The 144,179-nt window shown below is 43.0% G+C and overlaps 3 protein-coding genes and 1 pseudogene across 3 annotated transcripts in view; 3 read left to right on the forward strand and 1 right to left on the reverse strand.

The window, feature by feature from the left end:
* The first annotated feature begins 27,517 nt into the window (after positions 1-27,517).
* On the forward strand, positions 27,518-31,139 carry LOC119802880 (annotated as a pseudogene).
* A 3,257-nt stretch (positions 31,140-34,396) lies between these two features.
* Hps5 (HPS5 biogenesis of lysosomal organelles complex 2 subunit 2) lies at positions 34,397-86,594 on the reverse strand. Its single transcript, XM_038313780.2, is given in 23 exon segments — positions 34,397-34,991; positions 36,432-36,702; positions 45,094-45,200; positions 47,935-48,048; positions 48,954-49,073; positions 49,977-50,132; positions 50,510-50,630; positions 54,637-55,187; positions 55,467-55,538; positions 56,055-56,222; positions 57,882-58,005; positions 58,669-58,852; positions 59,906-60,064; positions 60,660-60,838; positions 61,789-61,877; positions 73,363-73,434; positions 73,726-73,938; positions 77,523-77,656; positions 79,008-79,200; positions 79,844-79,908; positions 80,035-80,145; positions 82,658-82,806; positions 86,365-86,594. Coding segments are annotated over 22 exon segments (3,372 nt in total). The 5' UTR covers positions 82,766-82,806; positions 86,365-86,594; the 3' UTR covers positions 34,397-34,930.
* An 8,292-nt stretch (positions 86,595-94,886) lies between these two features.
* Positions 94,887-116,953, forward strand: Gtf2h1 (general transcription factor IIH subunit 1). The gene is given in 15 exon segments (XM_038313788.1): positions 94,887-95,052; positions 97,621-97,813; positions 98,678-98,756; positions 98,758-98,844; positions 100,856-100,949; positions 102,250-102,399; positions 102,528-102,607; positions 105,774-105,901; positions 106,014-106,101; positions 107,761-107,849; positions 109,476-109,593; positions 110,695-110,785; positions 111,227-111,342; positions 113,930-114,022; positions 115,978-116,953. Coding segments are annotated over 15 exon segments (1,647 nt in total). The 5' UTR covers positions 94,887-94,898; the 3' UTR covers positions 116,065-116,953.
* A 23,816-nt stretch (positions 116,954-140,769) lies between these two features.
* The window catches only part of Ldha (lactate dehydrogenase A), an 8,121-nt gene continuing 4,711 nt past the window's right edge, over positions 140,770-144,179 (forward strand). Inside the window, exons 1-3 of the mRNA XM_038314046.1 lie at positions 140,770-140,917; positions 142,503-142,655; positions 144,078-144,179. The exon at positions 144,078-144,179 is cut by the window's right edge and continues 16 nt beyond it. Coding sequence (XP_038169974.1) covers positions 142,530-142,655; positions 144,078-144,179 — 228 coding nt within the window. The 5' untranslated portion in view covers positions 140,770-140,917; positions 142,503-142,529. The remainder of the gene's footprint in view (positions 140,918-142,502; positions 142,656-144,077) is intronic.

Here is a 144,179-nt window from a genome sequence, read left to right on the forward strand (position 1 = left end):
AGGTTTATGTAGGAGATATGGAAAAGGTAGTCATTGGGACAGTGAATGCAAATCGTCAAGGGATAGGCAAGAAAACCCACTGCAAGCGGGAAACGCCATGGGGGGACCGTAGGCCCCCCATGGCGAATGTGGTTCAGTCATTTCCCGTTACTACAAAGAACTTGCCTTGTCAGAACAATTAGAAAACCCCATGTCTGCTGTTAGAAGCAAAAACGTCCTGAAAGATGAATTACGTGTATTTTGGCAAACTTCTATAAGTGATCAAAGACCAAAGTTAAGAGTGTGTGTAAATGGCATTTTCATTATTGGCCTGCTGGACACAGGAGCAGATGTAAGTATCATTACTCCAGAATCTTGACATCCGTATTGGCCTCTACAAGATGTAAATGTTCGGCTCTTGGGAATTGGAACCCTATCTTGAGTAAGACAAAGCACGAAATGGGTTGAATGCATAGGGACAGAAGGACAAATAGGAAAATTAAGGCCATATGTAGCTAATATTGCAGTAAATTTATGGGGCCGTGACCTATTGCAGCAATGGAATATTCAAATTAACATTCCTGCTGCCTCTAGAGCATATATTTCTGAGGAAAACATTAAAAGGTATTACAGATGGCAAAAACCAGCCATTCGGGCTGTACAAGAACACAAAGCAAAGGATGCCCCTCCAGAAATACCAATGGCCCTACCTCTAAAATGGTTGTCTGAGAAACCAATATGGACAAAACAATGGCCTTTATCTGAGGAAAAGTTGCGGGCTTTAGAACAGCTGGTACAAGAGCAATTGGATGCTCAGCATATTGAAGAATCTACCAGCCCTTGGAATTCTCCTGTATTTGTGGTTAAGAAAAAATCTGGTAAATGGAGAATGGTGACAGATCTCAGAGCTATCAACAAGGTTATTCAGCCTATGGGCTCTCTGCAATCTGGACTTCCTCTGCCTTCTTTATTACCAACAGGATGGCCTCTCATAGTTATTGATTTGAAGGACTGTTACTTCACCATACCTTTACAAGAAAAAGATAGAGAAAAGTTTGCCTTCACAGTGCCTACTTATAATAACTCTCAACCTACCAGGAGATACCAGTGGACTGTCCTCCCACAAAGCATGGTGAACTCTCCCACCCTGTGCCAATACTTTGTAAATCAACCATTGCAAATAATACGCAAGCTATTTCCCAAGTCTATTATTTATCATTACATGGATGATATCTTGTTTGATTCAAATATGGATACCTTAGAAAGATTGTTTGAAGAGGTTAAAATAGTTCTGCCTAAATGGGGATTACAGATTGCTCCTGAAAAAATTCAGAGAGGAGATTCTGTTGATAATCTAGGTTATAGAATAGGTTTGCAAAACATTAAGACACAAAAGGCACAAACTAGGAGAGATCGACTATGGACTCTTAATGACTTTCATATGTTGTTGGGAGACATTTCTAGCCTTCGACCGGCTGTTGGGATAACACTGATATGATAATTCACTTAAATAAAACCTTAGATGGTGAAAGAGACTTAAACAGTCCCACAGAATTAACAGCTGAAGCAGAAAAAGAACTGACAATGGTTGAAGAAAAATTGCAGGAAGCACATGTGGATAGGGTGAATCCAGAACTCAGTTGTATTCTCATCATTTAACCTTCAAAAATTTCTCCTACAAGAATTTTAATGCAAAGAGATGATATTATCTTAGAGTGGATCTTTCTACCTCATAAACCAAGTAAGAAAATAAAAGCCTATGTGGAGAAGGTTTCTGAACTAATTATAAAAGGCAAATTGAGACTTCGTCAACTAGCAGGCATGGACCCAGCAGAAATCATAGTGCCTTTCCCTGCTGATGAGATAAGAAAATTATGGGAATATAATGAACCATGGCAAACAGCTTGTGCTAACTTTTTAGGAGAAATTAATAACAACTATCCGAAAAGCAAGAGGCTTAACTTTATAAAGAGAACTTCTTGGATTCTTCCTCGAATCGTCCGTGATGCTCCAATAACTGGAGCCCGCACATTCTATACTGATGCTAATAAATCAGGGAAGGCAGGCTACGAATCAGAAGAATTGAGTAAGGAAGAACAAAGTCCTTATGATTCTGTCCAAAGGCAGAGTTATTTGCCATTCTTATGGTGCTAAGGGATTTTAAGGAACCTCTTAATATTGTTACTGACTCACAATATGCAGAAAGAGTTATCTTACATATTGAAACTGCTGAATTCATACCTGATGATACTGAACTAACCTCATTGTTTATCCAGGTACAAGACATGATCAGGAACAGACTTTGCCCTATGTATATAACACATATCCGATCCCATACTGGTCTGCCAGGTCCTTTAGCACAGGTAATGCAGATATTGATCAGTTATTGATTGGTAGTGTGCTGCAGGCTTCTGAATTTCATGAAAAGCATCATGTCAATAGCAAAGGCTTGAAGAAAGAGTTTTCTATTACATGGCAACAAGCTAAGGAGATTGTAAAGAAATGCCCTACTTGCTCTTTCTATAACCAAGCACCACTGCCTGCAGGGACTAATCCAAAGGGCACTAAAAGGAATGAAATCTGGCAGATGGATGTGTTCCACTTCACAGAATTTGGCAAATTAAAATATGTACACCATACCATTGACACTTATTCAGGCTTCCAATGGGCAACTGCTTTAAGCTCAGAAAAGGCCGATTCGGTAATCACTCATTTGTTAGAAGTTATGGCCATCATGGGTATACCTGCACAAATAAAGACGGATAATGATCCAGCTTATGTCTCTAGGAAAATGAAACGGTTTTTTGCTTATTACAACATTAAGCATGTTACAGGTATACCCTACAATCCTACAGGTCAAGCAGTCATTGAAAGATCAAATAGAACTATAAAGGATATGTTAAACAAACAAAAGGGGGTGGAAAATACCCCCAGAAATAGATTACATAATGCTTTACAAACCTTGAATTTTCTCAACGCTAATGAGAAGGGGACAACGGCTGCAGAAAGGCATTGGATAATGGAAAAGTCTGCTGAATTAAATCAACCAGTTTATTTCAAGGATGTGCTGACCTCACAGTGGAAACCAGAGGATGTGCTGTGTTGGGGAAGGGGTTTTGCTCTTGTCTCCACAGGAGAAGAAAAATCGTGGATACCATCAAAGTTAATAAAGGTTCGGTTTGAAGAGGAGAAGCCCCTTGGAAAAGAAAAATAACAATTCATGCACAAGGATGGTGAACATACTGATGGTAAGAGACCTATAGTTTGGGGGCAGGGTTCTTTTCTTATCTCCACAGGAAAACGCTCACCTTCAAAGGATCTGAGGGACCCTGGATATCTTGAATACTGATGGATGGAAACCAGTTGCAACCCATCAAGGATCAACATTAACATTGGGTAAGCTCCGTGAGTATGAAAAACAATTTTTTGAATGTGTGTCAATATGCATTTCTTTATAAATATTTAGAGCTGTTTTTTTGGAGTTGGACTCTTGCCCAGTCCCTCTCCAATTCCAAGCTTGTTTATAAAAGATTTCTCAGAGTTTCTGTCTCAGGTCAGGAGTCATGTTATGAGACAGAATAATAATAATAATAATGTTAATAATGATACTAATATATTTGTCTTCTTTGCCTTCCCTCATATCTGTGTCTGTCTTTAATGCACCTTTCATTGAATATATACACGTATATGTCTGTATATGTCTCTGTAGATAATGCTTATCTTTCCCGTAACAAACAACAAATTTTTTCTTCAGTAATCTTTGCGGTTTCCAGGATGAAGACGGGACCCCGCAACATCAACTCCAACTGGTTATTATGACGTCATGTTTTTGTAGCGCTAATATTTGGCCTGTTTTTTGGTACCAATTGCACAAAAGACTTTTGAATAGTGCACATTTTTGGCAACATGTGGCTGGATCTCCTCAAAATATTCAGAGGCTAGACACATTCTTCCTAGATGAAATGTTACCCTGGGTATTTTACCATCATTTGCTTTCACAGAACCTCCTGAGAGGAAAAGTCGCCCTATGTCAGCTGGAAGCAATCTTAGATGACGATGCCCCCTCTCCCAACAAAGTTTACCCTCACGTTTAGGGACACTAATTGGTGGCTGGTATAGGGTTGAGGGGTTGAGGGAGGCTTTATATGGACTCAGGTGTATAAACTACACACACACACACACACACACACACACACACATATATATATATATATATATATATATATATATATATATATTTCCAAAAAATGAGGGATTAACTGGTGGTCTGAAGGAATAATTGATTTTTGTGACTTATTGTTTTTTGAAAACTATATGGGTGCTGATTCTTGTATATTGATATATTGAACATTGTATGAGAGTATGATCCTACCTCTGTTTGAAACAATTGTTATATTGAGATATATACCATATTGCAATGTACATCTCTACCTCTGATATTATTTATGTAATGATATTGTATACCATATTGCAATGTACATCTCTACCTCTGATATTATTTATGTAATGACATTGTCTACCATATTGCAATGTACATTCCTAACTTGGATATTATTTATGTAATGACCCTGTTTACATTTGGAAATCATTGTCTTCATTTATTGCACAGTTGTCTATTCTATTAGTCATACAGTTAGATAAGTGTTGAGAATTATATGTTAGTCATATTTATATTTAGGATAATCAGGTTTTTTAGACACATAGAGATTATATTTAGTATAGATAGCATAATCTTCGACCTCTTCGAAGAGCTGTAGAACATGGCTTTTAATCTAACCTAGAGTTTTGTACTTATGAGACACAATCACTCCTGGCAACAATGCTCTACTCCCAAGAGAACGTTGAGCTCCAAAGACACTCCACTGGGAGTTTGTCTTCTTCTTGGCAGAACTGGCCTTTGGACAAGAAAAGCCCATACCTCCACTACTGACTAAGATACAAAATATCCATAAGTGGATAAAACAGAATTGTCTTATCTTGCCAAGACAGGATAGGATAGTTCTACTAAAGGTTCCTTGCCATTGAAAAATGGTATGTCAGGTTATATCAGGCCTTAGCCAAAGTTGGTTGCCTCAACATTGCTAACAAGATTTCGTGTGGTTGCCCAGGTAGTCAATTGTCTCTGTCATCTGTTGCACATTTTGGAAGTTTCTCGTTTGTGCTTCCTGGTTGCTTTAGTAATATTACTTCCCTTCTCAGATCTTTGATGGGGTTGAAGATTAGATAACTGTAGCTACCTTCTACATTATTTAGACTTCCTGAAGTAGAATGTTTAATAAAATTTCTGTTATATTTTTTGCTTCTTGTAATTTTATATGATCTATTCCCATTGTATATAGTTGTATTTGGTTTCTGAATCTGCCTTATTTAGACAAAAGGGGGAGATGTTGGGGCAACTGGCCAATCCCTGCTTTCAGGGGCATGGCTGCTCCAGGGAAGAAAGGTACCTTTAAAAAGAACCGGGTTGGGGATAGATGCCCCTGTTTTTTCCCACTTGACTCTCTGCTTCGCTGGAGCTTTGGCTTTGTAAGTGTATCCCACTTTCTCCTTTTATTAAAACTGATTTATTCTAAAAGGACTATTTTTAGTTATTTCCAAATTCCTCCGACTGCCGCTATATATAGGTTTTCCTCCAATTGCCACAAGAGTTCTGGATAAGAAGTTTTCTAATACAGGGAATAATAAGAGCAAAAGAACATAATGATTAGATGAAAGTTAAGTATCTGTTGTTGTGGGGAGTCAGAGGAATTGCATGTTGTGTAATAATTGCAGAGCATGTGAGTGATTGCACATGCTGACACAGTAGCCTACACTTTCAATAAAAATGCCTCTTGCTCCACAGATCAGCCCTGCACTTCGCATGCTCATGTGGACACCTTGAGCTAGTTGGGTTCTTTGTGCTGTCTGGCTGTGATATTAATGCCACCACTAACAAGTACATGACACCTTTAATACAGGTAGTTCAAGTATACAAAATATATCACATGTATCATAGGGAAAGCTGTGAGATGCTTAGGCTGAATTCTTTGAAATGACACTGTTTTTCTTTTACAATATGCACAGGCTGTACAGAAAATGCAAAGAGACATCATCATCTTCTTGCTGCGGGAGCACACTCATCCAAACTGGAAAGATACCAATGGGAAGACAGCTCTCCACCATGCTGTACTCAGTGATGTCCCTGAGATAGCAGCTGCCCTCCTGGCACCTGGGGGCAACATTGAGCAGACCTCAAAGGTAAAGATTATCTAAATTAAATTCCAAAGTACTTGGCAACTATATACTTTCACAAGTTCATGAATAGGGCCACGATTTCCTGTGCTCAGGAGGTCAAGTATTCCCTGACTGACATTTGGAAGTCATTTGATTGATACTCATTTAAACATTGATATATTGTTGTAGGTTTTTACTCTTATTTTTCTGTTGTGAGCGTAGCCTTTAAGGTCTGAGCTATCTTTCCGCACTCTTGTAGGTTTTAATGCAACAAGTAAGTCAAATTTGCACAGCCCATATACTCTTGGGTGTTTGACCATCCACTGGAGTTTAGTCAGCCTACTAGGGGCCACACCCTTAAATAAAACTGAATCTTCCTCTCCCACATCTATCAATTGCCAGTGGTTTTGCAGCTAGAGGTATGACTTCATCTTAACTTCATGTCTCCACACTGAGAGTTTGGCTGGCTTGAGTTGATCAAACAGGAATTTACTAAATGAATACATTTTAGTTTTGAAATTTAAAATTTCACAGTTTTGTCATATTTCTTGTAAAAGTCATTGAACATTGTTTGGGAAACGGTACATCTGACAGATAAATATCTTTTGGAATGCAGATAGAAATTCTGACCCAGAGAAGAAAATTTAGCACATCCATTCAACAAGATACTGAAAACCTATGGTATCCATGCTTGGGGTTGATTCTTATGAGGTCAGCTCTCAGGAAGCTTTCATCTTATACATCTGCATTATAGCTTTTCATTCTGTGGCTCAGAGCACATTGAGCAAGAGGGCTGGGAATTACACTCATGGACCTGAATGGGCATGTGATTTACTGCTGAGCTGTACTCCTAGACACTCTCTCTAAAGCTTTAAAATATTTATTACTCAGGACCCACACCATGTTCCATTTCATTCCAAGTAGAGCCCCCAGGCATGGGATAGAATTGGTGTGGTGATCTCATTTTCCTAATGGTCTATTCTAGTCTCGAAATGTATGGTTTCACAGAAAATACTATTGTTCTCCTTTGGGAGCTGTTACCCATCTCATGCCTTGACTGTGGAAAAACCTAAGAGATTCTCTAAGTATAAGGATGTCAGAGTCTGACATAGGTTGGACGGATGTAGCAGACGTGAGGAAAGCCTTGTCATCATTTGTTCATAGGGATTGGTGCCATTAATCCTGTCCTTCAATCAAATTTTGATTAACCTTGCCTATCAGGCTACACCTACTAATTAGAATCCCTAAGTCTTTATCATAATAGTCATGGAACCATGGAAGGTGGGTAGTCAACATTCCCATGTGTTTGTAAATTCAAAATTGTTCCCATTGGAATAGTTCTATACTCTGGCAGCTGAGACTCTTTCAAATTCCCCACACCGCCGGGCGGTGGTGGCGCACGCCTTTAATCCCAGCACTCTGGAGGCAGAGGCAGGCGGATCTCTGAGTTCGAGGCCAGCCTGGTCTACAAGAGCTAGTTCCAGGACAGGCTCTAGAAACTACAGGAAAACTCTGACTCGAAAAACCAAAAAAAAAAAAAGACAAAAAAAGATTAATCAAATTCCCTACACCCATTGCTAGGCACCTGAACCTTTCCACGTTTCAAAGCATTTCAGTATTCTAGAAGATGACCGCAGTAAGTTACTTTGGAGAAGTCTCTCTTTTCTGCCATGAATATGGTTTGTGGATATACTAAATTATCTCATGGATCCAAAAGTTTGCTGAAAAATGCCAGAGATGCTTTCCTTCTTTGATAGCAGTAATCTGTATGCAGAGGTTCCTTTCCGTCATCCTCTGTAGCACAATTTATGGCTGTGAGAGATCTCTATCACCTTTCTCAGGGAAGGTGACTGGAAGCGATTGGCCTGTTGTCCTAGTCCTGCTACTATTGTTGTGATGAAACACTGTGACCAAATCAACTGGAGGAGGAAAGGATTGATTTGGCTTATAAATCCACATGCCAGTTTATCACAAAGGAAGTCAGGACAGGAACTCAGAAGTCAGGCTCCAGTTGAGAGGCATTGGAGGGGTGCTGCTTACTGGATTGCTCACCATTACTTGCTCAGCCTGCATTCTTATAGAACCAGGGACCACATGCCCAAGCAAGGTAACACCTTCAGTGGTTGGGACCACCCCATCAAACACAAATTAAGAAAATTTTCCAGTTCCACCCGGAGCAGAAGCCAGGAACAAATCCAGTCCTGGGAGCCAACCCAGTCCCAGAACAGTGGCGGATGAGGGTTGAGCCAGTGACCAGATCCAGAGTCGGCGATCTCCACCAAAACAGGTCCAACTTCAAGACAGGGACTTCTGCAGGAGGAGATCCAGACCAAGATTTTCAGAAACAGATCAAAGCCAGCAACCTAGGCCAAAGTAGGCCTAAGACAGGAAACTCCAAGGGAGCAGAGCAAAGCACATGAACACTGAGCTATTTCCAGAAACAGGAGCAACCAACAGGGTAACTAGAACTGTGACAATGACTATACCACGAGAAACAACCATCTGAGCTTTGGATTCACTGGCACCTAGAAGATTATTCAACAAAATCTCAGACAGCCCCAACTGATGGGGAAACTCTGTTAACCAATCACAGTGAATTGGAGCATGGCAACCTGGTCCGCAAGGAAGAAAACCTGGAGATCCAGGTGCAATCGCTCTCTCTACACAGTGCTCGTCAGACTACTTTGGATTTCAGACCACCCTCTCTTGTAACATGAGTTCCCCCACCCGCCTTTTATCAATTATTAAATTATAGCTTGTTCTTGAGCTGGTCCGGTTATTAATCATAAAAACCGATTAGCCTTCTTTTGGCGCCTGAACACTGGGGCCACTGCGAGCTGCACCATTTGCGAGCCTCATGGCCACTGCACACTTCCCCATCCTGGAACGTGGGGCTTTTGGAGTCTCTTGCAGTGCTGGCCAGCTGCCGCAGCACAGCGTTCAGTTCATTTGGGCTTAGATAGCTGCGTCTCTGCGCGCTACTGGCACGGCCTGGGCTGCCCCACCCCCACCCCCATCCAGGCATCTCTCAGCTCACTCTTGGCAGCCTCTGCAGCTCCAGACCCGAGCACTTCCAGACATGTGTGCCCTGTGTCCGTGCCTGTGCTGCAGGCTTTGGATCCAGACACAGCTGCCACTCCGCCAGAGCAAGAAACTATTGAGCAGCCAAACACATTAACAGAGCACACGCTCTGTGATTTTAACTTATTTATTTGATTATATGTTTCAGTATTTCATTTACATTCAGCTATCTAAAATCAAGCACGTGGATTCAGGTACACCCCGCCACCTACTGGAGGACAACGGTTATTGCACCTACTCTTGCTTATTTGATTAAACCACAGGTAAGATTTATTTTGAATTTAAAAAGGGAAAATGTCAGACAATCTAACCCTCTAAGGTTTCCATAGCCTTTCACTTACTCCATGTGGGAGGTCTTACAAGATGCGAATGACACCCCTCTCATGTGGCATTTCTGGGATTCGCCTTTTTTCATGTATTTTATGGCTTTTTCATAATATGACTTGACAATAGGAAAATGATGTGGTCTTTACAGACTGAATCCAGGAATCTTAGAAAAGAAGTTAAAAATCTAAGGAAGGGCACAACCATCTTGTCTGACAATTTTCAGTCGGCTGAGGTAATTTCAACATCAATTCAGACTGATACCAACCTCTTCAAGAAAGAGATTGGAGTTCTCAAGGAGGAGACTAGATTTTTGTTTAATATGACTCGGTCAACTGAGCTAATTTCGGAAAGGTACAGTCTAATAGTAATTCATTTAAGGAGAGATTCAGTGCTCTGGAGAAGGAAATGGCTGATTTGGCACATAAAATCCAGTCCATGACAGTAGGTGCTGAAACATTATTTGAGAGGATTCGACCTGCTGAATTTATTAATCGAACTTTGTCAAAGGGGTATGACAGATTGACTGATAGAATGTCCCTCCGAGAAGGTAATATACATGCCATGAGGATTATGTCTAAGGATGAGATATTATCTCTAATGGACAGACTTCATACCTTAGAATCCTCAATGAGGGCATTAGAGCATAATGCTGGACAGGATATTCAGGACTTTCAGAAGGCAATGATAAACAGATTTGAAAAAACTGAGGAAATTATGGACTTCGACGAACAGGAGCAAAAGGTAGAAAGGCAAATTTTAACTTCATCAGTACGTAAAACTCTCTGCGATAGCTTCCCCAGAGTTCTACCTGCCTTTCCAGTAATAACATCAGAAAAGGTAGCCGGCTCCAAATACCCTAAGGTTACCAAGGAATATACATGGGAGCCCTAAGTATAAGTGATTTAAAAGAAATTAAACAAGCAATTGTGAATTATGGACTACATTTGTCCTTTGTTAGAGAGATGGTCAAAACTTGGGGAATGGGGCTTTAGGAACTGGATCTAGAAAGTGGGACAGATCAGCTGTCAGGCAGGTCATTCCCTGTTCTTCTGACTGGTGTGGCCTGGCTCTGAGCAGTGGAAGTCCTCAGGAGTGGGAACAAGGCCTGGCAATGGGGCAGGGGTGAGGTGGGAGGAGATCAGTGATTGGATTTAAGACTATCTAAGCCTTAGGACCAAACCCAAGTGATAATATACTTTTAATATATTTGTATAGGAGAATTCTTTTATTAAATGGTTGTAAGTGCGTCCTTAATGATAACATTATCAAATAACAAGGGCTTGATTTCCTATATGGAAGACAGTAGAATAGTAAAGAAAGACTGAACCAAAGCAAAACCAAAACTCCATGAGGAAAACACCAAGTCACATATCTCCAGATCCGGCCACTAAGTCATTTATTTGATCTCTGGTAATGAACTCCAAAGAGCATAGGCAGAGCATCCTCCTCAGCCTTTCCTTCTGCAGCTCACATGGCCTCTCTCCCAGGATTGCTCCACTCCACTCCAATCCAATCCCAGGACTGAATATAGGTTTCCTTACACACATCCCACTTTCCTGGCATCTCCAGCATCCTGATTTGTCCACAACAACTTAAACCTGACCCTCACAGCTTTATAAATTGCCTTATTTGGAGCTTTCAGTATGGAATTCAATATTACTGCACACCACCTAACAATCCAACTGTGTTTGAGATCTTGGTGCAAGTCTTCGTGTCTCCATAACTCTGCTTTGCTGTTCAGCCTCAGCTGTCAACTTGATGCAGACCTGTGTGGTATGAGGGGTCTCAACTGAGCAATGCCTAAGATCAGGTCAGACTCTGGCCATGTCTTGATTGATCAATGATGTGGGAGCATCCAGTACAATGTGGTAGGCTTCATCCCCAGACTGTTAGTCCTGGGCTGTGTAATAAAGCAGGGTGAGCTAGGCAGAATGTGAGCCAGCTAGTCATGGTCCACGATGGCCCTGGCTTATGGTTCATGCCGTCTTCTCTCAGTGTTGGATTGTGAATCCTAAGCCAAATTGCCCCTTTCCTCCTCAAGGAGCTCTGGGTCAGAGTATTTTATCACACAATAGGGGTGAAACTAGACCATCTGCATGCTCTAGCTGCTCAAGAATAACAGTTCTGCTGCCAGCGGGAGAAGTGGCTGGAATTTAAGAATCCAGCTTTGGTGGCTTTGGAGAGCTGGCATGAGAAGAGCACAGAAAACCTTCCTTGGCAGCCCTTTCTAGCAGAGTCACAGAACGATGTCTTGTGTCTGAATCATAACTTCTTTTCTATAAAATGAATTGCATACTTGTGGTTCCTAAACAGTTTTACAAATACACAGCATAATATACATGGTAGAGGAAAATACTCAAGGATATATTAAAATAAGTTGTGTTTATACTTTTAGCTTTGTTTTTGTTTGGTCTAAAATCTTAAGCTTGTGACCCAAACAGTAAGTAGTTACTTTTCTACAAGGTTATGAGAACTATGCCATAGAAGAGGAAAGAAACTTGAATCATTTTTATATCTTATTTATCTATTTATACTGTTGTAAGCTGTATTTACATCTTAAATCATCTTCTGAGACCTTCAAAGCTCATGATTTTATCCTCAGACCTCTATATATAATGAGCTAAAAAGCTGGCTATAGCCATGTGGAAGGATCTGGTTGTCTGATGTTGCCAAGCTGACAAAGTCATAGGTAGCCTAGGGGCACCCATCTCCAGGCTCCAACTCTTGCAGCCAGCCTTTCTCAACCACTCCACTCCTGCCACCTTCCTTCTGAAGAAGCATCCCTCTGTCTTTCTCTCCCTTTTCTTCAGGTAGGCTGCCCTAATATCCCCCATCCACCAGACCCTGCAAGCTACAAGCCTCATCCTGCCCCCAAACTTGCCTATTATCCCTCAACCTAGGTGGAACTCTGAAACACAGCCTGCTACTACACAAGAGAGGTCCAAGAGGTGAGTGACCAGTCACCCAGCAGGACAACCAACTCTCTAGGCCCTCACTACAGGGGGAAAACCTCTGGGTCCATCCCCCAATCTGCCTCAGCTTTTCTAGCTAGCCAACAAGAGAGTTTCCTGCAGGTAGGCTGTTCAAACACCCCATCACATTCATTGGCAAATCCTACTCCGCCCCCTAATCCCCCAACCACCCTCCTGCAGACCCACAACCTCAGAGGTGTAACATGAAGGGTCTGTTTGTTTGTTGGGGTTTCTGTCCCACCCGGTACCCCAGAACTGTTTAGCCCCAAAGAAAATCACACAGGTCTCTAAAGTTACAAAGCTGATTGGCCCATTAGCTCTAGCCTCTCACTGGCTAACTCTCACATCTTGATTAACCCATTTTTCTGATCTGTGTTAACCATGTGGCTCAGTACCTTTTTTCAGTGGGGCAGATCACATCCTTCTGCTTCGGTGATCTGGGCAGGAGTGGGAGGAATCAACTTCCTCCTTCCCAGAATTCTCCTGTTCTCATTACATAATTTCTACTTCCTGTCTGATTTTCCTGCCTATACTTTATGCCTGGCAAATCAGCGTTTTATTTAACACATGACTGACAGATTACAGAAAATTCTCCCACACCACAGAGGAATGCTGAAACACAAATGGGAACTACACAGAGAGGACCACAAGAGAGGAGGACCCAGAGACAGACTCTAAAGCACAAGCTGTGACTGCACAGAGGGCACCAAGAGAACAAACCAGGAGATCAGACCAAGAGAGCAGACTAAAAGAGACCTCAGTGGCTCCCTGAGACACAGACATTGACAGTACAGAGCAGACTAAGAACAATTCCCAAAGACACAGACAGCCACTACAAGGATTGTACCAAGATGCAAAGACACTGCCAGCATCAATTGAAGGAAGACATGGGTAGGCACCTATGCAAGAATATATCCAACATCCTAAAAATCAACATGGTAACACCAGAATCCAGTGCTGTGGAACAATGTTCTTCTACCCTGTAAAGATGGGTGACTTATATTGCTTTAATAAGATGCTGTTTGTCCAGTAGCCAGTCAGGAAGTATAGGTGGGGCAACCAGAAAGGAAGTATAGGTGGGGCAACCAGAACAGGAGAATTCTGGGAACAGAAAAGGCTCAGTCTGCAGTCATCTTCCTGACCCAGAGGAAGCAAAATGAGAATGCCTCACTGATAAAAGGTAGAAAGCCACGTGGCTAAGACAGACAAGAATTATGGGTTAATGTAGGATGTAAGAGTTAGTAATAAGAAGCCTGAGCTAATAGGCCAACCAGTTTATAATTAATGTAGAACTCTGTATTTCTTTGGGATTAAACGGCTGTGGGACAGAAAGGGACAGAAACCTCTGTCAACAATCCAGTGGACATACCATGGGAAGACATGATCATCCTAACCCAGAAGGAGAAGAAAACAAATTTAAATATAAATTTATGAAGATGACGGAGACCTTTAAAGAGAAAATGAAAAACTCCCTTAAAGAAATGGAAGAAAAGACAAACAGAAAATTGAAAGAAATTAATAAATGCCTCACAAAGCAAACAGTTCAAGACTTGAAGACTGAAAAAGAGGCAATAAAGAAAACACAAACTGAGGGAATTCTGAATATGGAAAATCTGGGTAAAGAAACAGGAACTACAGAGACAAGCATAAACAACAGAATACAAGAGGTGGAAGAGAGAATCTCAGATGTTGAAGATACTACAGAGGAAATTGATTCATTGGTCAAAGAAAACATTAAATCCAACAAATTCTTTTTTTTATTTTTCTTTTTTTTTTTTTCTTTTTCCAACAAATTCTTGAAACATCCAGGAAATCTGGAACACCATGAAAAGACCAAACCTAAGAATAATAGGGTTAGAAAAAGTAGAGGAACTCTAGCTCAAAGGCACACAAAATATACTCAACAAAATCATAGAAAACTTCCTCAACCTAAAGAAGTATATCCCTATGAAGGTACAAGATGCTTACAGAACACCAAATAGACTGGATCAAAAAAAAAAAAAACACATCCCCTCACCTTATAATAATCAATCAAAATGCAAAACACACAGAATATAGAAAAATATTTAGAGCTGCAAGGGAAAATGGTCAAGTAACATATAAAAGATGACTAACCAGAATTACACCCAACTTCTTAATAGAAACCATAAAAACCAGAAGGTCCAGGGCAGATGCACTGCAGACACTAAGAGACTATGGATGCAAGCCCACACTACTATGCCAACAAAGTTTTCAATCACCATCAATGGAGAAAGCAAGATATTCCATGACAAAGCCAGATTTAAACAATACATATACACAAACCCAGCTCTAAAGAAAGTACTAGAAGGAAAACCCCAACCCAAGGAAGCTAACTGTACCCCCAAAAATACAGGCAACAGATAACCTCCCACCAGCAAATCCCAAGGAAGGGAAACACACACACTACCACTGAAAAATAACAGAAATTAACAACCACTGGTCATTAATAGTTCTTAATATCAATGAACTGAATTCACCTATAAAAAGACACAGGCTAAGAGAATGGATACGAAAGCAGGATCCATCCTTCTGCTGTATACCAGAAACACACCTCAACTTCAAAGGCAGACATTACCTCAGAGTAAAGGGTTGGGAAAAGGTTTTTCAATCAAATGGACCAAAAAAAACAAGTGGGTGTAGTTTTCCTAATATCTAATAAAATAAACTTCAAATGAAAATCAATCAGAAGAAATAAAGAAGGAAACTTTATACTCATAACAGGAACAATCCATTAAGATGTAGTCTCATCCTGAACATCTGTGCCCCTAATACAAGAATATCCACATTTGAAAGGGAAACATTATTAAAGCTTAAATCGCACATCAAATCCCACACACTAATAGTAGGAGACTTCAACAGTCCACTCTCGTCAATGGACAGGTCAACCACACAGAAACTTAAGAGAGAAATAAGAGAACTAATAGATGTCATGACTCAAATGGACTTAACAGACATCTACAGAATATTCCACCCTAACACAAAAGAATATACCTTCTTCTCAGCACCTCATGGAACCTTCTCAAAAACTGACCACATACTCAGTAACAAAGCAAACCTCCACAGAAACAAAAAAAAAAATGGAATAATGCCTTTTTTATTGGAATACCATGGTTTAAAGTTAGAATTCAACAACACTAATTGCAGAAAATCTACAAACTCATGCAAACTGAACAGTGAACTATTGAGCCACCCCTGGGTCAAGGAAGAAATAAAGAAAGAAATTAAAGACTTCTTAGAATTCAACAAAAATGAAGACACAATGTACCGAAACCTTTGGGACACTATGAAAGCAGTACTAAGAGGAAAGTTCGTAGCACTAAGTGCCTACATACAGAAAATGGAGAAAGCTTACTTAAGAATGACTTAACAGCACACCTGAAAGCTCTAAAACAAAAAGAAGCAGACTCACCCAGGAGGAGTAGATGACAGGAAATAATCAAATTGAAGGCTGAAATCAATAAAATAGAAACAAAGAAAACAATACAAAGAATCAATGAAATAAAAAGCTGGTTCTTTGAGAAAATCAACAAGTTAGACAAATGCTTACCCAAACTAATCAAAAGGCAGAGAAAGAACATCCAAATTAACAACATCATAAATTAAAAGGGGGACATAACAGGCACTGAGGAAAACCAGAGAATCATTACATCATACTACAAAAACCTGTACTCCCCAAAATTGTAAAATGTAAAAGAAATGGACAATTTTCTAGATAGGTACCACATACCAAAATTAAATCAAGACCAGGTGCACAATTTAAATAGACCTATAAACTGCAAGGACAGAGAAGCTGTCATCAAAAACCTCCCACACACACCCCAAAAATCCCAGGGCTGGATGATTTTAGTGTAGAATTCTCCCAGATCGGCAAGATAAGCTAATACTCCTCAACTGTTCCACATAATAGAAACAGAAGGAACATTGCCAAATTCTTTTTATGAGGCTACAGTTACCCTGATACTGAATATCACACAGACTCAACCAAGAAAGAGAATCACAGACCAGTCTCACTCATGAACATAGATGCAAAAATACTCAATAAAATACAGGCAAACTGAATCCAAGAACACATAAAAAAAATCATCCACCATGATCAAATCAGCTTCATTTCAGAGATGCAGGAATTGTTCAACATATGAAAATCTATCAATGCAATCCATCATATAAATAAACTAAAAGAAAAAAAAACATGTGAATATCTCATTAGATGCTGAAAAAGCATCCCTAGTACTGGGTATTAAAGGTTGGAGCCACCACCACCTGGATCTGTTTCTGCATTGATCTTATGTAGCCCAGGGTGGCCTTGAACTCATAGAGATCCATCTGCCTCACCCTTCTAACTCCTGAGGTTAAAGGTGTGTGACACCATTGCCTGGCCTCTCCTGGCTTAGTTTCACCTTCTGACTTTCATGCAAGCTTTATTTATAATACATGGATAAAATATCACTATGATTTCCCTTTTGTCTAAAATTTTAAAAAGGCTATAACTAATATAAGAAAATGTATACTATAAGAACAGTAACTATGTACAATATATATAGGAAATAAATACAACAACGTCTGCAACATTGGGACATCCATCTTTGGCCTACAGGCCTAACAAGTCCCACAGACTTCTCTGTGAAGCAGGCTATTCTGAAGGGCTGTCCCTCCTATCTTGACAATGTTTGGCAGTCACTCTCTTTTGTGTTTTCCTTGTCCATTTAGGACAGTATACTGTCAGCAGTCGAGGCAGGGACACTTTCTTTCCCAGTGGCTTACTCTTACCCCAAAGAAAGTAACATATGTGGAAGTTCATCGATACTCATATCTTCTCTGAAATAGATTGGTGCTGCCAGGAGCAGACATGTCTCATTGTAACAAAAAAAAAGAACCTTTGTGATTAAAACAACTTAAATGCCATATTCTGTAAATCTCTGAACTGTTTGAAGATGACCTGTCTAAAATATATCTTTGTTTGACCTTGAAAACATACCTAATGTGGCTACAAGTTTAATTATAGTAGGTGATTAACTACTAACTTTCATTTCCATATTATCCTAAACAATTGGTAATAATAATTTTCAAGAGCTAGAAATTTGCATTACATTGTTAAGTGAGTTATATAGGTACAATACCTTCAACAAGAGTAGAAATATATGCACGGTATGTTCTATCAAAGTCAATCTCAATATACAAAATTGTACACAATATACAAAAGTCCAATCCATTGTAAAATATTTAAAACTAGGAGCTGCCTTTTAAAAGTAGATTCAATAATCTGCCTTTTATCTTATCATATCTATATTCTCCCATTTTTGTTTTCAGTTCCCTTTTTGGCAGGCATTGGGGCCTTTGCACTTGGTTTTAAGGTCAGAGTGGTACTTCTAATATAGTGTCAGTCATATTGTCTGGGGACCTATCACAATATAAAAATTCAGAGGAAAATTTGAACAATAAGATCTACTATATATTTGGAAGACCTTTAAGAATATCAATGTAATCAACCTTACTTTACTTTGGACTCTCACTGTCATTGCAATAAACTCAGATGGACACACTGTACTGTAGTGATGAGACGAGCAGGCCTACTTTTCATCCTGCCTGGATCCCACATGACTAGCTTTACACCCGAAATAACAACACACACATTGTATTCATTTAAACACTGCCTGGCCCATTAGCTCTAGCCTCTTACTGGGTAACTCTCACATCTTGCTTAACCTATTTCTAATAATCTGTGTAGCACCACAAGGTGGTGTCTTACTGGGAAGGATTCAGCATGTCTGACCTGGTGGCTGGCTCCATGGCATCTGACTCACTGCCTTCTTCCTCCCTGGATTCTGTTCTGTCTTCCCCACCTACCTATGTTCTGACCTATCAGGCCAAGCAGTTTTCTTTATTAATTAACCAATGAAACAACAGATAGACAGATGACCCACCTACATCATTTCCCCTTTTTCTGTTTAAACAAAAAAGAAAGGCTTTCACTTTAACATAGTAAAATTACATATAACAAAAAAGTTATCAAGCAAGAATTACAGTTACAATATTTATATCTACTTTGTCTTTTATCATAACTAAGGAAAACTATAACTATCTATTTATTCTTCAACTCCATCAAAGACTCCAGAAGGACACAATATTACCTAGGTAAACTAGAAGTAAGCAATTTCCAAAACTCTAGAAATGACTGAGACATCGTGCTACCTGGACAGTCACCCAAAGTTCCTCTGTACCACTGGGGCATCCTTCTTCAGCCTACAGGCCCATAGTATCCAGCAGACTTCCATGAATCAGGAAATTTCAAAGGCAGTTCAGTCACTATCTGCTGTGTCCTGCAGAATGTCTCACAGACTCTTTCATGAATCAGGAACCCTAAAAGACCATCTCACCTTTAGGCAAGTTCAGCAGTCCTCTCTCTGTGGGTTCTTTGTGTCCAGTTTATGCAAAAGTCCAGGCAAGAGCAGTTTCTTGCCCAAATGTCTATTAAACTCCATAAGGAGCTTCTTCGATACCCATCTTCCTCTTGAAGTAGATTGGTGCTGCCAGGAGCAGACGTGTCTCATTGTCATGAAAAGCCCTAAGTTATTAAAACATTTAAAATGCCATATTCTGTAGTCTTTGGAAGATATGAAGAATGTCTATCTAACTGAAATATATCTCTATGTATCTAGAAAATTTAACTATCATGACTACAAGATTGACTATTATCGATGATTATTCATTAATACCCTATATTTCCTGATTATACATTACATTTTTAAATGAACTACACAATCACAATACCTTAATCAATATCAGAAATACATATAACAAGATTGACCTTAAATTAGTATCAGTAAACCAAGATTCATATCAATCCAAATTATTTATATCTATATTATCTCCCCCTTTAAATGTAAAAGAACATTTATAAACAATATTTGGAAATATGGGCACAGTTATTTCTCTTCAAACTGCTTCCTGCCATATGGGAGCACTGTTATTTAGGTCTTTCATGGAATATAACCTGTGTGTTAGGTACATCTCAGTCAGCAGTTGAGCAAAGTAATTTTTTGAGGGTGTTCACAGCAACGTTTCAGGAGGGCATAGTCTATCATACCATATTGGGATAGAAGAAATCCACAAGGTCTCATCCTCTGTGAAAACAAAAGAACTTTTCCAAAGCATCATAACCTTATATCCAAATTTTGAAGTCAAGGTATTTTCAAAATATCTATCTTGGATTAGTTCAGCAGCATTTATAAACAAATATCTTTTAGCAGCTGTTGCTCCTTCCTCAGTATTCAAACAATTCAAAGAGAACATAATAGCATACACTATCAAGATTCTCTGTGTAGTTTCCATCTTTGTGCGGCTTTCTTTTAACCTCTATTTCATTTATTTTTACTTATATTTTTTGAGACAGGTTCTCTGTATATCTTTGTCCTGGAATAACTCTGTAGACCAGGCTGCCCTTGAACTCACAGGGATCTGCCTGTCTCTGCCTCCCAGGCATTGGGAATAAAGGTGTATGCTAATACACTTTGAAGTCACAGAGGTCAATCTACCTCTGCCCCTTGAAGTCACAGAAGTCAATCTACCTCTGCCTCCCAAGTGTTGGGGTTAAAGGTGTGTACTACCACACCCAACTACTCTATTTCTTTCTCTCTCTTTTTTTTTGTTTTTTTACTTTAAGAACTTTAACTTTTAGCCTGCATATATTTTTAACACAGTGTAAATCGTTTAGAGGTTTTCTTTGTTTTTGAATCTCTCTTTACTGTATATCTCTCTCTCTGACCACACGAGCCTTTAAATTACTGAGCAGTATGGGTAGGATTAAAGCCATGGCTTTGCTGGCTAGATCCAGCCCATTCCTTAGCTTTCGAGCCTCATGGCTGAGGTACTGGCTGTAGCCATTTTTATTGCCACAACTCTATGACGTTTCAAGGTCCCTGCCAGCAACCAAGCTGCAGCATTCTGCTCACAGACCACACTCAGTTGGACCACCTGCCTGAAAGAGTCAGAGTTTGCCCTGGTAGGATGGCCCAGAAAGCCGGCATTTTAAAACAGCACCAATTTTTTCCTGCTACAGCTGAAAACCTAAAAGCATGCAGTCGGCTTTTCATCAACACTGTGTAAGTGTTACATGGCAGGACCTCTTAAAAGAGCTGCAGGGTTTTGCAGCTAAAGCTGAGTCAGGAAGCCTCTCTTAGATGAGAGTGTTTTCTTGCTCTCGCAAGCAGAGCAGACCCGAGAAATTGCTGCCACCAAGAAGCCATGCTTTACTCTATTCTTTTCCAAGCTTTCTCAAGCTTTCTGTGGATTCAGTTATCTATGTGTGCGCCATTCTGTAGTGATGAGGCGAGCAGGCCTGCTTTTCATCCCGCCCGGATCCCACATGACTAGCTTTACACCCGAAATAACAACACACAAATTGTATTCATTTAAACACTGCCTGGCCCATTAGCTCTAGCCTCTTACTGGCTAATTCTCACATCTTGCTTAACCCATTTCTAATAATCTGTGTAGCACCACAAGGTGGTGTCTTACTGGGAAAGACTCAGCATGTCTGATCTGGTGGCTGGCTCCATGGCATTTGACCCACTGCCTTCTTCCTCCCTGGATTCTGTTCTGTCTTCCCCACCTACCTATGTTCTGACCTATCAGGCCAAGCAGTTTTCTTTATTAATTAACCAATGAAACAACAGATAGACAGATGACCCACCTACATCACTGTACATCTTGTACCATGTTCCCCAGTTCTCCTTTATGTGCCATTCATGCCCCTCACTCAAAATGGTGTCAGTGTATAAAAGATGTGGAAATAAAACCTGTGAACACCCACTTAAAGCAACATCATTAAAAATAAAAGTGCATCCCCACAAGAAACCTTGAGGACAACATACGGACATTGGTTCTTAACATCTGACTGTGACTCTGTGGCTCTTCTGAGTCAGTAAGTTTAGAATGGCCTTTTGAAGATCCGGTTACTATGCTGTGGTGGTTTAAACAAGAATGGCCCCAAGAGGCTCATGTATTTGAATGCTAAATCACCAGGGACTGAAACTCTTTGATTGGATTATCATTAGATGTGTTGTCCTCCTTGGAGGAAGTATGTGACTGTAGGTGAGATTAAGGTTTTAAGAGAAGTGGAGAGGCCCACATCTCTCTCTTGCCCTGCTACCTGCTCATGAGGGATACAGTCCTCAGCTACTGCTTCACTGCCATGCCTGCCTCTATGCTCCATGATAATGGTAATGGGCTTGATCTGTGGAACTATAAGGAAACCCCCAATGAAATGCTTCCTCTTGCCTTGGCCATGGCATCTTCACAGCAATAGAACATGGCTAAGACACCTGCCAGTTAGGTGACAGTAGCCTGATGGGCTAAGACACCTGCCAGTTAGGTGACAGTAGCCTAATGGGCTAAGACACCTCCACAGTATAAGATAAGCTTTGGATCAGAGTCCACAAAATAGAACAGTTTTCCCATTGCAAGGCCTCATGAGTCTAGGAATCAAGGGGGTAGAAATGGAAAATGGTGACTCACTATCACGCCTAGTGGCTGGGACAATTTTTGCTGCCCGTGAATGACTTCTGTTCTGCTGGCCTAAAAGTTTTGGTTCCAGTTTAGAGATGGGTGCACCTTCCTGGAGACATGATAAAATTTCCATATAACTAGAAGCTCGGGCTCCTTACTGGTCACTTTGAAATTCTGATGCTTTTGTCTCAACAGCCTAAGACTGTAATAACAGTTTTAGGAGGAGATGTGATTTATCAAGACTCCTAGGGGAAATTTGGATTGCATCTCCAAAATGGTGATAAGGCAGTCTGGCATGCATGAGATCCTACAGGGTTTCTCTTGGTGTTAGCATGCTCTGTGATTCCTGTTAATGGTAAACTATAACAACCAATCGAGGCAGGATGAGAAAGGACCCAGATCCTTCAGGGATGAGGCATGGGCCACTCCTCCAGGAAAAGTAACAAAGCCTATTCTGGTATTGCTGAGGTTGGAGGAAATACAGAATGGATTGCAGAGAAAAGTAGTTATAAATACAATCTAACTTCACTGTTGCCAAAACAAGGATTACAAGTGACATGAGTGTTTCTGTCATATTTTTAAGAACATATTTATGAATATAGACACATATAGTAAGTATGTTTTCATCCCTCTTCTTCCTTATTGGGTAATTTTAAATCCTTTGAGATAATATCAGGATATTGCATTTAAGTTATAAGACATCAAAATTTTGTTCCCCATGAGATACTGGTACCTATCCTAAAGTATATAAATACATTTACAGTTGTACATGAAATGTTATACAACTTAGGTGGAGCTATGACTTGGTCACTGTTCTCATTTGGAAACTAGGATGACAGGAGATGTGAGCATGTGTCACTTTGGTAAGGTGTAGACTTGTGATGGCTAGACTCACTTGTCAGCTTCCCTGCATGTGGAATCAGCCAAACACAAGCAGCGCTCCCATCAGAAGGATTTTCTTGGTTTGATCATTTGAAGTCAAATGACCCACCCTAAACCTAGATAATGTGAGGCCAGAAGACCCATCCTAAGTCTAGGTCATGCCTTCTAGTGACAGCCTACATAAAAGGACACGGAGAAGGAAACCTATGCTTTTGCATCCTTTCCCTTACTCTCACTGGCAAAGCTCATTTGTCCTGCTGCTAAAGTATTGCCTTGTTAGTATTAGAACTTATTTCTTTGGAATTCCAATGCACACTCAAGATCATCTGAGACATTTGTCCCTGGCGACTGAAGAACTGCTGATTTCTAGGCCTATCTATTGAGAATCGGTCATCTTTGCACTAGCTAGACCACACCCTGTAAGCCACTTGAATACACCGTGTGTGTATGTACACACACACACACACACACACATATATATATATATATATATATATATATATATATACATATATATATTCATCTTAAAGGAGAACCTACTACTGATGCTCTTCTCGATCAGCATAATTCCTGTGTTCTAAAGCTTCTCCTTATGTCCACAGTAAGTGTAGCTCTCACCTGTCATCAAAGGATCTTATATTTGCAGCACACAGTGACCATTACTGAAAACCACAACTGGTCAAAGTGAGGAGTTCATCTGATAGTGGGGTTCACTGCCCAAACAGAAGAACCTGCAACACAACTCCTTCATAACCCATTGACCTGAGTGGAACTTTGTCTGTCAAATTAAGGTTATCGTTTTCAATAGTATGAATCCTTTCAGCTAAAGGCTGTATCCTTTCTAAAAGTTTCTCATTCTTGACTCTGTTATCAACTATTTCCTTAAGGGTATAATATAAAGAGTAAGCTAATAGGCACCATGATCACAAAAATATATATACAAGATAGCTCATTAGAGCTTTTGCAGAATTCCATCCATAGTAGAAACAAAAAGGTTGTTAAATTCATGAATGGTGATATTGTCTGCAATTATCTTGGGGCTGGTTTACAATTTTCAAATTTATTTCTTTATTTATTAATCAAATTAACTTACCTCTGTTATAATTTTCAGGAAATTGTTGTAGGTGTAATATACTTGATTGGCCAGCAGGTGTCGCAGTTGCAGCAGTAAGGCAGGTCCAAGATCAGTACCTGAAATATCTGAGACTTAGAATTACTAACAAATTTAGTTAATTACATAAGCGGAGCACATCTGCATATGGAGGTTTGAGTTGGTCAGAATATCAAGGAACCCAGAGCTCAGGCCAGGCATCCACGAATACAAACTGGGAAGGCAAGCCTGCAGGATCAGGGTTAGAGCCTCTGTTCCTGGAGTCTGAGCTCAGCCTCACCATAGCTGGCCTGGCAGAAACCAGAGAAGCCATGGAGGAGTTGCAGCAGAAAGCAGCGGGCAGCAGTAAGTCAACCACTTAGTAGGTGGACCAGGCCATATAGGCATGGGCAGTGGGAAATTGCCAAATCACCGCAGCAGGCCAGTCCAGCCAAACCTTGCTCAGCTGCCCAGAGGGGTAGTTCAGCTGCATGGGGTGGGAGAAGGTTGTGGGGGCCTGGGCAGGGCCCAGCAGTAGCATGAATACAGACCATGTGCCAGTTTGTTGGCATACAAAAGAGTTCCACAATAGCCCAGAATGGAGTGTAACAAAGGTTTATTTATCTGGAGATAACTCACAGAAAGAGTAGTGATCACAGTCCTCTGGATGTGATGTGGGAGTCCCCTGTGTGCTGTGATTACCATTAATGACTAAAGAAACTGCCTTGGCCTGTTGATAGGGCAGAACTTAGGTAGGCGGGGAGGACTGTACTGAATGCTGGAGAAAGTAGGGCGGAGTCAGAGATGCCATGGAGCCGCTGCCTGACATCGACATGCTGAAACTTTGCTGGTAGGCCATGTCTTCATGGTGATATACAGATTAATAGAAATGGTTTAAATTAAGATGTAAGAGTTATCCAATAAGAAGGTAGAGCTAATGGGCCAAGCAGTGTTTTAATTAATACAGTTTCTGTGTGATTATTTCAGTTCTGGGCAGCCAGGACAAACAAGCAGCTCACCCCAACATGTATGCGCTGGGGACCGGAACCGAATCCAAGAGACCCACACATGCTTTTCATCTGCATTTATAGTACATGATACCATGCCCAAAGTAGATCAATACCTTAAATACTATTGGCTGAAAGAGTTCCCACAGCAAGTATCATTTAACTTCTCTCTGGTCTTGGGATCCCTGGAAAACTCCCTCCTTCATATCAGGAGCCCTGGGTAACCCCCAACCATCTTGGGACCTTCCTCTCTCAATTACCAGAATCAAAATTTTTTTCTAAACATAATCTTCTGCCTTGCCAATATCTTGTCGGGTCCAAGCTGTCAGTTGGACAGTTCCACAAAGACTGAAAAACACTGAAGTAACCAGCTACCCCAGGACGTGACCAACATCCCATCTTTCTCAAATTCTCCAAGACTTCAGTGCCCACAAATCATCAGGAAGCAGTATTGAGGGACCCAACTCCTCCATTCATTCCCATCTGCTACCCTTAGCCCCCCCAGTTTTTATAATAAACAAAAGTGTGAAATGTTATTATTTTCATCACCTAAAACTGCCAGTGCTCTGGCACAATTCCTAGCCACCCCAAGGTCTTGGGTTCCACAGCTGCACATGTGCCATCAAGTGTTCAGACAACTGACATAGCCACCCAGGGCCCTCAAGCCCTATGTGATTTACGTACAGTGTGGTCACGTGATCTACAGGTGACGTGACTACATAAGCCCCTATGCACATGTGCTAGACAGCTTTTCAAAGCTGGACACGTCCACTCCACGCTCTCTTCCCACACCAAGTTTCTGACAATCCTGAACACCTTCTTCTCTCCTCCTCTTAATAAACTCTTGAAGTGTGTTCCATTGTGTGTCCTGTGATCTGTTCTTGTGCCCAGTAATTTAGCTTACCCAACATTCCCCAAGCCAATGGGTGCTGTTTTCTGTGAAAGATGGTACTTCCTTACTCCCTTCTGTTGGTTTCTTAGTTCTGTACTCCCAAAAACCTTGACCTGACTTTATGCTCCTTCCTAGGACTGAGTTGAGGAAGGAGTAGGACCCTTCTAGTACCTTGTTCCTGTGAGACAGTTTAGTTGATCTACCTGTCATATTATCAAAAAGGTAGAGGGAGAGGTACCCTCCCTAAGTGCTGATAGCTGAGTGGGCCTGGGAAGCATGTAACGTCTGCTGTGGCTGGCTGAGCAGTTTTGCAATTTTAGTTTAGATGTGAACTCAACGAGATTTAAGGTCAGCCACGCCATGGTGTCACACACCTTTAATACCAGCATTCAGAGGCTAAGGCAGGTGAATCTGAGTTCTAGGCCAGCCTGGTCTACAGAATGAGTTCCAGGACAGCTAAAGCTATACAGTAAAACCCTTTCTCAAAAACAAGAGGGGGGAGAAAGAGGAGAGAGAGAGAGAGAGAGAGAGAGAGAGAGAGAGAGAGAGAGAGACAGAGAGAGAGAGAGAGAGACAGAGAAGAGGAAGGAGAGGAAGGAAGGAAGAAGAAGAAGAAGAAGAGACCCTCAGAGGAAAACTCCTCAGAAGATTCCCCGAAGAAGAAGAAGAAAAGAAAGAAGAAGAGAATGTTATGTATGACTGAAAGTAAAGTGTCAGTCCCAGGCTCAAAAGAAAAAAAAAAACCAACCTGAGGCAATGTCTGGGAAAGCAAGCGTTGGCTGCAGGAATTGTTCTGACTCCTTTCGGTAGCAGCCCTGATCATCTGAGATGGCCACTCCTTGCCTCTCAGCAGCCTCAGTTTGGTCAGTATTAACCCGCATCCATGCTGACCCAGAAGACTGTGAAGACAAAGCTGTATTGTGTGCTCAATTAGGGGAAATAACCTGTGGATGAAGCAAGATTTCTGTTGCAGTCTTTTAGAAGAAATGATTTGCTGGGAGTTCCCCCAGGCACCATGCCCGTCCCTCTCTGTACCTGACCCCAGCAGGGAGGCTCAGCATTAGTACCAGCCTCCTCTCCCTGACAGCCATAACCCACCAGGCTCTGCCCACCAGACACCATGTGACAGAAAAACCCAGGCACAGAAACTTACTGTAGGCTGTGTTTCAGCAAGCGAGCTTTCCTCTCAAGGGAACCTCCTCGCTTCCATTCACTTGGAGTGGAGTTTATGCTGGGCAGAGGGGACATGGGAATGATTACTACTGAATCAGACTCCTGGAAGAAGTGAGGACCTGGCCTCTGCTTCTGCAGCTCCATCCATGCTGCCATGCTGCCTTCCTCAACAGAGTTAGTTCAGCAGGCATGGTGGGGTCAGAACTGAGACCTTGTGCTCTGAGGTGCGTCCTGCTGTGAGGTCTTCAGGGGCCACTGCTAGAACACTACTGAACATCAGTAAGAAGGAACAACCAGGGCCTCTGTGGAGGAAATGCCTGAGGATGAGGTAGCAGTCCGAGAGCAGTCCTTGAGCCTGTCTTTTCATTTCAGGAGGATGAAGCATCTCACTGGTCTCCTTTTCTGCTCCCTGGTCCTGGAAGTCAGCAGTCAGAGCTGGTTTTCATTCCTTGGTGAAGTTTACCAAGGTAAGACTGGGAGGGGGTATGGCACATGACCTCTATTGGTCTCCTGAGAAATACCTGAGGGTTGGACTCACTGTCCTGCTTGGCAGGATGGACCAGAGACTCCTGCAAGACTTCTGAATATGCACTACCTACAGCAGGAGGCAGAGCAGAGATCACAACCCACCTGTGCTTGAGGCCGATCCTGTCTTCCAAGTCTGCCTGACACTTCCTAAGTACATTGTGAACAATGTGAGGTCCAGTGGTATCACCAAGAGAGCAGCAATACTACCTTGGCCTAGATCTGTCTTCCCCTTGTATCTAGTCTCGAGGCTGGCCTTGAGTTTTGCATAGTATGGGGACTCTCAGTGTCTCCTCACGGGATCAGAACCGGCAGCCACAGCTGAGATTTTTGCTCGAAAGCTCCCTGGAGACAGCACAGGAGCTGTGCAGTCTAATCAAAGGAGAGATGGCAGTGTCACCCTGGTGCACACACTCTCTGCCAGGACAGGATTCTTAGGGATCAAAGCCAATGCTCCCTGTGTGCAGCCCTCCTCTGCCTTCTGTGTACTAACAGTCACCTCGAGATGGAGCTTCCTAGTCAGGGGTAGCTGCATCCAGAAACACTGGCCCTTGCTTGGAGGCAGTGTGCTCCGAGGGACATTTTGAACGGCTCTATCTACACTAGGTTGCACTACTGGGGAAATGTGCTGTGGGGTCTGGTGGTAGGACCTGACAACTCTGTGGCAAACACTTCCACGGTGCTGAAGCTGACGTGCCCTGCTATGTAATGACACTGCCCTGCCTCATTGTCTGCTTCCCCCCAGGTGAGGGGCAGCTCACAGCAGCACTGTGGAAGAAAGAAAACACAGAACAGGTTTGCCCCCAATGGCCCTCCAGAGTTACTAGGAGAAGCTAGAGAGGAGGAGGAAATGATCTCCCATTCATGGTCTCAGACTGTTCTGACCACAGGCTCAAGCCATGAGTTCCTTTATTCCTTTTCATCCCCTCTAAGTCATAGGCAGAGTCTTTAGGTCATGTTCCTGTTGTCTTTCCCACCCAGGCACTAGGGACATGTGGCAAGCCTACTCTGACATGAGGGAGGCCACCTGGATAGGTGCAGACAAATACTTCCATGCCAGAGGGAACTATGATGCTGCCTGAAGGGGTCCCAGGGGAGTCTGGGCTGCTGAAGTCCTCAGGTAAACACAGACTGTTGGGACGCTGGGTCTGGGTAGCAGGGATTTATTCTGAGGAAGCAATAGAAGGTGAGCTCTGGAGAGTGTCATGCTAATCTGTGTACCTTCCTCCACTTGCTCATCCAGCTACTGTCTCCATCTGTGCCCAGTGTAGACCCTGGTTGTGGACAGAGAGCATACAGCCATGCTATGTGGGCTTGCTCCCGAATGTAGACTGAATGACTCTCATCATCACCAGCGTTTCTGGTTCATCCAGTGTGGGCTGACCAGTGTCTCAGCCCCTTCTTCCTGACCCTTCCTCATTTCCTCCTACAGCCATTTCATGCAAATGGGGGAACTGGGTGTACTGTGACTAAGAAGCTTGGTGATGGATTTCTTCCATGTCTGTTTCTCCTAGTGATGCAAGAGAGGGCATTCAGAGTCTCATAGGCCGCAGACATGAGGATTCCATGGCTGATCATGAAGCCAATGGATGGGACGGCAGTTGGCAAAGATCCCAATCACTACAGACCCGCAGGCCTGTCTGACAAATGCTGGGCATCCTCACTTCACCCTCAGGAGGCTTTGCTGCAGGCTCTGGGGACAGGACATGGGGTTCTTCATTCCCATGAACACTGAAGTTGCTGGGGAACACATAGTAGGTATCTCACATGCATACAGACCAAGAGTTTCAAAACTGTTATTCTTGCAGTAGTAACTACTTGCTTGAGAAGAGGGTAATAAACACTAACGTGGAAGTGGAGCTGAGCCTGAGCATCTTTCATTGGAGGTCATTTCTAGGATTACACAGGGCAGACCCCACTCACCCGGAATCTGCCATGATCCCTTTTCTGAGCCCTTGTGCTCTGAGTGTAGGTTGTCATTTTCAGACCTTTCCATGACATGCTATTACTCCCGGTCAACCATGTAAGTCGCCTGTTCTGATCTCCCCAGCCTTAGTCTCTGGGGACCAGGAACACAACCATAAGAGGACTGGTCCCTGCTTACCCTGCAGCTATCACCTTGATCTTGCTCATTACTCAACACCTACAAATCCAGTATCACACTACTTCTCCATCCTGAGAAATATTGCAAAGTAGTTCCCTCTTGCCTTAGGGTCACTATTTCTGTGATAAAACGCTATGACCAAAACAACACAGAGGAGAAATGGTTTGTTTGTCTTACACTTCCACATTATAGCCCATCATTGAAGGAAGTCAGGACAGGAACTCAAAACAGGGCAGGAACATGGAGGCAGGAGCTGATGCAGAGGCTGTTGAAGGGATGTTGCTTACTGGTTTGCCCCTCATGGCTTGCTCAGCCTAGTTCTTTATAGAGCCTGGGACCACCAGCCCAGTGATGGCAGCACCCATGATGGGATCAGCCCTAACCCATTAAGAAAATGCCTATAGCTGTATTGTATAGGGGCATTATCTTACTTGAGGCCCCCTCTTCTCCAGTGATTCTATCTTGTGTCCATTGACACAAAACCAGCCAGCATACCTCTGCTTGACTTGCACTGAGTCCAGAAAAATGTCCCAGGAAAAACTGTGTCAGGGGATACAGACACAGCATCAACACCAAGATGCAACCTTTTTCTGTAGCCTTTGACATCTGTTGGGGGGGAAAGCCACTGTCCTTCTAAACCTTTTCTGGCTGGACAAACCTCACACTCCTGAGGAGTCTGGGCACTTTCCTCCTTAGATAGGAACTCTCGAAGGGTTAAACTCTCCCACTCTCACAACTGAGCTTAGGTCTCCATTCTCTGAGAAAGGCAATTTATCCACGATACCATGGCACTCAGGGATGAGAGAGAACAAACAGAGGCCTAAATAGGGTCAGCCTCACCATGCTTCAAAAACAAATCCAGCAGCCCCCATCTGAGTCACATCTGAACTTGCCCAATCTTGTGCACGTATGTCCAAAAATGATAAGGCAGTTTCAGCCAATTAAAGGTATACTAATGTAATAGCTGTTTGTTTAACCAATTATATGTAAAATGATCTAACAGTTCCTGAAACGCCCCTTAACTGTACTTAGAAGGAACTTGCACGCTCCTCTGGGATCATCACCATTTTGTACAGGAGAACGACCCCACGTGTGCGGATATTTACTAAACGCTCTTTGCTTTTACATACTGAGGCTGGGGTCTTCCTTCAGCACTTCTTTGGATGCTTACACTCTGGATGTTTTCCCATATTGCAGTTAAAAGACAGATGACCTCACCTTTCTGAACTAGGGAATGGACTTCTCTGTCCACATGTTCTACTTGTCACAAGCTGAGCAGTGGTGGTTGTTGAGACGGGGTCTCACAATGTTACTCAAGCCGGTCCTGAACTCAAGGGATCCTCCTGCCTCAGGCTCACAAGTTCTGGAATTACAGGCATGTATCACCAGACCAGGCTCCTTAAATTTTTTAGATGAGTATGGTGTGTGGGAGTGTACTGTGCTGGCTGGTTTGATGTCAATTTGACACAAGTTAGAGTCATCAGAGAGGAGGGAATCTCAATTGAGAAAACACCTCCAAAAGATCCGGCTGTAGGTTGTATAACTTGGTCTTCATGTGAGACTCCTAACAGTGAGAGCAGGGGCTGTCTCTGACTGTGTTGCCTACTTTGGGGACCCATTCCTCCTACTGGGTTGCTTCATCCAATCTTAATAGTAGAGGAGGTGCCTAGTCTCATTGCAACTTGATATACCATGGCTGACTGATAGCCATGGGAGGCCTGCCTATATCTGATGAAAAGCAGTGGAGTGGATAGGTGATGGGAGGGGATAGGAACTGGAACAGAGGAGAGAAGGGAAACTTTGATTAGGGTGCAAAAACATACATACATACATACATACATACACACACACACACACACACACACACACACACACACACATCTGACTGGAGGGCATTTTCTTAACTAGTGGTTGGTGGGTGAGGGCCGAGGCCAATGTGGTTGGTGCCATCCCTGAGCTGGTGGTCCTGGGTTCTATAAGGAAGCAGGCTGAACAAGCTATGATGAACAAGCCAGTAAGCAGCACCCCTCAATGACCTCTGCATCATCCAGGTTCCCGCCCTGTTGTGTAGAAGGAGCAGCAGACTGCGTCCCGCCACCTGGCTAGCTTTATGCCTGAAATAACAACACACAAATTGTATTCATTTAAACACTGCTTGGCCCATTAGTTTCAGCCTCTTATTGGTTAATTCTCACATCTTCCTTTAACCCATATTTAGTAATCTGTGTAGCACCACGAGGTGGTTGCTTACCAGGAGAGATCTTAACCTGCGTCTGTCTTGGAGAGGAGAAGCATGGCGACTATCTGAGCCATCTGCCTCACTTCCTTTTTCCTGTTCTGTCTACTCCACCCACCTAAGGGCTGGCCTATTAAATGGGCCAAAGCAGTTTCTTTATTAACCAGTGAAACCAACACAAACAGAAGACTCTCCCACATCACCGTTGGAGTTCCTTCAGTGCTGGACTATGATGTGAAGGTGTAAGCCAAATAAACCCTTTCCTCCCCAACATGCTTTTGGTCATGTTTCATCATAGCAGCAGTAACCCTAGCTACGATGTGTATATGTTCATGCTTGCGAGTGTGTGCAGGTCTAGGAGACTCTGTTGATGTGGGGATGTCCTACTTTGCTTCTCTGTTGCTGTCATTACCACTTTGACCAGTAGTGGAGGAAAGGATATACCAGGCTTACAGGTTACAGTCCACCACCAACAGAGGCCAAGGCAGGAACCTGGAGGCAGCCACTGAAGCAGAGACCACAGAGGAGCACTGTTCATTGGCTCAGGTTGTGTAGAGTTGACAGAGACTAACCAGACTCATTTATTCTGCCCCCAATTCCTTGTATCCAAACTCTGAGACAGCTTCTCCCATCTCCTTCTCCTCTGTTTGAACCTTCTCACAGGAACTGGAAATGTTCTGTTGGGAACTGCTCTTGTCTAAGCTCACATTTCCTTTCTTCTTTCTTCTCTAGACTGGGACTCACTACACAGTGGTCAAGTGCGTCTGGAACTTTTCAGCAAAGGACAGATGCGAAAACACTGCCTCATGCTCAGACTGTTCCTATGTCAATGTTTGGCTGAAGAGGATTCTTTTCTCTTTGCCTCGGGAGATGAATTCAGGTGATGTGGAAATAAGGATGTGGTAACTTGCCCTAGACGTGGAGATGAGGATAGGATGGCAGCCATGCTGGTTCTTGGCATCTGCTTGCCTTGAGATGTGCTGTGGAGCTGAAAAGTGAAGGAGAGCTCGCTCCCATCACCTCAGTACAGTCTCATATTCAGCATAAGCCGGCAGACCCAAACCCGGGCGCTGCCAGAGAGGACTGCCACGCTTCACAAAACTCTCAGCAACTCTGTGGAGCCTTGTTTTCCTGACAGGTACTTCAGTCCACCAGGCCAGATCATACCCAAGTTTGTGGGTAGGTATGACAGCTAGTTTGGTATTAATGGGGAAAAAGAAAGAGGTTGCTTATTCAGTGTGTCTAACATCATTCCACACTGGATTTACCTAACACGTTCCTGCAAACTGCTCAGAAGTAAGTCTCAGGTTCATGTTCTCTTAAAACGAAACCTTCATCATTTATTACCAATAAATTTATTGCCTGATAAATGACTGTTTATATGGTTTATATAATACAATCATTTGTTATAATTTATACTAGTGTTTGGCTTTCTCTTGGGCAGTACACATCTTTAATCCCAGCACTCAGGGAGGAGAGGCAGGCGGATCTCTGTGAGTTCAAGGCCAGCCTGGTCTACAAGAGCTAGTTCCAGAACAGGCTCCCAAGCTAAAGAGAAATCCTGTCTCAAAAAAAACCAAAAGAAAAAAAATAATAATTTTTAAGTGTGTGTGTGTTGGTGGCAGTGGCACATACCTTTAATCCTGACACTCACACTCAGAAATCAGAGGATCTCTTAAGGCCAAGGCCAACCTGATATATCTGGTCTAGCAAAATCCAAGCTAGCTAGGGTTACAAAGAAAGACCCTCTTTCCAAAAAAAAAAAAAAAAAAAAAAAAAAAAAGAAAGAAGGAAGAAAGAAGGAAAGAAAGAAAGAAAGAAAGAAAGAAAGAAAGAAAGAAAGAAAGAGAAAAAGTGCATGATGCTTTTGAGTAACTCTCTTTAAAAATTAGTCATGATGTCACAGCACAGGTGTGGGTTCACACAGTCCATGCAGTGAAGACTCAGAGAGACACCTTTAGAATGAACTTAGCCTTTGGTGGCTGCAGGATCCCCTCCCTCAGTGGACTGAAGCACTTTCCCTTCGCCAGGGCATTTTTATTTCCCCACATTTACACCTTAGCCAGTTGATTTCCATATGCTCAACACAACCCGACTTCCAAAAATACAGTCAAATGCAAATTCTCAATAAATTGTATCACGGTTTACCAGGTTGCTCCTAACCAAGTTTTGCATAGGCTTTGTATCCATGGGAAACTCTCAGACAAGATCCACATGGGGCAACAGAAGGTGTCTGTAACAAAGGATGGATTAGGGCTGGGTGTTAGTTGCTAACTCTCTGGCACCAGACCAGCAGGAAATTCTGCAACAAATATATTTCCAGTGATTAGTCAATGTGTATAGGTTTAGAATAGAAACATAGCAAATAAATACTAGAAAAATACTCTAAATTGAATTCAATTCAGATATGGGCAATTTTATTTAAAACTCTTGTTTGACTCTTCAACGTTCAATACATATTGTCAACAAAAAAGGCATTGTTCTGGTCCTACTCAGTAGTTTCTAGATGGCCTCAGACAGTGTGAACAGCACTGGACTCCAGCTCACAACATGATCTGTCCCCATGTAACAAAGTGTCCGCCCCAACAGAGCTGCCACAGTGGAGCACAATTCCCTGATGCACAAATAGTGCAAACACCACTGTGTAAGCCGGAAAACACACGGCAGCGAGCACTCCCACGCTTGTCCCAGCCAACAGCCAACTTGTCCCAGGACCAACTCTGGTTGACGAACTTTGAGGTCACAGAGGCACAAGTGCCAAGTGCCAAGGTAGAGATGGTGGCAACAGCAGCTGCAGCAGCATGGCAGGTTCTGGTATTGGCATGGTTTCAGGTGTCTCCTTTCCTTCTGCAACAAGGCCCTCTGAGGTTCTGGAGCAGGATTCCATGTGGTCAAAATGATACCATGTCCTGGAAGATCTCCCACTAGGCCTGCTGTGACCAGAGGAACCGGTCACATTTCTCAAGCATGCCTTGTATCAGTGCTCTGAAATCCCACAAAAAGAAAACAGCAAATTCAGTTGCCCAAGTTCATTCTTAATAGCAAAGCAAAAACTCTAAAGGCTTAAGAGGATTCAAGCAGTGTGATCAAAACACATAGGCTGAAACCAGCGGAGTGGACGAGGACATCATCACTCAGGGAACTGGAACGTGGCCAAGCATGGATGAGGCCTCAGGGTCAATGACCAGTGTTGGAAAAAAAGAAAGGGATCAACAGAATGAACAAGCAATCTGGAATAGGAGAAAAAATATGCAGATCCTACCTGGTAAGAGGCATCTAGACATTTGGAATAAAGTAGAATTCCACAATCAAACTAGCAGCCTGATTCTAAAATGGACAATGAACTTAATTATTTCTCCAAAGATAAAAGTAAGCATAAATGTTCACTCAGCATCACTAGTGTTAGGGAAATGTAAACCAGCTGAGCGACTCTAATGTAAAATTCCAAATTATTCTCAAGTCTAAAAATTTCTGAAACCCGAAATGCTTGTGTTCAAGGTATATTAGCTATGGGATATTAAGCCTATACTGTGATGAGGCATCTGAGATGTTCAACTCAACACAGAGTAGAATGGTGGTCACCAGGGCTCTTGGAATGAAGGCCTGTTTAATAGCTATGGACATCAACTCACAGAGGAAAATATGCTGGAAACTGGCTGCACAGCAACATGCACACACTAAGTGACCAAATGCTCTAGACGGCATTTTCACATGGGTTTGCTTTTTCCTTTTCTTTTTCATACAGTCCAGGCTGGCCTTGAACTGCTAATCCTTCTGTCTCCACCTCCCCAGAGCTGAGATTACAAGTGTATGCCATCACACTTGCCTTGGTTTCTGTTGTTTCTACAACATCTATTTTACAACAAACAGAAAAAGAAAACCTTGACTAAAATAACTGTGCATGTGTGCTTGAGTGTGTGGGGAGGGGGTGCGCGTGCACGCGCACATGCACGTGTATGTGTGTGTTTTGCCCTGTGTTTTAAGCTGGATATTGAACGCAGGGCTTCATACATAATAAATAAATCCCTGCCACTGAGCTACATGCCCAGCCCCTTTTCACCTTTGAGACGGATTTTACTAAATCCCCTGTGTGTCTTTGAACTTGTGGTTCCCCAGCACTGACCTCCTAAGCAGCAAGCTCACAGATCCAAGCTACCAGGCCTGGCCAGTAACAATAGCATTCTTACAGAACTGAGGGTGCATGGTAGTGGGCACTCACACTAACCTGAAGAGTACCCTGATCATGGTGATGAGTAAAATTTTACTTTGGCCTCCTCTTTTATACCACAATCAGCAGAGGTGTCTCAGTCTCCTCATGAGCTAGTGAGGGCTTGAGATTACATGATCTCTGCACTCCCATCTACCTGCTGTTGAAAGTCCCAAGTAACATGCTCAGACACCACAGACAGTGTATGGTGGCATTACCTCTGCCTTCTCTCAGCGATCCTCAGGATGTCACAGGTTCTGGTAAACTTTGCGGACAACTCAAGGGCCAGACCACATTCCTGTAGCAGTGACCAGGCCTGATCTGGGCCCAAGGCCTTAGCTAACAGGAGTGCCACATTCCCCACATTGATGGGAGCAGGCCCATCACTGAGGCTCCCATTTTGTGGCTCCTGAGGAGTTGGCTTTGTGCTCCTGTTCTGTAGTAGATGTAAGAGAAGCTTCCATTCCTCCAAGGTCTCAGGGATCCACCCTGCACACAGAAACACAGAGCACATAAGCTCCATACATGAAGTGTGAGAACTATAAGAACACAGCAAAATAAACACATTCAAGAACAGCGTCCTTCACTTCAGCACAAACCTTCTGAATTCACAGAATTAAAATCATCCTCAAGTGAGTGCCCGAACCGCGGCAGCTGCCCGGTGAGGGACCACCGACTCTCCACAACTCCCCCTGCCACCAGCACACTTCCTGCTCTTCCTGCAGGGGTTATTCTCCCCGGATACTGCCTCTCTCTTCCTGTCCCTTCCCAGCTCGCACCCAGAATCCTCCCCCCCTCCCCCTGCCTCATCCTCCCGTCTTTGGGGCCACAAAATCCCACAGCTCAGCCTGTTTGGGCTCTGGGGACCTGGAATTGAGTGCACCCAGGCCGGTGGGAGGTCCCCTCCTTCATTTGACTGCCCGGAGCAAGGTAGGCCTTTGTCCGAGAGCTGCTTGGCCTGCAAGGGGACCTGAAAATCTGCAGGAGGATCCATCGTTCTTTGGGGTGAGTGAGGAGTGAGTGCCCGAACCGCGGCAGCTGCCCGGAGAGGGACCACCGACTCTCCACAACCCCCCCTGCCACCAGCACACTTCCTGCTCTTCCTGCAGGGGTTATTCTCCCCGGATACTGCCTCTCTCTCCCTGTCCCTTCCCAGCTTGCACCCAGAATCCTCCCCCCCTCCCCCTTCCTCATCCTCCCGTCTTTGGGGCCACAAAATCCCACAGCTCAGCCTGTTTGGGCTCTGGGGACCTGGAATTGAGTGCACCCAGGCCGGTGGGAGGTCCCCTCCTTCATTTGACTGCCCGGAGCAAGGTAGGCCTTTGTCTGAGAGCTGCTTGGCCTGCAAGGGGACCTGAAAGTCTGCAGGAGGATCCATCGTTCTTTGGCGTGAGTGAGGAGTGAGTGCCCGAACCTCGGCAGCTTCCCCAGTGAGGGACCACCGACTCTCCACAACTCCCCCTGCCACCAGCACACTTCCTGCTCTTCCTGCAGGGGTTATTCTCCCCGGATACTGCCTCTCTCTCCCTGTCCCTTCCCAGCTTGCACCCAGAATCCTCCCCCCCTCCCCCTTCCTCATCCTCCCGTCTTTGGGGCCACAAAATCCCACAGCTCAGCCTGTTTGGGCTCTGGGGACCTGGATTTGAGTGCTCCCAGGCCGGTGGGAGGTACCCTCCTTCATTTGACTGCCCGGAGCAAGGTAGGCCTTTGTCTGAGAGCTGCTTGGCCTGCAAGGGGACCTCACAGTCTGCAGAAGGATCCATCATTCTTTGGGGTGAGTGAGGAGTGAGTGCCCGAACCGCGGCAGCTGCCCCGTGAGGGACCACCGACTCTCCACAACTCCCCCTGCCACCAGCACACTTCCTGCTCTTCCTGCAGGGGTTATTCTCCCCGGATACTGCCTCTCTCTCCCTGTCCCTTCCCAGCTTGCACCCAGAATCCTCCCCCCCTCCCCCTGCCTCATCCTCCCGTCTTTGGGGCCACAAAATCCCACAGCTCAGCCTGTTTGGGCTCTGGGGACCTGGAATTGAGTGCACCCAGGCCGGTGGGAGGTCCCCTCCTGCATTTGACTGCCCGGAGCAAGGTAGGCCTTTGTCTGAGAGCTGCTTGGCCTGCAAGGGGACCTGACAGTCTGCAGGAGGATCCATCATTCTTTGGGGAGGATCCATCATTCTTTGGGGACACCAAACACCTCCGCGCTCCTTTTGAAGGAAGAGATGGGCAGGCGCCAATGCAGGAGCTCCTCCAACAACATGAAAGGCAACATGACATCACCACAAGCCAGACATCCCGAAACAACAAGAATTGAACACCCTACCCCAGAAGATATAGAAGAAACCGACATTAAACAGTACTTTATAAAAATAATAGAGGACCTTAAACAGGAGGTAAAAAACTGCCATAAAGAAATGGAGATGACAAACAAAAAGGTAGACGAAATAAATAAATCTCTCAAAGATACCCAAGAAAAACAAGAAAAACAAGAAAAAGCAATCAAACAGGTAAGGGAAACAGTACAAGACCTGATAAATGAAATGGAGGTATTGAAGAAAACACAATCTGAGGGACGACTGGAAATGGAAACTCTGAGTAAACGAACAGAAACTTCAGAGACAAGTATTTCCAACCGAATACAAGAGATGGAAGAAAGAATCTCGGACTCTGAAGATACTATAGAAGAAATAAACTCACAGATTAAAGAACTAAACAAATCTAACAAATTCTTAACACAAAACATTCAGGAAATCTGGGACACCATGAAAAGACCAAACCTAAGAATAATTGGGGTAGAAGAAGGAGAAGAATTACAACTCAAAGGCCCAGAAAACATATTCAACAAAATTATAGAAGAAAACTTCCCCAACCTAAAGAAGGATGTTCCTATGAAGGTACAAGAAGCCTACAGAACACCAAATAGACTGGATCAAAAGAAAGCATCCCCACGCCATATAATAATCAAAACACAAAACATACAGAATAAAGAACAGATATTAAGAGCTGCAAAGGAAAAAGGTCAAGTAACATATAAAGGGAAACCTATCAGAATTACACCTGATTTCTCAATGGAAACCATGAAAGCCAGAAGAGCTTGGATAGATGTGCTACAGACACTTAGGGAACATGGATGCAAGCCTAGACTATTATACCCAGCAAAGCTTGCATTCACCATTGATGGAGAAAACAAGATATTCCAGGACAAAAACAGATTTAAACAATACGCAGCCACAAATCCAGCCTTGCAGAAAGTAATAGAAGGAAAATCACAAACCAAGGAGTCCAACAACGCCGACAATAACTCAGGCATCTAGCGACCCTTTACCAGCACAACTAGAAGAAGGGAAACACACAAACTCTACTACTAAAAATGACTGAAGTTAACAACCACTGGTCATTAATATCACTTAATATCAATGGACTCAATTCACCTATAAAAAGGCACAGGCTAAGAGACTGGATACGAAAACAGAATCCAACATTTTGCTGTTTACAAGAAACACACCTCAACCACAAAGACAGGCACCTACTCAGAGTAAAGGGTTGGGAAAAGGTTTATCAAGCAAATGGCCCTAAGAAACAAGCGGGTGTGGCCATACTAATTTCCAACAAAGTTGACTTCAAACTAAAATCAATCAGAAGAGATGGAAAGGGACACTTTATACTCATAACAGGAAAAATCCTTCAGAATGAAGTCTCAATCCTGAATATCTATGCCCCTAATATAAAAGCTCCCACTTATGTAAAAGAAACACTTCTAGAACTCAAGGCAGCCATCAAACCACACACACTAATAGTTGGAGACTTCAACACTCCTCTCTCACCAATGGACAGGTCAATCAGACAGAAACCTAACAGAGAATTGAAAGACTTAATGGAGGTAATGAACCAAATGGACTTAACAGACATCTATAGAACATTCCACCCAAATAGGAAAGAATATACCTTCTTCTCTGCGGCTCATGGAACCTTTTCGAAAATTGACCATATACTTGGTAACAAAGCAAACTTCCACAGTTACAAAAAAATATTAGTAACCACCTGTGTCTTATCGGATCACCATGGATTAAAATTAGAATTCAACAACAATGCTACCCCCAGAAGGCCCACAAACTCATGGAAACTGAACAGTCAACTACTGACCCACACCTGGGTCAAGGAAGAAATAAAGAAAGAAATTAAAGTCTTTCTTGAATTTAATGAAAACAAAGACACAACATACTCAAACCTATGGGACACAATGAAAGCAGTGCTAAGAGGAAAGTTCATAGCACTAAGTGCCCACTTAAAGAAAACGGAGAAAGCACTCATTGGTGACTTAACAGCACACCTGAAAGCTCTGGAAAAAAAAGAAGCAGACTCACCTAGGAGAAGTAGAAGACTGGAAATAATCAAACTGAGGGCAGAAATCAACAAAATAGAAACACAGAAAACAATCCAAAGAATCAATGAAACAAGAAGCTGGTTCTTGGAGAAAATCAACAAGATTGACAAACCCTTAGCCAATCTAATCAAACGGCAGAGGGAGAACACGCAAATTAACAAGATCAGAAATGAAAAGGGGGACATAACCACAGACACAGAGGAAATTCAGAAAATCATTAGATCTTACTACAAAAGCCTGTATGCCACAAAATTGGAAAATGTAAAAGAAATGGACAGTTTTTTAGATAAATACCATATACCAAAGTTAAACCAGGACCAGGTAAATGCTCTAAATCGTCCTGTTAGTCGCGAAGAATTAGAAACTGTTATCAGAAACCTCCCTACCAAAAAGAGCCCAGGACCAGATGGTTTCAATGCGGAATTCTACCAGAACTTCCAAGAAGACCTAATACCTATACTCCTTAAGGTATTTCATAATATAGAAACACAAGAGTCACTGCCAAATTCCTTCTATGAAGCTACAGTTACCCTGATACCTAAACCACACAAAGACTCAACCAAGAAAGAGAATTACAGGCCAATCTCACTCATGAACATGGACGCAAAAATTCTCAATAAAATACTGGCAAACCGAATCCAAGAACACATTAGAAAAATTATCCATTACGATCAAGTAGGCTTCATCCCAGAGATGCAGGGCTGGTTCAACATACGAAAATCTATTAATGTAATCCATCATATAAACAAACTGAAGGAAAAAAAACCATATGGTCATCTCATTAGATGCTGAAAAAGCATTTGACAAAATTCAACACCCTTTTATGATAAAGGTCTTGGAGAGATTAGGGATACAAGGGTCATTCCTAAATATAATAAAAGCTATTTACAGCAAACCGACAGCTAACATCAAATTAAACGGAGAGAAACTCAAGGCTATCCCACTAAATTCAGGAACACGACAAGGCTGTCCACTCTCTCCTTATCTCTTCAATATAGTGCTTGAAGTTCTAGCAATAGCAATAAGACAACATAAGGGAATCAAGGGGATCCAATTTGGAAAGGAAGAAGTTAAACTTTCATTATTTGCAGATGATATGATAGTATACATAAGCGACCCCAAAAACTCCACCAAAGAACTCCTACAGCTGATAAACTCCTTCAGTAACGTGGCAGGATACAAGATCAACTCCAAAAAATCAGTCGCCCTCCTATACACAAAGGATAAGGAAGCAGAGAGGGAAATCAGAGAAGTATCACCTTTCACAATAGCCACAAATAGCATAAGATATCTGGGAGTATCGCTAACCAAGGAAGTGAAGGATTTATATGACAAGAACTTTAAGTCTTTGAAGAAAGAAATTGAAGAGGATACCAGAAAATGGAAGGATCTCCCCTGCTCGTGGATTGGGAGGATCAACATAGTAAAAATGGCAATTCTACCAAAAGCAATCTATAGATTCAATGCAATCCCAATCAAGGTCCCATTAAAATTCTTCACAGAGATTGAGAAGACAATAATCAACTTTATATGGAAAAACAAGAAACCCAGGATAGCCAAAAAAATCTTATACAATAAAGGTACTTCTGGAGGCATTACCATCCCTGACTTCAAACTCTATTACAGAGCTACAGTATTGAAAACGGCTTGGTATTGGCATAAGAACAGAGAAGTTGACCAATGGAATCGTATAGAAGACCCGGATCTTAAACCACAAACCTATGAACACCTGATTTTTGATAAAGGAGCCAAAAGTACACAATGGAAAAAAGAGGGCATCTTCAACAAATGGTGCTGGCATAACTGGATGTCAACCTGTAGAAGAATGAAAGTAGATCCATATCTATCACCATGCACAAAACTCAAGTCCAAATGGATTAAAGACCTCAATATTAATTTGAACACATTGAGATTGATAGAGGAGAAAGTGGGAAGTACTCTACAACAAATGGGCACAGGGAACCGTTTCCTATGCATAACCCCAGCTGCACAGACTTTAAGGGCAACATTGAATAAATGGGACCTCCTGAAGTTGAGCAGCTTCTGTAAAGCAAAGGACATTGTCACTAAGACACAAAGGCAGCCTACTGACTGGGAAAAGATCTTCACCAACCCTGCAACTGACAAAGGTCTGATCTCTAAAATATATAAGGAACTCAAGAGACTAGACGGTAAAATGCCAATTAACCCAATTAAAAAATGGGGTGATGAACTGAACAGAGAATTCTCAACAGAAGAAGTTCGAATGGCCAAAAGACACTTAAGGTCATGCTCAACCTCCCTAGCTATCAGGGAAATGCAAATCAAAACAACTTTGAGATATCATCTCACACCTGTCAGATTGGCTAAAATCCAAAACACCAATAATAACCTTTGCTGGAGAGGTTGTGGGGTAAGGGGCACACTCATCCATTGCTGGTGGGAATGCAAACTTGTGCAACCACTTTGGAAAGCAGTGTGGCGGTTTCTCAGGAAATTCGGGATCAACCTACCCCAGGACCCAGCAATTCCACTATTGGGAATCTACCCAAGAGATGCCCAATCATACAACAAAAGCATATGCTCATCTATGTTCATAGCAGCATTATTTGTAATAGCCAGATCCTGGAGACAGCCTAGATGCCCTTCAGTGGAAGAATGGATGAAGAAAACTGTGGAATATATACATGCTAGAATACTACTCAGCGGTAAAAAACAATGACATCTTGAATTTTGCAGGCAAATGGATGGAAATAGAAAACACTATTCTGAGTGAGGTAACCCAGACCCATAAAGATGAACATGGGATGTACTCACTCATATTCGGTTTCTAGCCATGATTATAGGACATCGAGCCTATAAGTTTGGGATCCTTGAGAAGATAATAAGAAGGTGAACTCCCAAAAAAGATATAGTAATCCTCCTGGATATTGGAAGTAGACACGATCGCCAGGCAAAATTGGGAACTTGAGGGTTGGGCAAGACTGGGCCAAGGGAAGATGGGGAGAGAAAAGTGTGAAGGGGAGAGCGGGGGGAGCTCGGAGGAATGGGGTGCTTGGGATATAGGAAGGGTGGATATGAGAGCAGGGAAGCATATATCTGAATTTAAGGAGCTACCTGAGGGTTGTCAAGAGACTTGACCCTAGAGGGGTTCCCAGGTTTCCAGGGAGACGCCCCCAGTTGGTTCCTTGGGCAGCTGAGGAGAGGGAGCCTGAAAAGGCCAGTTCCTATAGCCATACTGATGAATTTCTTGCATATCACCATAGAACCTCCACCTGACGATAGATGAAGAAAATGACAGAGCCCCACCTTGGAGCACCGGACTGAGCTCCCAAGGTCCTGATGAGGAGCAGAAGGAGAGAGAACATGAGAAAGAAAGTCAGGACCGTGAGGGAACCTCCAGCTGGCGACAGATGGGGAAGGTGACTGAGCCCCACATTGGAGCACTGGACTGAGCTCCCAAGGTCCCGATGAGGAGCAGAAGGAGCGAGAACATGAGGGAGAAAGTCAGGAACGAGAGGGGTGCGTTCACTCATGGAGACGGTGGGACAGAACTAATGGGAGATCACCAACTCCAGTTGGAATGGGACTGATGGATCATGCGACCAAACCCGTCTCTCTGAGTGTGGCCAACAGCGGGGGCTGACTGAGAAGCAAAGGACAATGGCTCTGGGCTCTGATTCTTCTTCATGGACGGGCTCTGTGGGAGCCTTCTCAGCTTGGTCGATCACCTTCCTGGACCTGGGGGGAGTTGGGAGGACCTTGGTCTTAGCATAGAGTGGGGAACCCTGATGGCTCCTTGGCCTTGAGAGGGAGGGAGGGGAGGTATGGGTGGAGGGGAGGGGAGGGAAGGGGGAGAAGGAGGGGAGAGAAAGGGGAGAAGGAGGGGAGGGAGGGGGGAGGAGGAGGGAAGGAGATGGAAATTTTTAATTATAAAAAAAAATAAACCATGAGAAAAAAAAAAAAAAAAAAATCATCCTCAAACTTTCTGGATATGCAACAAGGAAGAAAATAGACACATATGTGAGAACACGTGTGCAGGTGTCCATAGAAGCAGAAAAGGTGTTAAAGTCCCTGGAACTAGGGTCATAGCGAGTGTGATCCACCCAGCATGGGGGGATGGGAGCCAAACTCTGGTCCCCTGCAAGAACACCATGTGCTCTTCCCTGCTTTGCCATCCTCCAGTCCTCTTCTTCTTTCAGACTCATTCTGGCTGCTGAAACAGAAAGAGCTTTAAAGTGGGCAAGCATGAAAGTCAGAGGTCCAGCTGTGAGACTCCACCCCAGGAGTTGTCTCCTTTACAACCGCATATGAAAACATGGAGTAGAGTGCTTAAAACAGAGAGCAGTTGTTAAAAAGAAACGATGCTGTAATACACCAAAGACTAGGCAAAGTCCCCACAATTTTAACAGCTATCTAGAATTGTGTAGACAACAACTAAAATGTTCAAATATGCTTGCTGCACACTGAGGCGAGACTTCCAGAACACCACAATGAGGAGTTAGCAGTTGGGATTTATTTACCTTTGTCCCCGTCCATCAGACTTATGTCGTTCAGATACACAATGTTGGTGAAGGCCTCCCTCTTCCTCTCCAGCTCCAGACAGAGTGTAAGATACCCAGGCCAGAAACTTAAAGGGAACAAAGTTGACAAAAGGAGTAAGTGCAGTGAATGTCTATGAACGCCACTGTCCATGTTAGCCACATGTGGTCCTTAAAGCTGAAGGTAAACGTAAATAAAAATTAAAACTCAGAGTTAATTTGGTGTTAAGATAATCTTGTTTGTTTGTCTGTAGAGACAGGGTTTTTCTGTGTAGTTAAGGCTGTCTTGGAACTCACTCTGTAGGCCAGGGTGGCCTCAAACTCAGAGATCCGCCTGCCTCTGCCTGGAATTAAAGGCATGCATCACCACCCTCTGGCTCTTAAGTCTTTCTTTTTCAGATTTATCTATTTTTAAAAACTTTAAAAAATTTTTATGTGTATGGGTATTTTGTTTAAATGTATGTCTGAATATCACATGTGCCTGTTGCCCAAGGAGTCCAAAAGTAGGTACTGGATCCCCTGGAACTGGAGTTAGAGACAGTTGTGAACTGCCACTTGAGTGCTGGGAATTGAACCTGGGTTCTCTAGAAAGTACTCTTAACCCCTGAGCCATCTTCCCAATCACAAGATTTACTTATGTATGTATTTAATTATTTGCTGCTTTGTATTTGTTTGATTTTTTCCAAGATTGGGTTTTTCTGTATAGCTCTGAGTGTCCTGGAACTCACTTTGTAGGCCAAGCTGGCCTCAAACTCACAAAGATCCATCTGCCTCTGTGTCTGCCTCCCAAGTTCTGGGATTAAAGGCGTGCACCACCACCACCCAACCCAAGATTTATTTGTATATTATGTGTATAAATGTTTGTCTAGATATATGTTTGTTCATAATGTACAAGTCTGGTGTCCCCAAAAGTCAGAAGAGGGCATCAGATACCCTAGATCTAGAATTACATCAGTTACGAACCTCCATATAGATGCTGGGAATTGAACCTAAATCTTTTGCATGAGCAGCAAGTGTTCTTAATCACCGAACCATCTCTCCAGTCTCTAAAAGTCAGCTTTGTAATTAAAATTGGTGATCACATGTGGCTAGAGGGCAGTGCAGTAGAAGATTTCCATCATCACACAAACTTCTACTCGACAGCCTGGATCTAGTGTGGGTGAGAAACAAAGCTTTATGTACTCTGTAAGTAGTTTTGTTTTTCAATTTTATTTTCATTATGTATAAGGCTGCTTTGCCTGCATGTTCCATATGCGTGTCTGGTGTCTGGGGAGGCAAAAGAAGGTATCAGCTCCACTGGAATTGGAACTACAGACGGTTGTGCTGAAAATCAAACCTAGACCCTCCGGAAGAGTAGCCAGTGATCTTAACCCCTGGACCATATAGCTAGCCCCTATTTTTTAGGTTTTACCATGCAATACAAAAACAGAATGTGTCTCCAAATCCCAGTCCATGGACTTTCTCCTTGGTGCTTCCTAATCACCAACCCTTCATCCTGTAATAATCCACACAACCTCTTCCTGCAGGCTTTCCTTTCTCATGGGACAGCACTAGAAATAATCTCCAGGGAGTCTGAAAGATGGCCAGAGAGATGGGTCAGTAGGTTAAGAGACATGCTGCCACCCTAGACAGCCCGAGTTCTAGCCCTTGAACTCATATGGCACAAGAGAACCATCACTAGAAGGCTGTTTTCTGACTTCTACACAGATGACATAGCATGCACTTGCCACCTTCCCAAAATTAAATTAAAAATAAAACAAATGGCCGGGCGGTGGTGGCGCACGCCTTTAATCCCAGCACTCGGGAGGCAGAGGCAGGCGGATCTCTGAGTTCGAGGCCAGCCTGGTCTATAAGAGCTAGCTCCAGGACAGGCTCTAGAAACTACAGGGAAACCCTGTCTCGAAAAACCAAAAAAAAAAAATAAAATAAAATAAAAAAAAAATAAAACAAATGACTATTTATTGTTTAAGTCCCAAAGAGTATCTCATGATCTCTCCAGCTGCCACCCGCCCAGTCTTATCCTTCATTATCAATGAATAAGTATCACAGTTGTCATTGCTAACGGAGCAGAAGCAGAGGGCACCAGCCAGTGAGTAACCCTCCCATCAGCAGTGTCAGTTGTACACCCCATCCTGTTCCCTCAGCAGACTCAACCCACTCCACAGCCTTCAGGGCTGACTGCCAATCCCCCTTCCTCCTGAGCCCTTCACCAGGAAATCTATCCTGATCTCTCCCTTCTTGGAAGTCTTTTATCTATTGTAACTGGTGTGCACTTAATACAGAATAGCTGGGGGAACTTGCTCTAGCAACTGAGCAGAGGCAATACAAGCACTTAAATACTATCACTTAAATCATGGGCTAGAAAGACAGCTCAGGAGTTAAGCTCATTGGCTGCTCTTGCGGAGGACCTGGGTGGCTCACAACTGTCTGTAACTCCAATCCCAGGAAGTCCTGATGCCCTCTTCTGGACTCAGTGGTGCACGGACATTCTTTCAGGCAAAACGGCCACACACAGAAAGTAAAAATCTTAGTATAAAAAAGTTACATTTAGCCGGGCGGTGGTGGCGCACGCCTTTAATCCCAGCACTCGGGAGGCAGAGGCAGGCAGATCTCTGAGTTCGAGGCCAGCCTGGTCTACAAGAGCTAGTTCCAGGACAGGCTCTAGAAACTACAGGGAAACCCTGTCTCGAAAAACCAAAAAAAAAAAAAAAAAAAGTTACATTTAAGCATCAAATTGAATCCCTGAATAAAATAAAGCACAGCAAGCAGGACCCTAACTAGAGAGGTATTTCTGGATCCCAATCTGTAAACATCCTCACTTACCCGTAGGACCTACAGATGTCAGTCATTTTCTCTTTGGTTGTAAAGTCTGCAGGAAGTTTAATCAGAAGAAGAATCAACTGACTATAACCCCAGGAAAGCAAGTGTGAATGGGGCCTATGAAATGAAAAAATGCAGGAAATTAGACAAGAAATAAATTCTAGAAAGTACTTCATAGTCATCTAATAGGAAAGACTGCAGTTGAAGCATTACCACTACTATAGTTTCCAAATATTTCTATTTTACTCCTTAAAAATTTAAACATAACTATATTTTTTATAACTCGTTCATCTCAAAATGAAATAACAAACAGAAATGGGGCCTGGGGCTGTAACTCAGTGCTAGAGTGTCTGCCTAGCACACAGGTACTGGGTTTAATTCTAATTCTGATTTAATCCAGTTTAATCCTAATCCTTGATTCCACCACCCACAGCCACTGCTATCTTCCTAGAGTTTTTTGAGGAGTAAGTCAAATAAATTAGGCATTTGGCAAGAGGCAGTGCTTTCAAAAGGCTTCCCTTGGGAAGAATACAAGACTGTTTCTGAGTCATGTACTGGTCATTTTATTTGCAGATTCTATCTTTTTCAAAACCTCCGGGTAAATTCAGAAATTAATTGACCTGTCTTTTGAAAGAAAACATACATGCATGCACATGCACACGCACGCACACACACATACACACACACACACACACACACACACACACACGAGTTTTCTTTAAAACCGGCCAATCCAGGGTTCACTGTGGGTCTCCAAAAGAGCTGCAGGGAGACCAGTTTAATTCTTTGAAGTTATGTGCAAATTTTTACATGAGTGTGCATTTTTCTGAAAGGATCTGTGAGATTCTTACAGGGCCATAACCTCACACTGTTCAGAACCACTAGGATGTGCATGGATACACAATCTTGATGCTCCCAGTACGTGGTTAAGTTTTCTACTGCTGTTCCTGAAGTGAGCCTGAACACTACAGGGGAAAATTAAGTTCCACTCTGAGGGAGGTTCACAGAGGAAAACTGCTCACCTGGGGTGTCCTTCATTATCTATTGTACTTGTGCTTGGTGGAGCATCATGGGACACTGCCAAACGCAGCCAGTCAAGTCTTAAAGATTCTGGTTGTAGAAGGAACTCAAGGAAGGATGGCCTGAGGGCAAGATGGGGTGAAAAACTATTAATTTTCACAAGAGAAAACAAAGGAGGTGGATATAAAAAAAAAAAAGGACAACTTGGAATCTCCTCTGATACAAAGGGCTAGAAATGCTAGTGAGATTATCAGTCTACTAAATGAGTAACCTAGGTGTAAGGCAATAAGGAAAAGCTAGAGGGAGGCAGGGAAAGGGGTGGGAGAAGGAGACCGTGGGGAAGGAAAGGGGTGGCCCGATGGCAAACACAGGGAAAGAAAGACTCTCCAGTCATATAACTAAACGGGAGCTGACTGCCATGGAGAGGCCAAATGATGGCCCAGCCTGAAAGAAAAGAAGCAGGAACAGAAATCCTCTCCTGAAAGCCAGGCTACTGTAATGAAAAGCACTCACTGGCAGGGGAATAAAAATCTTGTCTGCTTTGCGTGAAGTCCTGTCGAATCAAGAATTTATTTTCTTTTTGAAGATTATTTTTATTTTATGTGTGTGTGTTGCCTGCACCTATGCAAACCATATGTGTGTAGTACCTTCAGAGGCCACTCAGATCTCCATAACTAGAGTTACAGACTGTTGTGAGCTGTCACATGAATGCTGGGAATGGAACCTGGGTCACGGGCAAGAGCAGCAGGTGCTCCTAACTGCCATCTCTGCAGCATGAAGGACTGAATGTTATGTCGAGAATCTGAGACTCTCTCAGAGAGGAGGTGAAGTGTGGTGTATGAGCATCTGTGGTGTATGCTGGGCAGGGGAGGTGAAGTATGTGCTGAGGGTATAAAAATGCCCAAATCCTCATCTTCCACACTAGGTGCCTCACCCTCCTCATAGCCAGCAGTGAAAATGTGACCACAGCTCATACAACAGAAACAACGCTCCACCTAGAACAGAGACTACACACGCCTTCTCACCACTGATCTTCAGGCCTTGATTTCACCAGACTGTCGAGATAGGCCAGAAACTGAGCTGGATGATGACGGCAGAGCTGTGCAATGTCTGAAGGCGAGATGGATGGGTAAGACTTGATGAAGGCTCGAAGGGCAGACTCTCCAAACCTGTCATACAATCTGTATTTGAAAACAGAGCACATCAGTCTCCAACTTCAATGCCATATGATTTGGTTATACTATGGACTCATTAGAAATAAAAATAAATATTCTAATAAGAAGCTGCACAAAAAGCCAGGCAGTGGTGGCACATGTCTTTAATCCCAGCACTTGGGAAGCAGAGGCAGGTGAATCTCTGTGAGTTCAAGGCCAGTCTGGTCTACAAGAGCTAGTTCAAGAACAGCTAGGGCTGTTACACAGAGAAACCCTGTCTCAGAAAAAAAAAAAAAAAAGAAGAAGAAGAAGTTGTACAATATGCAAATGAGTCAAACTTTAGATACTAATTTAAAATCATTTCTAATGTTTAGGTTCCCACAAACACCGTACAGGACTCATACCGGGAGGCAAACGCGATCAACAAGGGGCTATCTGAAGGGACCGAGCCATCCAGGAGCTGCAGTGCCGCGGGCAGGTCTCTGTCTTCCATCTCCGTGTATGCAGGATGAGAACTCGCCATTTCTGAAAAGAAAGAAAAAACCAGCCTTTCCCTTCACCTCTTTGCTGCAACTATTCTTGGACACATTCATTTAACTGTCTTCACCACACCCTACTGTCACCCACTAGAGTGTCACCCCAATATTTGTTAAGCATTGCAGGAAACAAAAACAGAACCTGACAGGATAAAATCTCAACTTTTTAAAACCATAAAGTTAAATTGGGAAATCAAACTCACTAGAATTTTTATTTTGTATATGTGTGTGCTGGGGTACCTAGAGATCAGAAGAGAGCATTGGATCCCCTGGAGCTGGAGTTATAAGCCATCTGATGTGGATGCTAGGAATCAAACTCGGGTTCTCTACAAGAGCAGCAAGCACTACCACTTAGCTTCTAAGCCTCCTCTTCAGACTCATGTACTGAAATTTTCAGAGAACAGAAGAACAGTCTCTACTATGCTTGAAAAATAAGTTTATAGGCTGTGTATCATATATATACATATGTGTATGTATGTATTTGTGTGTGTTTGTGGTGTGTGTGTGTGTATATATATATATGTATGTGTGTGTGTGTAAATATATATATAATATCACAAGCCAGATATCTCTATTATCAATGCCAAACTGCTCAGGTTTTACAGAATTAGTATTCCCATATCATCTCTTAGAAATAAATTCAGTAAAGTTGATTTAAAAATAGTTCACCTTTAAAAATAAAACCAAAACAAAATAAAAAACAATATTCAAGGAAATATTCATCCTAAGTAGGATGACTTTGAGGAGCAGCCAGAAATCATTTACAGATAAACTTACTGAATGAAGTGAGTGACATTCTTGTTAAAAATCTCTTTAGGGTTAAAAAGAGAAAAGGCCGAGTGTAGTGGCACACCTTTGAGCCTAGCACTCAGAAGGCAGAGGCAGGCAGATCTCATGAGTTTGAGGCCAGCCTGGTCTATGTAGTGAGCTCCAGGACAGCCAGGACTCTGTGGAGAGACACCGTCAAGAAAGAAAGGATGGGGGCTGGAGAGATGGCTCAGTGGTTAAGAGCATTGTCTGCTCTTCCAAAGGTCCTGAGTTCAATTCCCAGCAACCACATGGTGGCTCACAACCATCTGTAATGAGGTCTGGTGCCCTCTTCTGGCCTACAGGCATACACACAGAGAGAATATTGTATTGTATACATAATAAGTAAATAAACAAATTTTTTTTAAAAAAAGAAAGGAAAGAAAGGGAGAAAAGGAGGGAAGGAGGGAGGAGGGGGGGAAGGGAGGGAGGGAAGAAAGGATGAAGAGAAAGAGAGCGAGAGAGAAAGGGTATGACTCTAACGTAAAATGAGATTTTTTTTTTTCCCAGTAGTTTTCAGTGGTGCTAAGACACATAATCAAGAATAGTTTCAGAACCTGCCTTCCATCAAGAAAACAGTCGGCTTGTTCTGATGCAGGAGAGAAGAGCTCACTCACTGCAGCAGGAGTGCCAACTGCCACAGTCGCTTTAACAGTTTATAGGAGTGTTCTCACAAAGCTGGAACTGGATCTGCCATGACCCGGGTGCACCACTGCTGAGCATTCACCCCAAAGTTCCCAAGTCAACACACCAAGACACCAGCTTATCCATGTTGTAGCTGCAGTGTTCACAACGGCTAAGAAACTGAACAAGCCTGCATGTCCATCAGCAGGTGGATGAATAAAAAAGATGGTACATATAAAGATAGAATTTATGTAGTCATAAAGGAAAATGCAATTAAGACATCTGTGGGAAAATGAATGCAATTGGAAATCATGTTAAGCAAAACAAGTCAGACTCAAAAAGACAAATGGCATATGTTCTCTCTTATACTGAATCAGAGAGAGCAATAGAACAGAAGAGAACTAGACAGGGCATTAGCTGGAAGGAGGAAAAAGAAGGTAGGAAATGAATGAGAAAATATATGATGACACATACATGACAATGTCATGATGAAACCCTTTACTGTCTGTGGTAACCTAGAAAATACCCGTATTTATTATCAGCGTGTGTGTGTGCGCGCGTGCGTGTGTGTGATGTGTTTGCATGTATGGGAGGGAATGCATGCCACACAATGTATATGAACACATGGTGGAGAATGTTTTCTCTTTCCATCTTAATATGAGTTCTGGAGATGGGAGTCACAGTTCCAGCCTTGTACAGCAAGTGCTTTTGCCCTCATAAACATCTCTCTGATCCTCAAAACCATTAAAGACAAAAAACAACAAAACCACACCCTCCAGAACTGGAATATTATCAGACAGGTGGAACCTGTCTAAAGTCAATTTTCAGCTTCTACTAAAAGGAGAGCGACTGCCCCCATGCTGCTTTCCATTTGACTGAGTCAGAGCTGGAGACACAAGGGCAGCCTCACACTGGTAGCCACGACTTCAGCTCTATGCATGTTCTATGCATGCTCTTCACCCTGCATGCTCTAGCTAGGACTGGTATAGTGGTCACCAAGCACTCACAGACCTTCCTGCCAATTTCTGGGATCAAGGTTGAAGATGACCACACAAGGAAAAAGATGCAATTTAAGTTAGGAGTGCTGCTGTCAGATGTTCTAACTATTTGAAACAAGTATCTTGCTTATGTCACATAAACACAACCTGTGCTTTTAAGCTGCTATATGTGACCTGAAGCAGAACTTTAACTGTAGATGTATTTTCTAGGAAGTCAAAAGACCTTCAAGTTAGATAACAGACAAGTGTGTCACTACCTGTGGCAACTGACTGGGCAACAAAGAAAAATTGTGCTTAATATCACAATTGCTAGAGTCAACGTGGCTTCTGTTACTCAAGAATTTTGAAGAACAAAAAAACTTCAAAAACAGGGTAATGCAGCAGAGAAAAGCAACAGGTATGAATACAAATCTGTACGGGTGGACAGCAGCTAGTGTGAACTGCAACCAAGCTGGAGCAGTAGTGGTGTACGCCTTTAATCCCAGCACTCGGGAGGCAAAGGCACGTAGATCTCTGAGAGTTCTAGGCCAGTCTTGTCTACAGAGCATACTCCGGGACAACCAAGGCTACACAGAGAAATCCTGTATCAAAAAACAAAACAAAAGAAAAGAAAAATTAAAAACTAATTTTTTATAACAGAGTAAAAAAATAAGTCAATGTTTGAAGAACTATCAAGCTAAATGGGTAGAACACAAGGCCATTAAGATGGCTTATTGGGAAAAGATGCTTGTTACCTAGTCTGATGATACCTGAGTTCAATTCTGGGGACCCACATGGTAGAAGGACAGAACTGACTCCAAAGTTGTCTTATAATCTCTAAAATTGTGCCATGATACATTCACATATATATGCAGGCATATGCATGCATACATACATACATACATTCACACACACACACACACACACACACACACACACACACAAATAAAAAATTTAAAAAGACTGGAGGGGGTGGAGAACTGACTCAGTTAAAAGCACTTGCTCCTCTTGAGGAAGACATGGGTTTTGTTTCCATCCACCCACAACCACCTATAACCCCTGCTTCAGGGGATCTGATGCTCTCTTCTGGCTTCTTCAAGCACTGCAATATATGGCATATATACACACAAAGAGACACATATACATACAAAAAAATATAAATGATTTTTTTGTTTCCTTTGTTGTTTTTTTGTTTTTTTTCAAGACAGGGTTTTTCTGTGTAGCCCTGGCCATCCTGGAACAAATAAATACTTTTTTAAAGGAGTGAATAGTTGGGCAGTGGGAGCACTCACGGCCTTTAATCCTAGCACTCAGGAGACAAAGGTAGGCGGATCTCTGTGAGTTCAAGCCAGCCTGATCTACATACAAAGCATGTTCCAGGGCAGGCAAGGCTGTTACACAAAGAAACCTTGTCCAAAAAAAAAAAAAAAAAAGAAAGAAAGAAAAGAAAAGAACAGAAAGAGAGAGGGGGGAATAGAAAACAAAAGGGAGAGCTGGTCAGCAAAGGTAAGTTTTCTACTCAAATCATTTGTCAAGCCTCCACATTATAAAACACCTCTACAAGTGGTAATGACATCTGACTATTACCTTTCAGTCCTTCAACAAAAGTGTCCCAAACACAAGGGCTCTTGGTGTAACTCAGCTTGATACTCTCCCTTGCTCTCTTCAAGTCCAGGAGGAAAAAGTACTTCTTGAGGAAACGACAAGCCAGGACCTCAGGAGAGAGCTGCTGTAAAGCACAGGCCCCATGTCCAACTGTGCTGTCCACTACCAAGTCCAGCACACCTAGTTCCAGACACAGCGTTGTCAATTCTGCCAGGTCTTTCTGAAGACTGTTTGATATGGTGTACGGAGAATATACTTGAAAAATGTCGCCCAAGGGCTCACTGAGGCTGCTTACAGATTCACAGGCTGTATGAGCACCAGTTTCTTCTTCGCTGTCTTCATCTAATCCTCTCTCTCCTGACTCACTAAGGAGGTGCACATCCGGGCTCGATTTCACAGGCAGACTGCAGCTACTGGAAATGCCAGCAGAGCCATTCAAGGCAAATGTTTTCTCTAATTGTGAAAGCCACTTCTGTAAAACTGTTCTCAGTGACTTGGGTTCAAATAAAACCAGAGGGTCCAATAACTTGGTCCTATGCAAAAAAAGATGAATGTGAACATTGTCTCATTTGTTTTTAAAAATTAGATTATTTCAGAACAAACCTAACTGATAAAGCATACTCCTCTAGAATAAATGTTGCTTTTGAGTTCTTTAAATGACAATTATCCCAAAAGTCCAATGAGACAGACATCACCGCCTCTGGAGTGCGTTGCTGACTCCTGAACATCCATGGCAGAGGCTCTGACCTCGACTCCAGACGACCACTGACACCGCCCAGGCCAGCCCCTCCCGGCAGATCCTCCACACTCACACTGCTTCCGCTGTCCCTGCTCTGAGTTCTTGAAGCCTGTCTTCTTCAGGAAGTTGACTAATTTCTTTCTCCCTAGAAAAGCATAAAAAAGAAATAATCCTATTCACAAGCATTAGGGGCAACCATAGCTTTCTTAGACAAGACTTCTATCTACTCTGCTTACTAATGGCGAGTGTGCCCGCATGTTGCCACTGCCTCGGAGAGTCCTTTATATCCCCATTATCTTTACCAGACTTTCCGTTTCTATTCACTAAGGGATAGCACATCCTAGAGCTGACAGGCCAGGCAGCATTAATACTTAAAGTTTAAGCTATTCAGAAGAGCTAGGACAGGACCTGGCTCTCAGCCACCTCCTCTTAATCTAACACTCCTCTCACATTCCAGGAAGGTGACAAGAGGACAGAGAGGGAGAAAGGTGAATGAGATACAAAACTAAAACCCTGTCTCAATAGAGTTAATTCCTCGTAAACTAGAATTTACAGTTTCTGAGCTACACAACAATCTTCAGTGAGCAGCGTCACACATACAGGGTCTCTCACAGTACAGTCTCTGACATATTCACACTGGCAGTGGTCTAGCATTCCAGACTCTGACATAAGGCTTACTCAGTGCCTTCCCTCCAGATGGCAGGTAACTGCACTCACTTCCTCTTCGTGTGCTTGGTCAACATCGTTGGATTCAAATGTCTCTTTCAGCTCTGGGCTTGAGTGAAGGGTGCCGATCTTCTCAGTTGTTTTACGCACAAAGCAAGAAACACTGGAAGTCAAATATCAAAAACCTAACATGAAAATATATCAAGATTGTCAAGAGTGAAAAATCTGGTTCCTGCCATTCCTGTTTCCATTAGTACTACTTGAGTTTAACAAGACAGGTTGCTTAAAACAATTTCTCTGAGCAACCCCATTTCACCTGAGGCTCATATAAACTTAGAGTAAGATGATTAACTGCGTTTGTAAAACTGTCCTGAGGCCAGTGAGTCAATGCTAAGGGTAGGTTTCTAGTGCAGTTGTCTCTTCAAATGTATGTCTCTTTCAACTCAGTTAAGCATGTGATCATCAGTCACTTCCTGATCAGAGAATAATAAGGAACAGACCCTTCTACAGGAAGAATGTGCACCCAGCAGTACACAGGCAAGTAGCTGGGCAGAAGATACATCTTCTCTCTCATTCTCAGTGCCAAGACTGGTTTTAAGAATTCTCAAAAATCTCCAGTTCTGGGGCTGGAAAGATGGCTCGGTGGTTAAGAGCACTGGGTGCTCTTTCAGAGGTCCTGAGTTCAATTCCTAGCAACCAGATGGTGGCTCACAACCATGTATAATAGGATCTGATATCTGATGCTCTCTTCTAGCATGCAGGTATATAGGAGGAGCACTCATACATAAAATATAAATAAATTTTTTAAAAAAAATATCCAATTCTCAAGGGCTGGAGAGATGGATCAGCGGCTAAGAACACTAGCTGCTTTTCCAGAGGATGCAGATTCAATTCCAGGCACCCATATGGCAGCTCACAACTGACTAACTTCAGTTACAGGGGATCGGACATCCTCACACAGACATACACACGGTAATTAATATTCATAAAATCTCCAATTCTCCCAGGTGTGGTGGTGTGCTTTTAACTCCAGCACTCAAGAGGCAGAGGCAAGTGGATCTCTGTGAGTTTGAGGCCAGGCTGATCTACATATGGAGTTCCATGCCAGCTAGAGCTACGTAGTAAGAACATGTCTCAAGAAGGGGGGAAATCCTCCAGATTAACCCATTAAGTGAGAAAGGATCAAGAAATAACTAACAGGCCAGAAAGACACCTCAGCTGGTATAGGGTGTTTTCTACTCTTTTAGAGAACCGTGGTTCAGTTCCCAGTACCCATATAAAGGCTCACAACCGCTTGTGGCTCCAGTTCCAGGGGATCTGACATGGTTTAGCCTCCACCGGCAGCATGGTGTACTGAACTCACACAAGTTCACACACATCAGTACAAATAGATAAATCTTCACACACACAGAAAAGACTAAATGGGCCAGAGAGGGACTGAGCAGGTAAAGGCACTTGCCACCAAGCCTGACAAGATGAGTCAGATCCTAGACTCCACACGGAGAAGGGAAGAACTGATGAGATGAAGTTGTCCTCCACCTCCACGTGGACACACTATGGCGCACACCAGGGAAGAGGCTAAAACACTTAGTTGTGCCATGTCTGTGGTAGGAATAGGGGTTCATTTATGACTAAACTACTCAGCTACACAAATGAAGAGGAACACTCAGTTCACCCAAGGTTAAAAGGGGAAACCAACAGTTCATATCAACAGATTATTAGAAAAATAACATGAGACCTTCTATTTAACATTTAAAATGCCTTTTCCTTCTCAGTATGTCATGTGACAGCTGAAGCAAAATGACATGACTGGTTCATTTACCTTTCTTTAACAGCCTGAATAGACACCAGCGGAGACGGGGAGCGAAATGGCAGTGGGATGCTGAAGGGCAGAAAAGCTTCACTCTTATCTGTCTCAGACATCACTGGACCATGGGAAACATTGTCTAATAAACAGAATCAGAGAGAAATAAACATCTAATCACATGAAAGTTTTTTATACAAAGCTAAACAAATTCAGCAATGAATAAACCGAAGGAAATGAAGGATTCAGTACCAAAATCACAACTGACCCAGATACAAATGAGCACAGAACATAAGTGTCTGGGATGCATGGATGGTCCACACGAAACACTGGGCCAGGTACCTTTGTCAACTACTAACCCTGTGTCCCCACAAGCCACAAAGGTAGTTTAGAGTTTCTACTAAGCTCTTCTCAACAGTTCAGCCACAGGAATGCTGGAGCATTGAAAAGGGAAGGCAATGGCTCCCAAAACTGGAGCTATCTTTCATCCCTGGTGAAAAATAATGTGGTTAGTTATGTTAAAAAAAAAAAAGTATTCATTATTTTGGCTAATGATCTGTCTTAGCCTGTCCAGCATTTTGATACATGAACCAAATTAGACACTTTACAAATGTTAGTCCATACAAGAGGTTAAAAACAACCTACACATCACTATCTCCTAGTGACCAGCAGATCTATAGGTGGCTAGTCTCTAATATGTTAAAATTTACTCATAACTGACAGAAACTCTCTGCATAAGATTATCCTGTCAATTCACAGAGAGCACTGTTCCTCATCAGTGACCAACAAGAGAAGCACTCATCACCGTCATTTCTGTTTGCTCCACAGTCCTGCTCTAGCTGTTCTTCCTGGGGTGAGGCGAATTCTCTAAGTCTTTCATCTTCTGAGAAGGTCTGACTGTGAAGGGAGCAAGAGTCTTCTTCGGACTGACTGCCTCTTCTACTACTGATGATCCGATAAATACCAGAGTCCAAGATGCTAAAACTTTCCTAAAAATGAAAAGAATTTCTCTCAAAATCAAAGTTCTTCTGTGTAAGACAGCACGTCTTTTTCAGAATAAGACCCACACTGGGCCAAAGGTCAGCAGTCAACTACGGTTATCAGCACACACTAGTGGAGAGTCCAGGCACCCAGCATGGGCTCAGATGAGCAAGTGACACCATGTTTTCCACCAAAGTCTCAGCTTGGCTTTGGAAAGCAGGCAGTGAGGGAGGGAGTTGAAATGAGACAGTCCTGAGTAGCACTGAGACCTCAGGTGACATAAAACATCTGAAATCTCAGACTGAAAGCCACACCACCTAACAGGAAGCTATGTGACGGATATTTGGGAACAGCAGGCAGTAAACAGTGACATAAACAAATGCAGCTTCAAAACACATTTGACTTTCCTTAGCTGCTCATCATGGGGGAAAGCTCTCCTGCTATATTTTGGATTCTATGGTGCTACTGGGAGGTGGTAAACCTTCAGAGGTAGGGTTCAGTGGAAAGTTAGGCTACTGGAGATATGCTCTTGAATGTGATACTGGGACCATTCCCTCCTTGTTTCTCTCAGATTCCTGGATATCATTAGGTGAGCAGCTTTCTTCTACCATGTTCTTCTTGTCAAAGGCCTAACGGACAATACCAGCTAACCATGTACTAAACTTTCTCAAACCACACACCAAAATAAGCTTTCCCTTCTTACAAAGTGTTCAGCTCAGGGAGTCTGAAAAGTAACAAAAAAAGCTGACATCTCCATGACACTTTCCCCAAAAAATTACTCCATAGAAAGCAAAACAGATCCTTGGACTTGCTCATTTCCCTGAAAGATCCAAAAACTCATAAAGGAGTTACTGGACTGGCAGAATGGCTTAGTGGGTAAAGGCACCAGATGCCATGTATAATGACCGGAGTTCAATCCTCAGGACTCAGATGGAGGAAGGAAAGAACTGATTCCTGAAAGCTGTCCTCAGACCTCCATTTGTGTTTGCTGACATGTGCATGTCCCCTTCCCCCCCAACACACAAATTCTAAACAAGTAAGCTAAAAAGAAAAGCACCCACATGTGATGAAATGGAGCTTCTTCTACTACTGCAAGCTGAATCCCAAGGCTCAAGTTTTAAGATCAGTTCATCCAGGTGAGAAATTAGTTCACTGCAGGTTATAAGGTCCAGCTGCGATTTCAAGTGCTCTAATTTATCTGCGGTCAATGTTTTTCTTGCCTAATAAAAGGATAAAAAAATCCAGAGAGAACAGCTTACTGTTTATAGCCACATCTATATCTAAAAGCCACAGTGCTCACACAAGAATAAGCCTTCACAGGTGTTTTGAGGTTTAGTAAGCTAGCAAGACTTAATCAGTGCATATTATATATTAAGAGTTACCATATGCACAATCATCCTCTTTAAATCAAGCTCTGAAATTAAAATATATTTGTAAATTAATCTGACTTTTTGCTTGATTTTTGTTTTTCAAAACAGGATTTAGAGACCCTTCTAGTCCTTACTGTTCTTGAATTCACTTTGTAGACCAGGCTGGTCTCAAACTCACATAGATCCACCTGCCTCTGTCTCCCAAGTGCTGGGATTAAAGGTGTACACCACCACACCCAGCTCTGATATTTTCTTAAAACCAAAAAATTCACCATCTTTATTAGCCTTCACAGATATAATTTCCAAGCTTTCTTTGAAGACTTTAACTCTACATGTGTAAGTCATACAGAACAGTTAATAAAGATAAACAACTTTATAACAATCCTGAAAGCTAGGATGGTTTGACCAACCCATAATTAACAATCACAGGTAAGCTCTGACTCACTCTGCTGGTAATGATAGAATTCTGGAAGAGACAGCATGTGCGAGCAGCCAGGTCCCACAGGCCTCTCCTTAACAGGCGTTCCACACAGCGCTCAACAGACAACAGGGAAAGATGTGAGATTTTCCCATTAAAGTGTAAACAGAACAACTCATTTTTGTAGACAGCTATATCCTGAATATCTACAAAAAAAAAAAAACCACAAAGGTGAACAGACAAGATATTAATCAAATACCTCTTGCTCTTTTTTTTATAAGGCCTGGGCTAGCGAAGCAGCTTAGTGATTGGGCGCTTGCCTAGATTGTACAAGGCCCCACTCTTGATCCCCAGCAGTGGAAGGGAAACCCTATCATTTTTACATGGGCTAAAATCATACTTAGAAAAATCTTAAATAAGATTTTGCTTGCCAAGCTGTGGTAGGGCATGCCTTTAATCCCTGCACTCAGGAGGCAGAGGCAGGAGGAGGATCTTGTGAGTTCGAGGCCAATATGGTCTACAGAATGAGTTTCAGAACAGCCAAGGCAACACAAAGAAACCCTGTCTTGAAAAAAATGATTTGGCTCAGTGTGATTTCATTTCTTTTTATACTTGTGCTTCATGAAGAAATCATAGTTAGACACTTTTCTAAGATTAGAAAACAAATGAGCTTTCCTAATTTTAAAATGCTAATTCCTGTGAAAAGGAATTGGGAATACATAAGTAGAGCGTATGCTTTGAGTCAGGCTATAATATTCGAGAAAATTACAACCTGGCATTCACATGAATAGATTTTAACAAGTATATAAATGGATGAAACTTGCATGAAAGAAAGAATTTAACATACTAATTTGCAAGGGACATCCTCAATTGGTGGAAAACAACCTATAAGAAATCAATGTGGATCAATAATGACCTTCCTCCTTTCTCTGCAGAAAAGACTCTAAAAATCAAAGCCAAAGCACTATCTTACCAGCTATGCTAAACTTTCCCATACTTCTGGTTTCAACCACGAGTACAGGGACTGATTTTCTGTTAGTCACATACAATGACTATTCCCTGCATTTTCAACTTCTCACATTATAAAATAATCATAATTAATTTTCACACACAATTAAGAGACTAAAAGTTACTTAAGAAAGGAAAATACAATTACCCTTGACTTCACTCCAAAGAAGAACCTGAATATTCTGAGGAATGAAAATGTAAATTCCTTTTTCTGTCCATGTCAGCACACAGTGTTCACTGAAGAGAAAATAAAAGAGGTCAAAACCAAAACAAAACACCCTCATGTACACTCGAGCATAGAACTTTAGAATTCTCTGGACTCAATCTCTTATTGGCTATTAAAGTAAAAGCAGACAGTACAAAGGAAATACAGCAGTGGCCCAGCTGACTCAACCTTACCATCTTCTTTCTAAGCCCAATAAAAACATAGGATCAAGTGGTGTCAAACTGGGAAATTTAGACACAAACACAAATAGCTTCTAGGAAAAAAAAAAGACTGATCTCTGGAAAAAGGAAAACCTATTAAGAGGAAATTATGTAATCCTTATTATGCAACTTCTCAGACACTCATTTAAATAGACCAGTAAGTAAAAGTCAATCAACTCAGGAATCCCTATCAAGAAAGGCAAAATTCTGACTTGATTTGAGTATGTAGGTGAACACAGGCTAAGAAGACCTGGCCAAGTCCATCCGTACCAGAAGTATTAAGAAGGGCTCTGGTTATATTCTCTAATGAGGCCCATTAAGCTACAAAAGTTATTTTGTCAGAAAGATAATCACATGCCAAGGTCATTCAACATGAAGGCAGAAGACCTCACATTTAGACTGCAGAGTGCAGCCACCAAAGCTGGAGCTTCCCTCTGAACCTCACAGGACTTTCTCCCTCATTTCCCCCAGAAACTCCGGCCCTTTCTTCAATACACAGCCCTGACTCCCTAGCTGTCTCTCCTTTTCTATCCAACGTACTGGCAAGTATGACTATATCCATAGACGTCCTTCTCTCGAGTGACGCCAGGTCGTTACTAAGCATACATGCTCTCCCGCTCCAGCTACCCACTCTCCCCTGATGCTGCCCCACAGCCCACAGTCTAGCACCTTCTCCTGACAGGGCTACTTCTGATCCACTGCTTCATCGTGCACTGCAGTCTATTTTGCAGAAAGAAACATCTCCAACAAGATTATAATCCTGAGAATTTGCAGCTTTTTTCTATATATATCCAACAGTATATAATCACATGCCTATGATCATAAGCAGTGAAGTTGGTAAAATACCTTTAAGAGCCAGAGGGGATATTCAACTTGTAAAAATTATTTTTTAATTACATTTTTTGTTTTTGTGTTAGCTTTTGCTTTTCAAGGCAGTGTTTCTCTATATAGCTCTGGCTGTCCTGGAACTCAGAGGTCCACCTGCTTCAGCCTCATGAGTGCTGGGACTAATGGCATGCACCACCACAACAGGCTAAAAATTCTATTTTTATTTACTTTGTGTGTATGTGTATGGGAATGCATGTGACATGAAACATTTGTGAAGGTTAGAGGACAACTTGAAAAAATCTGTTCTCTCCTTTGACCATGTGGATCTCATGGCTCAGACTCAGGTAATCAGGCTCGGCAGTAGGCACCTTTATACACTGAGCCATTTCAGACACCCAATTTGCAAAATGCCCTAGATGTAATAACCCAAGGGCTGAGAGAGGGCTCTGTGGTTAAAAACATTGACTGCTTTCCCAGAAGACCTGGGTCAATTCTCAGCACTCACATGGCAACTCACAACTATCTGTAACTCCAGTTCCAGGGGATCTGACACCATCACACAGATATACATGCAGGCAAAACAATAATGCACATAAAATTAAGGGAAAAAGGAAGAAAGAAATAATAACCTAGAGGCTGGAAAGTTAGTTCAGTGGTTAAGAGCACTCTGTTCTTCCAAAGGACCCAAGTTCAGTTCCCAGGAACCATGGCCAGCAGCTTATAACTGCTGCCAACTCTAGCAACAAGAGATCCAATACACTATCTTCAGACTTCCTTCACCACCCCACACACAGAGCAGATATGTAAACAAACACACACACACACACACACACACACCTAAGTGAAATGAATATAAAAGAAATAGCAGATAGCAGTCTGGATTAAATGAAAGATACAAAGGAGACATAAGAGCCCATACTTATAATTCATAACATTCTTCATTCTCTTATTCTTTCACTGGTAATAAACCAGGACACCAAAGCTAAAAGAATTGTTTAAGGAGTCAAAGAAAAAATATAAACAAAAAAGTCAATGAAGGCTGGCCATTGTGCCACACACCTTTAATCCCAGCACTCAGGAGGCAGAGGCATGTGGATCTCATTGAGTTTGAGGCCAGCCTGTTCTACACAATAAGTTTTAGGCCAGCCAGGACTACACAGAGAAAGCCGGTCTCAAAACAAATAGATGATAAATAGATTAGATAGATAGATAGATAGATAGATAGATAGATAGATAGATAGACAGACAGACAGACAGACAGACAGACAAAGTCAAAGAAGCTGGGCACAAGCCTATGATCACAGCACTAAGGAAACTAAGGCAAGAGGATTGCCACAAGTTCAAAGCCAGCCTGTGCTACAAAGCAAGTACGGGGCTAACCAGAGCTATGCAGCACTCTTAACAGTAACAACAACAAAGTCAGAGATAAGAAAGTGACACCAATGTACCTTCAGAAAATACAACACATAAGCTGGCAACCATCTATAACTCCAGTTCCAGGATATCTGCAGGCCCGAGACACACGTGGGTCATATACACACATATAGAAAGAACACTCATACATATTAATATATCCAAGAATATTTTTTTAGAGAATGCCTCCATGTGAGATTTGGAGGGGGTACCATTAGAAACAACATAAGACACAAATGTGGGGGCAAGAATAAACGAACAGAACAGAAGCAGCTTGCCTGCTATTGTTTTTCAAAAGTAGCCTTCATCGAATGAACGACTGTCTGATGGTCTAATGTGTACTTAGCACTGAGATGCTCAAATGAATACTGATAGAGGCAATGAGTGAGGGATGGACGTAGTCTGAAGAAAGGACAGAGAAACAAGTATCTAACCCATCCAGAGCAGTCACGAAGGCAAAGCGGCATCAATTACTGCTGAGAAAGCTAAGCTTGACCATGAAAGGGCTGGCTTCCTGCAGCAAGGGAGGTAAAAGAGTTCCCTTTAAATGACTAAATTCAAAGCGACAGTCTACCTGGAAAACCAAGCATGCTCCTAAGAAAGAATACATTCTTTTTACAACCCCCCCTCCCGGAGCTGAGGACCAAACCCAGGACCTTTTTCATACCTAGCAAGTGCTCTACCCACTAAGCTAAATCCCCAACCTGAGAAAAAAATACAATCTCCAACATAACTAGGTCACAATGTAACATCTCACTCCACACATCGCATATTCAACAAATATTTATAAAATGACTACCACCTACCAGATACTATGTCAAGAACTACAAACACAACACTGAATAAAGTAGCCACAAAGCCCACATGGAGCTTATACTGTTTAAGGGTAAGGAGGGTATAAATATTTTATGAACACAAAATTATAAACATTGATATGCAAGGAGACCAATAATGGAGGGAGTTTTTAATATGATTTATGTAAGTATAGCGAGTAAGTGCCTGCCTTTCTCCAGCAAATTTCAGAACAGATTATTAATTTCAGAGTTAAAATACCTATAATTCACTTTAAATACCTTGGTGTAGATGTTGTGATATGAGCTAATTTAACCTTTGTGGGGAAAAGTTAACATTTTGAAAGAACAGCTAGTTAACTTTGAAAAGCCCCGGTCAGTAGACCACATGGCAGAGCACCTATAAAAATCACTATCCTTCTCTGAGTTTTCAGTCAGTTATATTAACTAGCAGAAGGGATATTAGGAATAACTTCTCACAGTAAAGTAAGCAGAGTTCAAGCACAGCTCCCACACTGCACCTCTGCCCATGCAAGACAAGCTGCTGACAGAGTAGCACTCCATGCTGCTTAGTATTTGACTCTGGGCCTAATGCAATGAGGTAAGCTAACCCTTACATGAAAATGAACTGAGTCGGCCTGGAGCGGATCTTTCATACAAGTTACTTGTTGGAAAACAAAAGGCAAAAAGCCGAAATTTCACTGAGCTTTAAAAAACAGGTGCCACAACTGTTTATGTCCTGTATGCTAGCACTGTGAGTTTATAAAAGAATGAGCACCTTCACCAGTGAATACGAACTGCCAGAAAGCTCCCTGACAATTATAAACTCTCCTTCTAGTTTGGAAAAGGATCTCTTCATTTATCTTACTACTGAATATTATATGCAACACAATCATGTACAAATGTCCCAAAGATAAATTAACATGAAAACAACCTTAAGAGATGAAAGTGGCTATCCAACAGAATACAAGAGATGGAAGAGAGAATCTCAGGTGTTGAAGATACTATAGAGGAAATAAATACATCAGACAGAGAAAATGTTAAATCCAACAAATTTTTAACACAAAACATCCAGGAAACCTGGGACACCATGAAAAGACTAAACCTAAGAATAATAGGGATAGAAGAAGGAGAGGAACTCCAGCTCAAGTGCACAAAAAATATATACAACAAAATCAAGGAAACTGTCCCAACCTAAAGAAGGGTATCCCTAGGAAAGCACAAGAAGCTTAGAGAACACCAAATAGACTGGACAAAAAAAAAAAAAAAGAAGAAGGCCCTCCGTGATATAATAATCAAAATGCAAAACATACAGAATAAAGAAAGAATAAGAAATAAAGAAAATAAAAATAAAGGAAAAAGGCCAAGTAACTATAAAGGCAGACCTATCAGAATTACACCTGGTTTCTAAATGGAAACCATGAAAGTCAGAAGGTCCTGGCTAGATGTGCCGCAGACACTAAGAGACTACGGATGTAAGCATAGACTACTATACGCAGCAAAGATTTCAATCAATATTGATGGAGAAAACAAGATATTCCACGACAAAACCAAATTTAAACAATACGTATTCACAAACCCAGCCCTACAGAAAGTACTAGAAAGAAAACTCTAACCCAAGGAAGCTAACTGGATTCCAAAAAAACACAGTCAAGAGATAACTTCCCATCAGCAAACCCCAATGAAGGGAAACGCACAAACACTATCACCGAAAATTAACAAGAATTAACAATTACTACTCATTGATATATCTTAATATCAGTGGACTCAATTCACCTATAAAAACACACAGGCTATAGATATAGTAGGGAGGGCCTTGGGCCATCCACAAAGCAATGCACCTTACCCTCACTGAGGATTGGATGGGGGTGGGGAGGGTGGGTATGTGGAGGGAATGAGAGAAGGGGAAGGAGTGGGAAGGTATGTATAATAAAAAAAGATTGTTTTCTTTAAAAAAAAAAGAAATAAATATATAATAAAAAAAAGAACACAGGCTAAGAGAATGGATACAAAAGAAGGATCCACTCTTCTGCTGTTTACAAGACACACACCTCAACCTCAAAGACAGACACTACCTCAGAGTAAAGGGTTGGGGAAAGATTTTCCAATCAAATGGACCTAAGAAATAAGTGGGTTGGGCTGGAGAGATATCTCAGCGGTTAAGAGCACTGACTGCTCTCCCAGAGGACCTGGGTTCAATTCCCAGTACCCACTCGGCAGCTCAAACTGTCTGAAAATGCAGTTCCATTTTCAGATCTGACACCTTCACACCAATGCACATAAAATAAAGTAAATCATTTAAAAATTTAAAAAAAAAAATAAGGGTGTAGCTTTCCTAATATCTAACAAAATAGATTTCAAACTAAAATCAATCAGAAGAGATGGAGGAGGACACTTCATACTCATCACAGAAAAAAGATCCATCAAGATGAAGTCTCAATCTGAATATCTATGCCCCCAACACAAGAGCACCCACATATGTAATAGAAACATTACTAAAGCTTAAATTACACATCAAACCTCACACGCTAATAGTAGGAGACTTCAACACTCCACTCTTGTCAATGGACAGGTAAACCACACAGAAACTTAGCAAAGAAATAAGAGAACTAAAAGGGCTGGAGAGATGGCTCAGAGGATAAGAGCACTGACTGCTCTTCCAGAGGTCCTGAGTTCAATTCCCAGCAACCACATGGTGGCTCACAGTCATCTATAATGAGATCTGGTGCCCTCTTCTGGTGTACAGGTATGCATGGAGGCCGAATGTTGTATACATAATAAATAATTCTTTAAAAAAGAGAGAGAACTAACAGATGTCATGACTCAAATGGACTATCTATAGAACATTTCACCCAAACACAAAAGAATGTACCTTCTTCTCAGCACCTCATGGAACCTTCTCAAAAACTGACCACATACTCAGTAACAAAGCAAACCTCCACAGATACAAAAAAAAAAAAAAAAAAACCTGGAATAGTGCCTTTATCTTATTGGAATACCATGGTTTAAAGTTAGAATTCAACAACAACACTAATTGCAGAAAACCTACAAACTCAGAGAAACTGAACAGTAAACTATTGAACCACCCCTGGGTCAAGGATACAGAAAGAAATTAAAGACTTCCTAGAATTCAACAAAAATGCAGGAGCAACATAGCCAAACCTATGGGACACTATGAAAGCAGTACTAAGAGGAAAGTGCATAGCACTAAGTGCCTACATTTAAAAAAAAAAAAAAGGAGAAATCTCACACTAGTGACTTAACAGTACACCTGAATGCTGGAAGCAAAGACCTGTATTTTGTTTATAACCATCTTAAGTCCACAATTTAAGTAAAATATTCACCTCTGTCACCTCTGCAGGGCTAGTTCTAGACCTAAGAAATTAACCTAGTATCTTATCTCCTTGTGAGAGCTGCAGGCCCCAGGCTTCCAGACCTGAATTCCAGCAGACTTTCCAGAATCCTGCCTTCCCCTCTGACCTTTTGCTATAAAATGCTAATGAGAAAAAATAAAGTTTGCAGCTTGATCAGAAAACAGACTTGGTGGGGGCTGGAGAGATGGCTCAGTGGTTAAGAGCATTGCCTGCTCTTCCAAAGGTCCTGAGTTCAATTCCCAGCAACCACATGGTGGCTCACAACCATCTATAAAGAGGTCTGGTGTCCTCTTCTGGCCTTCAGGCATACACAAAGATAGAATATTGTATACATAATAAATAAATAAATAAATAAATAAATAAATAAATATTTTTTTTAAAAAAAAAAAAGAAAAGAAAACAGACTTGCTGTCCTTTCTCATGTCCCTGGGCCCCTTCATTCCTCTCTCCAGGTTTATCAGGGGCCCCGTTCATGTCCCACTGGTTGGGACACTTGAAAGCTCTAGAACAAAAAGAAGCAGAGTTACCCAGGAGGAGTAGAAGATGGGAAATAATCAAACTGAGGACTGAAATCAATAAAATAGAAGCACAGAAAAAAATACAAAGAATCAATGAAACAACCAGTTCTTTGAGAAAAATCAACAAGATAGACAAACTCTTATCCAAACTAATCAAAAGGCAGAGAGACAACATCCAAATTAACAAAATCAAAAATGAAAAGGGGGACAGAACAACAAGGAGGAAATCCTGAGAAACACAAGGTTATATGACAAAAACCTATACTCCATAAAATCAGAGAATGTAAAAGAAATGGTCAATTTTCTGGATAGGTAATACATACCAAAATTAAATTAAGACCAGGTGAACAGTTTAAATAGACCTATAACCTGTGAGGAAATAGAAGCAGCTATCACAAGCCTCCCAACCAAAAAAAGCTCAGGGCCAGATGGTTTTAGTGCAGAATTCTGCCAGAACTTCAAATAAGAGCTAGTACCTATACTCCTCAAGGTGTTCCACATAATAGAAACAGAAGAAACATTGCCAAATTCTTTTTATGAGGTTACAGATACCCTGATACCAAAACCACATTAAGACTCAACCAAGAAAGAGAATGGATGCAAAAATATTCAATAAAATACTGGCAAACCAAATCCAAAAACACATCAAAAAATTCATTCACCATGATCAAGTCAGCCTCACCCCAGAGATGCAGGGATGGTTCAACATATGAAAATCTATCAATGTAATCCATCATATAAATAAATTGAAAAAAAAACATATGATCATCTCATTGGATGCTGAAAAAGCATTTGACAAATTCCAACACTTCTTCACTATAAAGGTCATGAAGAGATCAGGGATACAAGGAACGTATCTAAACATAATAAAAGCACTATATAGCAAGCCAACAGCCAACATCAAATTCAGTGGAGAGAAACTCAAGCGATTTCACTAAAACCAGGAACAAGATAAGGCTGTCCACTCTCTCCATATCTATTCAACACAGTTCTTGAAGTTCTGGCTATAGCAATAAAAAAACAGGAGATCAAGGGGATAGAAATTGGAAAGGAAGCAGTCCAACTTTCACTGTTCGCAGAGGATATGAAGGCATATATAAGTGACCCCAAAAACTCTAACAGGGAACTTTTACAGCTGATAAGCACCTTCAGTATGTGGCAGAATACAAGATCAACTCAAAAGAAATCAGTGGCCCTCATAAATACAAATGATAAAGAAGCTGAGAAAGAAATCAGAGAAATACCATCCTTCACAATAGCCACAAATAACAAAGTATCTTGGGGTTAACACTAACTAAAGAAGCAAAAGACCTGTTCAGCAAGAACTTTACATCTTTGAAGAAAGAAACTGAAAAAGATATCAAAAAATGGAAAGATCTCCCGTGCTCTTAGATAGGTAAGATCAAAAAAATAAAAATAGCAATCCTACCAAAAGCAATCTATAGATTCAATGCAATCCTATCAAAATCTTAGTACAATTCTTCACAGACCTTGAAAGAACAATAATCAACTATATATGGAAAAATAAAAAACTCAGGATAGCCAAAACAATCCTGTACAGCAAAGGAACTTCTGGAAGCATCACCATCCGTCACAAACTCTACTACAAAGCTCCAGTGCTGAAAACAGCCTGGTATTGGCATAAAACAGACAAGAGGACCAATGGAATCAAATCAAAGACCCAAATATTAATCCACACACCTATGAACACCTGATTTTTGACAAAGAAGCTAAAATTCTACAATGGGAAAAAACCTCTTCCACAAATGGTGCTGGCATAACTGGATGTCAACATGTAGAAGAATAAAAATAGATCCATATCTATCACCATGCACAAAACTCAAGTCCAAATGGATTAAGGACCTCAATATAAATCTGATCACAATGAACCTGACAGAGGAGAAAGTGAGTAGTCATCAATGCATGGGCATAGGAGACCACTTCCTACGTATAACCCTAGTAGCACAGACACTGAGAGCAACAATAAATGGGATCATTGTGAAGCTTCTGTAAAGCAAAGTACATAGTCAATAAGACAAAAAGGCAGCCTGCTGATGGGAAAATATTTCTACCAACCCCACATCAGACAAAGGACTGATCTCCAAAATATAGAAAGAACTCAAGAAATTAGACATCAAAATACCAAATAACCCAATTTAAAAATGGAGTACAGTCCTAAACAGAGAATTCTCAACAGAAAAATCTCAAATGGCCAAAAGAAATGCTCAACATCCTTAGCCATCAGGGAAATGCAAATCAAAACAACTGTGAGATACCATCTTACACTTGTCAGAATGTAGCATATGCTGGAAGGATGTGAAGTAAGGGGAACACTCTGGGAATGCAAACTTGTATAGCCACTCTGGAAATCAGTATGGCAGTTTCTCAGAAAACTGGGAATCAGACTACCACAGGATCCAGCAATACCACTCTTGGGCATATACCCAAAGGATGTTCAATGCTGCATCAAGGACATTTGTTCAACTATGTTCATAGCAGCATTATTTGTAATATCCAGAACCTGGAACAACCTAGATGCCCTTCAATCGAAAAATGAATAAAAAAATGTGGTACATTTACACAGTGGAGTACTACTCAGTGGTTAAAAAAAATGGCATCTTGAAATTTGCATGCAAATAGATGGTATGTACTCACTCATAAGTGGATACTAGCTGTAAAGCAAAGGATAACAAGCCTATAGTCCATGACCCCAGAGAAGATAAGTAACAATAAGAATCCTAAGAGAAACGTATACAGATCCCCCTGGGAAGGGGAAATAGACAAAATATCCTGAGAAAATTGGGGTGGGGAAAGAAAGGTTGAAGGGGAGGAAGAGGGGAGATGGAGGAGAACTTGAAGGAATGGAACAGTCAAATGGGGAAAGAACAGAGTTGGAGAGCAAGGAAAAAGATACCTTGATAAGGGAGCTAGTATGGGGCTAGCAAAATCCTGGCACTAGAGAAGTTCCCAATAATCCATAAGGATGACCCAGCTAAGACCTTAAGCAATAGAGTAGAGCGTGCCCAAACTGGCCTTGCACTGTAGTCAGACTGAAGACTATCTTAAATGTCATCATAGAACCTTCATCCAGCAACTGATGAAAGCAGAGGCAGAGAGCCACAGCAGAGCACTGGGCTGAGCTCCCAAAGTCCAGTCGCAGAGTAGGAAGAATGAGAATATGAGCAAAGAGGTCAAGACCATGATGGGGTCATCCACTGAAACAGCTTACCTGAGCTAATGGGAGCTCACCAATTGTGGCCGGACAGGGAAGGAATCAGCATAGGACCAAACTAGGCCCTCTGAATGTGGATGACAGTTGTAAGGCTGGGGGAGACTGTGGGGCCACTGGCAGTGGTACCAGGATTTATCCTTATTGCTTGTACTGGCTTTTTGGAACCCACTGTCTTTGGATAGATACCTTGCTCAGCTTAGATATAGTAGGGAAGGCCTTGGACCTTCTTTAAAGCAATGTGCCTTACCCTCTCTGAGGAGTGGATTTGGGGGTGGAGGGGAGAAGGTGGAGGAAATGGAATGAGGTGAGGGAATGGGAACTGGGATTGGTATGTAAAATGAAAAGCAATAGTTTTCTTTTTAATAAAATTTAAAGAAAAAAAAGCTGGAAGCAGGGCTAGAGATATAGCTCAGGGGTTAAAACTACTGGCTGCTCTTCCAGAAGAAATAAATTCAGTTCCTGGCACCTCCACAGTGGCTCATAACTGTCTGTAACTGCAGTTCCAAGAGAGCTGGCACCAGTCACAAATGGTGTACAGACATATATACAGGCAAAACACTCGTGTAAAGTGAGATTTAAAAAAAATTAAAGAATACACACACACACACTCTTTAAAGTTGAAAGGCCTGGATGTAGTAACAAGCAACAGTAGTCCCAGTTACTTGGGAGACTAAGAAAGGAGGATTACTTGGGCCCAAGAATTGGAGGTCAGCCTTAACAACATAGCAAGAATCTATCCTCCGATTCAGCTCACTTGTAGACTGCTTGCCTAGCATGCATAAGACCAAGTCTGATTCCCAGAAACACACAAAAAATTTTTTTAAGCTGACTGGTTGGAGTTTAGCTTATGGGAAGAAGAATCACTCAGCTGTACAAGGCCCTGTATTCAAACTCTAACATCATTTTTTAAACAACTGAAACCAGGCTGGGCGGTAGTGGCACACACCTTTAATTCCAGCATTCAAGAGGCAAAGGCAAGCAGATCTCTGAGTTTGAGGCCAGTCTGAACTTCAAAGTGAGTTCCAGGACAGCCAGGACTACATAGTGAGACCATCTTGAAAAAGAAACAAAACAACAAATCTGAAAAATATAAAAGCAAATACTTCTGAATAAAGAGAAAAGGACAAAGGAAAAACTTACCTAAGATGCAAGAGTTTGGGGAATGACAAAGACTGGGAGCATCCAACTGCAGGATTATACTGAGGCTCTGCTCTGGAAGGCAAACACACCTGCTGACGGTTTGATTACAACCTAAAAGAGTACTTTTTGCAATATAGAGAAAATTTCAACTTGAAAACCACTTCAAGAGTCTAAATTGCACCTCCCTTTATTCGTCATTTTAGTGAGAAGAAAGACAACTGCTTAAAGACTGTTCTGGTATCTCTAAATCTTCTGATAGAGATTATACCTCACTCTCACAAGGTATAGTCAAACCTTGGACATTCCACAGCACTATAGATTTTAACCCAATGCTCCAGGAAGTCCCATGCAGAGAATGGCTACCTTGTAGTGATCACAGGGAGGGGTGGCAATGACAAGAGCTTCTTGAACTGGTGTGTACTCAGCACTTCCCCATCAAAGTTCACTTCCCACATCCTGGAGCCCGGGCGTGCACAGTAAATCAAAGGCTGCTGCCCCCCAGCAAATTTTCCAGGGAAGAAACAAGCTCCATATTCTCCATCTCTTTCCTTGTTTCCAATTTTCCAAAACTTTTCCCTAATTTCCAGAAACAAAGACAAAGGTTTCTTTACAAAAAAGAAATGCTTAAAACAATCATATTAAGGAACTGAGAACAGCACTACAAATCAGCATGGCCATATAACCCACACACCCACACGTCCTTTTCCTCTTTCTGTTCTCTGTACTATACCAGAAAACAATGGCATGGATTGGTCCAAACAGGGCGGGTTACCGTAACCACTCTGTGACAGGAAGCCAAGATCTTCGTTTCAGTACTGTTTATTATTAAGAGAATGAGGAGGGCCTGTTTCAGATCCAAAAGGCATTACAGCTAAAAACTACTCAGTTCACCTGTGAACCTTACTGACCGCTTTCCAAGTCACTATGTATAACACAATTCTTTGGACATTCCATGCAGGCTCTTCCTCTACCTTCCCAAATGTCTCCAAGACCTTCCCTCACTACAAATATCCAATGAACTCTTCCTTTTCTTAAAATCTTTTGAAATTCTGTGTCTTGGAACATTCTGCTCCCTCAGCAGTCCATGAGTTAGATATGAGAGCTAAGCTACGTGGGAAACAGAGTGAGAATTAGCAGCTTTCTCCTAAAAACTCCTGTTATCTATTCTTTTTTTGTTTCTTGTCTTTTGGGTTTTGGCTTTCTTTGTTGAACCAGGATCTCCCTCTGTAGCCCAGGCTGACCTAGATTATGTTGCCAGGTTAGATTTGAACTCTCAACAGTTCTCTTGCCCCAGCCTCCCAAATGCTGAGATTACAAGCATAACTTTCTTTTTACAAACAAACTAATGGTTTCCACTGTGACATTTCACACATGTACGCCATGTACTCTGCTTGTAATTACCTCCCCATCAGCATCTTAATTTCCTCTCCTACTAGTCCCTTCTCCATCTGCTTTGACAAGATACAGATGCAGTTAAACAAGTACATATGCTTCTTTACTAAACATCCATGTATAATTCTAGACTGCACACGAGCGACAACGTGCAGTGTTTGTCCCTTTCCTCCCTCTAACTGTCCCCCTTCTCATGTCAATCATGTGTAAGCACGTGTGCATGTATGTTTTTATTCAAGTCTAGATTCTACATTTGTCTGTTTTCTGTTAAGTCTGCTTCATGACTTGCCTGCATCGTTATTCCATTGAAAAACGTCCTAGGCTTCCATTTGCTCAATTATCTGTTTCTTATACTATGCTTCCTGCTTCAGCCGCAAGTCCACACGTCACACATGGCAGTTGAGTCTACTTGAACGGTAGACTATGAATTACAAATACAGGGTCTGGCCCACAAAAAGCAGTCAGTAGTTTGTTTTGTTTGGGGGCACGTCTCATTACGCAGTCCAGGATGGCTTTCAAACTCTATTAGGTCCCCATCTCTCTCTGCCCTCAAATACTGAAATTACAGGCATGCGCCAGCTCACTAGGCCTCATGACCTCAGTCCTTTTTTTTTTTTTGGTTTGTTTTTTTGTTGTTGTTTTTGTGTTTTTGTTTTTGTTTGTTTTCTGAGACAGGGGTTAGATCTGTGTACATTCTGGCTGTCCTGGAACGCGCTCCGTAGAACTCACTGAGAAATCTGCCCTGCCTACTGCCTCCTGGTGCTGGTATTAAAGACGTGCACCACCCCTGCCAAGCTCAGTCTGTTCTTGGAGAATGATTTCATATGCTCTTTAGCCAGGAGTCAACTCTGAGACTCTCGATGAATCAATAAATAGTCTTCCACTTATCTGCTTTGTGAATAAACTTTTTTACTATAAGAACATGGATGTAGGGCTGGAGACATGGCTCAGAGGTTAAGATCATTGCCTGCTCTTCCAAAGGTCCTGAGTTCAATTCCCAGCAACCACATGGTGGCTCACAACCATCTGTAATGGGTCTGGTGCCCTCTTCTGACCTGCAGGCACACACACAGACAGAATATTGTATACATAATAAATAAATAAATACTTTTTTTAAAAAAAGAACATGGATGTAAAAATGTTTGAAATATACAGAGAAATAAAAGAAGTCATAATTTTATTTATTATGCTGCTTATTTGTTATGCTGCCAAAGGGAACCCTGAATTCCTAATCCTCCTGTCTCCATTATTTCAAGTGCTGTAGTTACAATATGTACCACCAAGTCCAGCTTAGGAGTCCCAATTTTTTTAAAAAGATTTATTTATTATATATACAGTGCTCTGCCTGCATGTACGCCTACAGGCCAGAAAAGAACACCATATCTCATTACAGATGGTTAGGAGCCATCATGTGATTGCTGGGAATTGAACTCAACTTCTGGAAGAACAGTCTGTGCTCTTAACTGCTGAGCTATCTGTCCAGCCCATAAGCCCCAATTTTTAGAGAATGTCATTTGTTGAACAGAATGTGGGTTAAAACTAAAAAAGATTATCTGAACTTATATATTATAATATCTATTATCCTCCAAACTGAACCCCAGCTAATAGAAGGGGACAGTTCAACATGCTATTTCTGCAGCAGGTTCTACATTACTGCAACTCAACTCTAGCTATACCCCCATGAAATGAACACCCAATGTCTTGTTAATTGCAGAATTCTCACTTTTTTATGCATGCTTGAAGTTCTGCTTAACAATTCTTTTCTATTCATTAATTTAGTTGAGACGGGTCTCTCTACATAGCCCTGAAAATCACTACCTAGCTAAGACCTGCCTCCAATTCTGAGTTCCATTGCATCTATCTCTTTGAGTGACAGGATTAAAGGCATGTAAGACTAAACCCAGTTTCCTTCTATTTCTTTAACTCCAGGAAGGTTTTTCTGACAGGCAGTTTTTCATTTCTTGTCCTATTACTTTACTGAGTGCTTACTTTAATTCCAAATTTTATTTGTGTGTCTCTGTGTGTACTTCTGTGTGTACCTGTGTCTGTTCATGTGGTGCCTGTGTGTTTGTGAGAGAGGGTTGGGTCACAGTTCAAAAGATTTCAGTAACTGTGGTTGGCCAACAGCCTGAATACTGAGCTCACTGAGATGGATGCATAGCAAATTTGTAAAGAAGGAATGATCCTAAGAAATAGGGTAGTTAGCAAACCAGCAAGGGCCCGCATGAAAAGAATGGCCACTGAATACTTCTGAGCATGGGAACTAGCTAAGGAACTTTGGCAGTGATAGGTAATACTCATCTAAGCTGTTTCCTAATATGCTCTGATATTTCACCTCTAAAACATTCCTTTGTCATTCACTGTTACCTGTGTCTCCACTTGAGACTTTAGTGGGATTTTGTCAGCTCCACAAAGCCTATAGTAATTCCTTACCCAATGTTGCCCATTAGTAAAATATCATTAAATGCACAACGAATTTTAAAAAGTGCAATAGAGGAAATCAGGGCAGTCTTATTCCAAACACTGAAGCAAGTGCTTGGCGTTCTCATGGCACTTAGGTGACGTCATAGGCTAGGGCTCACTGATGGCCTGTCTTAGTCACCCGTCTTTGTCTCCTCTTTCTCCTAGTTTCTAATGTCAGCTTTCATTTAACTGGTTCCATGTAACAACTACAAATTTACTGGAAGGGTTCTGGCTCCATGATTAACAGTACTTGACCTGAAAATTCTGAAATTCTAGAGAGCTGATGTTGTAGTCGGTTAGTATACCTCTCAGTGTCACACAAGAAGGATCGAGTCAGTGAAGACACAAGTAATCTTCCATCCAGATAATCTAACTGGACAACACAGGAGTCGACTGTTATTATTGTCTGAACAGGAAACATCACAAAGGCAGCAGCTGCCTAAAAGAGGTGGGTGTGAGAAGGAAATACATTCACTATGATGCACACAATCTCTTCTGCCTGCCCTGTTAAAATGCACCAGGAGTGGTGGCACACGCTTACAGTCTCAATACTCAGGTAATCAAGACAGAAGGACTCCTTTGAGATCAAGGCCAGCTCATGCTATGAAGTAAGACCCTATCTTGATAAATTAGAAAAGAAAAAGTTCAAAAAATTTAAAAATAAAGCCAGGCATGTAACTTATACCTTTAATCCAGCATTTGGGAAGCAGAGGCAGACAGATTTCTCTAAGTTTGAAGCCAGCCTGGTGTACAAATGAAGTCTAGGACAGTCAGGTTATGTAGCAAGACCCTGTCTTGATGAATGAATGAATGAATGAATGAATGAATGGCAGTTAAAAGCACTTATTCTTGTGGAGGTCTAGGGTTCAATTCCCACAAAGTTCTTTACAATAGTTCATAACTCCAATCCCAGAATGTACAAAACATAGAAAGACATTTGAGTAAAATACTCATGCATGTAAAATAATATAAATAAAATAACCAGAATTTAATTTGTCTACAAGGACATTAAAGTTTCCCTCACTCAAAATTTGTGAGGTTGAAGGTGGTAGCACACACCTTTGACCCCAGTCTTGGAAGGCAGAAGCGGGAGGATCTCTGTAAGTTCGGAGCCAGTCTGACCTACCTATTCAGTTCCAGGACAGCCAAGGCTACATGAGAAACCCTGTCTCAAAAGAACAAAATAATTAAATAAAAATCTGTGAAATAATTTGATAGCTAACTACAGAAATTTCTCAATGTTCAGTTCGTTATTATCTATTTGTAGTGAAAAAATATTAGTTTTGAAATATACGAAATAATTTTTATCCTATTGACAGTATTTCTCCTTTTGAATAAAAAGCAAATAAAGTCTTAGCTATATGTAGGGTTTTAACTGCATTTTTCCTTTTGGTTTTTTAAGACAGGATTTTCCTGTGTAGCCCTGGCTGTCCTAGAACTCAGCAAGCTGGTCTCAAACTCAGAAATCCACCTGCCTCTGCCTCCCAAGTGATGGGATTAAAAGCATGTGCCACCACTGTCCAGCTCAACTGTATTTTGAATCAAACATGTATTAGGAATCAAATAATAACTTTGATGGGTCATGATGGACAAGCCAGAATATTCTGGTATGTCCATTAGACAACAGAACGCTATATTCTTCTGCCAGCACTCTACACTAAAACCAGTAAAAGATAAATTCTCCAAGGCTTAGGAAATACGGCAAATAAAATTGTATCCTTCCATTCAAAGTTCCACAAACTAACACCTTATACCACAGCACAAAAGCAAGGAGCTGGAGGGTTCCTCACCTTTGCTTGTTTCAAAGTGTTGAGTTTGATGGCAGATACTTTGCCCACATGGTCACCGACAAAGACTCTCAGAACAGCTGTGTCCCAACAGAGGGCAGTAACTTTTCTGCCTTTGTGTTCTGAGGATACATGAATTCGCTCTGGTTTCCCACGACGTTCTTGGTTTAATTCCCAAACAACTACGAGACCTTGACTGCAAATAAGTTATAGGCAAATCAAATCACCACAAAAAAAGTTATGGCAATGACAAAAAAGATACAACTGAATTGCACCATAACATTTACCATATTAAATACAGTGTAAACTCTTGTTTGTAGGGGGAAAAAGTAAAAATCAAAGCATTCAGTTCTTTGTTTTGGCCATCAAATCAATAATTTAGGAGAACTTAAAGTTCTAAATTATCTGTTTCCATTCTCTCTCTCTCTCCCTCTCTGCCTGCCTGTCTGTCTGTCTGTCTGTCTGTCTGTGTGCATGTGTACAAGGTTAGAGATACTGTTAAAATATTTTAATATAGGCTTATACATGAAAATCAGACAAAGCAGGAGGTTCTGAGAGAAAAGTAAGGCATACCCAGGTGTTAGCAGGGGCTCAAGGAGAGGCGGCTCTTCCCATTTTAGATGTTGTTGCCTCAAATCAGCATTTTTCACCAACACTAAGGTGACCAAATACCCCTCCCAGATGGCCTGGGCACTGAGCAGATCTGAGTCCCCAGAATATGAATTTCCGTGCTAAACCAGTACAGTGCTAGGTAGCATGAGATGGCTGGTCATCCTAACAAGCACACTTGTCAGCTTAACATGCACTTAGAAAAGACCGTCATTCAAAGAATATCTTACTTGGTAGCTACAGCAACATAGTCATCATCATGAGAACAGCAGGCAATCTGAGTGATCGCACCTTCCTAGGGCATCAGACAGAGAACAGTTTGTTTCCTTTCTTCTTTTTACTCTAAATGATTAATTACACTGGAAAAGTTCACATTCAAGAAAGCATACTCTAACCAACGTGTGAATGTCCTCGTTCTTACCCGGTGAGAGAGAAACAGCCTTTGCTTCCAGCCGTCTTTCTGAATAAGATTGAGTCCTCCTCCTGTGCTGCCTAATGCCAACCATTTCCGAGACACAGCTATGCTGGAACACTGAAAGCGTGAAGAGACAAGTGTGAGATGATTGTGCCATAACCAGTATGCACTGGGATGCAGCTTGGCTGCAGGACACTTGCCTGGAACTGACAAAACATAAGCTGCATTCCCAGAACTGTTAGGACAACCTAGCCGCTGGAAGTAAGTGCTGCGAGTCCGTGCCCACTGTGTCCTTCCATCTTTCCCCTGCCCGGAAGGACACAACGGAAAAGCACTCATTTCTAAATCTAGAATGCTGAAATATACCAAACAAAGAACATTTTGCTTTTAAACTTTTAGTTGAATCTCAAAAAGCTGAATAGGCTCATTTATATTAATGAGTAATTTTTCTTTGTTACAAGCCAATTATTAAATGGTTCATATTTTGTATAATTTGGTCAGGCCATTCCAATGCTGACCACAATAGGAGGAAACTAAACAATAACCAGGAACAAACAGCTACGTCAATCATTTTCTCACTTAAATCATTTCTATCTGCAGAACCATCACATACACCCTTAGAGCAAATGAAACTGGGAGGCCTCAGATGCAGGTCCCATATGGCCATGTCTCTTCAAAACCATTTTTGACTGAGCCAGCAAAGCAAGTTGTGGTCATGCTGTGCACAATTCTTGTGTCAAAATGTGTTAATAAGCTGACTAAAAACCATTCCTAATCCTCTTCAACTTTCTTTCCAACACAGAAATAGACAAACCCAAGTATTCACTTTTGTAGGTTCCTTTGCTGCCATGGGTGGCCAAGGTATTCAGTCCCAGCCAGCGGACTCAGCTTGCTAGAAACTTCTTGGGAAGCTTTGTCTTCTCTAATGAAAGTAGAGTTAAGAAAATGTGCAAACCTTTGTTCTTGGCCCCTCGTTCTTGCTGGAGTTACTAATGTAGACAAAATGAGTAAGGCCAGGCAGGATATTACTTCACTACTACTACTATAATTAAGCCAATAGATATGATGGGAGAAGAGGGATGGAGAAACATGAGTAATGTGTTCATCACAAGAACAGAGCCACACATGCAAAACATGTTTTCCATAGACGCATATGACAACAACAGCTGACAGAAACTCACTCCTATCTGCTACACCTAGGAGGAGCACAGAAACATATTCTAAGAACAATTCTGTGTTTTGAAGGAACTGTCTTGTTTCTTGGCGTGTTCTCAAACACCTCCAAATTCTCCCACAATTCCACTCTTGGACTGTGTCCAACAGTACAGTATGCTGTAACTTGCAGCTGAGAACATTGCTGATGGTGACCTTCACCACTTTTGACTGCACTGGCCTGGCTGTTGGTTCCTCTTCTCCCTTTTTTCAGAGGACCCAAATCTGCACTGGGACATCAGGCTTATATCTGCAATCCCAGCACTGAGGAAGCTCAGTGCAGGGCATTTCACCATGAATGTGGGACTAGCCTGGCTGCAGTGATTTCCAACAATTTGGGCAATAGAGTGAGACTCTGTCAGAAGACGAGACAGAAGGAAGAGTGGGGGGAGGGAAGGGAGGAGAAGGGAAAGGGGTGAGAAGAGGGAAGGAAGGGTAAAGGAAAGGGTAGAAGTGATGGAGGAAGAGTTATCTGTGCTATGTTTTCTTTCAATTGGTGGGGGGTGGTAATTATAAAGAAAACTGCCTGGCCCTTTAAGAGAACAGAAAATTAGGTAGGGCGGAGTAGACAGAACAGAATTCTGGGTGAAGCAGGAGTTGGGGAGATCTTCAGGCAGTCGCCATAGGATTCTTCCATGCTGCTCCTCTCCGAGATGGACAAGGTTAAGATCTCTCCTGGTAGGCCACACCTCGTGGTGGCTAGCCCAGAGTACGAAATATGGGTTAAAGTGAAGAATGTGAGAAGGTGAAGGCCAATAAGAGGCTGAAACTATGGGGGGCCACAAGGCAGTGTTATGAGGAAGAAGACCGTATTACACGTGTAATTATTTCGGGTGTAAAGTTAGCCGGCACCGGGCAGTCAGACGCAGCCCCCCGCCGCTTCACACCTAGCAGAGAAGGTGGGTGATTTAAGGCAATAGCAAAAATTTAAGAATAAAATCATTTGTGATCAAGATTTTATTCTTCACTGTGACTTCCCTGTGTTTGATCAGGGAACCATGTACTTTCCAAGGAGCTACCTGGCTTTTGCCTTATTCCCTACACATGGCTGTATCAAAGTTCTCCTCTTGAAGTAAGTGCAGTAATTCATGTTGTTCAAAATAGGGTATGCTCATTTATACTATTTTAATGCCAATAAAGTACATTACTTCCTCAGAGAAGACAACAAGACTACCAAGAAGAGGGAAAATAAGGCAACAGTAGTGTATTCCAGAACTGAGAAAGAATCAATTGATAGTTCAAAAAAATAAAGAGCTACTTCCATGGAAGGTAAAACAGGCAAAAGCCCCAAAAGTCCACAAAACAACAGGGACAAGAACACAGGTAGCAGCAAGAATGGCAGAGCACACAAACACATTTTGGATATAAAATGAAAGTAATAGGCTACATAAGACTCTGTCTCAAAGCAGAAGTTCACCTTTAGACGACTAGAATCCAGCCGCAAAGCTGTGAGTAACGGGTCCAAGGACTCGAATTCTGCAAGAACATGGCTGTAGGCTTCTGGTATTACTGGCACAAAAGTCATTTAGCCAGAAAGATGAAGGTTGTTCTGTAAAGGATTTCCCACTAAAACAAAATTGCAAAATATAATTTAAAATTATCACTCATTCAACATATATTAACATTCAACAGAGAAAGAAGCAACCATCTCTAGAAACTGGTCATTGGGGGGCAGACCTAAGTACCAATTACATGCAAAGGTTCATTCATATGGTGAGGGACATACCTAGATTACATGCAAAGGTTCATTCACACTGTGAGGGACATACCTAGATTATATGCAAAGGTTCATTCACACTGTGAGGGACATACCTAGATTATATGCAAAGGTTCATTCACACTGTGAGGGACATACCTAGATTATATGCAAAGGTTCATTCACACTATGAGGGACATACCTAGATTATATGCAAAGGTTCATTCACACTATGAGGGACATACCTAGATTATATGCAAAGGTTCATTCACACTATGAGGGACATACCTAGGTATCAATTACATGCAAAGGTTCATTCACACTGTGAGGGACATACTAGGTATCAATGACATGCAAAGGTTCGTTCATACTGTGCCATTCCCTAACTCTCAGAATTTTAGGTCTGGATTTCTGAGTCCTTCCACAGTCCTATCCCACTGCACTGTGGAACAATTTAAGTAAGAAAAATGGATAGACTAGGACTTAAAAGGAAAACTGGACAAGCTCCTCAAGGGTAAGGTAGCAATCCCACTGTTTCTTTATATCATAAATCATCTGTCTATAGGAAGCTTTCGTTAAGAGGCAACCTTGAGCTAGGAATGATGGCACACGCCTTTAATTCCAGCACTGGGGAGACAAAGACAGGTGGATCTCTGTGAGTTAAAGGTCATCCTGGTCTACAGAGTGAGTTCCAGGACAGGCTCCAAAGCTACAGAGAACTCTGTCTCAAAAAACAAACAAAAAAAAAAAAAACAAATATAATGCCAAATGAAACATTTTATCTATTCAACTACTCTCAAGTACATTTTGGAGGGGATTGGGGGTCAAATGTCACCAATTTCCATGGGAAAAGAGAAAAGAAATTGGTGACCTTCCCGGTCTTTGTTGTGTTCAAAGATGTTCATCTTTCATATGATCAAAACTCAAATGCTTGCCATCCAATCAGCCCTGACAGTGCACATGACAAACAAGGAAGCACTTGTATTCGGTGCAGTGTTCACCATGGGCATGACGCCAGAGCCTGCAGGCTTTGATCCGAGGTTCTCACCATCCTGCACAGATGTCAGCAGTGCCATGACGTTGTATGAGTCCGGGTATAAGTCTATGAAGCGGGAGCCTAAACCAATCACTTCAGTGACCAGTGTGCAAGTTTTCTGCTGCCTTTGACACGTGAATATCTACCTTTGGGCCTCCACATGCAAATGGGTATGGACACACACACACACACACCAACACACAAAAAAAGAATTAGAAAATTCTAAAAGCAAACAGATACCATGAAAAACATTCAGAAGCATCTGTTTGTATTTTTGACACTATTTTAGAGAGCACATTTACTTCATTCAGCAATATGTACTAGAGCATCACTCATTTGCTAGACATTGGTCTAGAAGATAGCAGCAGAGAACAAACAAAAAATCCTAATCTTCTCAGAGCTGCCAGTGGTAAAAGGCACAAAAACATGTAGAAGCTGGTTTCTCTTATTTCTGTGGTGTGACAGACTCAAACCCAAGATCTTTACATTCTGGGCAAGTGTTCTATCACTGAGAGTGCCTGCCCGCCTTTTGTGATTTTTTTTTAATTATATACATGTATTCTCTGCTACTAGTATGTTCTCAGTACAGCTTAACCTATATAATTGTATATTCTGTATATAACTGTATATTCTGAAACAAGCAAACAAAATTTAGCATGACTATACTCAAGTATTGACAATTCCTTTCCCAAGAAAAATTTCAGTCATTTATATTTTTAATTAGTTTATTTTTATTTTATATGCATTTGTGTTTGTCAGATCCCCTAGAAGAAGAGCTAAAGAAAGTTGTGAGTTGTCATATGGATGCTGGGAATTGAACCTGAGTTGTCTGGAAGAGCATCCTCTGGAAGGTCACACAGTGCCTCTTAACTGCAAAGCTGTTTTTTCCAGCCTCCGTCATTTATCTTAAATAGTTAGTAAAATAACAGGGACAGTTGGGAGACGGACAGGATCAATAAAAGAATTCCCGAAAACCAGTTCCAGTCAAATAAGAGAAAAAAGTCACAAATACAGTACATACTACATACATACGTATCCACAGCTCTCAGTTAGTCAGGAAAACATCCTAAAGAAGTACAACTGTTCCCAGGTCCATCGTTTACCATGAGGAGGGGAGAAGGGCTGCAGGTAGAGCTGAAAGAGGAGAGGCAGAAAGTGCTGAAGGTATTCAGAGCATACAGTCTGGTCCTCAGTTAATATAAATGAAATAACGAGTAAGAAAGCTGGTTGCCATAATTTAGGCTTGAGGTACAAACGCTTCCAACCTTAAGCCAAGGGACCTAAACTTAATTTGGTAGTTGCAGAGTCACGGAAGGATTTACTGTGGAGACTTTACACAGATCCTGTAAAGTGCTACGGGCAGATGCTAGAAAACATGGATTTAAAAGTAAGGAGTGAGTTACGAAGAAGGAAGATGAGGTATACCCTTTACCTAGAAACTCTGTGGGAAAGAACAAAGCCTCTCTTTTGACATTCTGAGTAGAGAAGACTTAAACTTATTTGTTACTAGCAGTAGCTAAAAAGCAAAAGAATAGCTTTCCTTGTTCCAGACATGTTATCTCCTCATTGCTTCCTTTTTAGCTTCATCTCCTTACCCTCTCTCCGTATGATTCAACTATTCTAGACTATCCTGTTTTTTCCTTCCGAAATGTGAACTTCCGTAGCTTTAATTATGCTGTTCAAACCAATAAGCCCGACTTTTCCTAAAAAGCTGAGTTTAAAACATTGCTTCTGTGCGCTAGCAGATAAGATGAAATGAAAACTTATAAAAAACGCCAAACTTGTAGAAGATGGTGGCAAAGGGCTTGCTAAAAAATCAGTGAACATCTAACATCTTTTTAAAAGGTTGGATTCCAAGGGTCACACGCTCACAAGAAAAAAGTAGGCTTGAAAAGTAGAATACACAAGAGAAAAAGAAGAAGACGAGGAGGAGGAGGAGACCTGACTTTGGTCCCAGAACTCAAACAAGTTGGGAAAGAGAGATCCAAATACACAAGTTGTCCTCGTTTGTGTCGTGTCATGGCCACTATTCTCCCCAATAATAAAAGAAAGTAGAACACACGAAAGAAAGCTCCGAAACGCGTTCTCTCACTTCCCGGATTATTCTGATGAAATAATCAAGAGCAGTAGACAATGCGGCTTACATAGCCAGTGCAAATCACAGCAACGCACCTAGATACCATGCATAGAGGGAAAGATTCGACAGAGACAAGGGTAACAAAAATTGAAGAAATTATGCAAAGGGGGATTAACAGACTTTATTTCCAGAAGAGAATCGTCCTGTTCAGGAAATAATGATCAGGAACTCTGCTTCAGAAAAATTAACAACTCGCTCAGGCATTCTTCATGCATGCAGGCATTCATCATTCATTTGGACGTTGCGAGAGCCTACCGTGTTCTACGTCCTGGAAGCCCCGCTGGAGACGAGGGTGAGCAGAGCAGTCCCTTCCCACAAGCTCTTGTCAAACCGCCCGTGACTTAACTGCGTCTGTCACTGTGGAGAAGAGTCTGGGGGACGCGGGTTTTCGAGCGAGGCTCACAGAGTTGCAGGCTGAGAAACCAGCCGCGACGCCTCCAAAGCCCAGCAGCCGCTTCCGTCCGCGGGGCCTCACAGACCCCCCACGCACTACAAGCGGAACCCTCAACTTCATGACTCGAATCCTGGTCCCCCAAGTCCCGCCCCGCCCTTGCCGACGTGCATCCACGGCGCCGGGGACGCGGAGAAAGCGCTGTTAACGGCACTTCCTCATCATCACGTGACGCCACGCCCCTCCCCGCGCGCGGGGTCCCGCCCCCTCCGGCCGCGGTCGAGATTACGTACCTCCCTGCGGCCTGCAGTAGGAGAGCCGCCGCGGGGCCGAGGAAGCCGCCGCCGATCCAGACGCGGGTGATATCTGGGCAGAACGACGAGGCAAGCCGAACCCCCGAAACTCTTCGCCACTCGAGACCGGAGACGGGAAACAAAACAGGGCGGGAATCGGTGGGGGAGGGCGGAGCTAGCGGAAGGTGTCATGGCGGCCACAGCGGCGGTCACGTGTCCCGGAGGCCCGCCCTGGAACTTCCGGTCACGTGCCCTCAGCGCCCTCGCAGCCAGCGATGGAGGCGAGACCCCCCGGCAACAGAGGCGGTGGCGACGGCTGCGGCGGCTTGGGTTTCAGCCTCTGCCCCTGCAGCGGCTGTGAGGATCGCCGGCGGAGCTCAACCTGACCGGACGTGGTTCTCGGAGGCCCAGGCCGTAGCGGTAGCTCCCACCTGTTGAGTTCAGACCGAAGAATGGGGGTGGGGCGGCGGTGAGGGTCTGACAGAGGCCCCGGGGGCGCGGGACGGCGCGGGTTCAGAGCCCCTCGCTGTAGAATCTTCGAGCACGGCCCCGCAAACTGGCTGGGTGGCTTGCCCTCCTTATCCCGAAATGGGAAGGAGGTGCCCTGACCCTTACGCGACTGCCTGAAGGCATTCCGTTCTTCCGGCGAGACGGACTCGAAGGTTTACCGGGTCAGGTCAGACTCACCTCCCGAGAATGCAGGAAGTGAAGCCTCTCCGGGACACTGAGGCCCTTCCCGTTAGAAAGAGTCTGCCCGGGAGAGCCTTTCCAGTTCTTGTAGGAGAGTCCCCACCTTGGTGGCTGAGGTGGCCTTTTTGCTTCCGCCTGTCATCCCGCTCTTCAAACTGTTATTTAAGCGTGAGCCATACACCCAGTTTTAGTTATGACCGGCTTGACAGCCATGTAATGTAAAGTGGACCAATACATGGCAATGTGTGATTATTTTTATAAATTCTCCGGTGTTCTCAAAAACTAAGTTACCAGATTGACGCTTACATGCCCATTTTTGCCATCTGTAAAATAAGGGTGGGCGAAAGATGTGAAAACTTCTGCCCAGGGCGGCAGTGAGGTGGTTCAGCCGGTAAAGGTGCTGCTAAGCCTGAGTTCCATCTGTGAGACCCACGTGTTGGAAGGCGAGAACCAGTTACCGGAAGTTGTATCCTCACATATACACAATTTAATCTTACTTTTGTGCGTTTTGTTTTGGTTGTTGTTGTTCATTCAAAGACTCCAGTTTAAAATAAGGTAAAACAGAGGTTTATGAGTCAGGAATGCAGCTCAAAGTTAGTAGTGCCTGCTGGACGTGTGTAAGGTGCTGGATTTCGTCACCAGCACCGGCAAAGAAAAAAAAAAATAGAGGACTGTGGGTCCAGCTCAGTGCAGACTGATAAGCATGCAGGCCTGAGTACAGAAAACTGACAGGTCTGAAAACAACCAGGTCTGACTCCGTACAATATTCTCAATAGCCAAACTTGGGGTTTCATTTTTTTTTTTTTTCTTTTCTGTTTGTCTTTCGAGAAAAGGTTTCTCTATATTGCTGCCTGTCCTGGAACTTTTTTTGTAGACCAGGCTGGCCTCAAACTCAGAGATCCACCTGCCTCTGCCTCCTCAGTGCAGGAATTAAAGGCGTGCACCACCATACCCCATCCCTGTCCCAGCCTTGTGATTTTTAAAACATTTTAAAGAGAAACATTTCTCCCATGAATTTTTGTCTGGAATTCCAACATAAAAAAATCAATGTGCTTCAGTGAATCTGAATTTAGATGGTTCAGCATCTTATCTCTAAGGACATCCCCTAAAAACACAATTTGGAAACAACTAAGTCACAGTTGTCAAAACCTTAAGTTTTGTTTTTGTTTTTCGAGGCAGGATTTCTGTGTGAAACAGTTCTGGCTATCCTGGAACTCAAACTCACAGAGATATCCACCTCCCGAGTGCTGGAATTAAAGGCATATGCCACCACCACCCGGCACCATCAAAGATTCTTAAAAGCCAAAACCAGAATAGCCACATGACAAGATTGTAAAACAGGGGAATATAACATCTGGTGGCATCCTGATGTCTTATAAGGACAACTCTGGAAAGAATTTTGTGCCTAAATTAGCTAGCAGGCTTGAATCTTTTTCGAAGCAGGGTCTCCCCAGTGTAGTAAAAATTGTCCTTGAATCATAGCAACAGTTCTTCGTCCCAAGTGCTGGGATTATAGGCTTGAGCCACCACACCCAATTCATTTATTTATTATGTATACAGTATTCTCAGTATTCTGTCTGCATGTATGCCTGCAAGCCAGAAGGCACCAAATCTCATTACAGATGGTTGCGAGCCACCATGTGGCTGCTGGGAATTGAACTCAAGACCTTTGGAAGAGCAGGCTGTGTTCTTAACCTCTGAGCCATCTCTCCAGCACCACCACACCCAATTTAAAAGGCGAGATCTGTTGTATTTACTTGGCCAACTGAGTGAGATTGATGGGTTTGAATTTCTCTTACAGTGAGTACAGAAATACAGATATAAAAGCAATTTTAAGAGCTAGGCTTGGTGGTGGCACATGCCCTTAGTCCCAGCACCTGGTGGGTAGAGGCAGTGATTCTCTTGAGTTGAGGTAGTTTGAGGTTATCCTGGTCTGCATAGTAAGTGCCAGGCCAGTCAGGACTACGTGTTGAAATACTGTCTCAGAAAAAGAAAAGTATAGGTGTTTTCCTGTTCCAGCTGCCTGCTCCCAAATAACCGACTCAGAGACTTAATATAAATGCTAGGCTAATAGCTTAGGCTTGTTACTAATTAGCTCTTATTACTTAAACCATTTTCATTGATCTTTGTGCTGCCCGGAGGCTCATGGATTTTACCTCTATCCCACTTTGTGTTTCCGAATGAATCTTCCATCCAGCTGGCAACTCCTGACTCCGCCCTTCCTCATCCCATCTTTCTCAGTTTGGCTTTCCCACCTAACTTTATCCTGCTTAGCTATTGTCCAGTCAGTTTGTTTATTAAACCAACCATGGTGACATATATTCACACAGTATTCAGACGGAATATTCCACAGCAGAAATAAGTGAAATACAGAGGAGTATATGTTTTTTAAAAATACCTGGAAGATAATTGCAGTCAAAAAAAGAATCAGTTAAAAGTAGTAAAGCAATGGGCGTGATGGTGTATGCATTTTGATCCTAGCACTGGAGTTCTCTTAAGTTTAGTGATAATACTCTATCAGCATGCAGTTTTTTATTAGTGGGTATTTGCCTATTTCCTTCTATCGTGCACTTAGTATTTTCCTTAGCACTTCGTTTGTGAAACCATGCTTATAACAGTAACAGTCCGCTATGGTTTCCTTTTAATTTTTGTGGTTTTGTGTGGTTGTTTTGCCTACATGTATGTCTATGCCCCCACCACCTTTGTGCCTGGTGCCTGAGGAGGCCAGAAGAGACCATCAGATCCCCTGGAATTGAAGTTGGTAGCAACCAAACCCAGGTCCCCATCAATTGAGAAAAGCAAGTGCTCTTAACTAATAAACCGTCTCTCCAACCCCTTTGGGGTTCCTTTGCAAAAAGGATCCTCCAAGTTTTTATTTCCTGTGTTGTACTGGTAAAACATTTTTTGATTACTTGATAGCATTCTCGAGCTCTTTTCACTCGATTTCTTTTTTTTTTTCCACTCATTTTCTTTAAGATGGGATCTTACCAAGTATCTCAGGCTGCCTTTGAACATGGCAGTTCTTCATTCTGCTTTTGATATCCTGAGCAAATACCCATGTCTTAGGCTAGTAGATATAACTCACTCTTGCAAACCTCCTTTCCAGGAGACAAGAGTGCTAAAGATAAAAGAGTTTATCTTTCTGTATACTTTGACAGAAGAGGTAGGTAATGGAAATTCAGAGACATTCAGAAATTAAAGATTTCTGTTGAACCATTGTAAATTTTTCCTAAAATGTTAGGGTGAGATATTTCTAGGGCAAGATCCAATTTTGGGAATCTTTGTGAAAAATGACTATCTGGTCTATGAATAGAAAGCTATAGTATCCTGTAGTTGAGTTGAAGATAGATGTGTATAGATTTCTTGTGTCCTGGCAGGGCTGAATTCTTCAATAAAGATTTTCTTTGAATTTTGTAAGTATGTATTAGATCCTTTTGAGGATTATGCTGTGCTGCTGGGTGCTATATTATAATGAACACAACACATTGAACCTTGATCTTTCTTAAGCTTTCAGTCTACCAAGGGATATATACAATTTTTTTCCACATATATTTAATGCTGGAAGGTAAAATATAGTGCATATGATCCCATTGTTATGGATCTCATATTGTTATGGATTTCATGTTATGATTTCCAATGTGTCAGAAACCTTTGGAAGTCAAGAGAACTATTTAAAGTATACACATATCCTAAATGCCAACTTAGGCTGCTGGTTCCAAGAAACATGTAACAGCAGTGTTAAATATTTCATGCCAGACAATGCCCACTTCAGGGACGTTAGGGCTGAGAAGAGCTACCTAAGTGAAACTTTATTCCTGGGTTCCATCTCTAAGAAAAACATGGTACTATGAACCCAAACTGCATTTACTATACAGAGCTCAAACCCATAGCCAGTATGATCTCCAAGGCTTTAAAACAAATGGTAGTTTTCTTGTGGTGAAATTTGAAAATATGCTTATAGTTTTGAAAGGGGGTGGTGTTTTTGTAAAGTTTTTAGTCATGCCTTTACATTGTAAAATATTAAGAAAATATGTTATATAGTACATACATATTCAGCACATTTTGCTGAAAAGCGGTGTATCCTTCAATTTTGTATATTATAAGATCTTGATTTTGGAGACTATTTTGTGTTCCCCTTTTTTAATTAAATGATATTTTTCTTTTATTGAAAATAGATTTTTTCCCCTCACGTAATATATCCTGATTATATAGTTTCTCCTCCCTCTGCTCCTTCTAGTTCTCATCCAGATCCACTCCCAAGGGATAATAACAAAATAAAATATAGTAAGATTTTTTTTTAAGTTTTTTTTTGTCAGAATTTGACAAAACAAAAAGAAGAGAAGAGCCCGAGAGAAGGCAGAAAAAACAGGCCCACACTTTCACATACTCAAGGACCTCATAAAAACACAATTGAGGAAGCCATAATCTATCAGAAGACCTGGTGCAGAGCCATGAAGGCCTATGCATGCTGCTTCAGGAGAATTACTTAAATTTATTAGCAAGACAGTGGTGATGCAGACCTTTAATTCTAACACTCAGGAGGCAGAAACAGAGGCAGGGGGATCTCTGTGAGTTCCAGGCCAGCCTGTTCTACAAAGTAACTTCCAGGTTGGCCAGAGCTACATAGAGAAACCTTGTCTCAAAACACTCCCAAAGTAAGTGCTATGAGGAGGATATTAGAAAAGAGTAATAACTTCAGAGATTAGAATCCACTCAAAATAAAATTGATGAAACCAGTTGAGCAGAGAGAGAAAACTGTATCAAGTCTGAGAACAAAGACATACACATGCAGCTTCGGGCAGGGTTTTAACTGTAAAGAAGAGTCTTATGACAGATAATTCCATAAAATAATACATCTTTTCATTGACCGCATTGGGTTTAAAGTAGCCTACAGCAGTACTTTTCATAAAAGAAATATTATAGCTCTTACAGAGTTCTACAGGGAAAAACACAAGGAAATTCCTCCAAGGAATCTGAAAATCACAGAAGCCATTGTAGAGTGACCCCAGTGGGTCTCTTAGCTCTTCCAAATGTGTTCTGTTTATACTAACAAAGATACTACAGATGACCAGAAAAACTTGGCAAGCAAATTATCTGAGACAATTGACAGTTGTGCCCACTGTTCAATAACTTATTTCTGAATTTTTCAGTTTTTAATGGGGAGGATTAACCAGGGCCTAGAGAATACTGGGACAACATCCAACTTCTGAGCTGCATCTCAGCCTTGCTTCAAATAAGTTTTAGTGGAAATAGTTTCTGTTATGTAGGAAAGGCCATTGTTAAGTACTGAAACTCGGTTCTATTGATGTGCTGAACTCTTTACTTTCCAGATTTTGTCTTCACTCCATTTGTTTTTTGACCTTCCCCGCTAAGAGGTGCTTCTGTTATTTTCCAAGCCCAGTTCATTGGAAGCTTCTGCTATAGGCTGTCTTTGCTGAAGCTTTTCTTCAAACTACTGATGAACATTATTGGGGTGATTATGTAGTAACTCCCTCCTAACTTCTCTCTCCAATCTTTCACAGGTTTTGATTGATATTTCCTAAAATGTGTTTTATATAGTGCATAGTATCATTTTACATTCTGTCGTCAGAATTTTTCCTAATTACTTGTTAGGAATATGTGTACAAACTTGATATTAAGCATTTAACAGATGCTGGGCAGTGGTGGCGCAGGCCTTTAATCCCAGCACGTGAGAGACAGAGGCAGGCAGATCTCTGCCTTTGAGGCCAGCCTGGTCTACAGAGCGAGTTCCAGGGTAGCTCTGCTATACCAAAAAAGGGGTGGGGATGTTCATAGCTCCATAAATGTTACAAAGTAGATATTTACTCCTGCAAAATTAAAAATAACTAATGCTTTTTTTAGTTCTTACCCACATGTTATTCCACATTTGGTTTTATAAATAATCAACTGTTGGTAAGACTTTTATTTTGGCTTTAATCCGTTTAAGCCACGGTTTCCCTATACGTAGCCTTGATTGTCCTAGAGCTCACCATGTAGAATAGACAGCCATCATTTTGCCGCCTTCTGCTAAGTGCTAGTCAATTTTGATAAGTAATGGATCCCTGGTTATTGGGTTCCTCCTCTGAAGTGATAGGCCAAATCAAACTTATTAATAAATCCAGATTTAATAAACAGAGCAAAGCAAGGCGGAGCACTCCCCATGACTTTTAGGAAGGCAGGAGGGGGAGAGCACGTGGCAGGTCTAGCAGGTCTTAAATAGCCTGTAGGAGGTCTTGAGTTCCAGAGGAGGAGGAAGTGCTGCTGATGGCTTGGTGGGCATTCTCAGGGGTCTGGAATGGGAGGAGTGGGACTGGGTGGAGCTTCCCAACAATTTTATTCAGTCTATGACATGTGTGCATACCAACTCACAAAATACAGCTTACCTTCTGGGAAGTGAAAGGACAACTGTCAGGAATAAGTTCTCTTTTGTCATCTTATAGGATCCAGGGAAATCAGCTCCTGCAGTGCAAAAATACATGTTTTTGTAGATAATCAGGGGAAATAATCAACTTGTCTGTCCAACTAGTCATACATGTAGAACATACGTGACATATGTAATGTAACTCTGAGGTCAACCTGACAAAGACAGAAACCTAGTCCTACTTAATTGGATGCTTCAGAAAAACATCTTGGCAACTCACAACAGTTTTTCTTATCTATAAAACCTAACTAACAGTAGAGGCTGCTTCAGAAGATTATTAAGTAGAGACTAAATGAGATTAAATAAAGTTTATAATGGCACCTTGTATAATCTACCATTGCCTCTTCCTCACAACACGCCCCACCCCTCTTGAAAACTGTCTTACTATTGTACACACTGGCCTTGAACTCTGATCCTCCTTCCTCAAAATCCTGAATTCTAGATTACAAGCATGCTCATAGCATGCCATTACTAGCATTCCTGTGCTAAAAATAAAATTGGGATAATACAAATCGGGAATTAGCTGCTTGAGAGAAGAATTGACTCGAAACAAGCATGGGGAAGCATTGGGAGTGTTCTAAAAATGTTCTCTGTGGTTTGGGTTGTGGTATGTAGGTATACACAATTTTTAAAGCAGTCAGAATGCCCTTGGTTGGTGTGTTAGTTATACATCTATTTATTTTTAATTTGTATGGGTGTTTTGCCTTCATGTATGTATGTGAACCACAGGTATATTATGCCTGCAGAAGCCAGAAGAGAATATTAGATCCCTGGAGTTTGGTCAACCTGGAGTTACACAGTTATGAACCACCATATAGGTGCTGGGAATCCAGCCTGGGTCCTCTGAAAAAGCACCATGTACTTTTAACCACTAAGCCATCTATCTCTCCAGCCCCTATACATCCATTTTTATTTACTTATTTTTAACCTACATTTTATGTACTTGATTTTTCTCCCTCGCGACCCTCCCCCCCATTAGCACCTTATAGGCATCATGGCAACTTCATCTGAAGAAGTGTTGCTGATAGTGAAGAAGGTTCGTCAGAAGAAGCAGGATGGAGCACTGTACCTCATGGCAGAGAGAATTGCTTGGGCACCTGAAGGCAAAGATAGATTTACAATCAGCCATATGTATGCAGATATTAAATGTAAGTCATATGTACTAACATCTGATGTGTAGTCGACAGTTTTCTATTTTATATTTGAAGAACATACAGTAGTAATTATAAAATAGGATCATCAAATACCTTGCAGATTTACATAGTGTAGACCTATCTTCATTTAAAAAAAATTTTTTTCCATGTGTACTTTGAAAAGTTCCATAATATTTCTTTGAGTGGATATGCAGTCTGGTACGTAACTGTGGTTTTTTTTTTTTTTTTTTTTTTTTTGAGATTTATTTATTATGTATACAGTGTTTTGCCTGCATATCTGCCTGCAGGCCAGAAGAGGGCACCAAATCTCATTACAGATGGTTGTGAGCCACCATATGGGTGCTGGGAATTGAACTCAGGACCTTTGGAAAAGCAGTCAGTGCGCTTAACCTCTGAGCCATCTCACCAGCCCCCAGTAACTGTTCTCTCTTGAAGGACAATGAAGGATTACTTTAGCATCTTTTACTGCAGATAGTTTCACATAATAAAACTGTGTGCTAATATCTTTGAGATTTTGTAGGTAGGTTGGTAGAAGATGGCAGATTGTCCCTTCACCAAAATTTTGCATTTAGGCAAGTTACCTAATTTTGATATGGCTATTATCTGTTGGAAAAAGTAGACTCAACTTTATAACAAAGGTAGATGGAGGTATACAGAGCTTTTGAAGTCCCAGTAGGGGCCCTTGGGGATCAGACCCAAGGACTCTTTGCGTTCTGGATGCACACTCTAACACTGAGTTAAAATACCCTACCCAAGAACATTGAACTTTAAAAGCTAAAATCAACATACCTTCTTCCATATTTGCAAGATTATCTTGGAATTTGTTCAAAATGTATAGTGTTGAACAGTAGGTTTAAGTGCACCAGAAATTTGGAATCTTTAACTTGAAAGAGATTTCTACAATTCTACAATCACCTAAACTGGGAGGGGGTGGGGGCAGATCTTATATAAGAATAAACCCAGGAGAGTCCTTAACTGTGACCACTAGTATAGATCCACTTATTTATAGTTTTCTCATAGATAAAAGTCTTGTGTAGATTTTAAGCACCGTGGTACTTCTAAAACTAAAAAGCAGTGAGCATGCCAGTGAGCATCCTTTGTGTGCAAGCAACAGTCCTTTCCCAGCGATTCAGCTCCCTGTGACGGCTGGAAATGACCAAGATCCCTGCCTTATCCATTGAAATAACTTAGGATCTTAATTGCCCAAAGAAATAATAAAAAAAAACCATTCCTTTTATAACTGGGAGCTACTTGTATTAGTATTGCTTGGAAATAGGAAATAAAGGACTGGGTGGATAGTGTAAGCCTTAAATTTAGCACTCAAGATTCAGAGACAGACAGATCTACATGGCAAATTCCAGGTCAGCCATGTTTCAGGCCATCTTGGACTACAAAATGAGAGACATTCTGGGTATATGTGTCTGTCTGTCTCTCCCTCACTCCATACACACACATATCAGAAATCTATTTACGTTAGAGTGAGAACTCTGTACAGTATGCCACACTGCCATGAGTTGCCTGCCAATTTAGTGGGATAAAGCCCTCCGTCTCCAACTCTTTGAGGAAGGAAAAGCACTGTTGCCATGACAGCCATTTGTTAAGAACATGGGTTCTGGGACTAGAGAGATGACTCAGATGTTAAAAGAGTACTTGCTATTCTTGCAGAAGACCCCATACCAGCTCCCAACCATCTGTAACTTCAGTTTTGGGGTGGAATCCAACACCCTCTTCGGGCTTCCTTGGCACCGGGCCATACACATGGTGCACATACATACATGAAGACAAAATACATAAGAAAAAGAGCACAAGTTCTGCTGTGTACATATATTTAAGCGATTTCAATCTTCAAATGGTGGTGGTGGTGGTGATGATAATGAAGATGAAGAAAATCTTCAGTGACTAGGAATGTAGCTCAGTAGGTAGGGCGCTTGTGTAGCGCGTACTAAGTCCTGAGTTTGGTCCCCAACACTACACAAACTCGGTGTGGTGGCACATCCTAGCACATACTACGTAGAGGAAAGAAGACCAAAAGATCAAGGTCATCTCTAGCTACAGAGCTTGAGAACAGCCTGGGCTATAAGAGGCCCTGCCTCCAAAGGAAAAGGCCCATTGATTGTATACTCTGACCTCTTCCAAAGTATACTACAGTAGACTTATATGAAATATTCTCAATACCTGTATGCTTGGGGTTTGTTTAGAGACAGGTAAGTTTTTGCATTGCTGAGAATCATACGTGGGGTCCTCATAGGAAATGAGCAAGAGTTCCACTGTTACCATCTCCCAGGTTGTTCTTTGATCATTCACTTTCAGTTTCACTCTCTTTTTTTCTTCATATTAAAACTTTTTTTGACAATGCCATGCATTTATATAATGTACTCGGGTTATTCTCACTTCCATTCTTGCTTACTGGCTTTTAAGGTAGTATCTCCTGTATCCTAAGCTAGGCTCAGGCTTGGTGATATAGCCCAGGTTGTCCTTGAAATTCTGATTGTCCTGCTTCCAGATCCCAAGTGCTGGGATTACAGTCTGAGTGTCCTCGTCTAATTAGCTTCATGCTTTTAGGCCAGAAAATCAGTCCAGAAGGAAAAGCTAAAATTCAACTTCAGCTGGTCCTGCATGCGGGGGACACAACAAACTTCCATTTTTCCAATGAAAGCACAGCGGTGAAAGAACGGGATGCAGTGAAGGACCTCCTTCAGCAGTTACTGCCCAAGTTCAAGCGGAAAGCCAATAAAGAACTGGAAGAAAAGAACAGGTGAAAGTGTAGATTCTGCTTCCCCACTCTACTAAGGGCTTGGCATATCTCCCTTCTGTAGGAAAAAAGGATCCGTGCAGTCATTGCCTGTGATTCTCCACTTTTTACCATGTGTTTGCTGTGTGACTTCTGACAAGACCATGCAGCCCTAAAAGTTACTGCATCAGGTCTATCATTTGATTAGGAGACCTGACATTACAAGCACTGGTTCCTTGCTCTTTCCCCAGTTCTAATAACAGAGAAGATACTAAACTATTAGAAGTATGTTTGTGAATAAGAAGCCCAGAATCCATACTGTGGGGTTTCAGACTTCTGAGGCACTCTTCATCCCCCCCACCACCACCACCACCAGAGGTCTTTCTCCTTGTGTGCTTAGTTTTTTGTTTCCTTACGCCCTAATAAAAGCCTTTATTCAATTATTTAAAAAATAATGATTTTTTTTAAATTCCATAGTGTAAAAGATTGAGATACAAAAGCAATGAAATTTTCTGGCAATAGAAATTATTTTATTAACAATATCTGTCCAAGTTATTGGTACTTATAGTTCCTTGTGCTTGTGAAAATAATGAATGAGTACTGTGAACTCTGACTGTCCCTTCTCTTGTTCACCTTATGTGTGGGGAAAATACAGTACTGTTCAAATACAAAGTGCACTTTGTATTGCAAGCATGCAAAGATGTATAAGACCGATTCTTTGTTTTAGAAAATTTAGTCTGCTTCTTCACACTTCCTTCCCTTTATTTGTACTTCATTTATTACTCTAAAAATTATCTAATCTAATGAATTCTACTGCTCAGCCATCACAAAATGAAAGGAGTCATGTGAATATCACAGAAGTTTAATTACATTTATATCTATCACCAGAAATGCTCCAAGAGAAGATCCTGTTTATTCCAGCTCTATAAAGACCTTTGTTATGAGCCAAGTAATCAGTGCTGAGAATTCTGGGGGCCAATCGTTTAAATGTGAATGCAACAGATAGTTCTACATCTAGTTACAAGCAGGATGTTGGCATTTCTGCAGCATTTCTGGTATGGACCTTTCTAAATTTTCTGGAGGGAAAACTAGGAATAGGAAAACTCCAGCATTTTTATAATAGGGACATTTAGGGGTTGGAGGAACGTATCTGTAATAACAAAACTTAGGAGGTAGAGGCAGGAGGATCAGTGGTTGAAGAACAGTCTTAATATATTAATATTTTTCTATAGCTGTAATAAAACACTATGACCAAGGCAGCTTATAAAAGAATTAAATGGAGCTTTCAGTTACAGAGGGTTAGAGTCTGTGATGAATGAGTAAAGGAGTGACAGCAGGCTACCAGAACAGTGCCTGAAAGCTCACATCTCTGGGATAGGTGTGAAACTTTTGAAACCTCAAAGCCCAACCACAGTGAAATACGTGGTCCAGCAAGACCATACTTCCTAATCGTCCCCAAACATCTCCAAACATCTGCTAACTGGGAACCGAGTATTCAGATGTCTGAGACTTAGGGAGCCTCTCATTCAGACCACCACTCAACTATGTGAGAAAATGTCTCGAACAAAAAGAGGGAAAATCCTCTGGGTTTGGGGGGGGGGGGTCTATAAACACAGGCACATGTGTGCCATAGTGTTCATATGGAGATCAGAGGATAGCTTTAGGTATTGGTCCTTATTTCTGCTTGTTTGAACCAAGTCTTTGTGGGTTTCCGGGTTTGTTTTTTCCTGCATCTGCCAGGTGTCCTGCTCATGCGCCAGAGTTTTTCCTGTTTCCGCCTTCTATTTTTCTGTAAGCAGTACAGAGATGACACATGCCCTGCAGCATCCAATTTATCTAAATTTGTTCTGGCCATTGATACTCAATCTTGTACTTTACCCTTTGTAGTCATCTTTCCAAGCCAAAAAAGCAGTTTCTTCTCTTGAAATTTTGGCATTTTCTTTGAAGTAAATTAGTGAAAATTTTATTGTCTCTAGGTGTAATGGCAAATGCCTTTAATCCCAGCACACGAGGTGGCAGGTAGATTTCTGAGTTCAAGGAAGCCTGGTCTATATGAGTTCCAGTGAGTTCCAGAGCAGTTACATAGTGAAACCTAGTTCAAAGAGAAAGGAAATTTTGTTGTCAATGGTAGTCTTCTAAAATAATCTTTTAAATGCAAATGGTATTTTTACATTGAGGTACGATTTTACTGTATAGCCCTGGCTGGCCTCAAACTTGAGTCGATCTTCCTGCCTTTGCTTCTAGAGAAGTAAAATTACAGATGTGTGTCACCACACCCAGCTCTGGTATTTTTGTAGAATGATTGCTGTATTTCACTCATAATACAGACTTAAATGTACAGAGACTGCAATCATTTGGAAAAAATAAGACCATGAAACCTATTTAATAGGAAAATTAGGGCTGCGTTTTCTTTTCAATTAAGAAATGGGTCTTTTTTATATAGGAAAAGGATGAGATCAATATTTACTCATTAACAAGAATATGAATAGGAAGCCAGGAATGTGTGCACCTGTAATCCCCTGCACTTGAGGCAGAGGTAGGAGGATCTTGAGGTCGAGGCCAACCTGGACTACCTAGAGAGTTCCAGCCTAAACTGGTTCCAAAGAAACCCTGTCTCAGCAGACAAACTAAAAACTATGAGTAGCTGTTACATGTATTTAGTATGTTTCTGGGTGATTAGCAGTGAGTCAGATTCATAGATCCTTTCCTAAGGAAACCAGTTAGCCAGTGTCCATTTAACTACTAGCCAAGGTTCACAGAGGTTTTGGCAGCTATCCTCAGACTTCCATTTTAAACCTGCAGTAGATCTCCGATGTTGGCCACTGTTCAACGTGTCTATTTAACCATTTCAGACTTACAAAGAAACAGGCTTACAAGTCTCCTGGAATCTGATAAACAAGTCCAGGCTTCTTTAAGCCCTGTCTCTATGTATAGGGTTAGTGTATGGGGCTTGCTCTGTCTACAGTTTACTCACAGTCTGTTTTACCTCCCTTTAGGAGCTTAGATAGACTCTGTGAATATCTAACAAATGTATGTAAGTATCTATATTTGTGGTCTTTGTTTTAGGCTGATGTCCGGCCCCAAACAGATGGCTGTAATGGTTTGAGATATAATTTAACTTCTGATATCATTGAATCTATATTTAGGACCTATCCAGCAGGTAAGATGAGTCAAGTTTTGGGGGGGTTGGTTTTGGTTTTGGTTTTTTTGTTTGTTTGTTTGTTGGTATGTTTGGGATTTTGTTTGTTTTTTGTTTTTTCAAGACAGGGTTTCTCTGTGTAACAGCCCTGGCTGTCCTAGAACTCACTCTGTAGACCAGGCTGGCCTTGAACTCACAGAGATCTGCCTGCCTCTGCCTTCCAAGTGCTGGGATTAAAGGCGTGCATCACCACTGCTCAGCCCAGTTACTGATTTTTACCTTTACATGATTAAAGGAATTGTTTAGATGAATTCTACTTGTAGAAATGAAAAGCCTATCAGGGGCTCTTTAACCTTCAGCACAGCTGGAGTAAAATGAATGCTGCAGATAACAGTAAGTGAGCTGTTCTGCCCCACTCCCAGCTCATCCCCTCGCTGTGTATACAGAATGATCTTTCCAACTCATCCCTTAACCCCAGCCCTGATGGTTTGTGATACACAGCCAAGAGCGAGAGCCACTGCTTTCTCAGTTACTCTACTCACTAAACAGTGTTCCTTGAGTCAGATACTGTCTTGTCTCATCTACCCAGCAATGGCTGCTTGCCGTTTCTAGGACAGTAGTTCAACTTTCTTAATGCTGCAACCCTTTAATACAGTTACTCATGTGGTAACCTCCAACCATAAAATTATTTTGTTGCTATTTTATAATTGTAATTTTGCTACTGTAATTTTGAATTTTAAATTGTAATGTAAATATCGGATATGCAGCCCCCAAAGGAGTCATGACCCACAAGTTGGGAACAACTGTTCTAGAATATTAGCACAGACTTTAGTGTTCCCTTTGTGTATACATTTAATCATCATAAATATACTATGAAGTAGGTACTGTTAATATTTTCCTAATAAGGAACTAATGTACAAAGAAAACAGTTTGTTCTAGGGTGACCTAAACAGTAAATGGCAGTGATTCTAAACACTGATAACTAAACTGGAAGCTTCCAGGAGAACTGAACTGGTAGTGCCATGAGTATTAAAAGTTTCATTCTCCACCAACTAAAATTTCCTTGTATTTGTCAGGTCTGATTTCCAAGTATGCTATTGAAAAATATGTTTGTGGTATGTAAATGATGTCTATAGTTTATAAGGATTCATAAATGGTACCTCACCTAAATCTATTAAATTTTATTCCAGATTTATAATCCTATAGTATATGAGTGTCATGAAAACTTTTAGTATTTATCCAGTTCTTAAGTTGGAAGGTTCTTAAGAAATAGGAACTCATTATATAAGATCTTATATGGGTTTTTTTTTTCTCTCCACAGTAAAAATGAAATATGCAGAAACTGTACCACACAACATGACGGAAAAGGAGTTCTGGACACGTTTTTTCCAGTCTCATTATTTTCACAGGGACCGACTAAATACAGGATCAAAGGATCTCTTTGCAGAATGTGCCAAAATAGATGAAAAGGGTAAGCGTCTCTCCCTGGCCCCTTGATACTCACCTTGCCATTCTTGACTCTTAGACCTACTAATAATATCTTTTAAATATATCTGAGAAAGATGAACTTTAAACCTGTGTTTTCATTGCTTTTTCTAGGATTAAAAACAATGGTTTCATTAGGAGTAAAAAACCCAATGCTAGATTTGACAGCTTTGGAAGATAAACCATTAGATGAGGTAAGAAGTAATAAAGAAACAAAATGATCTTTTCTTGGTTTTCAGTGTTTCTGTTTTAAATATGCCCTAAATTAGATAATCCACTTGTAATACCCTAAAATAAAAAGAGTACTGTTAACGTGTCAGAAGTGCTTTTCAGTATGCAACAAGCTCTGAGTTTGAGTCTCCATCCTTCTTTTTTTTTTTTTTTTTTTTTTTTTTTTTAAATAGGGCGGAAACTTTTCTTGGTACTGCTGTTTGCCATTAAAATTGTCTTAGGCTACCAGTGAGTTGACTCAGTTCGGGGAAAGTACTTGTTTCACAAGCCTGACCTCCTGAGTTTGAGCCCCAGATCCCACAGTGGGAGAGAACCAACTCACAGAAGTTGTCCTGTGACTTCATGAACATCCATGCTCACCACACACATAGATCATACACACATGCTTTAAGAAGTAAAATTGCCTTAAACAACTCAGTTCTCTGTGAGTTGCTTAACCTTTTTAGAAATAATTTTTAAGCTTTCCCCATAAGCAGTTCTCCAGAAACTGAACTCACCCATTGTTGTAGTAAACAGGCATACATCTGTTTGCTTATCTGCCAGCCTGTATTGGTATTAGCCCATACAGGTTATGACTCCAGGCCTCCTACTCATTTCTGTGAGTACTAATTGTGTAATGATCTAACTCCAAAGGTCCCAAATCATTACTCAACTGTAAGATTGGTATTTTTTTAAATTTTTATGATAAAGAAAATTTTAGTTTGCCTACCTGCTTGTTTAAATGGGTGCCATTTACATGCAGGTGCCCATGAATGCAAAAAGAGGGCATCAGAGACCCTGGAACTGAAGTTAGAGACAGTTGTGAGTTGCTATGTGGATTCTGGGAACTGGGCCTGTACCCTTTGCAAGTGCCCTTAACCATTGAGCAATCTCTCTGGTTCCTCTGCTTAGGTATTTCACATTCAGAATGTAACAAACCTTTGATGATCCTCATGAACCTGTTCTTGGCTCTTCCGTGTTTTATTTAAAAAGCATTAACATTTGCTTAGGTAGTGACTTGAACCACCTTCCCTCCAGTAATGCTGATCATGTTCCCTCATAGCTCCTTTATTTCCTAACCTTAATAAACTGGCTGGCTTATAGGGTTTTAATAATTTATCAAATAATTACAAAAAAATTATACCATGTACTAGGGAAGGCCACTGAGCAAGAGTAGGCTGACTCAGGGCAGCTACATTTTGCTGAGAACAGATTGAGTGGCAGTTGTCAATGAAAAATTGTGAAGAAAACAGTAAGGGGGCCGGGCGGTGGTGGCGCACGCCTTTAATCCCAGCACTCGGGAGGCAGAGGCAGGTGGATCTCTGTGAGTTCGAGACCAGCCTGGTCTACAAGAGCTAGCTCCAGGACAGGCTCTAAAAAGCTGCAGAGAAACCCTGTCTCGAAAAAAAAAAGGAAAAAAAAAAAAAAAAAAAGAAAACAGTAAGGGTGGTATGGATAACTGCAGGGGTTGGGGCTGGTTGTAGTTAGACCTTAGAAAGTTGATCACGTGCCCTGACTAACAGCTGGAAAGTAAAATAAAACCAGGAGTTGAATCTGCATCCTCTTGTTTGCTCATTTTGAGCCTGTATGTGTTTGTGTGCATGTGTGTACAGGGACAGGAGCAACTTCAGCCATTGTTCCTTAGCTTCCATGCACCTTTTCATTTTCTATTATTTTAGATCGTTGTGTACATGAACATGATGAATTTTAGTCATGTTCACTCCAATACCCCTGCTGTCCCCTCTCCTGGTGAAACTTCCCAATAAGAAGTCTTCTACTTTCATGTCTTTTGTATGTTTGTGACCCACTGAGTTTTGTCAAGGTTTCTTTCCTGACCATGGTAGTTTATTTACTGAAGCATAGGCAGCTTTTCAGTGACTGCACTACTGAGAAAAATGACACTCCTTTCCCTAGAGGCAAATATTGTCAATAGTTATGGGCTTATCCCCTCCCATGAAAAATGTTATGCCCAATTTTATACAAGTCTTGTGCAATGGCCAAAATGAGTGCAATGGTGGCATCATATCCAGAAGATGCCTTTTTGCCATGTGCCACTCCATTCTCCAATACTTCCATTCCTTGTGCCCTTCTTCCAGTGTTCCCTGAGCCATAGAGGGTGCGAAATAAATAACCCATTTAAGGCAAGCTCTCTACCGTCCCTTATATTCAGCACTTCCACCTTATAACCACCACTCAATATATATAATAAGAAGCTTCAACATGTATATATGAGAAGGATTAATGGATTGCGTGGTAGTGATACACCCTTTAATCCAGCACTTGGGAGGCAGAGGCAGGCAGATCTCTGAGTTTGAGGCCAGTCTGATTTACACATCTAGTTCCAGGACAGCCAGGGCTGTTACACAGAAAAACCCTTTCTCCAAAAAACAAAATTAATGAACAAAGAGGTCAAGAATTTGGAAGAAGGGGTAGATGGGAAGCTGGGGGGAGGGGTTTAAAAGGGAAGTGGGAAATGATGTAATTATATTTTTATTTCAATTTTTTTTTCCTTTAAGTTTCTGGTTGTTTTAGAGACAGCGTTTCTCTATAGCTCAGGCTGGCCTTGAATTTAAGAGATCCACCTGCCCCTGGCTCCTGAGTGCCAGATTAAATACATTCTCTATCAAACCTGGCTTTTTGGGGGGGTTTTGTTGTTGTTGGGCATTTTGTAGGGAGTAATTGTTTTGTTTTGAAGTTAATTTGATGAATCTGGCACTGCCAATATATGGATGTGGACATGAGACATTCAGAAAATAGTTTAAATAGTAGCAGTTCACTGCTTAGCGCCTGTGATTTCTCTAGCCACCAACTTTTGATTAGGTCTTCTGTATCAAGCATGAGTTGTTGCCTGTGGATGGGGATCAAGCCTGGAATCCAAGCAGAAAACAGTTAACTACCCATGTAATACTATTAGACCAAGAGTGTAATTATGCCGGGATCTTACTTAAGATCACTCACTGACCTGATAGTCTAGACCAGATCTCTCATTGGGTGGTATGTGCTGAATGGCAAACAAGTCCCAGGATTTCACCTCTTTCTGTATCCCAACACTGGGATTGTAAGTGTGTACTCCATATCTAGCTACCCAATTGTGTATTCCATTCCATAATAAGTCAAATTTTTATTTTGGTATTTACTTATTTCTCACAGGGTTATGGCATTTGCTCTGTGCCATCTACTTCCAATTCCAAATCCGTAAAGGAAAATAGTAATGCTGCCATCATCAAAAGGTTTAACCACCACAGTGCCATGGTCCTGGCTGCTGGTCTCAGGAAACAGTTAAGTATACATGTAGAGACTGTCACTGACCTTTTCAGGATAACCAGGTGACATGGTAGTAGTGTTCAGTTCAGCAATTTAACATGAACTTGTTTCCCATTTGTTTTTAAGACAAGCACAAAATGGACAGAATGGTGAGCCCAGCAGCATAGACGGAAATTCTGGAGATGCAGACTGCTTTCAGCCAGCAATCAAAAGGGTATGGACATCAAGTTAGGCCATTTTGGGAATTGCATTTCTCTGGGTATAAGGTATCTAAATTCTTTATATTGCTTATTATTTCCTAAGGCTGGTTTTGATTTTAACCAAGAAGAGGCATCACCATCACTTGCAGAACATTATGAAACTCAGTGTCGGCTTAACCAGCAAACTTTCCATTGACTCAGTTCTGATCAGTAGTTTTTATTCAATTTTTCCTTTTCTGTGTATACATATAAATTGTGTATGTGTGTGATTCTGTTTTCTGGGGGGAATTTTTCAACAAAGACAGTAGATAGAAAGTTTCATGTGTTTGTTTGCAAAGAAAGTTAATTGTTCCTAACATTAAACTGGTATTTCAAGGTTAAAAACATTCTCTCCTTTGAGAATATGAGGAATTGTGGATCAAAGTAGCTACTTGCTCATTATTTCATTTCATTCTAAGTCCCTTCTCCCTGTTTACAGAAAGGATATGTAGAGACCAGGTAAGCAGTACACATGAGAAGTTTAAAGGTTTATACTCTCCTACTTCTACACATTTATGGAAAAGATGGGAGCAGTGTGCAGAGATTTAGATAGAAATACCTAACACGGGACTGCAGTCGAGACAAAAGCAGAAAGTTGATGTCTGTAGCATATCCATACAGATGAGGTATATGCAGCCATTGTAACATTAGAATTAATGGGGTGAGGCATAACGTAGTGGTAAAGAGCTTACTAAGAGTCACAAGATGCTGGATTTGATTCCTCAGCACCAAGGAGGGGAGCATATAGATGAGCCCCCATGTTACAATTACTGATTTTTATGATAGCTTTATCGGGATTTTATTTTTTAAAGATTTATTTATTTATTATGTGTACAGCATTCCTTCCAAGTGTGCCCGCATGCCAGAAGAGGGCGCCAGGTCTCATTACAGTGGTTGTGAGCCACCATGTGGTTGCTGGGAGTTGAACTCGGGACCTCTGGAAGAACAGTCAGTGCCCTTAACCACTGAGCCATCTCTCCAGCCCTTTATCAGGATTTTAAACACATTTTCAACTTAGCAATATTTTCAGCTTATTATAATAGGATATGTATGGCCTAATTCAAAATGGAGAATGTCTATATTGCTTCAAAAAGACCTGATAGCACCAGATATGATAGGTACACCCATAATTCCAACCTTTAGCAGACTGAGATAGGATCAAAAGTCTATGTACTACATATCACTCATACGCATATTTTAAAGGCTAGGTATGGTGGTGTACCGCTTTAATATCAGCACTCAGGAGGCAAAGGCAGGTGAATCTTGTTAAATTTGAAACCAGCCAGGGATACACACATATGGCTTGACAGTAGTGCATGCCTTTAATCCCAGGGCTTGGGAGGCAGAGGTAGGCTGATCTCAGGGAGCTCTAGGCCAGCCTGGTCTACAGTGTGAGTTCCAGGACAGCCAGGGCTGCACAGAGTAACCCTGTCTTAGGGGAAGGGGGTGGAGACGAACACGTCACAAATGGTACGACCATAATGCAGGAAACGGTACTTCATGTTTATTATTGGTAAGAACACCAGCTTAGCCATTTCTAGCTCAATGGTGGGAAGGCTTCCTTTTTCATTCTCTGCTTAATTTTAGTTTTTAGTCAGTTTCTAACAAAACTAAAAATACCTTGTCAATTGTAGGCGAAGTTACAGGAGTCCATTGAATATGAAGACTTGGGAAACAACAATTCTGTGAAAACGATTGCACTGAATCTCAAGAAGTCAGACAGGTCAGTTTGGCTGATAGAAGTGAAACACTTATGCAATAGTCAATACAGAATGCACTCTGAAAGTCTGAAGTCAGTTTGCTGCTATAAAAGTAGAATATACAATTTTCTTTTTGAATGTTTACTTTGTGAACTGGGTATGATTATACGTACCTGTGACCTCAGCAAGAGGGAGGAAGTAGGAGGAGCAGTAGTTCAAAGATATCCTTGGCTGTGCAGCAAATTGAAGGCCAGCCTGGGCTAGTAAGACTCACCTGGAGCTCCAGTTCCAGGAGATCTGACTCACTCCTGACCTCTAATCATTCCAGACACACATGTGGTGTGAAGACATACATGCAGGCAAGACATTCATAAAATGGGTCTTTAAAAAAAACATACTTAGTGGCAGCGCATGTCTTTAATCTCAGCACTTGAGAGGCAGAGGCAGGCTGGTCTCAGTGAGTTCTAGGCCAGATTGGTATACAAAGCAAGGTCCAGAACAGGCAGAGCTGCACAAATACACCCTGTCTTGAAAAAGCAAAAAAGGGGGCTGGAGAGATGGCTCAGTTTTAAGAGCACTGACTACTCTTCCAGAGGTCCTGAGTCCGATTTCCAACAACCACATGGTGGCTCACAACCATCTGCAATAAGATCTGGTGCCCTCTTCTGGTGTACAAGCATACACCCAGGCAAAACACTGTATATATAATAAATAAATAAACCTAAAAAAAAAGAAAGAAAAGGCAAAAAAAATAAGAGAGTGTGTGTGTGTGTGTGTGTGTGTGTGTGTGTGTGTGTGTGTGTGTAACCACCTGGAATGCATTCTAAAGGATTAAAGCCAAGAACTAGATTTTTTGTTGTTGTTTTGTTTGTTTTTTGAGACAGGGTTTCTCTGCAGCTTTCGAGCCTGTCCTGGAACTCGTTCCGTAGACCAGGCTGACCTCGAACTCAAAGATCCACCTGTCTCTACCTCCCGAGTGCTGGGATTAAAGACATACACCACCACTGCCCAGCAAGAAAACTGTTATTACACTTACTAGTATGTATGTATGTATGTGTGTCACAGAAGTGTGGAAGTCAGTATGTGTGAATGTCACAGCAAATGTGTAGAAGTCACAACAGCTTGGGATCTGTTTCTTTTTCCTCTTTTCACTTGGGACCCAGCTCAAGTTGTCAGACTTAGCAGGTACCTTTACCCTCTGAGCCACTTCACAGACGCAAATTTTGGATCTTCATGCTATTTTTTTTTCTTACTGCCTTTTATAGAAATTAAATTATAAGGGCTGGAGAGGTCACTCGATGGTGAAGAACACATGTTGTTCTTAACAGAGGACCCCAGTTTGTTCTCAACACCCACATCAGGTGGCTCACAACCACCTGTAACTCCACCTCCAGGGGATCCAACACCTCTGGTCTCCACAGGCACCTGCACTAACATGCGCCTACCTGCCTCCCACCACATAACATACATATTAACTAAAATAATAACAGTAAAAATATTTTAAAAAGAAATTAGTAACTTTAAATTTTTCAAGTGTGGTATCAGTTTTTGCCATGGGGAATGTTTTGTTGATGCTAAAATATTTGAAAGACTGATATTGAACACCTTTACTATGTATAATTGGTTGTTTCTCCTGTGCTAACCTCCAGGTATTATCATGGTCCTACTCCAATTCAGTCATTACAGTATGCAACAAGTCAGGACATTATTAATTCTTTTCAAAGTATTAGACAAGAAATGGAAGCTTATACACCCAACTTAACTCAGGTAGGTGACTTTTACTGTTTGAAAACCAGAATTTCTGTAGCTGCTACCCAGTCTGGGGTAACCAGAGTAATAAAAAGCGCAACCAGAGTGAGCTGTGTAACAGAACATTTGCTTATTTGTTTGTTTTTCTACTGGGTTGCATGAGGTCCTTTTCATTTAGGAAACTGAGTGGGCCTGATGGTATACACCTTTAATCTCAGCACTCGGGAGGCAGAAGCAGGTGGATCTCTGTGAGTTCCGGGAAAACCTGGTCTACAGAGTGAGTTCCAGGACAGCCAAAGCTACACAAAGAAACCCAGTCTCAAAGAGACCGGGGGGGGGGGGGGGGGGGGGGGACGGGGACGACACAAAAGCAGTTGCATAACTAGCTCGAAGCACACAGGGCAACCTGGGGTAGTCAGTTCTCTCCACCATATGGGTCCTGGGATTCAGCTCTGGTTGTCAAGCTTGCCAGCAAGCACCTTTACAAACTGAGCTATCTTGGTGTCACCTATTTAATTTTGTCAGACCATAGTTGACTATAAGAAACTAAAACCTCAAAAATCAAAATTGTGAAGGCCAGAAAGATAGTTATGTAGTTCAGAGACTAGTAGTATATGCTACTCTTGTTTGAAAGGACTCAACATTTAACTCCCATAACCCACGGTGGTGGGATCTGATACTCTTTTCTGGATGCCAATGGCACACACACCCACACACACATGTACGTTCACTAACACAGACACACACATACACATATATAAAAAGTATTAGTAAAAAACGTTTTTTTCAAAGGTTCTGTTAAGGGACCTACTGTATCCTGGTATGTGGGGTTTTCTACACAGACCATTTCTAGCGTCAAAAAAGTGTTTCACTCTGGTTACTGTTCATAACATGTTTGCATAGGAATAAAACTGCTGTAAGACAAATGCCAAGCCAGGCATGGTGGGGCACACCTTTAATCTCAGCACTCGGGAGGCAGAGGCAGGTGGGTCTCTGTAAGTTCGAGGCCAGCCTGGGCTACAAAGTGAGTTCAGGACAGCCAAAGATAACACAGAGAAACCCTGTCTTGAGGGGAGAAAAAAAAGGATGCTAAGTCAGCTTCTGATTCATTTCTTTCAGGTTCTCTCAAGCAGTGCTGCTAGCAGCACCATCGCAGCCCTGTCACCTGGAGGAGCACTTATGCAGGGAGGGACACAGCAAGCAGTAAACCGTATGTTCTGGGCCCCTTCTCCCCTTCTTCCCTTGCTTAGTACTAAGGAAATGTAAGCTTGTGATGGCTTGCCTTTTCTTTAATTAACTGCTGAGTTTCTTTATTGGGAGTAGAGAGGTTGTCTGAGTGTTGACACATGTGGAGGTCAAAACAGCTTACAGAGTCAGTTCTCTCCATCATGTAGGTCCTGAGCTCAGGTCACCAGGCTTGGCAGTAAGTGTTTTTATTCACTGGGCCACCTCACCAGTGCTGTATTGGCTTTTCCTTAAAGAACTGGGCTATTTTGCTAAGAGTCAGTGGGTGTATGGGACTGGGTTTGGGGTGATAACCCAGACATGCTCTGCATGCTCTACACTGCTGACCTGTATGCCCAGCACCTAGAGTGGTCAGATGTAGGACTGCAGAAGTGCTGTTGCCCTAGGGCTCTTCTTCCTGTTGCAGAGATGGTGCCAAACGACATTCAGTCTGAATTGAAACACTTGTACGTGGCTGTTGGAGAACTTCTGCGGCATTTCTGGTCCTGCTTTCCTGTTAATACACCATTCCTAGAAGAAAAGGTTAGAACCTATTGTAAATACAGCCAACTACTGTGGTAATAACAGAGAGCTAAGCGTACATTACTGTGTGCCAGATTAGTATAACTGTTAGACTTGATACCCATGTCATAGGTTAGGAAACTGAACCACAGCAGTTACATAACTCTGAGCATACAGTTTGGAGCACCCTACCTCCAGACCATAAATAATTGGAGAATAGACACTCAGCACAGGTCACTCTGTATTTGCTACATTTAGTATTGATAAAATTAAAGACTGACATCAAAGGCTGGGCAGCAGTGGCTCATGCCTTTAATCCCATCACTCAGGAGGCAGAGGCAGGTAGATCTCTGTGAGTTCGAGGCCAGCCTGGTCTACAAGAGCTAGTAGTTCCAGGACAGGCTCCAAAGCTATAGAGAAACCCTGTCTCAAAAAAAAAAAAAAAAAAAACTGTTATCAACAGTACTCCTTTTTGGTTTGGTTTGGTTTTTTCTTTTAGTACTGCTAAGGTTAACCCCACAGATTCACACATGCTACACAAGTGCTTTACCAGTAAGCTACATCCTAAACTCCAGTGTGAAATGTTTAAGACAAAAACTCTTGTTGCCTATTAAAAAGCAATTAACAAAAAATATTTGTTGTGGTAATACTAACTGTCCTGTATAAACTGCTCTTTGGGCAGACATTAAGGGGAAAATGGGCAGGTGGTGAGGCCCAGTGGTAGAGCATGTGCTTGAGTATGCTTGAGACATAGGGCTCAGTCAGCAGCAAAAGAAGAATGGGAAAACGTTTTTGTCTTGGTTTTAAACTTTTTAAAATAATGGACTAGAAGGGGCAGGCATGGCATGCTGGTGCATGCCTTTAATTCCAGCACTTGGGAGGCTGAGGCAGGCAGGGAGTTCCAGGCCAGCCAGAGCTACACAGTGAGATCCTGTCAAAAAATTAATTACTTAATATAAACAATAGGCAGCAGACCTAATAGACAGTACCCAACTGATAGCCAGGCATGATACCTGTAATCCCAGCATTGAATCAGAGGAGATAAAATCTTGAGTTCAAGATCTAGACTTCAGGGGGCTGGAGAGATGGCTCAGAGGTTAAGAGCATTGCCTGCTCTTTCAAAGGTCCTGAGTTCAATTCCCAGCAACCACATGGTGGCTCACAACCATCTGTAATGGGGTCTGGTGCCCTCTTCTGGCCTGCAGGCATACACACAGACAGAATATTGTATACATAATAAATAAATATTAAAAAAAAAGATCTAGACTCCAGCTGGGAATGGTGATTCATGCCTTTAATCTCAGAAATCAGAATTTGAAGATAGCCTGGTATAGGAAGTTCAAGCCAACCAGTAGTATAAAAGGAGACCCTATATTAAAAAAAAAAAATAAGCTACATATTGAGACTAAATAAGAACAAAAGGCTGAGCATTCAGCCCTTGTTTAGCAGGTATGCAACATCAGATTTGATTCCCTGCACCACCAAAGTGGATGGGGAAGGAGGAGTGCTGACAGCTTCGCTTAGTGGCAGTTTTCATAGCCATGTGCAAGACGACCCTTTACCAAAAAGGAGTGGAGCCAGGTAGCTCAGACTCACTCAGATTTCAGTAAAAGAACTTTTTCCTAATAATTTACTAAGTAAGTAAAACATTTGGTGTGGTTACTAGTGCTGAATTGCTAAGAGAAGAGTCTGTTTTCCACAGTTATAAGCATTCTTTGACTTAGAATTCATTGTTTAAAAATTTGCCTTAAAGATGGGACTGGAGAAACAACTCAGCAGTTGAGAGAAGGATCTCAAGAGAAGTTGCAGAGATCCAACTTTGGTTCCCAGTACCCGTGGTGGCTCACAACCATCTGTAATTCCAGTTCCAGTAGATGCCTTCCTCTGAGGGTACCAGGCACACACAGGGTGCATAGTCATAACATTCAGGCAAAATATTCATGCATAAAATAAAATTTTAAAAACATTTAAGAGAAATAATAAAAATTTACATTAAGGAAATTAAAATGTGAATAAATATTTACCTAGAGAAATGTTCCAGTGCCACCATGTAAGACTCCAAAAGTAGAAATGGCTCAAATATCTACCAAGAAAATTGGTTAAAGAGAAATTTTAAAATAGTAAAAACTGCTTCTCTGCATGTGTTGCTGCACACATGACTAAATGTGTGGAATGTGAATTATAGACGTTATTGTTAAAAATGACTGAGGCCCGGGGCCTGTCATTAAATATTTAAAATAAAAAAAAATGATGAGGGTGCTAGAGAGACGGCTCAGACGTTAAGAGCATTGCCTGCTCTTCCAGAGGTCCTGAGTTCAATTCCCAGCAACCACATGGTGGCTCACAACCATCTGTAATGGGGTCTGGTGCCCTCTTCTGGCCTGCAGGCACACATTCAGACAGAATACTGAATACATAATTAATAAATTAATTAATTAATAAATAAATAAATAAAATCTTTTTTAAAAATGTAAAAAAAATGATGAGTAGTGAAATATAAATGTTTATATTTAACAGAAGTCACCTTCTTAGAAGGTAACATTTTTCTCTTGGTTCCTACAGGTTCTTTGCAATTTCTCTATAATTCATTGTTTCTCGTCTTTTTTAGGTAGTGAAAATGAAGAGTAATTTGGAACGGTTTCAAGTTACAAAGCTCTGCCCATTCCAAGAAAAGATTCGGAGGCAGTATTTAAGCACAAATGTAAGTGCCAATGTTCTGCCTCTTTGTATTGAATGATGAAATTAACTTTGCTTTTGTTTAAATGGCTTCATTGTTTTCTTTGCTTGGTGTACTACTTTTAATTTAAAAGTGTGTCATGTATTCAAAATATACTTAAACTAGCCTGGGCTACATAGTAAGAGACCCTGTCTCAAAAAAAAAAGTACTTGTCCTGTAGTGAAAATATTGACTGCCCTATACAGTTGTACGTTACCAGTACCTCCTATCAACATTGTAAGATCATCCCAATGTTGTTTTGTTGTTTTTTGTTTTGTTTTATATAGTGTTGAGCAGGACAGAGGTGTGTGTGTGCCACACTCAGAAAACAACTTGCAGAGTCAGGTCTCTCCAGACTAAGTGGGATGTGGGGATCAAACCCAGATTGTTAAGCTTGGCTCCAAGTGCCTTTAACCTCCAAGCCTTCCTTATTTTTCTTGATAGATTTACTAAGTGTATAATCCTAAAAATCTGTTACTAATTTGGAAAAAAACAAGTAGTGTTCACAAACCTGCTAGTGAAGGATAGACACTGTTGATGACAGGAAGCTCAACTGTCCCTGAATGATGCTTTACAGCAATGAAGGCCAGTGATTGGGCACGTTTTTTTGCACAAGGTCTTTAGCGTTGTTCCCAAGCAAAAGTAGAACAGATGAAGAAGAGATTCCTTCCAGAGATACTGATTTGGTGAGAAATGGTTTGTGCAGACATAACATCCAGCATTCCAATAATTAAGATGATCAGAAATGGGGTTTTGCAAAATCTTCATCACTTAATATTTTTCCCAGGAAGCCCTAAGTGTCTTACAACAGGCCAAGAACACTAAGCAGGTGCTCTGCCCTCTTATGAGGGCACCTCATTTGATTCTGTTTGCAGCACCGTGTTAAGGATTCTTAGGCCATGTGTAGCCATAGAGTAGGATGTGGAATGCATCTCATTGTTGCTGTAAAGCTCCTGCTACCTGTTGAGAGGAAGGAGTTGTTACATTTTGCAGACAGAGATAATGGCACACCCTTCTCTCCTTCAAAATGGGACTAGAGGTGAGGGCTGCTAAAGATTGAATCTGCACTTTACACATCATAGGCAAGCACTCTGCCCTGCCTTGCCTTGCACTTCCAGCCGGGGTGGGGGCATACTTAAATCTCTTATTTTAGATCGGTCACTGACTGCTAAAAGGACTTAGAGCTCCAAGTGTCCCCCTTTTCCTAGAATGATAAGCCTAACCATGTGAACACTCACACCTTTACGGAAACATATTCCAAGGCTTTCTAACCTCAAGAGTTGGTTTGATGTGACTTGTTAGACCCATGGAGGCAAAACCCTTCAAAGGAGTATAAAGATGAGTGTTGAGTCAGGGATGAAGAATGGTGCCTGCCTGTGATCCTGCACTCAGACAGGCCAGCCTGAGCTTCCCACAGTGAGACCATGTCTCAGAAAAAGTATTGCCACTGCTTTTTTTTTTTTTTTTTGAGAAAGGGTTTCTCTGTAGCTTTGGAGCCGGTCCTGGGACTCACTTTGTAGACCAGTCTGGCCTCAAACTCTAGAAATCCGCCTGCCTCTGCCTCCCAAATGCTGGGATTAAAAGCATGCACCACCACTGCCCAGCTATGACCTTTCTTTAGCTGACTAATATGTAAATCTGGAGATCAACTTGGTTTGGCTTTCATTGCACAAAAGAAGCAAGCCTAGAGTGCAGTGAAAGCTTCCACATCCTGGTGCTGGTTAATGACCAGGCGGTAATCATGACCCAGACCAAGCAGGTGACTGTCCAAACCTTGCTCTGCACCCACCATCTGTCTTCTGCATGCACGATGTGTGGTTATACCTTTGCTGAGGCCTTGTTAACTGAGAGATGTGCTGGAAAGTGTGTGCCAGGTTTGGGTGTGAAGCGTCAGCCTCCTTGACTGCTTGCTCACTTCAGTGTCTCCCTGTGACTTTCAGCTGGTAAGTCATATAGAAGAGATGCTGCAAACAGCCTACAACAAGCTCCACTCGTGGCAATCACGGCGTCTGATGAAGAAGACGTGAAGCATTCGTGGTACTCACAGATTTTGTGGGTTGAAAAACACTGACCTGCAGTGACTCTGGAAACCTGGCTGAAGACAAGCAGATGCTCACACCAGGGAAACATCTGCATGCCGATTCCCAGAGCTGATATTATTGTACTTGCACATAAGAACCGGAAGAAGGAAGGGGCGGGATTCACCTAACTCTAGGGAGGCAAACTAAGGCAGAACCAAAATGAGCTAAGTTGCGAATATATATGTATGTGTACATGTATATGTATTTAAAGACTGTTTACTGCAGTTACTCAGGAACTGCTTTTGATTTACGTTAAGCTGCTTTCAAAAATTAAAAGAAAAAATAATTTTAAAAAAATTACTTAAAGGGTGCATTGATAAAATCTGAGGGTTTTTTTCAGTTTTGTTTTCTGGGTAAATTTTTTTCCCTAAGTTTATGGCACAGGGTAGCCCTAAGTATCCCTCCTTCATCCCCCACCAGGATTCTCCAATGTTTCTGAATTCTAGTTGTCCCTTACATCAGCACGTTAAAGAGAGTACTTTAAACAAGGCCGAGGGAGGCTGTTGCTCAGCCCTCAGGAAGCAGTTGTCAGAAGACACCACTGGTCCTGTGTTTCCTACGGAAATAAGTGTTGCACTGAAGCCTGTGCTCTGGAGTTCCCAAGTTAAGAGGCACATCTACAGGAGTCAGTGGCTTAGTGCAGAATATTGTCAGGCGACAATGATGCTGCATGTATTTCTTGGGTGCAAATGTATATTGCTGAGAATTTTTTTAAGATGGCATGTGCTTTGAAAAGAAGAAATTGCATTTTTAAGAGTTTAAAAATCTTACAAGTGAGAAATATAAGAATTGCTTATTTTCACCTGTTTAGAAGAAATAAAGGAAGTTTCTCATACCTGCTCTTCTTGGTGTCTTGACTGCTACTGTCTTGGTGAGTTAATTACTGCAGAGTCACAGAAGAACATAAGTGTGACACTGACATTGGTAACACACCTGCCTTGTTTCTGAAGTCTGTGCCCCATTCTGTTCCCCATTCTGTTCCCCATGGGTCACCTCCTGCATCTCTGCAAACCATTTGTATTAAGCACTGTAAGCCTCTACAGGTGCTGTGCTCCCTCCCCCTCTATCTCTCTCTCTCTTTCTCTCTTTCTCTATCTCTCTCTCTCTCTCTCTCTCTCTCTCTCTGCAAGCTCTGTGGAACTGGTTGGCCTTGAACTTAGAGATCCACCTGCCTCTGCCTCGTGAGTGCTGGGACTAAAGTCCTATGCCACCTCGTCCTGCTTATCACACTGGTAAGCATAGACTCTGAACTGGTAAATGGAAGAGAGGCCAGAGTAATAGCAAATAAGATTTCTGTTGAGAAAGACAGGCATAAGCACAACTGTGGAGTGTTAAGAAGAAATGATGGTGTGGTGGCGCACATCTTTAATCCCAGCTCTCTGGAGGCAGAAACAAGTGGAGCTCTATGTTTGAGGCCAGCCTGGTCTACCTTGATAGTTCCAGGACAGACAGCCAGGGCTACATAGTGACACTCTTGCAAAGAAATAAAAAAGATGAAATGGTACACATAAAGGAGCTTAAGGAAGAACAAAAGTGTAGGAGATTGGAGTAGACACCATTAAACATTTTTGCTATGCATGATAGAACCTTTCTGTAGTCCGGCACTTAAGGTGGAAACGAGGCTCCAGAGACCCAGACCAGTCTGAGCTAGGCAGTAAAACCCATAGGGAATTAAGGCTTTGTGAAGGAAATCATTTGTTCTAGGGAAGAACATGGTAAAGTGCTAGGGGAACAAGAAAAATGTGTTAAAATGGGAGACTTGGTGGGGATTGGGGCTAATTGTTCAGTTTGAAATGGTCTTACTATGTAGCTTAGACTAATGTGGAACTCATTGTGTATACAAGGTGACCTTGAACTTGCAGTGTCTCTCTCTGCCTCTTGTGTGTCATAGTTACAGACATGAGCTACCATACCTAGCTTGGTTTTAATTCTAATTGTAAATGGCTTTTAGGCCATTTTTATTTTGTGCCCAGGTCAGAAATCCAGGCCCCATGTGTTAGGCATGGCAGAGCTAGAAGAAAAGGTTTGACTATGAAGTTGTTTGTACGGGTTTGTGATTTGAAGAAAAGGTTTGACAGATAGGTACTCTATCATGCTTTGGAGTAATTGGGACTGGAAAGATGAGGAAGGTGGAGCCCTATAAGCAGAGCAGGAAAGGTTGAGTTCAGGGGCTGGGCATGTAGCTTACTTGTATAGCACCCTCCTGACATCAGAGACCCTAGATTCAGTCCCAGTACCATTCCAGGCATAGTGGTGCCCTGTAATATGAGCACATGAGGGGGTAGAGGCAAAAGAATCAGAAAATCAGGGTCTTCCTTAGCTACATAGCAACTCCAAGGGCTACTCGAGCTTGCCTTTATGTATGGAGAGACCCTGTCTCGGGAAAAAAAAAATGTATGTAACCATGTCCCAGGAGTATGAAAGGATCAAGAGAAGCAGTTCTATTTTATGTCTGTCTTACGCATGAAACAGTTTGACTTTGGGATCCTTTTAAAGTAAACTTTAGGAACTGGACATAAGGCTGCAGCAGTCAGAGCACATAATGCTCTTTGAGAGGACCTGCGGTCAGTTCCCAGCTGAGGCATCTGTCAGTCCAGCTCCAGGGGGATTGACACCTCTGATCTCTGGGTACCTGCACTCATGCGCATACAAACGATTAAAAATAATTGGTCAGCTGCATGTGGTTGCACATGCCTTTGATCCCAACACTGGGGAGGCAGATCTCTTAAGTTTGAGGTCAGTCTGGTCTATAGTGAGTTCCAGGACAACCAGAGCTACATAGAGCCTGTCGCAATAATCGTAATTCTTTTTCTTTTAATGTGAACTTTAGGAGCTGGAGAGATGTGTCAGCAGTTAAGGGCACTTGTTGCGCTTGCAGAGGACTCAGGTTCCGTTCCCAGCAGTTCCAGGGTATCCTGCATCCTCTTCTCATATCTGTGGGCACTGCATGTGGTGAATATACGTACTGGCAACACACTGATAAATTTTTTCTAATTATAATTTTTTTTAAAAAATGACCAGCTTGGTCTTCAGAGCAAGTTCCAGGACAGCCAGGGCTACACTGAGAAACCCTGTCCCTTCAAAAACAAAAAAGAACTTTAACCACCCACTTGCAAAGCCTAGTATCACCCCACCTCCCAAATTCTGGACAGTAATGGCAGCTGGTGACAGGGTGGCATAAGCCAGCCCTATCCAGAACACATAACTGCCATATCACTTCCTTTTGAAAATACCCAGTGAAGTAGAGGACACTAAAAACTGTACAGATTAGAGGTGATTTGGAGTTTGGAGGGCTAGAGAGATGGTTCAGTGGTTAAGAATGCTGCCGCCCTGACAGAAGACTCAAGTTTGCTTCCCAGAAGCCACGTGGCAGCTCAACTGTTCATTGCTCCAATTCCAAGGGATCTCTTTTGGGCACCAGCATGCACGTGGTGCACTTACATGCAGGCAGCACACTCATAATACAGAAACATACACACAATATAGAAATATATAAGGGGGCTGGAGAGATGGCTTAGCGGTTAAGAGCATTGCCTGCTCTTCCAAATGGTCCTGAGTTCAATTCCCAGCAACCACATGGTGGCTCACAACCATCTGTAATGAGGTCTGGTGCCCTCTTCTGGCTTGCGGGCATACATGTAGACACAATGTTGTATGCATAATAAATAAAATAAAAAAAAAAAAAGAAATATATAAAAAAGAGGAAATATAAACATCTGTAATTTAATCAGGTTCCCTCTTTTGGCATGCAGACAGAATACTGTATACATAATAAATTTTTAAAAATGAATAAAATTTTAAAATATTAAAAAAAAATAGTCTTAACTGACCTTAAGTCACAGTTGGGATATACCCCGAACTGCAAAGCATCCCCCAGTCACTGAGGAATGACATATCTGGACAGCAGTAATCCCCAGCCCAGGCTGTCACACGCTGGCTTTTCATTTGGCCATCCTGCTGTACCCTTGCCTCTGGTTTCCTTCTCTGAAGTCACACTGCATGACCTTGTGATATTTCCTTTGGTCTGAAACATTACTAGATTGAAAGCTCACAAGGTAATGGGATGCTGGGTCCCCAGGAAGTACCTTCCTGTGCTATGTACACCAGGGCCAGGATGGAAAGCTGCCTGTTTTAAACTTAGATCTCTGTCTCCAGTGTCATGTCTTGCCTGGGATTCCTCAGGGTTACCTCTGCCCTTTCCCAGTTTAGCTTGTTCAAGACTCAGCTGTTCGAGTTCTAGAGGCCAGGGCAGTCTTAGTTATTTTCAGCCCTTAAACTGCCCAGAGCTAGGACATGGCCTTAACCTGATTAAGGAGTGATTAGCCTTGTGTCTAATCCACCTCCCTATTTGGATGTGCCTTAAAGTCACAGAAGAGACTGGGAACTATGCCACCTAGTGGTTCTCAAACTTCATAGTCACAAAAGTTTGTTTTGATACAGTCTTAAAAAAAAGTCTTTCACCTAATACACAGGACAAACTGTAAGTTAAGATCCAGCCCCTTGCCAGGCAGGATGGCAAACACCTGTCATTCTAGCACTAGGGAGGCAGAAGCAAAAGGACCACTACATCGTTCAGGTCAGCCTAGTCTCTGTCATGAGTTGCAGGCTATCCGGGGCTATGTGGCAATACCTTGTCTTTAGAAATAGGGGTTCCTAAACCAGGCAGTGGTGGTGCATGCATTTAATCCCAGCATTTGGGAGGCAGAAACAGACGCATCTCTGTTCGAGGCCAACCTGATCTACAGAGCGAGTTCCAGGACAGGCTCCGAAGCTATGCAGAGAAACCCTGTCTCCAAAAAAAAAAAAAAAAAAAAAAAAAAAAAAAAAAAAAAAAGGTGCAGATAATCCTGTTTTATTACTAACCTGTTATCACAGAAATGAATAGCAAACTTGCAGACCTAAGTCCTACTGCACCCATTACAGTAATCATAAGCAGATCAAACAGGGCTCACCTACATGCTGGTGATAGTCAAGAAATGTTTAATTTCCATAGATTTGCCTTCTTGTCAGCTATCAGTTCAGCTTCACTAGATGTCAAAGGCCTTCATACTCTAAAATGTATCCTCTCTACTAGCTCAGTAAGGAACGGCTGTGAAATACCTGTTAGTGCCCAGTGGTATCCACTTAAAAACCTTACAGGGTTTCCTGTAGCTTTGAAGCCTGTCCTGGAACTTGCTCTGTAGACCAGGCTGGCCTCGAACTCACAGAGCTCAGCCTGTCTCTACCTCCCAAGTGCTGGGATTAAAGCTGTGCACCACCACCATCCAGCATTTAAAAACCTTTAATCCCAGTATTTGGAAGCAGAGGCAGGCGTATCTCCTAGCCTGGTCTACTAGGTGTGGTGATAACATGCTTGCGTGCAACCCCGTCACCAAGCAGGAGGGTCAGGAGTTCAAGGCCATCCTGTGTGCTGGCTAGTTTTTTATGTCAACTTGACACAAGCCAGATTCATTTTGGAAAAGGAAACCTGAAGTGAGAAAACACCACTACCATATTGGCCTGTTAGCAATCTGTGATGAATTTTCCTTATTGCTGGTGGAGGGCCAGCTCACTGTGGGTGGTCCTAACTGCTCCAAGGAAGCAGGCTGGGCAAGCCTGTAAGCAGCTCTATGCCCTCTGCTTCAGTTCCTGCTTCCAGGTTCCTTCTCTACTTGAGCCCTTGCCTGACTTCCCTCGTTGGTAGACTGTTATCCAGAAACATAAGACAGAATAAGACTTCCTCCCCAAGTGCTTTTGCTCATGATGTTTTCTTGCAGCAGTAGAAACTCTTAAGACACTTACATGGTAAGTTTGCAGCAGCCTACATTATATGGGACTGCCTCAAAAAAAAAAAAAAAAAAAAAAAAAAAAAACTAAAAAAGCATAGCTAATCTTTTAAGATGTAATAGTGAAGTAGAAAGACTCTTACTTCAACCTCGGGCTCACACTGGCTCTAACACCCCCACGTTTCCTTATAGACAGTTCTCTGTACTTGAATTCTGGTGGGTTTTTTGTTTTTGTTTTTTTGAGACAGGGTTTTTCTGTAGCTTTAGAGCCTGTCCTGGAACTAGCTCTTGTAGACCAGGCTGACCTCAACCTCATAGAGATTCTCTTGCCTTTGCCTCCCGGGTGCTGGGATTAAAGGCGTGTGCCACTACTGCCTGGCTGAATTCTGTTTTCTAACCTGAAGCCTGAGATTTCCAGACAGCAACACCTATGCACATGGCCCTTGGATAATCCTTGGCAAAGGGGTTGACTCTGCAGAGGGAGGAATCTGTTAGCAGCCATGCTCCTCCAAGCCAGGCTCTTGTGAAGTCCTACCCATTAATACCCCATTTCTGGTACCTGTTGTTATTGACGCCCAGACTGAAACAAATCCTGGAACTTTTGTTTGTACTAACAGATCCTGACTGTTCTGCATTTGAACCCAAAGATTAGAGAGCAGAGAGAAACGTGAGTAACTGATGCCTTGGCTGCAGGAGAGACCCGGCATTACAGAGATGTCCAACAGGGCACAGACTCTGGACTCCACTAGTTTGGATTCAGTCCCAGCCACTAGCTCACTGGCTTTGTGACCTTGAGCAGTTTCCCCAGCCTGCCCACAGCCTGTGCTGGTTTAACCTACTGTCTGATGGTCTCTACTGGACAGGGCATTTGCCCTGTGAAGTCACTGTTCACCTGAGATTCCTCATGTGAGAGGAGCCCATCAAAGAGCTGGCACTGGGGATGTAGCTTACGTAGAGTGCTTGCCTGCATCACTGGGGGCCTTAGTTACTCCACAGCAGTGATGGGGTAAGACTGTGACGTTAACTGGAAACCCACCTGGACACCATCCAGTGGTCCACAGGGCTTATTTTCAAGACCATCACTCCAAATGTCCTGAGATCTAAATAAGGGGTTTCACATGATAACAGTAACGTAGGCAAGAAGGAACGGTCTTGCAAAACCAACCTGATGGTGCCTCCATTTCCTCATTTGCAAGATGGGCAGGATAGCATGACTCAGACTCACTGTAATGATTAAATGAGCTAATAAACCCGAGGCACAGAGATTAGTGTCTGGCCCCAAATGAGAGGTCCATACGTATCCTGTTGTTTATTAGCTATTACCATCTCCAGGCTGTGAGCCAAAGCTTACTAACTCTGCCTGGTGGGGTGCAGCTTTGGTGGAGAGCTAACTTTTTCAGCAAAGTAGACGGCTAAATAATTTAAAAGGTCAAAGGGGCCAAAGGGCACATGTGAAAACATCGTGTCTACTGACCTCCTGCCCCCACCCCTTATCTCTCGTCAGCCGCTTCATTCTGGCAGGCTGGCATGCCATCTTTATTCCGTTTCTTTATCTCCCGACTGTGACGGCAGCTAGACTGGCCCTGTCCTTAAACCCCACTCCCTTTCCTCAGGCCTCTCAAGTTATGTCAGACTTTTTCAATAACAGCACATACATGTTTATAATGTAAAATAATAAAAGGATCCTGGCACCTTTAAACTGAGTGATTTATGGGGACCCCTCAGGGGACTGTTGCACCCATGGGGAACTACAGAAGCCATGTAACCCAAGCCCAGGGCCATAACACATTTGGAAGCTATGGTCTGTCTCGCTTTCAGAAAGGACGCCTCTCACTCTCCCAACTCCCAGAGCATGGGATGAGTGTCTGTGTGCTTACTTCCAGCCAGTCGCCCACACCCCAGAGTGGTGTGAAAAGGGGGAAGATGTTAGCACTACAGCTAGTCAGGGCACCTTCCCCAATCCCTAGCTGGCCCTTTTGGGTTGAATGAGCTTGGTTTTTTGTTTGTTTGTTTGTTTTTTGGGTTTTTTGTTTTGTTTTGTTTTTCAGAGTGAAAACAGATTTACTAAGGAACAGTGAAAAAGAACTGAGAGTTGGAGGGGCTAGGGAAGAGGGCTGCATCTACACAATCCCTGTAAGCTAGTTGCCCTAAGTTAACCATATCCAAGCCTCTTAGAAGCTCAGAGGGTGGAATGCTTGCCTAGCAAGCAGGAAGCCCTGGGTTCACCACACAAACCAGGCACTGCAGAGCACAGCTGTAATCACAGCACTTTGGAGGCAGCAGCAGAGTCAGGAGTTCAAAGACATCCTCCCCCTCACAGCAAGGTCGAGGCCAGGCTGGGATACCAGAGGGCAGTTGAAAACAACAACAAACCTTCTAACTAGCTTATGCTTCTAACCTCACAACCTCACTAGCCTAATGTTTTCTAAAACTTGTTTGACAAAATTCAGTATTAGGAATAATAAATGCAGCTGGGCCGTGGTGGCGCACGCCTTTAATCCCAGCCCTCAGGAGGTCGAAGCAGGCGAATTTCTGAGTTTGAGGCCAACCTGGTCTACAGAGCGAGTTGCAGGACAGCCAAAGCTATACAGAGAAATCCTGCCTTGAAAAAATAAAACAAACAGCGACAAAACAAAAAAAATAGTAAATACAAATGAATGTGCTTTTTTTTAAATTATTATTGGTTTTGCGAGACAGGGTTTCTCTGTAGCTTTTGAAGTCTGTCCTGGAACTAGATCTTATAGACCAGGCTGGCCTCGAACTCACAGAGATCCGCTTGCCTCTGCTCTTGAGGCATTAAAGGCGTTTGCCACCACCGCCCGGCTATGAATGTGCTTTTTTAAAATTAATTTTATTAGGGCTGGATAGATGACTCCGTGGTTAAGAGCACTGCTCTTCCAAAGAACCTGGGTTCACTTCCCAGCACCCACATGACAGCTCACAACCATCTCGTGACTCCCAGTTCCAGGGAATCCGACACACCCACACAGACATACGTGCAGGCAAAACACCAATGCACATGAAAATAATTAAATCTTTTCATTTTTTTATTTACTTTGGAAGGAACACGTACGTGTAACAGCACACATGTGGAAGTCAGAGGGCAACTTGTGAGAGCTGGCCAGTCCTCCATCATGTGGGGTTCAGAGATCAAATTCAGTCAGGTGGCAGGCTTGCTGGGAAGCTCCTTCACCTACTGAGCCATCATGCTAGTCCTGAATGTGCATTCTGTAATGTAAAAGTCTATCTTGACTGGCATGGGAGGGTGTGCTTAGCATGCGCAAGCTCTGGCTCAGTCTCTTACAAGCACATCATTTTGTTTGTTTGTTTGTTTGTTTTTGGAGACAAAGTTTCTCTGTAGCTTTGGAGACTGTCCCGGAACTAGCTCTAGTAGACCAGGCTGGCCTTGAACTCACAGAGGTCTGCCTGCCTCTACCTGTGCCTCCCGAGTGCTGGGGTTAAAGCCGTGTGCCACCACCACCCTGTTCATAGTTACATATTTCAACTCTACATTTTGTTTTTATTTTAATTATTTTGGTTTTGAGACAGTGTTTCTCTGTGTGACAGCTGTGGCTGTCCCAGATCTCACTCTGTAGACCAGGCTGGCCTTGAACTCACAGATCCACCTGCCTCTGCTGCCTGAGATTAAAGACACAGGCCATCACACCCACCCAGCTTTCAACGCTAGTCTTTTTTTAAAATATTTATTTATTTATTATGTATACAATATTCTGTCTGTGTGTATGCCCGAAGGCCGGAAGAGGGCACCAGACCCCATTACAGAAAGTTGTAAGCCACCATGTGGTTGCTGGGAATTGAACTCAGGACCTTTGGAAGAGCAGGCAATGCTCTTAACCTCTGAGCCATCTCTCCAGTCGTCAATGCTAGTTTTAAAAGAAAAATAGAAGTAGCTGGGCTGTGGTGGCACGTGCCTTTAGTCCCAGCACTTGGGAGGCAGAGGCGGGTGGATTCCTGTGAGTTCGAGGCCAGCCTGGTCTACAAAGTTTGTTCCAGGACAGCTAGGGCTGTTACACAGAGAAACCCTGTCTCTAAAAACCAAAAAGAAAAAGAAAAAAAAAAAAAAAAGGAAAGAAAAGAAAAACTCTGTCTGGAAAAAAAAAAAAGAACAAGCACCTCAGGTGACTTGTGCTTTGCTGAGGAGGGTTTTGCTGAGGAGGGCTGACAGGGGTACAGGTGCCCTTCAAGAACAGCAGGCTGCATGGTCAGCAGAGACTTTTGAAACTCAACTCCAGCCTCAGAAGTCTGTAAGGACTGCAGCAGCCTCCCCAGCAGCCACTTTCTCTGCACCCTGTGTTGAGGCTCTGGCTTGCAGGCTGAGGGTAGAGGAGGAGCTGGTAATTGACAATTAGCTGGAAGCTTCCTTCCTTCCCAGCCTCAGAGGAGCAGCTGACACACGGGAGGGCGGCCCTGACAAGGCAGCAACAGGTTGCTAGGCAGTGGTGTCAAAGGTCTCCGAGCTTCTCTTGAGTGTAGGCTCCTGAGAGCCAGCTAAGAAGTGTGTCCGATTCAACATTCCGCACCGCACAAAAGGATTTGAAAAGGCTACTAACATTAATTGAACACCTACTAGTGCCTAGATCTTTACATTTAAGCCTCACAACTTATAAAATGTTATTCTCATTCAATACTGACCCTACAAAATCAAGTAACTGGCCAAATTTTCCCAGGGATTGGCAGAGCCAAGAATCCAACCTAAAACTTCATCAAGCCAGCGTATAGGGGTGAGCCAGAAATGTATCCCTCACTCTCCTTGCTGTGTGACAGTATATGACTGCATCCTTCTAATCGTAAGGGAAGCCACAGCCTCTCCTGCAGAAATGCCTTTCTCAACTTTTGTGAGGGGCAGCCAGTATGTGGCAATAACCATAAATACTCATGCATTTATATCATGTTCTGTCGGCATGTATGCCTGCAAGCCAGAAGAGGGCACCAGATTTCATTACAGATGGTTGTGAGCCACCATGTGGTTTCTGGGAATTGAACTCAGGACCTCTGGAAGAACAATCAGTGCTCTTAACTTCTGAGTCATCTCTCCAGCCCCCCCCCTTTTAATATATTTATTTAACATGTATTGGTGTTTTTGCCTGCATATGTATATGGGGGTATCAGGTTTTGGAATTACAGACAGTTGTGAGCTGCCATTTGGGTGCTGGGAATTGAACCCAGATCTCCTGGATGAGGTGCCAGTGCTCTTAACCACTGAGCCATCTCTCCAGCCCGATCTGTTCCTCCTTTATGGGAAAGAAAGATGGGGAAGCAGGTTCTGGGGCAGCTCTCGCCTGAGCAGGCAGTCAGAACACATCTTGGTACAGGACCAAGATCTCTGAGCTTTGCAGAGGTAGCGAATTGCCAGGAGCCAGGGGCTAGCCTGAGCTGCTTAGTAGTAAATTCCAAGTCAGCCTGGGCTACAAAGTAAGATTCTGCTTCTTAAGTAAATAATGAATAACAAAAATTCAGAGTCTCATTGGTAGTCCGAAGTCGATAAACTTTAGAAAAGTGACCACAGACTCCAACCCATTTCTTACAGGACAGCCTGCACCAGGTCTGTGTTTTCCCTAAATGTAACCGGGTGGGGGTGCACATCTTTAATTCCAGCGCTTGGGATCTCTGTGATTTCAAAGTAAGCCTGGTCTATATAGCAAGTTCCAGGCCAGCCAGAGTTGCCTGGTGAGACCCTGTCTCAAAAAACAAAACAAACATACATCCAGTAACGATGGTAATAGTAATGACACTATGAGGTGGGATTATTGTTCTTATTTCCCAGACATAAAGGATGTCCCCTGTTAAATGACTTGCCTAGAACACAAGCCAGTGTGGGTGAGAACCTGTCTAACTCCTCCTTCAAAGGCTGCCCCTGTGGGGACAGTGCAGGGTGTTTGGGGGCCCTACTGCCTGCACCCCCTTGGCCCCTGGAAAAGCGAAAGCTTCTCTCCCTGGTGTGGGGAAGAGGAGCCATGTCCATATTCTCAGAAATCTGGGCATGAATCAGAGAGACAGAGAGAGAACCTCATTGCTTCATCAAGGTGTGCCATCCCGGGCCCTGCATCTACCACCTGCCCTGCAACCATCCCCTCATGCCCCACCCCCGGGTTCTGTACACACAGTCCCAAGCCCTGCGCCACCACCCCCACGCCCTGCACATGACCCCCAGACCTGAATCCCGCCCCCTCCCTGCCCTGCATCCCTCTCCAGGCCCCACATTCCCCACTGCCCTGTATCCCCCGCTGGGCCCTGTACATTCCCCCTCCACCCTGCATCTCCCTCCACCCCCCGCCATGCTTGCACAGCCCCCCTGGCCCCGCATCCTGCACCTTGCCCCTTGAACTCGATTAGCAACGTTGCCTGCAAGAACTGTTCCTGAAGGTCACTTGGGCCAGCGCATTCCTGCAGCACGGCTCAGTGAGCCGCCTCTATGCAGCTGCACCTCCAGTCAGCCTCATTGATGTTTCTGCTTTGTTAGATTTCTGAGAGGCTCTTCAGTGAGGCCTGGCAGTTCGCGTGGGAGCTGTGGAGAGGCATCGCCTCTGCTCTGGGTTTTGTTTTTTACTTTTCCTGGGGGTTTCAGTTTGGCTTTTTTCTTGTTGCTTTGTTTTGTTTTGGGACAGAGTCTCATATAACCCAGGCTGGCCTCAAACTCTCTGTGCAGCTAAGAATAACCTCCTCTGCCTCTGCCTCCACCCCCCCCAGTGCTGGAATTGTAGGTGTGTAACACCCCAGTTTGTGAGGTGCTGAGGGACTGAACCTTGGGCCTTGTACATGCTAAGGGGGTACTCTACTGGCGGAGCCACATCTACTGCCCTGTCCCAGCTCTTATTAGAGACCTGGTCTCCACAGAGAACATGTGCCAAGATTACATGGATTTCATGTCTTTGAAATTTCATTTCCTGTCTTCATTTTCTCTATCACATCTGACTTGGTATAAAATTCTCATCCTGTAAACCAGTGTGACAGGCCATACTCAACAGGTAACTGAAAGAGAGAAATTAGATGCTGCATTTAAAGGGTTACTGCATATGAAATGTTCAGCGAGTATAAGGGATTATTACTGAAGATCTTTTTTTTTTTTTTTTTTTTGCCAGGCAGTGGTGGTGCACACCTTTAATCTAAGGAGGCAAAGGCAGGTGGATCTCTGTGAGTTCAAAGCCAGCCTGAGCTACAAGAGCTAGTTCCAGGACAGCCAATGCTACAGAGAAAAGAAGAAGAAGGAGAAGGAGAAGAAAATGAAATTTCTGTTGATGTGGGATTTCCCTCTGTATGCTATGAATACCATTGGTGAATAAAGAAACTCCTTGGCCTGTTGATAGAGCAGAACTTAGGTAGTAGGGGAAAACTAAACAGAACGCTGGAGCTGGACAGAATTTTACCCAGTAAGCCACAGCCACGTGGTGATACACAGATTACTTGAAATGGGGTAAATTCAGATGTAAGAGTTAGCCAATAAGAAGCTAGAGCTAGCCGGGCGGTGGTAGCGCACACCTTTAATCCCAGCACTCAGGAGGCAGAGGCAGGCGGATCTCTGTGAGTTCGAGGCCAGCCTGGTCTACAAGAGCTAGCTCCAGGACAGGCTCTAAAAACTGCAGAGAAACTCTGTCTGGAAAAAAAAAAAAAAAAAAAAAAAAAAAAAAAAAAAAAAAAGCTAGAGCTAACGGGCCAAGCAGTGATTTAGTTAATACAGTATCTGTGTGGTTATTTTTGAGCTAAGCAGCCAGGAACCAACAAGCGGCCTCCTCCTACAATATCCTGTCTCTTTTTTTAAAATTTTTTTTTAATTTATTATTGTTTTTTCTTTGTTTTTTTTGTTTTGTTTTGTTTTTCAAGACAGGGTTTCCCTGTAGTTTCTAGAGCCTGTCCTGGATCTAGCTCTTGTAGACCATGCTGGCCTCGAACTCAGAGATCTGCCTGCCTCTGCCTCCCGAGTGCTGGGATTAAAGGCTTGTGCCACCACCACCCGGCTTATTGTTTTTTTTTGAGACAGGGTTTCTCTGTGTAGCTCAGGCTGTCCTGGCTGCTCTTGAACTCACAGATATCTGCCTGCCTCAGCCTCACAAGTGCTGTGATTAAAGGCACACCTAGCAAAAATCTTTTCGCAATTTTTTTTCTTTTAGTTTATTGTGGGTGTCCATCATGCTCGTGGATGTGCAAGCACAGGCTCAAGTGTGTAGAGGTCAGAGAGCAACTTTTATTTGTTTGCTGTTTTTTTTTTAGAGGTCAGAGGGCAACTTTTGTTTGTTTGGGGTGTTGTTTGTTTTGGTGTCCAGACAGGGTTTCTCTGTATAACCATCCTGACTATCGTGGTACTCACTTTGTAGACCAGGCTGGCCTCGAACTCACTGAGATCTGCCTGCCTCTGCCTCCCAAGTGCTGAGATGAAAGGCGTGCGCCACCACCACCCAGCTTGTTATTGCAGTTCTTACAAAGAATGGGCCCCATGAGGTTTGGTCTCCTGTATGATGTGAACTCCTGAAAGGAAACTGCGTTTGCATACTGACTGATAGAACTCCAATACTTAGAGATGCTGCATTGCTGGTCCCAGAGGTTAGCTGCCTTAACTGGGGCTAGCTCTAGCCCTCTGGAACAGTCATTTCTGGTCCACCTCTGTGCCAGAGCTAACGTCTTGTGACTAATAAATAGCTTTCTCAAACCATAAACCTCAGAAAGTGCCTCAGGCCTAGAGAAAAAAAACGTTTGGGTGGAAGCTTCACCTTAGCCCCTGGCATCCATATACTCAGATTCTGGAATGTTCAGGTAGAAATTCCACTCCAAGCCTCCTCCCCCGTCTCTCTCCAAACACTGCTGCATCTCAGAGAGCCCACCCAATGATGTCCCCTCCCCTAGAGATGCTCAAGACCACTCCCACGGGGGACTTAACTTAAACCACCCTCCAGAAAACAGATGAGTGGTTTTCTGGGCTTCCTTCCCGTCTCCTCTCTGGGGGGCTGGAAAATCATCCAGGAGCATTTTATCCATTAAACCTGGGCTTTTTCTAATTCGGTTTGATTTGCTTTGATTTGGATTGTTGGCATCGGCAGAGAGGCCTATCATGATACAGAAACTTTTCAAAAAACTACCCCCATTTCTCTGTACCTGCCTCTCTGATGAACCCACAACTGAATTTTAAACTTGCCTTAATTTATGCTTCCATATTAGAACATGGAATTTAGGATAACCTTAATCTGTGTTCCCAGACCATGGCTGTTCAACATTATTCCAGAATAAACTATCTCTTATTGCCTTTAAGATGAGAGCTGTGCTTTTTTTAAATCAATAACAGAATAAGAACAATCAAAAAGAGCCGGGCGGTGGTGGTACACACCTTTAATCCCAGCACTTGGGAGGCAGAGGCAGGTGGGTCTCTGTGAGTTCATGGACAGCCTTGTCTACAGAGCGAGTTCCTGGACATGTAGGGCAGTTGCACAGAGAAACCCTGTTTTGAAAAAAAAATTAATTTCAAGATATATGTGGTGAGGCATGCCCATAATCCTAGCACAAGGGTCTCGAAACAGGGTCCTGGGCACTGTTATGCCTGGATCCATGAACTCCCCCCAAAACCAACAAGGAAACTGAGTCCTATATGTAAAAGCAAAGAGCCTTTATTTTATACAAGTTTGCAAACTCCGTCTCTCTGTATGTCCATCATATTGGAATAATCAGAGAGTCCCGAGCTCAGTTAGAATAAAGTTTTATAGTAGTAAAAGTGGGGGTGAGGGGTTTCTGAGGTTCAGGACCCTGATTGGCTGACACTTGTCTAGGGGTGTCCTGGTGAGTGTGTGCTGGCAGGTGGTCCTATCAACAGAGGTTGGAGCATTAACTATTTCCTTTGGATGGTCTGTTCCTGGGTGGTGCCTGGGTAGTCTCAGTTTGTGGTCCTTCCTGCAATCAGGTATTGCTTCAGGGTAAACTGCTGAGACTCAGGCCTCCATTAAGCTTATCATGGTGGGTCCTACACTGGCAGGTGATAATGGCTGGAAGTTAAGGACTTCCTTTGGGAGGTCTGCTCCTATTAAGCTTGTCATGACTGTCTGAGTCCTACAGGGACTAAGGGATTTATTACAAGATTTATTAATGCCATGGATAGACAAAGAGAGGGTCAACAGCATCGTGGGGGCTCTGAGGAGTGTTGAGGTCCCAGCATCAGTGACAGAGGAGAATCAGAGATCCTGAGGCAGATGTAGGCATCTCCTCTTAGTCCTTTCTGAGAAAGAGGAGGTTCACAGCTCGAGCCCCTACTCAGGCTTTGTGATGTCCAGGCAGGAAGGGGGCCGAATGAGTGTGATCCTCCATCCTTAACTCACTTTCCAGGTGAGAAATCCCATCTTCAGGTCCCAGTAGGTGCCTGTCAATAACTCAGACCAGGAGGACCAAGTAAAGCGGTGGCTAGATCCTAACACTGTATTCTTACATTGGGAGGTGGAGGCAGGAGGATAAGGAGTTCAAGAACATAGCAAGACCCTATCTCAAAAAGAAGTAAAAATAAAATAAAAGTAATTCGAAACAGCTCAAATCCATGGTTTTCTCTACAAAGAGTGGAGAGGCCCCATTCTTCTGAGACCCCAGCTCCTCTGAGATGATTCCCCAAGTCTTTATTATGTCAATTACCAGCCCATAGAGACCCAAATCCTCCTTCCTGCTGTTCTCTAGAGTCTCCGATTTCTGCATCACCAAAGACCTCCAAAGAGCAAGTGAAACAAAGACTCAACCCCCCTTGAAGGAATGAGAAAGGAATTGAAGAGGAAACGAAGGCTTGCCCTGGAAGCTGGGAGCTGTGACTGGATGGAAAAGGTTCAGGCCTGTCTTGTCTTCTGCCTCCTCCAAGGCTGGAAGCCAAGGAGCCAGGCGCCAAGGGCCAAGAGGAACCTGGCTCCTATAGCTCAGCTTTGTTTTCCTGTTTCACCCCCACCCCTTTGAGGAGCTGATTTGCCAACTAGGGTGCAAATTACCTTGGTTTGACACTCCTCTCTCTCTCTCTCTCTCTCTCTCTCTTTCTCCCTCTCTCCCTCCCTCCCTCCTCCCTCCCTCCCTCCTCCCTCCCCTGCTGATCACTTTCTCTCTCTGGAGTCTTTAATTGCACAGGGATAAGCAGCCTTCTGAGAATCTGGCACACTCTACAGCCCAGGGGCCTTTTTGATGGAATGGAGGTAGCCCAAGTATTGCGGGCAGGAGGGTCCATCTCCTGCCGTCCTCATTTCCACTTCCAGGGAGCAAAGTCTAAAGCCAACTAACAAAGTGGAATTTTAACTTTCACCCATTGCCCTGAAAAAGTCTAAACACTGGAGCCTACCTTAGCCTACCAAGAGGAATTAGTTGGGCCAACTCCAAAAAAAGGGCAGTTCCTAATCTTTCCCATTTCAAACCTCCCTCAAACAACTCTGAGGTCTTCAGGGCAACCCCCAGTTGAATTGCCTCCTTAAACACTGGTCCGTGTGTTGGTAGGGTGTGTGGACCTGAGCCTGGGGCCACAGCCAAGCTTGGGATCTACAAGGAAGCCCTACAAATGTGCAAGTGCATGATACAGGCAGGGTGGCAAGAAGCTGTGAGCCCTGGTTGCCATGGAGATGCTGGCACAGCTTGGACCCATCTACAATTGAGAAGCAGCTTCTTTTTTAAAGGGGAGGAGGAACTTGGTGCTTGAGAGTCAGCTCAGCTTAAGGGATCTGGAGAGGTAGCCGCTAGGCCTGCAGCCTTAACAGCTGGGGTGTGGCCGCCTGCCGCTCAAATCCTCAAGGCCCAGTTGCCACCCCCACCACCAAGCAAGGGCTGCTACAAGAGACCTGATACAGTGGAAAAACCCAGAAGCCAGAGAAGAGCCGCAGAGCCACGCCCCAAGGCCAGGGAGAAACGCCTGGGCGTGCAGATTCACAAGGGAAAGCCCAAGCCTGGGTCTGAGAGTCTGGCCTCTGAATCACCACCGCAGACAAGAGTACCTCACTTCCCTTCTCTGGGCCCCCTGAATTAATAATGTCCTCTCTGGGGGCCAAGTGAAGCAGAGCCACAAGTCCCTCTGATTCAATAAGTACAGACATGTCCAGGCTATGAAGACCTCTGAAGCGTCTGTCTCATGACTACAACTGGGGCACGAAAGGACCTTCGGATGTGCTTGGATTTAGCCTTAGGCTGCAATCATTTGCACCAAAGGCAGGGCTTGGCCCTGCACGCACGTGGGTCGTGCAAGATGCAGGAGGTGCCAGGAAAGGGAGGCTGACTAGATGACCTCAAAGTACCCTTGTGGTCTAGTGAGCTTCCTGTACCTTCCTGCCACCGCCCTGAGTGATTCTGCTGGGCAGGACTGGTCACCTTTGCCACTGGATATCTGGAGAGCAAAGGGCAACTGTTTCCCTACTATCGTCCCGGGCTGCTAGGCAGGAGAGTCCAGGCAGTGACGCTGGCCAAGGAAAACTAGAAGAGAAGTTTGAAATGCATGTCGTGCGTGATCTGAAGCCGTTAAATACTCCGTGCTTTGGTAACATTATCAGTACAATGTCCACATTCCTATTCTGGTTTTGGAAGGTCTCCCGATTAGGGTCAAAAGTTTTTGACAGTGGATGGGGGGTGAGGGGACTATGGATGTGTCGCAGGTGATAGAGTGCCTTCACACATACATCAAGATAGTGCTACATAAACCGAGCCTGAGGGTGCACACCTGCAATCCTAGCACTCACCACGGGGAAGCAGCAGAATCAGAAATTCAAGGTCATTCATGGTTACATAACAGAGTTCAAGGTCAGCCTGGGATAAATGAGACCCTGTCTCGGTACAAAACATAAATAAATAAGCATGCATGGGAAAACTGTCATGAGCCGCACACAAGTAAAGGACACAGTGAACCTAATACGGCTACAGAGGTCTCTGCTGTAGACACTGGGGAGCTTCCCTTTAGGCCTCGAAGCAGAACCAGAGACCTCCCCCCCCCCCCCAGAAAGGTTAGATTGCCTTTTAGGGCAGGAGACCTCTGAGCATGCTCAAGGAACAGGGCAGAGAGCTTTGCCTAGCTTCATGTCCAGTTAGAACCTGCTTTAGGAGCTGTGACCACATAAGTGTTGTGTAAACAGTTTAAAGAAAAAGCAGCCAGCAGCCTCACAGCTCAGTCCTTGTCCCTTCCCCTTTCAGCCCCAGGAAATAACAAATAGAGCTCTACGACTGTATTTCATACTTTTAATTGAATTGGATCCACCTGGTATTTCTCAATAGTTTACCCTTGTTTTTTTGAGCCAAGAGTCCGAATATAATTCTCCATTTTGTAGGAGAAGGTTAAAACAATCTGTACAGAGTTCAAAGAATGATAGGTTCTTATCAGAAATCTCTCCCCACCCCCACCCCATAGCCCAGCTGGCCTCAAATTCACTGCAAAGCTCAGATTGCCTTTGAACTCCTGGTCCTCTGTCTCTGTCTCCCAAATGCTGGGCTGTGGCTATGCACCACCATGCCTGCTCTGAACACAGGCCTCAAGACACCCGCACCCCACCCTGCCAGCGCCTCCTCTTCGGCAAACCTAGCACTTCACTCATCTCTTTAAGCCATGTCACCCAAAGTAGCAGAAGGAAAGACTGTCACAGGGTTCAGGACCCTCCTTGCCATCTTTTGCTATGGGACCCCACACTGGGGATTAGTGGGGTTTGGGACTCCCTCTGCAGCACTGACCTCAATTTGAAAGTCACTTCCTGTGACAATCTTTATCTAGGGCCTGCCAACGGGACATCCCTGTTCTCCCAGGAAGAGTGGAGAGCTAAAGACACCGTTGTCCCTTCTCCCCAGGGGAAGACCTGGTTGGAGGGGCATGGAGTCCCTAAGATGGAGTCTCTTAGGGAACCTCCGAGAGAATAATGAAAAGTCCAGTCCAATAGGAAACTGAGGCACCATTTAGCTCTGGCCTAGAAGAGCAGAGGGGAGAGGGGGAGGAGAAGGTGTTAGGATCCTAGGAGATATCCAGACCCCAGGAGGTGGCACCAGGAAAGCCTGAGAAAGCTGGGGCGGAGTCTTCCGATTTCACACCCCTCATCTGGGGGGTGAATGGGCTGGGGACTGCAGGAGGGGGTGTGTGACACAAAGCAGTTTCTCAGGGCAGGTGTCACTGTCTCACACACACAGAGAGAGAGAGAGAGAGAAAGAGAGAGAGAGAGAGAGAGAGAGAGAGAGAGAGAGAGAGAGAGAGAGAGAGAGAGAGGAGAGAGGAGAGAGAGAGAGAGAGAGGAACCTCTACTTTGGCACGCACACAGCACTCCCTGGCAGGTCAAGGACACAGACACATGAGGTCCTCTGCGTCTTGGGCCCTGCATCTCAGGAGAGCCATCGGCCTTGCCGTCATGGACAAGGTGAAAACAGGCAGACTGGCAGTGAGTGTTCAGAGGGGCCATGGGGTGTGGAGGGTCCTGGGTAGATGTGGCTACAGACCTCCTTCGTGTTCTCACATGCCCTCTGCATGTGTGCTGTGTATGGTCACCAAACAAGGCACCCTCTTTCCGATGGCCTTTCAGACACCTTGCTTTCACCTTGTCTTTCCCATTCTCCAGAAACTTCAGTGACTTCAGACCACTAAAACCCGAATCAATGTCCTAGCCTGACACCGGAGGCTAAAGACGTCCGACACACCGTGTAGCTTGTGGTCTCAGCATTGCTTCATCCCTTTTCCTCCACTTTCTCAACGCTTAATCCACACAGTTGAAATCCTTCTCTCACCCAGCTCTGAAGCTGCCTCTTCCAGAAAGCCTTCCCCGGTTTTGTCATTCGGATGACCTCAGCTGGTGCTTTCTCCTCTGGTACTGTGATACTATTTTGCTTTGCTTGCCTTTGTTTGCTTGTTTAATAGACCAGGTCTCCTACAGCCCAGGCCAGCCTTGAACTCACTGTGTAGCCAAGGCTAGCCTTGAATTTTTGATCCTCCTGCTGGGATCACAGGTATGTAAACCACCAAGACTGGCTTCCATCTTGGATTTTTACTACTGAGGAGGATGTTGTCAGCCCCTCTATCTCGGTCTTAGAAGGCAGAGAGAGCTTGCTTTGTTGTAGAGGTTGGTCTCGAACTCATGAGCCTAAACTATCTTCCTAGTTTATTCTGTTCTTCATGAGTAACTGGGAACTATGAGTATGGGCCACAGCTGACTGTCTTGCTCATTTTGTATCCCTGGCACTTAATATGGCCCCTTTACATAGCAGGCCTTTAATGCACAGTAAAATTTGTTGAACAGAAACTGTCTGTGCCAGGGCATTGGAGATGAACGGGAAGGTTCCTTTTCACCAGTTCACAGAGAGATGCCCAAACACGAGAGTTGATTTTTTATTAATTTTTTTTTTCGAGACAGGGTTTTCCTGTGTAGCTTTGATGCCTGTCCTGGAACTAGCTCTTGTAGACCAAGCTGACCTCGAACTCACAGAGATCCGCCTGCCTCTGCCTCCCAAGTGCCGGGATGAAAAGCGTGCGCCACCACCACTTACTAATAAGAGTCAATGCAAAGTTCAAGGAACAGTACTTGGTCTCTGACTATGTGGGCTCCAGAAGTCAGGTCTGGTGACAAGGGAGAGGGTATTCAAGTAGAGGGAACTGCCTGGGTGGGAGACTGGAAATGGGACAGTGCATGATACATTTGAGGGGTGTGAGGAGTGGGGTGATGCACAATACACGCGTGACATGTGTGGGGAGTGGGGCGGTGCGCGATACATGTGTAATACGTTTGAGGAGTGGGGCGGTGTGCGATACACGCGTGACGTGTGTGAGGAGTGGGGTGGTGCGTGATACACGCGTGACGTGTGTGGGGAGTGGGGCGGTGCGCGATACAAGTGTGAGGGAGTGCAGCGGTGTGTGATACACTTGAGGGATGGGGGAGTGGCCATGAACCTGGTACACAGAAAGTACAAAGGAAAGTAGGAGATAAGGTCAGAGAGGGCTATAGGTACTGCATTATGCAGGACCTGATGTGCGGTCCAAGAATTAGACTTTGATCTCAAGGACTTACTGGAGACCATTGGAACTCCAATGGAAGAGAGACACGGTACCGTTTTGGGTGGGCACCATCCTTTGGCTAAGCCTGTCTTAGGAAAAACCTCACAGTACATGCTGGGTACCAGTCATTCTTTGAGCCCAGACAGTTCCTGAGTCAAAGGATTTCTTTGTAGATTTTTCCCTTTAAAGAGACTGTACCCAAAGAAGAGCTGGCAGGGCTCAGGCAGGTGCTCTGCTCTGTGACAGGTTTCCTGAACCATGTTATGAGTTCCACAGTGTGTGGCATAGAAGGTCTACAGTATAGACCATATCGGTCACATTTCTCCAGGCAAGCAGAAGCCACAGCAGAGCGCACAGATTCATTGTGAGGGCTTGGTCACTTGATTGTGGGGGCTGAGAAGTTCCACCATCTGCCACCTCCAAGCTGGAGACTTGGGAAAGCTGGTGACAGAAGGTCCTGTCCAATCCGAAAATCAGAACCGAGATAGGAGTGCAGAAAAGGACAACATCACTCTGAAGCAGGCAGATAGGCAGAGACACCCAGGGCCACCTATGTGACTCCTGCACCTAAGACTGGCTTGAGCCCCCTGGGTAGTTTCTTGTCCTATGCAGGGTTTTGTGAGCATAAGGCCTTGGAGAGAGAAAGACAGGCTTTGAGTCAGTGAGTGCCAGGTTAAAGTCCTGGCTGAAATCGTTTAGAAACTGCACAGGCTTGGAAAAGTTAGTACTCTCTCTGAGTCCTGGTTTTCTCATCTGGAAATTGGGAATGCTCTTGTCTACCTCAAAGAGTCAGAGTGAAGGCAAACAAGGAGATGCCTACCTTTGGCCCCTGCGAGTGCCATTCTTGTTCATCCTGGAGTCAGAAAATGGCTGATGTGCCTGGAGGAGGAGGCCATGTTTGGAGTGGCTGTTGCTGGCAGGGGAATGGAACCTGCCTGAGGTACCTTCACAGGTCTTTTCTGCAAGGCTCTCAGCCCCAATCCACTTCGGCTTTCCGCCAATCCCCTCCTTCCAACTGGGACATATTCAACAAGCTGACAGGTCCCATCCTTGACTTAATAAGGACATTGTGCCACAGGTCTAGACACCTAAGTTATTGTTGAAAGCTGCCCTGTCCCTAGTTACCTCGGGACAACCTATGCCCCACCCCTCATCTGTGTCTGTGGTCTCTGGGCTTCCAACAGTATCTAGAATCAGCTAAACAAACGGCCTGGTTTTCTGGAAGCCGGATGAATTTTCCCTTTGCAGGCCAGAACCCCACAACTACGGGTCTTTCTGAAAGCCGGCCTTGAGATGCTGATGAAGAGTGCAAAGAGGAAGTAGGCCCATCTGTGTCTCAGAAAGGGAGCAGAACCCTACCCCTTTAACTGCAATGGGTCCCTGAAGGGTGTACAGGCCGAGGTGTGTGTGTGTGTGGCACGGGTGAAGATGAACTCTCCACTCTGTGGTTATATGGGTGGCTATAAAAAAAACAAGCATCCCTCCCCAGAATACTCCTGGGGACAGATGTGTGTGTACATGTGTTTTCCACATAAAGCGATTTCCTAGCACATGAACCTGGGCTGGGCATCCTCAGCTTATGCTCCGCTTGGAGCATTGTGCTGCACAGGTTAACAGCTCAGTCTCGTAAGAGGGCCTCTCCTGAGACCATAATCACAAGATTGACCTGTGCTTCTTCTGCCCAGCCGTTTTAAACTGGGGTGTTCACAACAGACCCCCCCCCCCACCTCACCAATGGCTTCGCTGGCTCTTAAAACTCATGGACACACCTTTATTGTTTATTTTAAAAGTTGAATTTCTTTTCTCGTTTTAACTTTTAAAAAAATAATATTAATTATTGTATATAGGGGAGGGAGGCTCTGTGAAAGCCAAAAAAGGACGTTGGATCCCCTGGATCTGGAGTTATAAGCTTTTATGGTCTTAATGGCAGAGTTACCTCTCCAGGTCCAATTGTTGTGACTTTTTAATATCTTATTTCTATTGTGCTCTGCTGAGGATCAAACCCAGGCCTTTGTGCTGGCAAGGCAAGTGTCCTGGCCCTGGCCACACTCCTAGACTGCTCGGCTTATTATAAAAAATATCACAATGGACAGACAGCACCAGATGTAAGACAGGCAGAGGGCAAATAGGGTCTTCTGAGCGTCATCCTCTCTGGGAGTTAGTGCCCGCTGCAGCTCCAGCACCCCGAAACCAGAAGCCCTTCAAATACTGTTCGAGATTTTAATAGACTTTCATCTTCAGTGAACACCTCCCTTCCTGGGAGGTTGGTGAGCTGGGCTGAAAGCCACAATTCACGAGGTCCTTCCTATCACTAAGGAAATTAAAGCATTTGCAAATTATATTTTACATCCTGTCCCAGTGGTGGACTACCTGAAGATTCACACACGATGAAGGAGTGGCTGGGCGAGGAATAGGAACCGGTAATAAGTAAAGGCCTGTAGAAAAAAGTTTAAAGACAGAGCGGGTGTGAAAACAAACCAGGGCGCAGATGCTGTTTGGTAAGGCAGAAACACAAAATGCCTGTAGGATGGGGTGGTAAGGTACAGACCCGAGTCACTCGCAAGCCCTCAGAAGCTGGAGCCCCTCTTGGCTTGGCACTTGGAAGTAGCAGAAGGGCTCAATGCAGTGATGGCATGTCCCTCAGTGTTTACTGAGGGCCTGCTGCATGCCAGAAAGGGCTGGGAACAGCAATGGGCAAAGTGACCAGGGTTTCCCTGAGTCCCACAAGTTTTACGGAAAAGGAAGCGGGGGTGGGGGGGGGTGAGGGATCGATGCATTTCGAGATCCTGGTTCCGAGGCTGCGGTCCATGTGAGTTTAGCAGTTTCTGGACTTGTCGCAGAACACGTGGGACCGTGGGGCTGCGCGCGCTGCCCTAGTCTCAGCGGAGCCCCGCCCAGCTGGACGCCCGTCCCGGGCCTAGCGTACACGTGGGTTCCCGCACGTCCGCTGGGCTCCCACCCTGACGTCACCCCGAGCTTCCATATAAGGCCCCGCCCGCGCACAGCTCGGCGTGCTGGAGCCTCTGTCGCCGATCCCTGACCACGCTGCTGTGCGCCCGAAGCTGCCCATCGTGCACTAGCGGTATGGTTGAGCCCCACGCTGCTTGCACGGGAGCAACCTACTCGGGGTGGAGGTACAGGGTCCACAGGCCTGGGCAGTGGTCCGCAGGCGTGGACTACTGCGCTCTAGGGAACGGAGCAGGCGACCGCACCCTACCTGGGGCGGCGAGCCTGGTGGCTGGGGAACGCCTAGGGGGTGACTGGCCTAAAGGGTGGGAAGCACCCAACAGGTTTAAGAGCCGTGCGTAGCTTGAGGTCCGGTTGCTCTAGCCCATAGGGACCGAAAAAGCCTCAGCGCGTCCGGGTGGGTACTTGGTGAGAAGCCGTGAGGGTTGCATTTAATTTTGCGTGGGCTTGGTGCAGTGGGTGCTTTCTGAAAACTGTAGGGCGCTTTTGGGCCAAATGCAATATATTACGAGGTTCCTGGTGGGTCTAGGGATCGCGCTAAGCTGTGTACGGAGATAGAGCAGGAAGAGTCACAGCCCTCTGCACCCCAGACAGAAGGAGGAAACCTGTAGCTGAGGTGCGGCACCCATAGTGTCACAGGTGGAAGTAGACTCAGCCTACCCAAGTGAAGCCCGGAACTGAGGTTTGGGTGAGGCCGGTTCTCTGCAGGAAGAGCTCCCCCTCCCCGCCCTCAGTCTGCAGAAACCTTTTAAGACTATCTAGAAATAGCAGCGGTTGTAAGGAGACCGGATTCCAGCTTAGTGGCCCTGGGCTGCCTGCCCAGAGATCTTGACCGGTCCTTTTGCGTTTTGGAACAACTTCAAAGATAGGTGTAGGGCTTGCTGGGGGAAATGTGCCCCTCGTGGTTCTGGGGGCTCCAGGCCTTAGATCCTCCGTAACTGTAAATTTCTCCTGGCGGCCTCATCCTGGGTAACGAGGCTCCGCCTTGGCGGGTGGGTGGTTAAAAGCACCTGGTTCCTGGTATTGGCATTTGAAATCTGACCCTGGCGGCAAGCCCTCCTCAGGATGCTTACATGTGCTTTGGGCTCTAAAAAGGTCCGAAGTCTGACCCCGAACTGCCTACTTGGCAGTCTCATCCATGGCCAGCAGCCACCAGATCTATCTTACTACCCTGTTCCGAAATTGCGCACGCGCACCTGCTTGTCCGGCCTGTCAGTCCTACGGATCCGGGCTGGTCATAAAAAACTTGTGGGTTCCTGGGGGGGGGGGCGGCGGCACAATTCTGCGCACGCGCAGGGCTCAGCACTGCCTTAGGGTCGCTTCTTGTGGCCGTTATTGGCGCCCTCTGCTCTTGATTTTTGGTACTTCCTGGAGCAACTTGACACCCTACTTACTGTGGGATTCTGGGTGCTGATAGAAAAGTGGGAGGGCAGTTCTGATCTTGTTCGAGGAGAGGCTATCCCCTTTTGTGGCTAATAAAAATGAGTAAGTCCTCAGAAGGCTACACTTACGCGGAGACCTCGGTATTATTTTTCCATTTCAAGGTGAGGACCTGCTGCACAGCCACTTTTTCCATTTCTGCCCTTTTTAGTCACGTGTTGTCGTTTAATAGAAAGTAGTCCAAAGGATGCAAAGTAAGGCTGCGACTTGGTGATTATACCTTGGGGAGGCCTCAGTGACACGAAATGTTTCCACCTTAGGTCCCAAAAGCTTCAAAGTCCAACAAGATGGCAACTCTCAAGGACCAGCTGATTGTGAATCTCTTTAAGGAAGAACAGGCCCCCCAGAACAAGATTACGGTTGTTGGGGTTGGTGCTGTTGGCATGGCTTGTGCCATCAGTATCCTAATGAAGGTAAGTGGGGTCCTTCATGTCACAAGCCCATGCATGGGGGGAAGTACCTCTACATTGTCACATCTTGTATACAACTTGAGGTTCAGACACTCATTCAAAGGAGCCTGCCTGTGAAACATTTTGCAACATAGTGATACACAAAAAGAATTATCCAAAGTAACAGTATTAGAGGGTATCAGACACAGGCCTATTTTAAATCCTCTGCGGTGTTTTAGCATATCCTACAAACAAGAAGAGTCCCTTTAAATACACCTTTTCAGTGCAGAGAGTTGAATAAACCCAGAGACTCCCACATGCTAGCTAGGTAACCATTGAAGTATATGCCCACTTTGAAAGTAATTTTAATTGAAATTTATATGTATATATGGTAAAAATTAAAATCCTACTGAATGGGATACCTTGAACTTCTATCCAAACCAAATGTTCCCTGGCTTTCAACAGTTTTCCAGGGAGGGAAAAATGTATGTGTGAGCACACACACGTCAACATGTGTGAAGGTCCGGAGGGTGACTGGCTTCTACCTTGTGGTTGTGGGTTCTGGAGGTCAGATGCGGCTCATTGGGCTTGTGTGCAGAGTGCTTTCACCCCGTAAACCATCTCAGAGCTACAGGTTAATTAGGTGACTTTATAACTGAGTTAGAAAACCTTTTTAGAGACAAGGTAAATGTTCTTGGTTCTCATGTATGTAGCTCAAGCTATCCTCAAACTTGAAGCAATCCTCCTGTCTCATCTTCCTGGGTGATGGGATTATAGGTGTGCAACTTCACACCTGGCTTTGAAGAATGTTATATTATTGACTAAAACCTGATTCATATATAAAAAAATTGACAACTTAAAACACACATGTATGTATGTGTGTATATATGGGGGGAGGGATTGAGACAGGGCTTCTCTTTGCAGCTTACAGCCCTGGCTGTCCTGAAACTCTTTCTGTAGACCAGGTTGGCTCAAACTCAGATCCTCCTGCCTGTGCTTCCCAAATATTAAAATTTTTTTTGAGGACATGGTTTCTTCCTGTGCACACACCCGTGTTTTTTTTTCTCTGCCTGAAGACAGGGTTTGACTGTACATGGCTCCCAAGTGATGCTATTAAAAGTGTGCATTGCTGCACCTGGCTTGGCATGTTTCATTAGTTCTGGGTCTCTCCCCTCCCCGTCTTATAGTCTCGTCCACGCTAGGCAACAGTGTGGTATTGGACAGTAGTGACTAGCTGCCCCCCTACAGAAAGCTCCTCCAGTAGGGAGGCTGCAGGAGAGCGACTAGAGTCTGCTGCATGGCACCATCTGGGAAGCAGTGAGTTGAATGGCTTGCCTCTACTTCCGGTGTATCCTGACAGAGACTCCTATGCCTGGAATACAAAAGATTGCATGTCCTGAAAACCCTCAATAAGTTTCCCGTGTACCTAAAACTTTTGTCTTTTAGGACTTGGCGGATGAGCTTGCCCTTGTTGATGTCATGGAAGACAAACTGAAGGGAGAGATGATGGATCTCCAGCACGGCAGCCTTTTCCTTAGAACACCGAAA

This window comes from Arvicola amphibius, chromosome 12 (genome assembly GCF_903992535.2).
Source record: "Arvicola amphibius chromosome 12, mArvAmp1.2, whole genome shotgun sequence".
NCBI lineage: Eukaryota > Metazoa > Chordata > Mammalia > Rodentia > Cricetidae > Arvicola > Arvicola amphibius.